Source organism: Triticum aestivum, chromosome 2B, assembly GCF_018294505.1.
Source record: "Triticum aestivum cultivar Chinese Spring chromosome 2B, IWGSC CS RefSeq v2.1, whole genome shotgun sequence".
In the NCBI taxonomy this organism is placed as follows: domain Eukaryota; kingdom Viridiplantae; phylum Streptophyta; class Magnoliopsida; order Poales; family Poaceae; genus Triticum; species Triticum aestivum.
Window position 1 is genome coordinate 533467795 of NC_057798.1, and position 144179 is coordinate 533611973.

At 45.7% G+C, this 144179-nt stretch overlaps 2 protein-coding genes, 1 long non-coding RNA gene and 1 pseudogene across 3 annotated transcripts; 3 read left to right on the forward strand and 1 right to left on the reverse strand.

Annotated features, from left to right (window-relative positions):
* Positions 1 to 22475: 22475 nt before the first annotated feature.
* On the forward strand, positions 22476 to 108494 carry LOC123045874 (uncharacterized; annotated as a pseudogene).
* LOC123045875 (inositol transporter 1) lies at positions 75214 to 79918 on the forward strand. Its single transcript, XM_044469101.1, has 6 exons — positions 75214 to 75861; positions 76342 to 76412; positions 76491 to 76826; positions 78169 to 78276; positions 78353 to 78538; positions 78908 to 79918. The coding sequence occupies exons 1-6, from the start codon at positions 75705 to 75707 to the stop codon at positions 79577 to 79579; spliced, it is 1530 nt and encodes a 509-aa protein (XP_044325036.1). The 5' UTR covers positions 75214 to 75704; the 3' UTR covers positions 79580 to 79918.
* An 11067-nt stretch (positions 108495 to 119561) lies between the features above and the next one.
* Positions 119562 to 124853, forward strand: LOC123045876 (protein NRT1/ PTR FAMILY 4.6-like). The gene is made up of 5 exons (XM_044469102.1): positions 119562 to 120023; positions 121939 to 122153; positions 122687 to 123127; positions 123496 to 123614; positions 123896 to 124853. Exons 1-5 carry the CDS (start codon positions 119936 to 119938, stop codon positions 124683 to 124685), a joined length of 1653 nt encoding a protein of 550 aa, XP_044325037.1. The 5' UTR covers positions 119562 to 119935; the 3' UTR covers positions 124686 to 124853.
* Positions 121844 to 125887, reverse strand: LOC123045877 (uncharacterized). The gene is made up of 2 exons (XR_006421635.1): positions 125128 to 125887; positions 121844 to 122179 (listed from the first exon to the last, which is right to left on the reverse strand). It is a non-coding gene; the product is annotated as an uncharacterized lncRNA (long non-coding RNA).
* Positions 125888 to 144179: the final 18292 nt, after the last annotated feature.

Consider the following 144179-nt stretch of genomic DNA (forward strand, 5'->3'; position numbering starts at 1 on the left):
CACCCCCTACAACCACTAGTTGGTTGGCTGCTCCGAGAGAAACTGACACTTATCATTTGAGAGCATCCCATCCTCCGAGGACTTTGAGAGAAAATCATCAAGTGAGGAAAACACAAACCCAAACACCTTCAAACCCAAAGTGATTGAGCATCACTGAAGAGATTGATCCTCCATGGATATGACGCTTGTTGTCGGTGTCAAAACCGGCGGATCTCGGGTAGGGGGTCCCGAACTGTGCGTCTAAGGCTAATGGTAACAGGAGGCAGGGGACACGATGTTTTACCCAGGTTCAGGCCCTCTCGATGGATGTAATACCCTACTTCCTACTTGATTGATCTTGATGATATGAGTATTACAAGAGTTGATCTACCACGAGATTGTAGAGGCTAAACCCTAGGAGCTAGCCTATGATTATGATTGTCCTTGTCCTACGGACTAAACCCTCCGGTTTATATAGACACCGGAGGGGGCTAGGGTTACACAGAGTCATTTACAGAGAAGGATATCTAACATCTGAATTGCCAAGCTTGCCTTCCACGCAAAGGAGAGTCCCATCCGGACACGGGACGAAGTCTTGAATCTTGTATCTTCATAGTCCATCAGTCCGGCCAAAGTATATAGTCCGGCTGTCAGGATACCCCCTTATCCAGGACTCCCTCAGTAGCCCCTGAACCAGGCTTCAATGACGATGAGTCCGCTGCGCAGATTGTCTTCAGCATTGCAAGGACGGTTCCATCTCTGAATACTCCAAGGTAGATTCTGGACACAAGGATCGTGTCCGGCTCTGCAAAATAATTTCCACACACCACCGTAGAGAGCATACTTTTTTCACGAACCGAATACATTGACATTTTCATAACTTGATATCACATTGTGGACCGGTCCTTACCCGAACTGTATCTCAACCAGCTATTGCGCATATTGCGAGGCGGTTTCCTGGGCACGTCTTGTCGAAGCAGGGATTGTGTTCCCCTTATCACGGGACTCTCATCAATACGGGTGCGGGTAGCCCAACCGTATCGCCAATCGCGGCGAGTGGGGAACGAGCAGGTTCCATCAGGCAAGTAGGGAGGCGCAAAAGTGTTTATTGCCTCTATAAAGAGATAAGGCCTCTTCTTCTTCACCCACGCCCTTTCCTTCAGCTCGTCCATTCCCTTCCGCTCGAGCCCTAGTGCCCAAGCGCTCATCTTCTCCACCAAAAGAGGTTCTCCGAAGATGTCCGGATCCGGAGCAGGAGGCAAGTGGATGGCCGCTACCGTCCAGGAGAAGGATATCAAAAAGCTTCGAGAGGCCGGGTTGTTGGGGAACGTAGCAGAAATTCAAAATTTTCCTACGTGTCACCAAGATCTATCTATGGAGAGACCAGCAACGAGTAGAAGGAGAGTGCATCTACATACCCTTGTAGATCGCTAAGCGGAAGCGTTCAAGTGAACGGGGTTGATGGAGTCGTACTCGTCGTGATTCAAATCACCGATGATCCTAGTGCCGAACGGACGGCACCTCCGCGTTCAACACACGTACAGCCCGGTGACGTCTCCCACGCCTTGATCCAGCAAGGAGAGAGGGAGAGGTTGAGGAAGACTCCATCCAACAGCAGCACAACGGCGTGGTGGTGGTGGAGGAGCGTGGCAATCCAGCAGGGCTTCGCCAAGCACCATGGGAAAGGAGGAGTAGGGAGAGAGGTAGGGCTGCGCCAGAACTTCGTGTTCAGCTCCCATGCGTCTCCCCACTATATATAGGGGTGGAGGGGCTGGTTTCTTGCCCTCCAAGTCCATTGGGGCGTTGGCCAAGGTGGGAGGAAAGAAATCCCATCATTTCCTTCCTCACCGATTGTTATCCCCCCTTTTTAGGGAGCTTGATCTTATCCCTTCGGGATATGATCTTATTCCTTCTAAGGGGGGATCTTGGTGCGCCTTGACCAGGGGTGTGGGGCCTTGCCCCCACTACCCACGTTCATGTGGGTCCCCCCATGCAGGTGGGCCCCACTCCAGAACCTTCTAGAACCTTCCCGGTACAATACCGAAAAATCCCGAACATTTTCCGGTGGCCAAAAGAGGACTTCCCATATATAAATCTTTACCTCCGGACCATTCCGGAACTCCTCGTGACGTCCGGGATCTCATCCGGGACTCCGAACAACATTCGGTAACCACATACAAACTTCCTTTATAACCCTAGCGTCATCGAACCTTAAGTGTGTAGACCCTACGGGTTCGGGAGACATGCAGACATGACCGAGACGTTCTCTGGTCAATAACCAACAGTGGGATCTGGATACCCATGATGGCTCCCACATGCTCCACGATGATCTCATCGGATGAACCACGATGTCAAGGACTTAATCAATCCCGTATTCAATTCCCTTTGTCTATCGGTATGTTACTTGCCCGAGACTCGATCGTCGGTATCCAATACCTTGTTCAATCTCGTTACCGGCAAGTCACTTTACTCGTTCCGTAACACATCATCCCGTGATCAACTCCTTGGTCACATTGCGCATATGATGATGTCCCACCGAGTGGGCCCAGAGATACCTCTCCGTTTACACGGAGTGACAAATCCCAGTCTCGATCCGCATAAAACAATAGATACTTTCGGAGATACCTGTAGTGCACCTTTATAGTCACCCAGTTACGTTGTGACGTTTGATACACCCAAAGCACTCCTACGGTATCCAGGAGTTACACGCTCTCATGGTCAAAGGAAGAGATACTTGACATTGGCAAAGCTCTAGCAAACGAACTACACGATCTTTGTGCTAGGCTTAGGATTGGGTCTTGTCCATCACATCATTCTCCTAATGATGTGATCCCGTTATCAACGACATCCAATGTCCATAGCCAGGAAACCATGACTATCTGTTGATCACAACGAGCTAGTCAACTGGAGGCTCACTAGGGACATATTGTGGTCTATGTATTCACACGTGTATTATGATTTCCGGATAATACAGTTATAGCATGAATAAAAGACAATTATCATGAACAAGGAAATATAATAATAACACTTTTATTATTGCCTCTAGGGCATATTTCCAACAGTCTCCCACTTGCACTAGAGTCAATAATCTAGTTCACATCGCCATGTGATTAACACTCACAGGTCACATCGCCATGTGACTAATACCCAAGAGTTTTAGGTTTGATCATGTTGCTTGTGAGAGAGGTTTTAGTCAATGGGTCCGAACCTTTCAGATCCGTGTGTGCTTTACAAATCTCTATGTCATCTCCTAGATGCAGCTACCACACTCTATTTGGAGCTATTCCAAATAACTGTTCTACTTGGAGCTATTCTAAATTGTTGCTCCATTATACGTATCCGGTATCTCTACTCAGAGCTATCCGGATAGGTGTTAAGCTTGCATCGACGTAACTCTTTACGTCGAACTCTTTATCACCTCCATAACCGAGAAAATTAATTAGTCCACTAGTTACTAAGGATAACTTTGACCGCTGTCCTATGATCCATTTTTGGATCACTCTTGTACCCCTTGACTGACTCATGGCAAGGCACACTTCAGGTGCGGTACACAGCATAGCATACTGTAGAGCCTACGTCTTAAGCATAGGGGACGACCTTCGTCCTTTCTCTCTATTCTGCCGTGGTCTAGCTTTAAGTCTTAACTTCATACCTTATAACTCAGGCAAGAACTCCTTCTTTGACTGATCCATCTTGAACACCTTCAGGATCATGTCAAGGTATGTGCTCATTTGAAAGTACCATTAAGCGTTTTGATCTATCCTTATAGATCTTGATGCTCAATGCTCAAGTAGCTTAATCCAGGTTTTCCATTGAAAAACACTTTCCAAATAACCCTATATGCTTTCCAGAAATTCTACGTCATTTCTGATCCATAATATGTCAACAACATATACTCATCAGAAATTCTATAGTGCTCCCACTCACTTCTTTGGAAATACCAGTTTCTCATAAACTTTGTATACACCCAAAATCTTTGATCATCTCATCAAAGCATACATTCCAACTCCGAGATGCTTACTCCAGTCCTCAGAAGGATCGCTGGAGCTAGCATACCTTTCAGCATCCTTAGGATCGACAAAACTTTTCTGATTGTATTGCATACAACCTTTCCTTACGAAAACTGGTAAGGAAACTTGTCTTGGCATCCATCTGCCAGATTTGATAAATGCAGCTAATGCTAACATGATTCCGACGGACTTTAAGCATCGCTACGAATGAGAAAATCTCATCGTAGTCAACTCCTTAAACTTGTGAAAAACTCTTCGCCACAAGTCGAGCTTTACAGACGGTGACATTACCATCCACGTCCGTCTTCTTCTTAAAGATCCATTTATCTCAATGGCTTGCCGATCATCGGGCAAGTCCACCAAAGTCCATGCTTTGTTCTGATACATGGATCCTATCTCGGATTTCATGGTTTCTAACCATTTGTCGGGATTTGGGCCCACCATCGCTTCTCCATAGCTCGTAGGTTCATTGTTGTCTAGCAACATGACCTTCAAGACAGGATTATCGTACCACTCTAAAGTAGTACGCATCCTTGTCACCCTACGAGGTACGGTAGTGACTTGATCCGAAGTTTCATGATCACTATTATAAGCTTCTACTTCAATTGGTGTAGGTGCCACAGGAACAACTTCCCGTGCCCTGCTACACACTAGTTGAAGTAACCTCATCAAGTCTCCACCATCCTCCCACTCAATTCTTCCGAGAGAAACCTTTCCTCGAGAAAGGACCCGATTCAAGAAACAATCCATTATTGCTTTCGGATCTGAATTAGAAGGTATACCCAACTGTTTGGGTGTCCTATGAAGATGCATTTTATCCGCTTTGGGTTCGAGCTTATCAACCTGAAACTTTTTTCACATAAGCGTCGTAGCCCCAAACTTTTAAGAAACGACAGCTTAGGTTTCTCTAAACCATAGTTCATACGATGTCACCTCAACGGAATTACGTGGTGCCCTATTTAAAGTGAATGTGGTTGTCTCTAATGCATAACCCATGAACGATAGTGGTAATTCGATAAGAGAAATCATGGTACGCATCATATCCAATAGGATGCAGTTATGATGTTCGGACACACCATCACACTATGGTGTTCCAGGCGGTATTAATTGCGAAACAATTTCCACAATGTCTTAATTGTGTGCCAAAACTCGTAACTCAGATATTCATCTCTATGATCATATCATAGACATTTTACCCTCTTGTCACAATGATCTTCTACTTCACTCTGAAATTACTTGAACCATTCAATAATTCAGACTTGTGTTTCATCAAGTAAATATTCTCAACATCTACTCGAATCATCTGTGAAGTAAGAACATAACGATATTCACTGCATGCCTCAGCACTCATTGGACTGCACACATCAAAATGTGTTGCTTTCAACAAGTTGCTATCTTGTTCCATTTTACTGAAACCGAGGCTTTTCAGTCATCTTGCCTATGTGGTATGATTTGCATATCTCAAGTGAATCAAAATCAAGTGAGTTCAGACGATCCATCTGCATGGAGTTTCTTCATGCATATACACCAATAGACATGGTTCGCATGTCTCAAACTTTTCAAAAAATGAGTGAGTCCAAAGATCCATCAACATGGAGCTTCTTCATGCGTTTTATACCAATATGACTTACATGGCAGTGCCACAAGTAAGTGGTACTATCATTACTATCTTATATCTTTTGGCATGAAAATGTGTATCACTACGATCGAGATTCAATAAACCATTCCTTTAGGTGCAAGAGCACTTTATTTAGGTTTAATACTAATCTTGATGGTAGAGGGAGCGCGCGATGTTTGATCATATCAACATTGGAAACAGTTCCAATACATATCGTTAGCTCACCTTTAGCTAGTCTCTATTTATTCCGTAGCTTTTATTTCGAGTTACTAACACTTAGCAACCGAACCGGTATATTAATACCCTGGTGCTACTAGGAGTACTAGTAAAGTACACATTAACATAATGTATATCCAATATACTTCTATCGACCTTGCCAGCCTTCTCATCTACCAAGTATCTAGGGTAATTCTGCTCCAGTGGCTGTTCCCCTTATTACAGAAGCACTTAGTCTCGGGTTTGGGTTCAACCTCGGGTTTCTTCACGAGAGCAGCAGCTGAATTGCCATTTCATGAAGTATCCCTTTGTTCCCTTGCCCTTCTTGAAACTAGTGGTTTCACCAACCATCAACAATTGATGCTCCTTCTTGATTTCTACTTTCACGGTGTCAAACATCACGAATATTTCAAGGATCATCATATCTATCCCTGATATGTTATAGTTCATCACGAAGCTCTAGCAGCTTGGTGGCAATGACTTTGGAGAAACATCACTATCTCATTTGGAAGATCAACTCCCACTCGATTCAAGTGATTGTTGCACTCAGACAATCTGAGCACAAGCTCAATGATTGAGCTTTTCTCCCTTAGTTTGTAGGCTAAGAAAATTGTCGGAGGTCTTATACCTCTTGACGTGGGCATGAGCCTGAAATCCCAATTTCAGCCCTCGAAACATCTCATATGTTCCGCGACATTTCAAAAAAAACGTCTTCGGTGCCTCAACTCTAAACCGTTTAACTGAACTATCACGTAGTTATCAAAACGTGTATGTCCGATGTTCGCAACATCCACAAACGACGTTTGGGGTTCAGCACACTGAGCAGTGCATTAAGGACATAAGCTTTCTACTGTCCGCATAATTGCTACTATCAACTTTCAACTGTATTTTCTCTAGGAACATATCTAAAACAGTGGAACTAAAGCGCGAGCTACGACATAATTTGCAAAAGGTCTTTTGACTATGTTCAAGATAATTAAGTTCATCTTATGAACTCCCACTCAGATTAGACATCCCTCTGGTCATCTAAGTGATCACATGATCCGAGTCAAACTAGGCCGTGTCCGATCATCACGTGAGACTGACTAGTCATCATTGGTGAACATCTTCATGTTGATCGTATCTACTATACGACTCATGCTCGACCTTTCGGTCTCCGTGTTCCGAGGCCATGTCTGTACATGCTAGGCTCGTCAAGTTAACCCTAAGTGTTTTCACTGTGTAAAACTGTCTTACACCCGTTGTATGTGAACGTAAGAATCCATCACACCCGATCATCATGTGGTGCTTAGAAGCGACGAACTGTAGCAACGGTGCACAGTTAGCGGAGAACACTTCTTGAAATTTTGTAAGGGATCATCTTATTTACTACCGTCGTTCTAAGTAAACAAGATGCATAAACATGATAAACATCACATGCAATCAAATAGAGTAGTGACATGATATGGCCAATATCATATAGCTCCTTTGATCTTCATCTTCGGGGCTCCATGATCATCTTGTCACCGGCATGACACCATGATCTCCATCATCATGATCTCCATCATCGTGTCTTCATGAAGTTGTCACGCCAACGACTACTTCTACTTCTATGACTAACGCGTTTAGCAATAAAGTAAAGTAGTTTACATGGCGTTCTTCAATGACACGCAGGTCATACAATAAATAAAGACAACTCCTATGGCTCCTGCCAGTTGTCATACTCATCGACATGCAAGTCGTGAATCCTATTACAAGAACATGATCAATCCCATACATCACATATATCATTCATCACATCCTTTTGGCCATATCACATCACATAGCATACCCTGCAAAAACAAGTTAGACGTCCTCTAATTGTTGTTTGCATGTTTTACGTGGCTGCTATGGGTTTCTAGCAAGAACGTTTCTTACCTACGCAAAACCACAATGTGATATGCCAATTGCTATTTACCCTTCATAAGGACCCTTTTCATCGAATCCGTTCCGACTAAAGTGGGAGAGACTGGCACCCGCTAGCCACCTTATGCACCAAGTGCATGTCAATCGGTGGAACCTGTCTCACGTAAGAGTACGTGTAAGGTCGGTCCGGGCCGCTTCATCCCACAATACCGTCGAAACAAGATTGTACTAGTAACGGTAAGCATATTGAACAAAATCAACGCCCACAACTACTTTGTGTTCTACTCGTGCAAAGAATCTACGCAATAGACCTAGCTCATGATGCCACTGTTAGGGAACGTAGCAGAAATTCAAAATTTTCCTACGTGTCACCAAGATCTATCTATGGAGAGACCAGCAACGAGTAGAAGGAGAGTGCATCTACATACCCTTGTAGATCGCTAAGCGGAAGTGTTCAAGTGAACGGGGTTGATGGAGTCGTACTCGTCGTGATTCAAATCACCGATGATCCTAGTGCCGAACGGACGACACACGTACAGCCCGGTGACGTCTCCCACGCCTTGATCCAGCAAGGAGAGAGGGAGAGGTTGAGGAAGACTCCATCCAACAGCAGCACAACAGCGTGGTGGTGGTGGAGGAGCGTGGCAATCCAGCAGGGCTTCGCCAAGCACCATGGGAAAGGAGGAGTAGGGAGAGAGGTAGGGCTGCGCCAGAACTTCGTGTTCAGCTCCCATGCGTCTCCCCACTATATATAGGGGTGGAGGGGCTGGTTTCTTGCCCTCCAAGTCCATTGGGGCGTTGGCCAAGGTGGGAGGAAAGAAATCCCATCATTTCCTTCCTCACCGATTGTTATCCCCCCTTTTTAGGGATCTTGATCTTATCCCTTCGGGATATGATCTTATTCCTTCTAAGGGGGGATCTTGGTGCGCCTTGACCAGGGGTGTGGGGCCTTGCCCCCACTACCCACGTTCATGTGGGTCCCCCCATGCAGGTGGCCCCCACTCCGGAACCTTCTAGAACCTTCCCGGTACAATACCGAAAAATCCCGAACATTTTCCGGTGGCCAAAATAGGACTTCCCATATATAAATCTTTACCTCCGGACCATTCCGGAACTCCTCGTGACGTCCGGGATCTCATCCGGGACTCCGAACAACATTCGGTAACCACATACAAACTTCCTTTATAACCCTAGCGTCATCGAACCTTAAGTGTGTAGACCCTACGGGTTCGGGAGACATGCAGACATGACCGAGACGTTCTCTGGTCAATAACCAATAGTGGGATCTGGATACCCATGATGGCTCCCACATGCTCCACGATGATCTCATCGGATGAACCACGATGTCAAGGACTTAATCAATCCCGTATTCAATTCCCTTTGTCTATCGGTATGTTACTTGCCCGAGACTCGATCGTCGGTATCCAATACCTTGTTCAATCTCGTTACCGGCAAGTCACTTTACTCGTTCCGTAACACATCATCCCGTGATCAACTCCTTGGTCACATTGCGCATATGATGATGTCCCACCGAGTGGGCCCAGAGATACCTCTCCGTTTACACGGAGTGACAAATCCCGGTCTCGATCCGCATAAAACAATAGATACTTTCGGAGATACCTGTAGTGCACCTTTATAGTCACCCAGTTACATTGTGACGTTTGATACACCCAAAGCACTCCTACGGTATCCAGGAGTTACACGCTCTCATGGTCAAAGGAAGAGATACTTGACATTGGCAAAGCTCTAGCAAACGAACTACACGATCTTTGTGCTAGGCTTAGGATTGGGTCTTGTCCATCACATCATTCTCCTAATGATGTGATCCCATTATCAACGACATCCAATGTCCATAGCCAGGAAACCATGACTATCTGTTGATCACAACGAGCTAGTCAACTAGAGGCTCACAAGGGACATATTGTGGTCTATGTATTCACACGTGTATTACGATTTCCGGATAATACAGTTATAGCATGAATAAAAGACAATTATCATGAACAAGGAAATATAATAATAACACTTTTATTATTGCCTCTAGGGCATATTTCCAACACGGGTACCTGGCCAAGAAAATCGGCCACCGTCTTCCGACGGCGGGAAAGATCGTCCCTAATCCGGAGCTTCATGAGAGGGTTGTGTTTCTCCCTCATTTCATCCGTGGGCTCGGGTTTCCCCTTCACCCATTTGTTCACGACATGATGTATTATTACGGGATTGATTTTCATGATCTGTCCCCTAATTCTTTCCTTAACATCTCGGTGTTTATCGTCGTGTGCGAGGCCTTCCTCTGCATCAAGCCCCACTTCGGCCTGTGGCTACTAATCTTCTGCGTGAAGCCGAAGATCGTGAGCGGCCAGCAAGCGGAGTGCGGAGGTGCCATGGTGGGGAAGATGCCCAATGTTACCTAGCTTGACGGTCCTTCGTGCAGACCGTGAAAGGGTGACAATCAAGGTGATTCCACATCACCGAGCCGCGCGACACCAACTGGGTGGCGGCCCCTGAATTCCGATCCGGAATCCCCATGTGGCTCACCTCCTGGGAAAAGAAGGGCCTGGCCTGGGGCGAACCTATGAAGCTGACAGGACTTCAGAACTGCATCAAAAACATGATGGACAAGAAGATCAATCTTGTCAACGTGGTCCAGGTTATGCTCTTCCGCCGGATCCTTCCGTGCCAAAGACGGGCATTCACTCTGTGGGAGTTCGATCCGGTCGAACACCAGACATTGTGAGAGCTTTTCGGCACGACGCATAAGGACCTATGGAAGGTGCTGTTCAAGGCCACCGAAGTACCTCCTCCCACATCCGAGGACCGCGGACTCAGCACCACACGGCTCGCCAATCCGGTAAGTTCTCTAATCATCACTAGATGTACCTTTCCCACCATATTCATGGGGGGATTTTAAGTCATCATGTTTATCGAACAGGATTGCGTGGTGATGGCGGAGCGGATCGACTGTCCGGCTCCGCTGCCGGAAGATCCAGCAACCGCAATCCTGACGGAGATGCTAGTTCCAGCGCCTTACAAGGTGCCGGAGAAGAAGGCCAAAAAGAAGGCCATGGGGACCAGGAAGGGTCTCTGGCGCAAGGTTACACCGGACGCCTCGTCCGAAGACGATGAGGCGCGCTCCTCCCACGAAGGGGGGAGAAGAAGAATAAGAAGGCCGCCCCATCCAGGGAGGCCGAAAGGTCCAAGAAAGCAGCTGCGGGGACCAGGAAAGGTCTCCCGTGCAGGGTCGTACTCGACTCGTCGTCCGAGGACAGCGAGGCAAATTCCTCCCACGGAGACGGGGGAAACATGAAGAAATTCCTCCTCCCCGCACTGGGGAGGAGAAGAAAAGAAAATCCGCCCCATAGGGGGAGGCTAGGACGCCGAAGAAGGGAAAGGCATCCCTTCCGGATCACTCCACCACGGCCGCCTATAGCGAGGAGGAGTGGCTGCCTAGGGGCAAGCCCCTGGCAAGATTGTAAGTGTCCGCACTCTGTAATACCTTTCATGCGCCTTAACTTCATAGTTTGTAATAATGTCGCACATGCGTATGCAGTCTGGCCGGGTCCCATCTCAAGGTGTCCTCTTCGGATGGGTCTCTGAGCGAGTCGGAGATGAATTCCCTCCCGACGGCCACCTCCCCTCGGCCCGCGGATGACACTGAGGTGTTATCCCAAAGGATACCGGAACAGGGGGTAGCGCTTCTGGAGATGCCCCAAGGCAAAATTCCAGATGTCGGGCATATGGGGGTAAGATCCCCATAGGCTATGCTGACGAGAGCCACATCAAGTCGGGCTCCCAGTCGGACACTGCACCGGAACCTCCAAAGGTTCCAAATTTTGGTAGGCAGCCCCTTGCTAAGGAGGGCGAGCCGGTCGTGCCAATGACCTCTGCCGCGCCGGAGGCGTCGGATAGTCTGCTGGAAGTGCTTTGCGGCACTTCCATTGATGAAGAGAACCGTACTTTTATGAGTATATTGATTCAGAAGGTTCGGTCCACCAAAAGTGGATTGACCGAAGCCTGCACCAGCCTCCTAACGGGCTTTGAGGTAAGTAATCAAGGGTGTGAAAAATTGTCACCCTAGCCCCTGATGCTCTGTTTGGTGTTCGGAAAGAAAAGCCAAACGGAGGGTCAATTTTCAATCCGCAGGAGTCTAACAATGAATGTCTGTGTGAGTAAGCAGGCGTTGCTGCTGTCCGCTGCCGCCCGCACTGCCGAGGTCGCCGGACTCAAGCGGGACCTGAAGCAGGTCGAAGAAGAGCTCAGCCTCACTAGGAGGCAGCTCGAGGAGAACAAGGGTAAGTCATGCCCCATCCATGTGTCATATAAAAGAAAAAAATTAATGATGTTGACAAAAAGACATCATGATTTTTAATAGGGGCCACGACCGAAGTGGCGGCCCTGAAGAAAGTGCTATTAGAGGCCAAAGACAAAGCGGCTACGGAGCGCACTGAGCGTGAAAAGCAAGATGCTCGGGTGAGCGAGGTACGGCAAGAGCTCCAGGAGTTTCGCAAGAAATTCGAGTCCTTGGAGCGTGAGTTCAAGACGCAAGAGTCTGAGCTTGCAAAGGCCCTCTAGAGCGTGACATACGCCAAGGCCGAAGCCCAAAAGGACCTCCAGGAAATCCAGGCGGCCAAGAAGATAGCGGCGGGTAAGGCATTCATTATGCAAAGTAAGCATGTGGAGGAGACATTTCTTTTACTTACCTGAATTCGAAGTTCTCCAGGGGCATTCGCAGATCTGCCACGCAGCATATCAGATGCCATGTAGTTCTACTGTGCCAAAGAGGGGAGCTCGATGGAGAAGTTGTTCTGGTCCCAGTATACTGGAGCCGAACACCCAATGCCTGTGAGTGACCAACTGAAGCAATTGGTCGAACTCCACAGGGCGGCCGAACTGGCCATGAAGGACCTCATAGTCCGGATGTGGCCTGGTGAGCCCCTGCCCGACAGCTACTTCGACCTTATAAAGAGGATGGTACATGCCTGTCCGCGGCTTGACGTTATTAAGCAATCCGTCTGTATTAAGGGTGCCCGCCGGGCCTTTGCCCGTGCAAAGATGCATTGGGCCAAACTAGATGCAGAGAAGCTGGTGAAGGATGGACCACCGGAGGGTAAGGCGCATCGCTACCCCGAGAAATATTATGATGGCGTTATGAAAGGCGCTCGCCTTGTGGCCGATGAATGTACCAAGGACATAATCTTTGAGTGAATGTACTCATGTTGTCTCTGTAATATGAGAACGAGATTGTTTGCGCTATACGGCGCTTTGTTGATTTAAAATATTACCTTCTGTGCGGCTATTTATAAAATTCTAAAAGTAGGCCAGTCGTCGGCTTCCGCCCCCACGTAACTAGTACTGGGGTGTTCGTGGAAAACCCAAACACTCTTTATCCAAATTTTTGGTCCTTTAAGGAGGTGTTTAGCGCAGCGAACAAGGAAATCGGACTATGCGGCTTTATAACTCTCACTTAGCCATAGAAGTCTACAATTTTAAATTTCGGCGAAGACCCTAGAATTCGGAAAGCCGAATTGGGGCGCTATACACGCCTAGATCAGACAAGGCCGATTCCTCGCCTGAAGCGAAAAAAATCTTTAAGGATTTAAGACCTCTCGAACAGCGACCAACTCTCGTCGCATCATGACAGTCAGTTTTCGGCTTTCTCTACTGAGGTGCTCGTCCAGAAGAATCGGGACTCAATTGCAGTAGTTCTCCCTGTGCTACCTTAGCTGATATAACGGAACGTAAGGTACCAAAACAAGGGATCTGGGCAAACCCAACTATTGACCCAAGACATGATTCGGAGCTGATGCATATAATGCTATAAGTTCGGGGTGCCGCACTATCGAAAGTGTTCTGACTTATCTTGCTGTATTATGGGGTACCATAAGAAGCCCCTGGCAGACTGAACGTACCAAAGTGTATGGATGCAATATTAAATAAACATTTTGGGGAAAATATGAAGATAGTAATAATAAGTTGACGTTGTATATTGTTTCCCGTTGTTTATTAAATAATACGTCAAAGCGTATGTGTACAATTAATGCGTTAAGCAGAAACAAATAGGACTATTTGACATGTCCTATCCAAGGGCGGGCCGCACGCGGGTATGTAAAACAGGTATAATGATCATTAACAGAGACCACCTGGGTATTCCCTTTGTGCGCAAAGCCTTTTGCCTCCTTGGTTTTCCCTTCTGTGATAAGTCCGATGACCCGGTTCTCTGAAGGGGCTGCCCGAAAATAGGGTCCTGAAAGAGAAAGAAGGTTATTAAAGTATGTGGGTCTTGTGGTGGTTGAACCGTACTGTGGACCGAATCAGCGTTGCGCCTCCGCCTATGCCCATGGTATGTTGAGTGCGTAATTGTGTATGCGCGGCATAAATGTTGCCTGAATGGGGCTAGGGCGGAGGCCGGACTGCTAGTCGCACTCTTGGCGTGCCTGGTGATCTTGTTGCACAGTACTACGGACTCGCTTGACGGTGTTCAGGGTTGTCGTCGCAGAATTAGCGGTCTGCCGGAGAAGGTTGCTTTGTACTTCTGCCACGAGGGCTGCAGTGTGCTCTTCTGTACGGAGAGAGCGGTCTGTGTTTCCATTGATTGTTATAACCCCGCGAGGTCCTAGCATCTTGAGCTTGAGGTATGCATAGTGTGGTACCGCATTGAATCGAGCGAATGTGGTTCATCCAAGCAGTGCATGGTAGCCACTATGGAAAGGGACGATATCATAGATTAACTCCTCGCTTCGGAAGTTATCCGGGGATCCGAAGACCACTTCTAGTGTTATTGAGCCCGTACAACGGGCCTCTACAGCTGGAATTACACCTTTGAAGGTGGTTTTGGTGGGTTTGATCCTTGAGGGATCGATGCCCATTTTGCGCATTGTGTCCTGATAAAGCAGGTTCAGGCTACTGCCACCGTGCATAATGACTCGCGTGAGGTGGAATCCGTCGATGATTGGGTCAAGGACCAATGTGGCTGAACCGCCGTGACGGATGCTGGTAGGGTGGTCCCTACGATCAAAAGTGATCGGACAGGATGACCATGGGTTGAACTTTGAGGCGACTGGCTCCATCGCATAGACGTCCCTTAGTGCATGCTTTCGTTCCCGTTTGGGAATGTGGGTGGCATAGATCATGTTTACCGTTTTCACCTGGGGAGGAAATTTCTTCTGTCCCCCAGTGTTCGGACGCCGGGGCTCCTCGTCATCATCGCTGTGCAGCCCCTTGTCCTTGTTTTTGGCATTTATCTTGCCAGCCTGTTTGAACACCCAGCAATCTCTGTTAGTGTGGTTGGCTGGCTTATCAGGGGTGCCGTGAATTTGGCACGAGCGGTCGAGTATGTGGTCCAAACTGGATGATCCCAGATTGTTTCTTTTGAATGGCTTTTTCTGCTGACCGGATTTTGAGCCACTGAATCCGGCGTTGACTGTCGGGTCTTCGGTGTTGTCGCCATTGTTCTGACGCTTATGTCTGTTGCGCCATGGCTTGCCGTTACTGTCACGGACATCTGAGGTGCCAGAGTTTCTTGGCGTGGTGCTACTGCGAGCCAGCCAGCTGTCCTCGCCCGCGCAAAAGCAGGTCATGAGTGTCATGAGGGCCGCCATGGACTTCGGTTTTTCTTGGTTGAAGTGTCGGGCGAGCCACTCGTCACGGATATTATGCTTAAAGGCCGCCAAGGCTTCGGCGTCCGGACAGTCGACAATTTGGTTCTTTTTAGTTAGGAACCGAGTCCAGAATTTCCAGGCTGACTCTCCGGGCTGTTGGGTAATGTGACTCAAGTCATCAGCATCCCGTGGTCGCACGTAAGTGCCTTGGAAGTTGTCGAGGAACGCATCCTCCAGGTTTTCCCAACTGTCGATGGAATTTGCCGGCAGGCTATTCACCCAGTGTCGGGCCGGTCCTTTGAGTTCAAGGGGAAGATACTTGATGGCATGTAGATCATCGCCGCAGGCCATGTGAATGTGGAGAAGGAAATCTTTGATCACTGCGGGGTTTGTTGTGCCATCGTATGATTCGATGTTTACGGGTTTAAACCCTTCTAGGAATTCGTGATCCATTACTTCATCTGTGAAGCATAGGGGGTGTGCGGCGCCTCTATGCCGAGCTATGTTACTACGCAGTTCGAGTGAGTCTGGTCTGTTCTGTTTGGCCCGGCCGGACTTGTTGTTAATGTATCCGGCATGTCGGTCATTGTCATGTGTTGTGGTGCGCCCTCGTGATCCGTAGATCGAAATTGGCTGTCCTGCTTTGTTTCCCAATATATCTCGCAGGTCCTGCATATTGCCCCAGGCCGTAGTGTATTGGCGTGGGGGTGCGGGATGGTATTCGGGCTGATACACCGTTTTATCTCGGCCACGAGGTGGCCGTTCGGCCTCATCCTGTGCTGGTAATGTAGGCTCCAGGACCTCCTCCCCGAGTTAAGGTAGCAACTTGTGCTTTGGGTAACCTTTGATTGGGCGCTTGAGTCCGTATTCCTCGGCCGACAGGACCTCAGTCCATTTGTCTGTGAGCAGATCTTGATCACCTTGGAGCTGCTGTTGCTTCTTTTTCAGGCTTCTTGCAGTGGCCATAAGCCGGCGCTTGAAGCACTCCTGCTCTACGGGATCCTCAGGCATGCTGAATTCATCGTCGCCGAGGCTCACCTCATCTTCGGAGGGAGGCATATAGTTGTCCTCCTCCAAGTATCTGTCTGTCGCCTGTTCATCTGGGCTAAGCTTCCCGTCTTCCTGTTCAGCCTGCTCGAAGGTAGGCTGATCGGGATTGTATTCATCTTCGGCACCATCCGGATTGTTTTCGTCTCCTGTGTTGCTATTGGTGTGGCGGGGCTTAGAGCAGCGCCGATGACGCCCATGCTTTGATTTCTTCCCTAAGGGGTTATCCTCTATTGCCTCATCGCCGTTGGTTTCTTTGGGAGTCTTCACCATATATATATCATACGAGGAGGTGGCTGTCTAGTGCCCTGTGGCTGGTGGTTCCTGTTCTTCTCCTGCATCGTCGTCCAAACCGTCGATGTCTTCAGAGTCGAAGTCAAGCACATTGGTCAAATCATCGACAGTGGCAATGAAGTGGGTGGTGGGTGGGTAATGAATTTCTTCGTCGCTTGCTTCCCACTCAAGCCGGACATAGTTCGGCCAAGAGTCTCCTGACAAAGAGAGAGACCTTAATGAATTCAACACGTCGCCGAAGGGCGAGTGCTGAAAGATATCCGCCGCGGTGAACTCCATTACCGGAGCCCAATCGAATTCGATGGTCCCGAGCGCGTACGGTCTGGTACCTACAACCGAACACAAGTCCGAGGGTCCGGTAACACAGACCTCCTTAGAGGTGGAGTCTGTGTTCGGCTCTATCGTTGATGAGTATGCAGCCTCCGGGGCGGGGTCCATCCACCCGTCCTCGGACGACGCGATCCGCCCTGGATTTAGGTCCGGAGCTACTGCAGGTGCGACATCCCGAATATTGTCTGACAGCAGATCTAAGCCGTGCTCGTCGTGACCGTTCGGTGCTCCTCGCGTAGGCCTGAATCTGTCGAAGATCAAGTCTCCACGGATATCGGCCATGTAGTTCAAGTTTCCGAACCTGACCTGATGGCCAGGGGCATAGCTGTCGATCTGCTCCAGATGGCCAAGCGAATTGGCACGCAGCGCGAAGCCGCCGAACACGAAGATCTATTTGGGGAGAAAAGTCTCACCCTGGACCGTGTTGTTGTTGATTATTGAAGGAGCCATCGAGCCTTGCTGCGACGACAAAGAGGAACTCTCAATGAAAGCACCAATGTCGGTGTCAAAACCGGCGGATCTCGGGTAGGGGGTCCCGAACTGTGTGTCTAAGGCTAAGGGTAACAGGAGGCAGGGGACATGATGTTTTACCCAGGTTCGGGCCCTCTCGATGGAGGTAATACCCTACTTCCTGCTTGATTGATCTTGATGATATGAGTATTTGATACGTCCATTTTGCATCATGCTTTTATGTCAATATTTATTGCATTATGGGCTATTATTTCAAGTTATGTCACAATACTTATGGCTATTCTCTCTTATTTTACAAGGTTTACATGAAGAGGGAGAATGCCGGCAGCTGGAATACTGGGCTGGAAAAGGAGCAAATATTGAAGGACTATTTTGCGCAACTCCAAAAGTCCTAAAACTCCATGGAATATCTTAGAATAAATAAAGAAAAATCGTCGCCAAAGATGAAGGCCAGGGGGCCCACACCCTGCTCACGAGGGTGGGGGGTGCCCCCCTGGGCGTGCCCCCCTACCTCGTGGGCCCCCTGGTGGCTCTCCGACGTCCATCTTCTCCCATATGAAGTCTTTTGATGAGAAAAAAATAAGAGGAGAACCTTTCGGGACGAGACTCCGCCGCCACGAGGCGGAACCTTGGCGGAACCAATCTAGGGCTCTGGCAGAGCTGTTCTCCCGGGGACACTTCCCTCCAGGAGGGGGAAATCATCACCATCGTCATCACCAACGCTCCTCTCATCGGGAGAGGGCAATCTCCATCAACATCTTCACTAGCACCATCTCATCTCCAAACCCTAGTTCATCTCTTGTATCCAATTCTTGTCTCCAAGTCCGGGATTGGTGCTAGTAGGTTGCTAGTAGTGTTGATTACTCCTTGTAGTTGATGCTAGTTGGTTTATTTGGTGGAAGATCATATGTTCATATCCTATATGCACATTATTACCCCTCTGATTATGAACATGAATATGCTTTGTGAGTAGTTACGTTTGTTCCTGAGGACAAGAGAGAAGTCTTGCTATTAGTAGTCATGTGAATTTGGTATTCGTTCGATATTTTGATAAGATGTATGTTGTCTAACCTCTAGTGGTGTTATGTGAACGTCGACTACATAACACTTCACCATTATTTGGGCCTAGAGGAAGGCATTGGGAAGTAATAAGTAGATGATGGGTTGCTAGAGTGACACAAGCTTAAACCCTAGTTTATGCGTTGCTTCGTAAGGGGCTGATTTGGATCCATATGTTTCATGCTATGGTTAGGTTTACCTTAATACTTTTGTTGTGGTTGCGGATGCTTGCAATAGAGGTTAATCATAAGTGGGATGCTTGTCCAAGTAAGGGCAGTACCCAAGCACCGGTCCACCCACATATCAAATTATCAAAGTACCGAACGCGAATCATATGAGTGTGATGAAAACTAGCTTGACGATATTCCCATGTGTCCTCGGGAGCGCTTTTCCTATTATAAGAGTTTGTCCAGCTTGTCCTTTGCTACAAAAAGGATTGGGCCACCTTGCTGCACTTTATTTACTTTTGTTACTTGTTGCTCGTTACAATTTATCCTATCACAAAACTATCTGTTACCACTTATTTCAGTACTTGAAGAGAACACCTTGCTGAAAACCGCTTATCATTTCCTTCTGCTCCTCGTTGGGTTCGACACTCTTACTTATCGAAAGGACTACGATAGATCCCCTATACTTGTGGGTCATCAAGACTCTTTTCTGGCGCCGTTGCCGGGGTGTGAAGCGCCTTTGGTAGGTGGAATTTGGTAAGGAAAAATTTATTTAGTGTGCTGAAATTTTCTGTCACTTGTTACCATGGAAAGTAATTGTTTGAGGGGCTTGTTCGGGGTATCTTCACCCCATCCAGTTGAGCCAAGAGTTGCTCCTCAACCTACTGAACCTACTGAACCTACTGAATCTGTTGAAAATGAAACTGCTTTTCAGATTCCTTCGGGTATGATGGAAAAACTGCTAGCTAACACTTTCGCAGGAGATGGAACAAAGCATCCTGACGAACATCTACGCTTTGTGGATGATATTTATGGACTATTTAAGCTTGCAGGTATACCCAATGATGCCGTTAAGAGGAATGCTTTCCCTTTATCTTTGGAGGTAGACGCATTGACATGGTATAGGCTATGTGATGATCCGAGATCATGGAACTATAAAAGATTGAAATTGGAATTTCATCAAAAGTATTACACTATGCATCTTGTATATCGTGATCGCAATTATATATATAATTTTTGGCCTCGCGAAGGAGAAAGCATCGCTCAAGATTGGGGGAGGCTTAAATCAATGTTATATTCATGCCCCAATCATGAGCTCTCAAAATTGAAAATTCTCCAGAATTTTTATGCTCGGCTTTCTGCTAATAATCACACCATGCTCGATACTTCTTGTGCTGGCTCTTTTATGATGGAGTCTATTGAATTTGGATGGAATTTATTGGATAGAATTAAACGCAACTCTGAAGATTGGGACCTCCACAAAGGTAAGGAGTCAGGTATGACACCTAAGTTTGATTGTGTTAAATCTTTTATGGATACCGATATTTTCCGTAAGTTTAGCACTAAATATGGACTTGACTCTGAGATAGTAGCTTATTTCTGTGAATATTTTGCTACTTATGTTGATCTCCCCAAGGAGAACTGGTTTAAATATCATCCTCCCATAGAAGTAAAAGCAGCCGCACCTATTAAAGTTGAAGAAAAGATTGTCACTTATAATGATCCTGTTGTTCCTACTTCTTATGTTGAGAAACCCCCTTTCCCATTTAGAATGAAGGATCATGCTAAAGCTTCAACTGTTGTTCGTAAAAGCAATACTAGGACTTATACACCTCCTGAGCAAGTCAAAGTAGAACCCAATATTACTATTGTTAAAGATCTCTTGTCTGATAATATCGACGGGCATGTTATTCGATTCACTCGTGAAACTGCTAGAATTGCTAAACCCTGTGATAGAGATAAACATAGACCTGTGGTAGGCGTGTCTGTTATTTCTGTTAAAATAGGAGATCATTGTTATCATGGCTTATGTGATATGGGTGCTAGTGCTAGTGTTATACCCATTGACTTATACAAAGAAATTATGCATGATATTGCACCTGCTGAGTTAGAAGATATTGATGTTACAATTAAACTTGCCAATAGAGATACTATATCTCCAATGGGAATTGTTAGAGATGTTGAAGTCTAGTGTGGGAAAACCAAATATCCCGTTGATTTTCTTGTTCTTGGTTCTCCACAAGATAGCTTTTGTCCCATTATATTTGGTAGACCCTTCTTGCGTACTGTTAATGCTAAGATAGACTGCACAAAGAATGTTGTTACTGTTGGCTTAGATGATATGGTTCATGAGTTTAATTTCTCTAAATTTAGTAAACAACATCGTGAGGAAGAATTGCCTAGTAAGGATGAAATTATTGGTCTTGCTTCTATTGTTGTACCTCCTAGTGATCCTTTAGAACACTATTTGCTAGACCATGAAAATGATATGTTCATGAATGAAAGAAGGGAAATAGATGAAGTATTCTTTAAACAGGAACCTATTCTGCAACACAATTTGCATGTAGGAATCTTAGGGGATCCTCCTCCACCCAAGGGTGATCCCGTGTTTGAGCTTAAACCGTTGCCTGATAATCTTAAATATGCTTATCTTAATGAAAAGAAAATATATCATGTTATTATTAGCGCTAACCTTTCAGAGCATGAAGAAGAAAGATTATTGAAGACTCTGAAGAAGCATCGTGCCGCTATTGGATATACTCTGGATGATCTTAAGGGCATCAGTCCCACTCTATATCAACATAAAATAAATTTGGAAGTTGATGTCAAACCAGTTTGTGATCCTCAATGATGTTTGAATCCTAAAATGAAAGAAGTGGTAAGAAAAGAAATACTCAAGCTTCTGGAGGCAGGTATAATTTATCCCGTAGCTGATAGTCAGTGGGTAAGTCCTATCCATTGTGTCCCTAAGAAGGGAGGTATTACTGTTGTCCCTAATGATAAAGATGAATTGATTCCGCAAAGAATTATCATAGGTTATAGGATGGTAATTGATTTCCGCAAATTAAATAAGGCTACTAAGAAAGATCATTACCCCTTACCTTTTATTGATCAAATGCTAGAAAGATTATGCAAACATACACACTATTATTTTCTAGATGGTTATTCTGGTTTTTCTCAAATACCTCTGTCGGCTAAAGATCAATCAAAGACTACTTTTACATGCCCTTTTGGTAATTTTGCTTATAGACGTATGCCTTTTGGTTTATGTAATGCACCTGCTACCTTTCAAAGATGCATGATGGCTATATTCTCTGACTTTTGCGAAAAGATTTGTGAGGTTTTCATAGACGACTTTTCCGTCTATGGTTCCTCTTTTGATGATTGCTTGAGCACTCTTGCTTGAGTTTTGCAGAGATGTGAAGAAACTAATCTTGTCTTGAATTGGGAAAAGTGCCACTTTATGGTTAATGAAGGTATTGTCTTGGGGCACAAAGTTTCTGAAAGAGGTATTGAAGTTGATAAAGCCAAGGTTGATGCTATTGAAAAGATGCCATGTCCCAAGGACATTAAAGGTATAAGAAGTTTCCTTGGTCATGCCGGATTTTATAGGAGGTTCATCAAGGACTTCTCAAAAATCTCTTGGCCTCTGACTAATTTATTACAAAAAGATGTACCATTTGTCTTTGATGATGATTGTGTAGAAGCCTTTGAAATACTTAAGAAAGCATTAGTCTCTGCACCTGTTGTTCAGCCACCTGATTGGAATTTACCCTTTGAAATTATGTGTGATGCTAGCGATTATGCTGTAGGTGCTGTTCTAGGGCAAAGAGTTGATAAGAAATTGAATGTTATCCATTATGCTAGTAAGACTCTAGACAATGCTCAAAGAAATTATGCTACTACCGAAAAGGAACTTTTAGCAGTTGTATTTGCTTGTGATAAATTCAGACCCTATATTGTTGATTCTAGAGTAACTATCCATACAGATCATGCTGCTATTAAATATCTTATGGAAAAGAAAGATGCAAAACCTAGACTCATTAGATGGGTTCTCTTGCTTCAAGAATTTGATTTACATATTGTTGATAGAAAGGGAGCTGAGAACCCCGTTGCAGACAACTTGTCTAGACGAGAGAATGTTCTTGATGACCCACTACCTATTGATGATAGCTTTCCAGATGAGCAATTAAATGTCATAAGCACTTCTTGTAGCACTCCATGGTATGCTGATTATGCTAATTATATTGTTGCTAAATTTATACTGCCTAGCTTCACATACCAACAAAAGAAAAAGTTTTTCTATGACTTGCGACATTACTTTTGGGATGACCCACATCTTTATAAAGAAGGAGTAGATGGTGTTATTAGACGTTGTGTACCTGAGCATGAACAGGAACAGATCCTACGCAAGTGTCACTCCGAAGCTTATGGAGGACATCACGCTGGAGATAGAACTGCACATAAGGTATTGCAATCCGGATTTTATTGGCCTACTCTCTTCAGGGATGCCCGTAAGTTTGTTTTGTCTTGCGATGGATGTCAAAGAATTGGTAATACCAATACACGTCAAGAAATGCCTATGAATTATTCACTTGTTATTGAGCCATTTGATGTTTGGGGCTTTGATTATATGGGACCTTTTCCTGCCTCTAATGGTTACACTCTAGTTGTTGTTGATTACGTTACTAAGTGGGTAGAAGCTGTTCCAACTAGTAGTGCTGATCATAACACTTCTATTAAAATGCTTAAGGAAGTTATTTTTCCGCGGTTTGGAGTCCCTAGATACTTGATGACTGATGGTGGTTCACACTTTATTCATGGTGCTTTCCGTAAGATGCTTGATAAATACGACGTTAATCATAGGATTGCATCTCCATATCACCCGCAGTCTAGTGGTCAGGTAGAATTGAGCAATAGAGAGCTCAAATTAATTTTGCAAAAGACTGTCAATAGGTCCAGGAAGAATTGGTCCAAAAAACTTGATGATGCATTATGGGCCTATAGAACTGCATATAAAAATTCTATGGGTATGTCTCCGTATAAAATGGTTCATGGAAAAGCATGTCATTTACCTCTCGAACTAGAACATAAGGCATATTGGGCTATTAAGGAGCTCAACTATGATTTTAAACTTGCCGGTGAGAAGAGGTTATTTGATATTAGCTCACTCGATGAATGGAGAACCCAAGCTTATGAAAATGCCAAGTTGTTTAAGGAAAAAGTTAAAAGGTGGCATGACAAAAGGATACAAAAGCGTGAGTTTAATGTAGGTGATTACGTATTGCTATACAACTCTCGTTTAAGATTTTTTGCAGGAAAACTTCTCTCCAAATGGGAAGGTCCTTACGTTATCAAGGAGGTCTATCGTTCCGGTGCCATAAAAATCAACAACTTCGCAGGCACAAATCTGAAGGTGGTAAACGGTGAAAGGATCAAACACTATATTTCAGGTAACCCCATAAATGTTGAAACTAATATTATTGAAACCGTAACCCCGTAGGATTACATAAAGGACACTTTCTAGAACGTTCCAGACTCCGAAAAGGAATAGGTATGTGGTACGGTAAGTAAACCGACTCCAAAACAATTTTTAAGGCAATATTTCTCCGTTTTGGAATATTTAGAAAAATAGAAAAATAAGTAGCAGTCCAGGGAGGACATGAGGCCTCCACGAGGGTGGAGGGCGCGCCCTACCCCCCTGGGCGTGCCCCCTACCTCATGAGCACCTCGTGTGCCCTCCGGACTCCGTTTCCTTGCACGATACGTATTTTGGTCGGTAAAAATTCATTATATATACTCCCAGAGGTTTTGACTCTCGTATCACGCAAATCTCCCCTGTTCTTGTTTTGAGCTGTTTTTCTGATAGGTCTAGATCATCATGACGACCCCAAGTGCTTCCAAGGACAAGTTCTTCGAGAAGGTTATCAACCCTTACCTCGCGGAGGTGCTGCGACACCCTCAAACCATCGAGATGCATGATGGGTTGCTGCACATCCGCGATGTTGAGGGACCAAAGGGAACCGGAAGCGTGGAGTTGAGGCTCTAAGCAATGGAGCAACAAGTTTTCAAGTGCCAGGGGATGGTGGAGCGAGGAATCAACGCTACCCACAAGATGCTCACGGAGTTCACTAACAACTATGAGCCGGATGCCAAGAAGACCGAGGAAGCCATATATAAGCTACATGAGAAGATCAAGCACCTCCAAGCCCAAATCTATGATCTGCAAAACCAAAACTGTGAGTATGAATATAGATTCAAAAGGATGAGTTTGGCTGCAGATTTGAGGATTCCGGAGACGCGATCATCCTTCTATGATGGTGAGCCTATGCCGTGGAAGATGGACGACAAGCTTGCATCATCATCAACGCCTCCACCGCCAACAAAGAAGGAGATATAATCACATGGGTATGGGCACTCCCCTTGGCAACTGCCAAGCTTGGGGAGGTGCCCTGGTATCGTATCACCATTACAACTCCTATCTTTACTGTTTTTCTTAGTTCGATCCTATTAGTAGTATTTTGATTTAGTAGAATAAAGTCATGTCACGATCTAGTTTTGAGTTTTGCTTTATGATCCTTCTTTGTAATCGAGTCCGTGAGCTATATAATAAAGATTAGTGTTGAGTCAAGGGCTTGAGTATTTTGCCATGATCTTGGGTGATTAGAAGAAAAAGAATAAAAAGAGTCAAGAGTTCATATTGATCTTATTGAAAGTAATGACTTCACATAGAAAGAGTATGATGATTTAAAGTTATTGGGAGTTGGAAAATATAGTTTTGGTCATCGTTGCAATTAATAGGAAGTAATAAGGAAAGAGAGGTATCACATATAGATATATTATCATTGACGTCTTTTATGATTAGGGATGGCACCCGCCGGGTTTGGGTACGGGTGGAGTTACCCCATACCCTTACCCACCCTCCTTTAGCTTACCCATCCCCCGTACCCATACCCATCAGCGGGTACAATTTTTCCCCATACCCTTCACCCATCAGGGTAAATGGGTACCCACGGCTAAAAATACCCACGCGTGCATAGGTTAAGTTGAGCAAGAAATAATCATAAACGGTAGCATATCATCATAATTTATTTTAAACAACGGAGATGAGCACCAAAAAGACATCAAGCACTCAAAGTACGATGCTCATATTGTTGGTGCACTAGAGTAGGGGTACCCTAGTACCCCGAACTTGTGCACGGGCAGCTGCAGCGCCCCACGGCAAGGGCTTGCCGGGTGACCACCAAGGTACTCCGTGGCACCTTTGGAGCCATTCAAGAACAAAGTACTCAAGTAAAGAAGACAAGGCCCCGGCAAGAGGAGCTTGTCGGGAAGGCCAACCGAGGCATCTCAAGGAACTTGCCGCGACGCACCACGCTTCCCGGCAAGGCCCGACGAGCGACAAGCTTCCGGGCGCGACAAGACCACGACCGCGGCAAGACACTTGCCGCGGCAAGCGGCCACTCTGTGCCCACGCTCCAGTGCATCCACCAACGTGTCGCCCTGGGGGCCTTTCCAGGCACGCGTGGCGGAAGGCTGTGCAGCCAGCGGTAAGCGGTGGCATGCGATGCTGACAAGATCGCCATCGTGGCAGGCGGTGGCGCCCCTGACGGTCCTTTTCTACACTGTTTAGGCGACACAGACGGGCATTTAATGCCCTTGTCCCCTGCCGTCAGGGTTAGGTAGTGAGCACTGTACAAGTAGCTGTACCAACCACCTCTCTTTTTACATTTTTACCCTTCTCTGCATTGCCACCTGTCGGTGACCCCTTAAGCATATAAAAGGGAGGCCCATGCGCAATGTAGAGGGGGTTCGACTGGTTGAGAGGGTTCGGATCATTTCGAAGCAAGAAAACACTTAGCTCTCTAGAGCAAGAACACAATACAATCAGACAAGCAGCAATAGGAGTATTATCTCTCCGGAGAGCTCTGAAGCTGGGTAAACTGCTCGTGTGCTTCGCCTCGATCTGTTCTTCGTGCGACCTCCGCCCCCCGCCGAACCGAAAGGGGCTCGGTCCGCCGGTCCCATAGGTGTTCGTGGATCAGTTTCCCCGACATCTTTGGCGCGGCAGGTAGGGGGCGTCGAGATTGTGTGAACCTGATCTGGCGATCACACGAGCTAGATCTTCATTTTCTTCATCAACATGCCACCAAAGAAGAAGGCTTCGGAGGCAGCTGCTCCGTCCGCGTCGATCTCACTGCCACCGGAGCAAGCGGGTGGTGGGGTTGACGCTGGTGGAAGAACAGACATCGACGAGGAAGCTCACGGTGCTGCCAGGTCCAAGGACAAGGCTGCACAAACATTGGTGTCTTCGCATCCGCCGCGTCCCTCTTAGGAGGCGCAGGACCGACAGCGTCATGGTATTCGCAGTACCATACGCTTGTTGGACCAAGATCAAGCTGGTGGGTCTCGGGGTGCTCAAGACCAGCATGCACGCCAACATGCTGGCACGAGCGAGGCACGTTCGCCTGGACGGGATACTGCTCCTTCTAACATAGTTAGAAGTCCGAGCATATCCCGCTCCTCGCACCGTTCGCCACTGCCGCCCACCACTCCAGCGGAAGCTTTAGCGCGAGCTCAACTGCTCCTGGATTACCCTCCGACGTCGGACAAGATCGACGAATGGAGGGCCACCATTCAGAGCCTCATCGGCTACGCCAACGGCGACACTCCACGGCAGCCGAATACATCGCTGCCGCGGCAGGACTGCCAGGCATGGGCCGGTGGTGACGAAACTGGTGGGGGTGCAACCACCATGCACTCCCCACCCCGAAGGCCAAGATCGCCGACTCGTTGGATCCACCTCGACAACGACTCCACCGCATCGTCAGATCCACGAGCTCGTCGCGATCAGCGCCAAGTTCTTCATGATAGACAACAAGAAGACGCTCGAACTCGCATCGAGCACCGAAGGGAAGCGCGACATCAATCCGACAAGCGCACTGGGCCCTCTGTTGACATGCATGTGCCAGGGGAACCAGGTGACTTGCCATACGCAGTAGGTTGCCCTGCGTTCACTCGTGAGCTGCGGCAAGTCCAGTGGCCCAGCCCGAAGAATTTCAAGCCAGATGTACCGGAGAAGTACGACGGCAAGACGCACCCGTCAGAGTTCCTCATCGTCTACACCATTGCGGTGCAAGCTGCTGGGGGGCGAGACGACAAGATCCTTGCCAACTACTTCCCGCTGGTGCTCAAGCCCAATGTCAGATCCTGGCTCATGCACTTGCCGGACAACTCCATATCCTCCTGGGCTGACCTGTGCCATCAGTTTGTCGGCGCCTTCACAGGCGGCCACAAGCCTCATGGCCAAGAGAGTGACCTTCACCTGCTCGCCCAGAAGGAAGGAGAGCCCCTGCGCAAGTACATACAGAGATTCAGCAATGTACAGCACAACATCCCAGACATCCACCCTGCCGCGGTAATCAGCGCGTTCCATCAGAACATGCGGAACCGCAGGATGCGGGAGGAGATGGCGATGTGCAAGATCAGAGACGTCAGTGAGCTATATGCCATGGCCGACAAGTGTGCACGTGCTGAGGAAGGGAGGAGACTCCCCGGAGAGAATATAGGAGCAGGAGGATCTGACAGTGAGGATACTGCCCCGGCAAGGAAAAGCCGGCGGCGGAATAACATAAAGAAGAAAGGCAAAGAGGTGCTAGTTGTCGAGCAGTCCGGCAACGGAGGTGGCGCCAAGAAAGCCAAAGCTGGTGGCTCCGGCAAGGAGATTGCCGCAGAGGCTATGGCGTTCGCCGACAAGCAGGACGGCACCAATAAGCAGTACTGCAAGATCCATCACACCAAGGGCCATGACCTCCAGAGCTGCAAGAAAGTCGAGCAGCTTGTCGAGCAGCAAAAGGCTGAATACGAGCGGCGCGACAAGGAGAAGGCCCAGGAAGGTGCTGGAGGATCCGGCAAGAAACGTCCCGGCCGAGGAGGACGCCGCGGCAAGGCCAAGCAGTGGCAAGGAGACAGGCCTCCTCGCGGCCGCGACAAGGATGAAGATGACGACAACGACGAAGACATGGATGATGACGAGACCGATGAGCAGGAGTTCCAGAAAGCCACAGAGGTCTTGTGCGTGGACGGTGGTGCTTCTCTGCATACTTCACACCGCCAGCTCAAACAATGGGTGCGGGAAGTCAATGTGGCAGAACCACCCGTCGAGTCACGCAGGCCTCTGAAATGGTCCAGCACGCCTATCATCTTTGATATTGAGGACCACCCTGATCGCATAACTGCGGTCGGGTGCTTGCCGATGTTGGTTTCACCAACTATCCGCAACCTCAAGGTCACAAAGATGCTAGTTGACGGCGGGGCCGGCTTGAACCTGATCTCCTCCGCGGTGCTCCAGAAACTTCAGATCCCTGACAGTGAGCTCGAAGAGACCGGCACATTTCAAGGAATCAATCCGGGAAGGAGCAAGCCGAAGGGAAAGATCACGTTGCCGGTAACATTTGGCAGTGAGCTGAACTTCAGGACTGAGAGGGTCACTTTTGACGTTACTGACTTCCCATTGCCCTACAATGGAATACTCGGCCGTCCAGCACTCGCCAAATTCATGGCAGCCTCTCACTATGCATACAACGTGCTGAAGATGCTAGGCCCGATAAGCGTCATCTCTGTCCCTGGCGACAAGAAGGATGCTCTTATCTGCGCCGACAAGATCTACCGGGAGGCAACGGCCGCAACAGATCGCAAGTCACTTGCCGCTGAAGCTCCCGGGGGGAAGAAGAAGACCAAGTCCGGCAAGAGTTCTGATGCCCACTCCGGCAAGCGCACCTCTTCGGAGTGCTGCGCTACCGTCGAGGACGCACCATCGAGCTCCACCGGCAAGTGTAAGAAGGCAATGGCAGCTCCACCAGAGGCCAAGAAGGTGTCCGCCAAGGAGGACGGCACTGGTGGTACCTTCACCATCAGTGCCACGCTCGACCCTAAATAGGAAAGTGCGCTCGTTGCTTTCCTGCGGGCGAACGTCGACGTGTTTGCGTGGCAACCATCTGACATCCCCGGTGTTCCCAGGAAAGTAATTGAGCACCATCTTGCCGTCTGTCCTCATGCGCGGCCCGTCAAGCAGAAAGTCAGGAAACAAGCGGTGGAGCGCCAAGAATTCATTGCAGAAGAAATCAAGAAGTTGGAAGCAGCAGGCCTTGTTAGAGGAGTGCTCCACCCTACGTGGTTGGCCAATCCTGTTGTCGTATGCAAGGCCAACGGGAAATGGAGGCTTTGTATCGATTTTACCGATGTCAATAAAGCTTGTCCCAAAGACCCATTTCCCTTGCCGCGCATCGATCAGATTGTTGACTCCACAGCCGGATGTGACTTGCTTTCATTTCTTGATGCATACTCAGGATACCATCAGATCTTCATGGCAGAAGAAGATGAGGAGAAAACCGCGTTCATTACCCCATGTGGAACATACTATTTTGTAGGGATGCCTTTCGGTTTAAAGAATGCTGGTTAAACATTTGCAAGGGTTGTCCATCACGCTTTTGAGCCGCAAATGCACAGAAATGTGGAAGCCTACATGGATGACATAGTGGTCAAGAGCAAAGACAAAGCGACCCTGATCCAGGATTTAGATGAAACCTTTGCGAATCTGCGCAAGATCAACCTCAAGCTGAATCCCGAGAAGTTTGTGTTTGGAGTCCCTTCCGGCAAGCTTCTCGGGTTCTTTGTGTCTCAGTGGGGGATTGAAGCCAATCCCGACAAGATCAAGGCCATTGAGCAGATTGAAGCACCAAAGCGCGTCAAGGATGTACGAAGACTTGCCGGTTGCGTGGCTGCTCTCAGCAGGTTTATCTCTAGATCTGCTGAGCGTGCCCTGCCATTTTTCAAAATATTGAAAAAGGCAGGTCCAATGAAATGGACTCCGGAAGCGGAGGCTGCGCTGCAAGACTTGAAGAGATACCTGTCCTCCACTCCAACACTTGTCGCATCTAAGCCACAAGAGAAGTTGCTGCTGTATATAGCGGCAACCAATCAAGTGGTTAGTGCTGCGTTAGTGGCAGAGAGGGAGGCAGATGATGAGCCAGCAACCACGGCAGATGCATCCAGCGACAAGCAGGGGGCTTCACCGGCAAGCTCTGGTCCGGCAAACTCTGGTCCGGCAAGCTCTAGTCTGGCAAACTCTGGTCCGGCAAGCTCTGGTCCGGCAAGCTCTGGTCCGGCAGGCTCTGGTCCGGCAAGCTCTAGTCCCGACAAAGATGGATCTGCGCAGACGCATAAGGAGATGCAGAAGAGAATGGTGCAGCGCCCGGTTTACTTTGTCAGTTCCCTTTTGCAAGGGGCTAGGACAAGGTACTCCGGTGTGCAGAAGTTGCTTTTCGGCCTTCTCATGGCCTCGAGAAAGCTGCACCATTACTTCCAAGCACATGAGATCACAGTTGTCACTCGCTTTCCGTTGAAGAGGATACTGCAAAACCCAGAAGCAACAGGCAGGATTGTCGAGTGGGCACTGGAACTGTCAAGCTTTGGCCTCAAGTTTGAAAGCACTTCAACTATCCAAAGCAGAGCATTGGCAGAGTTCATAGCAGAGTGGACGCCAACACCAGATGAAGAGATTCCAGAGACGAGCATCCCCGTCAAGGAAGCAAGTAAAGAGTGGCTGATGTACTTTGATGGTGCCTTCTCGCTGCAAGGCGCCGATGCGGGCGTGCTGCTTGTCGCACCCACCGGAGAGCACCTCAAGTACGTAGTCCAGATGCACTTTCCCAAGGAGCAAGCAACGAACAATACTGCAGAGTATGAAGGTTTGCTTGCCGGTCTCAGGATCGCGGCAGACCTTGGGATTAAGAAACTCATTGTCAGGGGTGACTCACAGCTTGTCGTCCGCCAAGTGAACAAGAATTATCAGAGTCCGTTGATGGAAGCTTATGTTGATGAAGTGAGAAAGCTAGAAGAGCACTTTGATGGCCTACAGATGGAACATGTTCCAAGAGCTCAGAATGACATTGCTGATGGCCTGTCAAAGTGCGTTGCGCTTAAGTTACCTGTGGAACCAGGGATCTTTGTGCTCAAGCTGACTCAACCATCCGTGACACCATCAACTGGACAGAGCAAGAAGAGAAAGTTGATTTCTGGTGGCTACTTTCCGGCAGAGCTCCCCGAAGCCGCCGCCAAGAAGGTCCCCAAGATCAACACCAAGAGTGCTGAGGAGCAGTTTGCTCCGGCAAGTCTTAGTGCTTGTTCTGTTGTAGCAGATGCTCCCGACAAGCTTTGTTCCGGCAAGCTTGCCGGGGAACATCAAGCTCCGGCTGAGCCGCAGGTTCTCATCGTAGAAGCGGATGTTCCCGTAGCAGCAGAAGTGCCTTTAGTCCTTGTTGTCGAGCCGCAAGCTCCAGCATGGGCACAGCAAATTGTCCGTTTCCTTCAGACAGGAGAACTTCCCGAAGAGCAAGAAGAAGCGGAAAAAGTAGCCCAGCAGTCAAGTATGTACCAGTTTGTCGACAACATACTGTACAGAAGAAGACTCAACGGTGTGAAATTGAAGTGTATTTGCCGGGAAGACGGACAGAAGCTGTTGGCAGAGATACATGGAGGCATATGTGGTCACCACATTGGCGCAAGAGCACTTGCCGGCAAAGCTTTCCGGCAAGGTTTCTTTTGGCCGACAGCCCTCCAGGATGCAACTGCACAAGTAACCAAGTGTGAAGCGTGCCAGTTCCATTCCAAGCAGATTCACCAACCAGCTCAAGCTCTCCAGACGATCCCTTTATCCTGGCCATTTTTGGTCTGGGGGCTCGATATCCTCGGCCCCTTCCCCCGAGCTGTCGGGGGCTTCGAGTACTTGTACTCGCAATCGACAAGTTCAAGAAGTGGCCGGAAGTAGAACCAGTGAGGAAGGTGACAGCACAGTCAGCAGTCAAGTTCTTTAGGTCGATTGTTTGCCGTTTCGGGATCCCTAACAGGATCATCACCGACAACGGCACACAATTCACGAGCCGCACCTTCATGCAGTACGTCCAAGATCTTGGCGCCAAGGTCTGCTTCACTTCTGTTGCTCATCCGAGAAGCAACGGTCAAGCGGAGAGGGCAAACGCTGAAGTGCTGCGCGGGCTCAAGACCAGAACTTTCGACAGGCTGCACAAGTGCGGAAGAAACTGGATCGAGGAGCTGCCGGTGGTTCTTTGGTCGATCAGGACGACGCCAAATCGAGCCACTGGCTAGACGCCTTTCGCTCTAGTCTACGGAGCAGAGGCAGTTCTCCCCACGGAACTCGTATACGGGTCACCTCGAGTGCTCGCTTATGATGAGCTTGAGCAAGAGCAGCTGCGACAAGATGACGCGCTGCTCCTTGAGGAGGATCGTCTTCAGGCTGCTGTACGAGCTGCTCGATACCAGCAAGCTTTGCGCCGCTACCATAGCCGCAAAGTTAATGCCAGAAGCTTCGAGGAAGGCGACCTTGTTCTTCGGTGCGTTTAGTCCGCCAAGAATTCCAACAAGTTGACGCCGAAGTGGGAAGGCCCTTACCGGGTGAAACGACTCACTAGGCCTGGCGTTGTCCGCCTTGATACCGAAGATGGCTTTCCGGTGAGCAACTCCTGGAACATTGAGCATCTTCGTAAGTTTTACCCGTAGGGCGCGGTTGCCGGAACCTGTTCCGGCAACCACCTTTTGTACAAATCTTGCCGATGTTGCATGTAATCCTTTGTACAAAGTCGGGCGCAGATCTCATGCATAAGTAAAGCTCATGTGCTCCGCACATCTTGTCAATTTCATGCTTTTTACTTTACATTTGCATGCTTTATCTCACACTTTGTGCAGCACCCATCCCCGGTAAGCAATAACGAGCCGAAAGGCCCCATATCTTTATTTTCTCTTCTTTCTTTTTTCTCAAACAAAGCAAAAGAAGGTTCCCTCGCACACAAGTTTGCCGGGGGGGAGGAGAAGATAATGGTGTGGACCAGGCGTCGTCTAAGGAAGATTCGCCTTGCCGGGAAGCAAACGACAGAAAAGCTAAGTTTCCAAAGTTTGAGCAATTAGTTTTAATTTTTAAGTTATCTTCCTCGAACGACTGTGCTTTGTATGGAAAACCTGTGCGCGGAGGAACCAACTCGTAGCTAGATGCGCCCTTACTTTGTTTCGAGTCCGCTCAACAACTTAAGTGTGCTGCAACTAGTCATGACAAGGTTTCTTGTCGGAGCGGCACCGCCAGCAGGCTGGTGACGTCCCGCACTCAGCGCTCGCGGCTCGGGTGCCTGCGCCGACAAGTTCCCTAAAAGCGTAGGGTAAAAACACACAAAGCAAGGGATCTAGTAAAGGAAATAACATAGCGATCATTATCCAAAATAAAGTTATATTACAAGATAACTTGTCGCAGCTCTAACACATTGTTCCCATGACATGACTAGCAGCGACAAGGAAAAAGATAAAACGGGCGGCCTAGTCTACGCGATCGCCCTCAACCCTCTTGATTCCACTCACCTTGTCCACAATGGGTGCGACAAGGGCCTTGAGCGCTTCCAGATCGGCGTCGGGCGGCAGGGACCTGAGGACGTTGGTGAGGTTGAGGCCCGGGTTGCGGAAAGCCACCTTCACCAGCACCTTCTGAAGAACTCCCACGCAAATCTTGCGCGACTCGTCGGCCAGCTGCTTTGGGATCTTCTCCCGAAGCCGCTGGAGGGCCGTCGCCACGCCCTTGAAGAACAAGCTGAGCTTGGCGCTGGGCTGGAGATGCTCGTCAGAAGAGTACCCGAAGTCCTCCATCCCCAGCTGCGCCAGCTCCCCGTCGATGACTGCGGCGATATTCACTAGACCCTCGGTCCAGTGCTCCACCATCTCCCTGAATGAGTTCTGGGTGACGGCAATGCTCGCCAGCAGCGCCTCGTCGGCCTTGATCTTCTCCGACAGGGTCACCTCTCGCTCCTTGGCGGCGTCCAACGTCTGAGTCAGCGTGGCCAGCTTCAGCTCGAGATCCGCGTTGGAGTCCTTGGCGGCGCTGAGCTCCTTGCTCCTCTCCGCGAGAAGACCTTGCATCTCACTATGGGCGGCAGCATCCTTCTCGCGCTCGCGCTTGAGCGCGGCAAGCTCCTCGCCGCTCGTCCAAAGATTGGCCTCCAGCTGCGCCACTTTCGCCTCCAGCTCCTTCTGGGCGGCCTCGGTAGCCGCGGCGTCATCCCTTGCTCCTTGAGAGCCCCGCCAATTGCTTGCTCCCGCGCGGCGAGCTCCTCCTCATGGCTGTCAAGGTTCACCTTGCGCTGCGCCAACTCTCCTTCCTGCGTGAATAAGCTTTCAGCGACAAGCCGTTGCTTCTCTTCGGCTTCAGCCTTCTCGAGGAGGAAAGCTTTCCGCTCCTCGAGAAGTTGCTCCCGCTCTTCTGCCAGGCTCCGGAGAGTCTCCTGCCTAAGACCCCGGAGCTCCTCCGCGTGCTTCTCAATGTCGACTCCTGCCCTCGTGACAAGCGCTTCTCGGGAAGCCAGCTTGGCTTGTCGGGCGCGGTAGAGCGACGTCAGCTTCCGCAGCAGCCGCTCCTGTTCAGGCTCGTCGCTGCTGCTTGGCGCGTCAACCAGCGCCAATCCGGCGGAAGCGAGCACCTCTCCGTCAAAGGTTTCTCCTTCGACCGGCGCCCTGGAGCTCGAAGCCCAGGGGAGCTTGATGAAGACGCCATCGCCGGCCTTCAACTAGGCGTCGGGCTGGGGCTCCTCGGAGCCTGGCTCTGCGGCAGCAGCGGGAGGATCTGCGGTCGGTGCAGCGCCTGGTGCTCCTGCGGCCTCGGGGCTGTCAGTACGATCGCCAGATCCCTCGCCGGCTTTTGCGGCGGCAGCCTTGGCAGCCTCTTCGCCGGCGGGCTCATCAGCGCCGGCCTCTCCTTCAGCGGCTTTGGTTTCCATCGGCTCTGTGGCGGATGGATCTGAAGAACGAAGAAGGGAGAGAAGTCAAGCAAATATGCAAAAAGAAAGTTAGAAGAACAAAAACCCAAGGGCAAGTTTTTAGGCAAGTAGATTACCGGTGCTAGGATCTGCGGTCGCAGTCTCGGCCGCCGGAGGATCACTGGTGTCGTCCCTTGCCGGAGAATTGGCCCTTGCCGGAGAGTTCTCCCTTGTCGGGGAGCGCTCCCTTGCAGGGGACTCCTCCCTTGGCGGCGTAGTCGAAGCAGATGGCGCTTCGGGGGCGGCTTCCGGGCCCTCCTGGTAAGGCTGCTCTGCTCCTACACACATCCAACAATCAAGATATCAGTAAGAGAAAAAGAGCACCCATGCACACCTGACGGCAGGAAGTAAATTATAAACTTACGCTGGGGGCTGTGCTGGGGGCTGCTTTGGGGAGTAGTTGCCAGGTCCGTCAAGGTGGGCTCAGACACGCCCCCTGCTGACACGGTGGGATCGTCTTCAATGACAATCACCGAGGCCTTGGCTCTCTTCGCCGCTCTTTGGGCCAGCGTCCTGAAAAGGAATGGATTCAGATCGAAGCAAGTTAGATACAAGACGAAAGCAACAAGATTGAAGAACTACGAGGACAGCAAGAAAGCTTACTCTTCTTCTTCATCATCGGAGCTGAGCGCGGAGAGATCAAAGTCCGGCTCCCCTCCGGTGCGGCGAGGCGGAGGAGTGGGCTCCCTTGCCCGCTTGGCGGGGGCGGTGGCGGTGGACCGGGAAGGTCCCGCTCCAGTTGCCGCAGCGGCGTGAGGCGCTCCCGCGGCAACGGTGCTTGCCGCGGTAGAGCGTGTCGCGCGGCTCGGCGGCTGTTGACCCGTCTGCCGCCCCGCTACGTCCCCGGCCCTGCGGAGACGCCTTCTTGGTGCGGCCGGGGGCTCCACTTGCGGCAAGCTGTCTGAGGGTTCGGGCTCTTCCTCGCCGGGCTCGCTCGGCTCAACTTCGGGGCCGGCAAGATCTTCCTCGCCGGCAAACTCCTCGCGCTCGGCAAGGCTTGCCACCTCTGCTGCCTCTGCCTCCTCCTCAGTAAACCCGAACTCACCCGCGGCAGCTGCTGCCGCAGCCTCTTCCGTCCTAGTGGCGATGCGCTGAAGCTCCGCGTCGGTAGTGTCACGGGTGAGGCTCTTCTGCTCATCGGCGCGGATCGGCACTTCCTCCAGGCTGTCGAAGAACGCCCGCACGACATCATCCGCAGGCTCTTGCCAAGTTGGGGCGATTCCGTGCGAATCGCACAACAGCATCATCGCGCGGATCCGGTCGAGTGAAGAATTGTTGCACAACGGAACAACGCTCCTCGGCAATAGGAATGGATGCTGAGGATCGCGTTTGAACAGCTCCAGGAGCATCGCATCTAGCTCCAGGATGGTGAAATTGAAGTTGAGGCCCAGGCGCAGCCTCATGATGTCCGCCGAGTTCTTGAACTCCCAGGCAGGTCTCCCTCTCTCCTGCAGGGGGGCGATGCGGCAACGAAGGAAATCTGCGCCGACAGCGCCTACAGTGAGCCCGGCAAGCCTGAGGCGAAGGATTCCGGTGACTGCGATCTTCAGCCTGTCGTCTTCCGGGGCCACGTTGCTCCAATCGTTGCCGCATACTATTGGGGCTTGGCGCACGGCAGTGAACGGCTGCGGGTTCTCCTCGACGATCCAGCACCACTCCGCTCTCCACTCCTCCCATTTGCTACGAAGCTCTCCCTCCAGATAGGCTTCTTTCTTGTCGACTCTCGAGATCCAGGCAATTCCTCCGGCAAGGGGCTCTCCTCTCTCGACTTGGGGCATGAAGAAGTGGCGGAAGAGGGCTACGTTTGGGTGGACTCCGACAAAGTTTTCGCACAGATGTGCGAAAACTGCCATGGTCAGGACGGCATTGGGGGTGAAATCAAGGAGGCGGAGCCCGTATGTGTTCATAATATCGCAGAAGAACTCCGAGAAGGGCGGGCAGAGCCCGCAATAGAAGAATAGCGCGAAGAAGGGGTACCCGTTTGGAGCTAGCTCCGAGGCAGTGGCCGGGAGTACCCTCGTGCGCGGGTGCGCCCGCGTCTCCGTCGACCAGAAGAGGTAGTAGTACTCCCTCAGCTCCTTGGCGCCGAGCTGAGGGGGGAAGAGGGCCCGCTCCTTCCGCAGCGCCGCGAGCCGCTACGCTTCGGCCGACTTCACGCCCTTCCCCTTGTCGGCTTTCGGAGCCATGGCGGAGGTGGCGGGGGAGATCGACGGCGTTGGTGGCGCTGGTGGCGACAGGGGGCGGAGCGCTGCTCTCTTTCTGCTTCGAGAAGAAGGGGGGAGCGGCGGAGATTTTTGGGGTTGAAGCAATAAACGGCGAGATGGGCGAACTGCCCCTGTTTCCCCTGCTTATAAAGAGGGAGGGGGCGGACGTTCGCCCTTCTGAATAAAGAAACCTCCCACGATCTCTCCCACGATGCCGCATTCAACGCGTGCCGTTGGGGGAGGGCGCGGTGGATACGGAGTGAGATTCGGCGTTACCCGGGCTGCGCGTGCCCGTGCCCTGTTTTGGGCCTGGCCCAACAGCGCTCGGCACCGTGTGTGGCCTAGGCCCGGGGGCTCCTGTCGGTGCACTAGAGTAGGGGTACCCTAGTACCCCGAACTTGTGCACGGGCAGCTGCAGCGCCCCGCAGCAAGGGCTTGCCGGGTGACCGCCAAGGTACTCCGTGGCACCTTTGGAGCCATTCAAGAACAAAGTACTCAAGTAAAGAAGACAAGGCCCCGGCAAGAGGAGCTTGCCGGGAAGGCCAACCGAGGCATCTCAAGGAACTTGCCGCGACGCACCACGCATCCCGGCAAGGCCCGACGAGCGACAAGCTTCCGGGCGTGACAAGACCATGACAGCGGCAAGATGCTTGTCGCGGCAAGCGGCCACTCTGTGACCACGCTCCAGCGCATCCACCAACGTGTCGCCCTGGGGGCCTTTCCAGGCACGCGTGGCGGAAGGCTGTGCAGCCAGCGGTAAGCGGTGGCATGCGATGCTGACAAGATCGCCATCATGGCAGGCGATGGCGCCCCTGACGGTCCTTTTCTACACTGTTTAGGTGACACATACGGGCATTTAATGCCCTTGTCCCCTGCCGTCAGGGTTAGGTAGAGAGCACTGTACAAGTAGTTGTACCAACCACCTCTCTTTTTACATTTTTACCCTTCTCTGCATTGCCACCTGTCGGTGACCCCTTAAGCATATAAAAGGGAGGCCCATGCGCAACGTAGAGGGGGTTCGACTGGTTGAGAGGGTTCGGATCATTTCGAAGCCAGAAAACACTTAGCTCTCTAGAGCAAGAACACAATACAACCAGACAAGCAGCAGTAGGAGTATTATCTCTCCGGAGAGCTCCGAAGCTGGGTAAACTGCTCGTGTGCTTCGCCTCGATCTGCTCTTTGTGCGACCTCCGCCCCCCGCCGAACCGAAAGGGGCTCGGTCCGCCGGTCCCATAGGTGTTCGTGGATCAGTTTCCCCGACACATATATACAACAGAACATCTCTATGTATCATGTATATACAAAAAAAGTCGTATTCAGCACATCAGCTATATACATCATGTATAGGCCGAAATCCATGCTTATATACACGATGAGCACTGAAATTACGATGCTCATATATACATCATAACATCTCTACGTATCAGGATATACACAAAATTGTATTCATCATAGCAGCTATATACATCATGTATAGGCAGAAAATCAATACTAAAAAACATCATATCATCACATCATCTATACATCTATGTATCATCTGCAAATGCATCACATCATCTATATACAAAACAGAAACTACAAGATCAATGCTCATATTCATAAAATCATACAAAAAATTGGAACTCACCAAACCAAATTGCCTTGCTCTTGTTCTTGTGCTTGGTGGCAGCAGAGGATCGACAAAAGCGGGCTCAGGCAAGGCGGCCGGTTTGACGTATTGTGACAGTGCTGCGCCTTGGATGACAAGGCAGGACATAGAGGCCATTTACGTCGGCTGGGGGCTGGAAGCGTTGGCGACAACGAGGCAGTGAGCAGCTAGACGCGTTGGCTGTTAGCGGCCAGTGATGGCAGATGGCCGAGGAGGCGAGTAGACAAGGAAACGAGACGAGGAGGATATCAATCTGAGGCCCTCTGAATATGGGAAGTGATCACGTATTCATTATTCACCTTAGCCTAAATCACGTTAATCACGAAAAGAATGAGAGATATATGGGATTACTTCTATCATTCCATGTACGTAACGTGTGTGCGTGGGCTGCTCATGTATCTTTCCGAGGGGAAGCTAGTATCTACATAGACTGATTTTGTGGCAAGTTAGATTAGAAAGGTCCACTTAGCAGATTTTACGTGGGTATATGGGTACACGGGTATGGGTTATGATATCCCATACCCATACCCATTCTACCCGATGGGTTTAATATTTTCCTATTTATATATCCATGAATAATTTTTTATCCCATACCCTTACTCTAATAGAGTTTTTACCCGCCGGGTACGCGGGTAATGGGTACCCATTGCCATCCCTATTTATGATTGGGAGCACTCATTAAAATATGACATGCTAAAGAGTTGATGTTGGACAAGGAAGACAACATAATGAGTTATGTTTTCTTACATCTGAGATAAAGTATGTTGTCATGATTCCTCTACCGTGTTGAGCTTGCCTTTCCCCCTCATGCTAGCCAAATTCTCAGCACTAAGTAGAAATACTACTTGTGTTTCCAAATACCCTTAAACCAGTTTTTCCATGAGAGTCCACCATATCTACCAATGGATTGAGTAAGATCCTTCAAGTAAGTTGTCATCGGTGCAAGCAATAAAAAATTGCTCTCTAAATATGCATGACTTATTAATGCAGAGAAATAAGCTTTGTACGAACTTGTTGTGGACGCAATAAAAGCGACGGACTGCATAATAAAGGTTCACATGCAAGGGGCAATATAAAGTGACGTTCTTTTGCATTAAGATTTTGTGCATCAACCCTAAACGCGCATGACAACCTCTGCTTCCCTCTGCGAAGGGCCTATCTTTTATTATTATCCTCTACCTTATGCAAGAGTCACGATGATCTTCACCTTCCTTTTTCATTTTATCCTTTGGCAAGCTCAGCATGTTGGAAAGAACATGATATATATATATATATATATAATTGGATGTGGGGGAGCGTGAATTATTATTGTTGACATTACCCTTGAGGTAAAAGGTTGTGGGGCAAAAACTGTAAGCCCCTATCTTTCTTTGTGTCCGATTAAAACTCCGTAACCACAAAGTATCGCGTGAGTGCTAGCAATTATGAAGGACTAAGTGATAGTTGAGTATGTGGACTTGCTTTTAAGCTCTGACATAGACTCTTTCCAATGTTATGATAAATTGCAATTGCTTCAATGACTGAAATTATAATTGTTGGTGCCAAATAAAGTTTCTGATTCATATTTTGGCTTTGTGAAAAGATCATCACTAGAACATAAGTAATCATATGACAAAATTTATATGTGTTGCTGTTATGAAGTAATAATGATGCCTTCATGTCCGTATTTTATTTTTATCGATGCCTCTACCTCTAAACATGAGGACATATTTATTGTTATCGGCTTTTCGCTTGAGGACAAGCAAGGTCTAAGCTTGGGGGAGTTGATATGTCCATTTTGCATCATGCTTTTATGTCAATATTTATTGCATTATGGGCTGTTATTTCACGTTATGTCACAATACTTATGGCTATTCTCTCTTATTTTACAAGGTTTACATGAAGAGGGAGAATGTCGGCAACTGGAATTCTGGGCTGGAAAAGGAGCAAATATTGAAGGACTATTCTGCACAACTCCAAAAGTCCTAAAACTCCACGGAGTATCTTAGAATAAATAAAGAAAAAATTTCGCCAAAGATGAAGGCCAGGGGGACCACACCCTGCTCACGAGGGTGGGGGGCGCCCCCTTGGGCACGCCCCTACCTCGTGGGCCCCCTGGTGGCTCTCCGACGTCCATCTTCTCCCATATGAAGTCTTTCGATGAGAAAAAAATAAGAGGAGAACCTTTCGGGACGAGACTCCGCCGCCACGAGGCGGAACCTTGGCGGAACCAATCTAGGGCTCCAGCAGAGCTGTTCTGCCGGGGACACTTCCCTCCGGGAGGGGGAAATCATCACCATCATCATCACCAACGCTCCTCTCATCGGGAGAGGGCAATCTCCATCAACATCTTCACCAGCACCATCTCATCTCCAAACCCTAGTTCATCTCTTGTATCCAATTCTTGTCTCCAAGTCCGGGATTGGTGCTAGTAGGTTGCTAGTAGTGTTGATTACTCCTTGTAGTTGGTGCTAGTTGGTTTATTTGGTGGAAGATCATATGTTCATATCCTATATGCACATTATTACCCCTCTGATTAAGAACATGAATATGCTTTGTGAGTAGTTACGTTTGTTCCTGAGGACAAGGGAGAAGTCTTGCTATTCGTAGTCATGTGAATTTGGTATTCGTTCGATATTTTGATAAGATGTATGTTGTTTAACCTCTAGTGGTGTTATGTGAACGTCGACTACATAACACTTCACCATTATTTGGGCCTAGAGGAAGGCATTGGGAAGTAATAAGTAGATGATGGGTTGCTAGAGTGACACAAGTTTAAACCCTAGTTTATGCGTTGCTTCGTAAGGGGCTGATTTGGATCCATATGTTTCATGCTATGGTTATTTACCTTAATAATTTTGTTGTAGTTGAGGATGCTTGCAATAGAGGTTAATCATAAGTGGGATGCTTGTCCAAGTAAGGGCAGTACCCAAGCACCGGTCCACCCACATATCAAATTATCAAAGTACCGAACGCGAATCATATGAGCGTGATGAAAACTAGCTTGACGATATTCCCATGTGTCCTCGGGAGCGCTTTTCCTATTATAAGAGTTTGTCCAGGCTTGTCCTTTGCTACAAAAAGGATTGGGCCACCTTGCTGCACTTTATTTACTTTTGTTACTTGTTGCTCGTTACAATTTATCCTATCACAAAACTATCTGTTACCACTTATTTCAGTACTTGCAGAGAACACCTTGCTGAAAACCGCTTATCATTTCCTTCTGCTCCTCGTTGGGTTCGACACTCTTACTTATCGAAAGGACTATGATAGATCCCCTATACTTGTGGGTCATCAGTATTACAAGAGTTGATCTACCACGAGATCGTAGAGGCTAAACCCTAGGAGCTAGCCTATGATTATGATTGTCCTTGTCCTACGAACTAAACCCTCCGGTTTATATAGACACCGGAGGGGGCTAGGGTTACACAGAGTCGGTTATAGAGAAGGAGATATAACATCCGAATCTCCAAGCTTGCCTTCCACGAAAAGGAGACTCCCATCCGGACACGGGACGAAGTCTTGAATCTTGTATCTTCATAGTCCATTAGTCCGGCCAAAGTATATAGTCTGGCTGTCCGGATACCCACTTATCCAGGACCCCCTCACTTGTTACCTTTGAAGATTGTGCTTCTTTCAGATGGTTAGGCGTCAAGGTCTAGAGCATCCAAGAGGAATTGTGGATCGCCGAGTGACCTAGTCCGTGAAGGTTTGGAAGTCACCTGAAGACTTACCACGAGTGATTGGGCGAGGTCCGTGTGACCTTAGTCAAGGAGAATACGGTGAGGACTGTGTGTCATGGACTATGTGTTCAGGGTTGGGTGTCCAGGACTATGTGTCCTTAGGTTTAAATACCTAGCCGCTCCAACCAGACATACAACTGTTATAGCAGTTGGAACTGGTCTATCAAATCATTGTCTTCACCAAGCTTACTGGTTCTATTTCCTCAACTCTTTCATTTCCTCATAACTGTGTTGTGTGCTTGTTCATATCTGTTTGAAGACTTTGACTAAAGAATTTCTCAATTTCCTCAGTTCAATTTCTTCAATTTGTCCGTATTCATCCTGTGTTATCCTGTGTTTACGCTTTCTGTACTCTATGCTTGTCTTCATCTCATCATGATGACTATGCTTGTGTTCTGTTATGTTTACCTTTGAGTAATTATTCCACTGCAAGTAGTTCTTCGCTAAGGAATTTCCTCACCAGCAAATTCCTCAATAAAGAATTCATAAAAATCGCCTATTCACCCCTCCTCTAGTCGATATAACGCACTTTCAATTGGTATCAGAGCAAGGTACTCCCTTGTTCTGTGTGATTTTGGTTTAACCGCCTGGAGTTTTAGTTATGTCGACCATAGGCATGAAGAAAGTGACATGCCCCATCTTTGACGGTCATGATTATCCCAAGTGGAAGGCCATGATGAGGAAGCGCCTCATGGCAATGGGCAGCAAGCTGTGGACTGTCACCGAGATTGGTCTTACTAATCTGTGCAAGATGGCGGAAGCTGATGACATTCGCAAGTACACTCTTCTCAACCTCACGGCAAAGGATATCATCTGCTCCTGTCTGTCTCAAAATCAGTTCAGGAACATCATGCATCTCAATCATGCAAAGCTTATCTGGGACCGTCTCTCTGAGGTCTATGAAAGTCATCGAACCCGTCATGATCCTTGGTTTAAGGATTACAAGGAATCTCTCAGTGCGATGACATTCAAACCAGAATCATCATCTTCTACACCATGCCTTATGGCAAAAAGTGCTAAGGTAACTGAATGCTACCTATCCGAGTCCAGTGATGATGAATCTGGAGATGAATTTGGACCCAGTTATGTCAAACTTGCTTCCCTTGCCACTAAACAACAAAGAGCTTTGGAAAAAGTTCAATACATGCTAAATAAGAGCGATGATATGTTGGGTGAAGAAATGGATCAGTCGAAAGCTTTGGCTGAAAATCTTCAGAGACTTCAGTCTCGGTTTGACAACCTTCAAGGTCATCATAACACTCTCTTATCTAATCACGAGAAGCTTTCTTATGAATTTCTTCAAAGAAAGCAAGATCTTGAGAAGCTAAGAGTGAGTTATGAAGATCTTCAAAAGGAGCGTGATTCATTACTTGCTCAACAAATCAGCGCTACTCAGGAAGAATTTGTTCATCCATGTTTGAAGTGCATTGAACATGAAACTGCTAATTCTTCACTTGAATGTTCAAATGCTTCTAATGCTACAAATTCTTCATCTGTCTCTGCTATCACTAATTCCTCATCTGAGGACATTGCTAGTATCACTGATGATGCAGGGCTGAAGGAATTGTACATGACAGGCATGTACAAAAGCCTCAAAGGGCATCAGACTCTTTGTGATGTGCTTAAAAAGCATATCCTCAATAGGAACCATAGGAAAGAGGGTATTGCCTTTGAGAGGAAATTCAATGCTGATGGAACATATTGGAAGCCTGCGCAGTACCCCAAAACCTCATGGGTTGCTGCAAAGGGACCTCTAGTTGATCCATCCAATTTATCTGGCTTTACATGTGAATCTCCTCATTCTTCTGATGAGTCATTTGACTCCAACTATAAACTGTTCAAAAATCAGAATGGTGAAGTATTTGCTAGATATGTTGGCACCAACTACAGGAACGGTTCCCCTATGAAGAAAATATGGGTTCCCAAAAAGTGCCTTGAAAGTCTTCAGGTGAATGTCCTCATGACACCGCCTATGAAGAATAGGAACTCCAGATCAAATTCTTCTTATGGATCCAAGTCCTTGTACAGACCAAATTCCTCACATGGATCAAATTCCTTAAAAGGATCAAAGTCCTCATATGATTATCATCGTGCTAACCCCTATGTTTCGCAGGGAAGAGCTAAGGGCTATGAATATGAGCATTATTCTCCTAACCATTATGTTCATAAGTCCTCGAAGAATTTCTCTGCTTACTCATATGCTTATCCTAACTCCTCTTATGTGAAACGAAGTGAACTGGCTTCTATGCCACCTTTCTCATATGGAGCTCGCAGAGTGATGAATTCTTTGCCACCCCTTCAGATGTGGATGGTGAAGAAAAAGAACTAATCTCTTATGCAGGGTCAGGTCTCCAGACGTGCTTAAGACGTCTGAAGAATTTGCTGGAGACCTGAAAATTGCCTGAAAGGACGCAGGCTAATCATGAAGAAATGAACTTTCATTTCTCACGTCCTCATACTGTTTTATCTGTTCTATTGCTTGATGAAATTGATCTGATGATATTGATGTCATATTCTTCACTGATGAAGTATATGAGTTCGTAAGTTGCACTAATTCATCTACAGGATGATCAACCCAAGGCAAATGAGTGGGTCCTCGATAGTGTATGTACGAATCACATGACTGGTGACAAGAATCTATTGATGGATGCTCCCTTATCACCATCGCATCTGAAGCATATCATCTTTGCTGACAAAGGCAAAAGTCAGGTATTGGGTCTAGGCAAGGTTGCGATCTCAAAGGATCGACACATGGACAAAGTCATGCTTGTCGAGTCCTTAGGATACAACCTCATGTCTGTCTTGATGCTTTGTGATCTCGATATGGTTGTTGTCTTTGGCAAATATTGTTGTGTTGTGATCATGGAAGCTAACAATTCCAAAGTCTTCGAAGGCTTTAGGAGAGGAGACTTGTACATTGTTGATTTCTCTATAGGACCACAACCGGCCGTATGCCTACTTGCAAAAGCTTCAGAAGGCTGGCTATGGCATCGACGACTTGGTCATGCTGGCATGAGGAATTTGCACACGCTCGCGAAGAAGAAGCATGTCATTGGCCCTGAGAATGTCAAATTCCTCAAGGATCACTTATGTGGAGCCTGTGAAGCTGGAAAGATGACAAAGGCCAAGCATCCAGCGAAGACTATCATGACTACCACTCGACCATTTGAATTGCTTCACATGGATCTCTTTGGTCCTAATCATTATTTTGCAGTTACAAATGATGCATCTCTATATGGCTTTGTTATTGTTGATGATTATTCTCGTTACACATGGGTGCACATTGTCACTTCCAAACATGAGGTGCAGTAAGTCTTCAAACGATTTTCCTCGAGGGCTTCAACCAACTTTGGTGTGAAGATCAAGCACATCAGAAGTGACAATGGGACCGAGTTCAAGAATTCAGGTCTTGATGACTATCTTGATGAACTTGGTATTACTCATGAGTTATCTGCTCCTTATACTCCTCAACAGAATGGCGTCATGGAGCGCAAGAATAGAACTCTTGTTGAGATGGCTTGCACTATGCTTGATGAATACAAGACGCCTCGTCGATTCTGGATTGAGGCAATTGATATTGCATGCCACATCATCAACAGGGTATATCTTCACAAATTCTTCAAGAAGACTGCTTATGAACTCCTCACTGACAAAAGGCCCAATGTGAGTTATTTCAAAGTCTTCAGTGCTAAATGTTGGATTAGAGATCCTCATCACTATTCTAAATTTGCACTGAAAGCACATGAGGGTTTTATGCTTGGTTACGGAAAGGACTCGCACACCTACAGAGTCTTCAACAACGTTCTTCACAAAGTTGTTGAAACTATACATGTGCGGTTCGATGAAACTAATGGCTTGCAAAGAGAGCACCTACCTTCTGTGTTAGATGAACCAGCACCTAAGGAATCTATCAAGTTCAAGGCTATTGAGGATGTCATTCCTACCGAAGAATCTGCTGAAGAATTCATTCCAGAACATGAAGAACGCCGAGATGGAGCACCTGAAGAAAATGGTGCTGAGGAAAATGGCCCTGAAGAAAATACAGATCAAATTCCTCGACGACAACCCGCTCATCCTCGTGTTGCAAACGAAGTGCAAATTGAGAGAATCATCGATGACATTGAAGCACCAGGTCCTCTCACACGCTCAAAAGCTTCACATTTGTCTAACTTTTGTAGGCACTTTCCATTTATCTCTATCATAGAGCCCACTAAGGTAGATGAAGCATTTCTGGAGCCTGAGTGGATTCAAGCAATGCAAGAAGAATTAAATCCGTTCGAGCTCAACAACGTCTGGGAACTGGTCAAACGTCTAGATCCTCGCAAGCATAATATCATTGGCACAAAGTGGATCTACCGCAACAAGCAAGATGAAAATGGCCTTGTGGTGAGGAATAAGGCACGGCTTGTAGCTCAAGGCTACATGCAGGTTGAAGGAATTGATTTCGATGAAACTTTTGCACCTGTTGCTAGACTTGAGGCCATTCACATATTACTTGCTTATGCTAACCATCATGATATCACTTTATATCAAATGGATGTGAAAAGTGCATTCCTCAATGGTAAGCTTGAGGAAGAAGTATATGTTGCTCAACCCCCAGGTTTTGAAGATCCAAAACATCCTGACAAAGTCTTCAGACTCAATAAGGCCCTGTATGGCCTCAAGCAGGCCCCTCGGGCGTGGTATGATACTTTGAAGGAATTCCTCATGAAGAAAGGCTTCAAACCCGGTTCACTCGATCCAACTCTTTTCACTAAATCTTATGATGGTGAATTATTTGTGTGCCAAATTTATGTTGATGATATCATTTTTGGCTGTACTGACCAACGTTATAGTGATGAATTTTCCTATATGATGAGTGAAGAATATCAAATGTCTATGATGGGAGAATTGAAATTCTTTTTAGGTCTTCAAATTCGTCAATAGCGCAATGGCATATTCATATCTCGGGAGAAATACCTCAAAGATGTATTGAGGAAATTCGGCATGCAAGATTGTGAAGGGGTCAAAATTCCTATGGCCATCTATGCACTGATGAAAATGGTAAAGACTTCGATCAAAAGGTATACCATTCCATGATTGGCTCTTTATTGTACCTATGTGCATCTAGGCCGGATATTATGCTTAGTGTTTGCATGTGTGCCCAATTTCAAGCTACACCGAAGGAATCACACCATAAGGCGGTGAAGCATATTCTTTGATATCTAGCTCACACACCAACACTTGGATTATGGTATCCCAAGGGCTCTTCCTTTGATATCATTGGATATTCAGACTCTGACTATGCTGGCAATCGGGTGGACCGCAAGTAAACATCAGGCACATGTCATTTCCTCAGTCGTCCTTGGTATGTTGGTCCTCGAAGAAGCAGAACTGCGTCTCACTCTCCACTGCAGAAGCTGAGTACATTGCTGCTGGATCATGCCGTGCTCAATTACTATGGGTGAGGCAAACACTCAAGGACTATGGCATCAACGTGAAGAATGTGCCTCTCTACTGCGACAATGAGAGCGCCATCAAGATTGCTCATAACCCAGTTCAGCACTTGAAGACAAAGCAGATCCAGATTCGTCATCATTTTCTTCGTGATCATGTGTTGAAGGGCGACATCTCCATCGACCACGCAAGCACTGAAGACCAGCTGGCCAATATCTTCACTAAGCCCTTGGATGAGAAGAGATTTAGCAAGTTGTGGTGTGAGCTAAATATCCTAGAATCTTCGAATGTTCTCTGAAAAAGGACACACATCCTGACACTTATGCTGACTTGATGACTTAGATGTGCAACACATAAAGTAACATTTTTCTTCAATTAATGAAGACTAACCCTCCAAGTGTGAAGAAATCAATGAAGAAATTTATTCTCAGAACCCTACGAGAATTGTACGTGATGTCTGAAATCAGCTTTCTAATACGGTGGATTATGCCACCAACAAAGTTGAAAATCTTCAATTTGAGTTTTTCTTCGTTTTTGAAATTCCTCAGTTTTCAAAATTCTTCAACTTTGCATTGTCTTCACTCTTTCCGTCGTTGTTCTTCATTTGTTTATATATATATATATATATATATATATATATATATATATATATATGAGTTTATGTCCTCTACAGCATTCACTTATTGCTAATTCTTCAAGTTGTTTTTTTTTGCTAAGTGAATGTGATCGGACCCTTCCCCCTCTATGCTAAACTCAACCCAGTCTGTTCACAAATTCTTCATGTGCGTTCTATTTGAAACTCGTTAAAAATCTTCACTGTGTCCTTGACAGCTGAAGAAATTGCGAACGGAACTTTTAACTTATCTTATCAAAAATTTCGGCTTTGACGCTCAAACAGTTCCGCATCCCACGATAATACTTTTCTATTCACCCACGATCTCACACGATCACCACCTCTCAGTACGTGGGTGACACATGTCAAGTGAATGAGAAGGGCCAGGGGCACGTTCTTCCGATTTCCTCGGGCATACACTTTTTCACTCGAACTATAAATACCCCCTCCCCTTCCTCACTTTGTTTTTACTCCGCTCGTTCTCACTCCCGCTCGAGCTTCTCAAACCCTAGCGCCGCTGCTACTTCATCGTCGCTGAAAGTGTGTTATATCGACTAGAGGGGCGTGAATAGGCGATTTTTATGAATTCTTCATTGAGGAATTTGTTGGTGAGGAAATTCCTAAATGAAGAACTATTTGCAGCGGAATAAGTACTCAAAAGTAAACATAGCATAAGACAAGCATAGTCATCATGATGAAATGAAGACAAGCACAGAATACAGAAAGCGTAAGCACAGGATAACACAAGATGAAGACGAATAGACTGAAGAAATTGAACTGAGGAAATTGAGAAAGTCTTCAGTCAAAGTCTTCAAACAGATATGAATAAGCACACAACAACATACATGGGGAAATGAAAGAGTTGAGGAAATAGAACCAGTAAGCTTGGTGAAGACAATGATTTGGTAGACCAGTTCCAACTACTGTCTCAGTTGTACATCTGGTTGGAGCAGCTGAGTATTTAAACTCGAGGACACATAGTCCTCAACGTATTCTCCTTGAGCTAAAGTCATACAGACCTCGCCCAATCACTCGTGGTAAGTCTTCAGGTGACTTCCGAACCATCACAAAATGGGTCACTTGGCGATCCACAATTCCTCTTGGATGCTCTAGACCTTGATGCCTAACCGTCTGGAAGAAGCACAGTCTTCAAAGGTAACAAGCATCGGATCCACGCAGGATCAATTTCTTCAGTGATGCTCAATCACTTTTGGGTTTTGTAGGTTTGGGTTTGGGTTTTCCTCACTTGACGGTTTTTGCTCAAAGTCCTCGGAGGATGGGATGCTCTCAAATGACAAGTGTCAGTTTCTCTCGGAGCAGCCAACTAGCTAGTGGTTGTAGGGGGCGGCTATTTATAGCCTAGGGAGCAGCCTGACATGATAAGACATAAATGCCCTTGTCTGATAATGACCGTTAGGTGGGTAGATATTTTGGGACAGCAGGCGCGTAGCACAGCAACGATCGGAATTTTGAGTCTCAAATTCCTCAGGGCTATCATGTTCCTCACTGTGTAGGCAATCCGCACTGGCGAATTCGTAACTCCTCAGTCAGAACAAATTCCTCAGCAATTAGAAGAACTTCATCTCTGTTACTGAAGAAATTGACTAAACTGTATGAGATTTCCAATGGCTTCACTCGAAGGGATTGGTAGGTGTAGGATTTTGAGTTGAGCATCACTTGGAAATTTTTCCTTAGTATTTCCTCGACCCCCTTTAATAGTACGGTGTTTCCTATGATTCAAGAAAGAGAAAATGAAACTATGAAAACAAAAGTCTTCACGCTTCATGTTCCTCGAATAATTTCCAAGTCTTGAAGGTCACACCAATTTCTTCACTTTCAAAGTCTTCAGAAATCCAAAGTCTTCAGTTGAAGAACTTCATTTTTAGGGGTTGACTTTCCCTGTAAATATCAAACTCCACATAGACTCATAGACCTGTGTACACTCACAAATGCATCAGTCCCTTAACCTATAAGTCTTCAATACACCAAAATTACTAAGGGGCACTAGATGCACTTACAGTCACCGGTGAGGAAGAGCTTCACTGCCTCGACCTCGTCGCCGTCGTACTCGCGCCGGTTGCGGATTTCTTCACTCCGCCGCCGTCATAGCTATTTTCCTCTGCCAAGTTAGGGCGTGGAAGATCTGACTTGACGAACTTCACATCTATACTTCCCAGTTTGTCGTGTTCTTCAACTAGGGTAATTAAAAGTTACTTTTACTGCCCTCTTTGATTCAAATGTTTTCCTGAAAATCTTCGAAGGTGTTTATTCTTCAAATCTTCACACACTGAACACCTCACATGTCATCTGCTCTTGATTCGTTTCTCTAAGCAATAATTTTTCTTCAAGATTCCTCAATTGTGTGGATCTTCGATCTACACAACTCTGGAACCTAAGACAAAGAATGCTTAGTGAAATTCTTCAAGACTCATCTGGTCAAATTCCTCGAACTTATTCTTTTTGAAATACCTTCTGAGAACGCATATGACCTCTCCAAATTCTTCACAACTATACTCTGTTCACAGGTACTCATGTATGCTGCTGAATCACTAGGTTCTCATCAACTTAACTCATTTGCAGTGTTTCTCGAAGAAAAGTTGCATACATCTTCAGAGAATTCCATTGTTCAAATTCCTCAACTGAAGAAAATGGCTGATAAGAAGCCACAGAAGGGAGGAAAGAGGCCTGAGGTCAATACCGCTTTTGAGATCCCTGATAACATTTATGCTGGATACTGCACACCCCCTGAGGAGGATAGAAATCAGCGCAAGGTGCGCATTCAAAAGATTGAGAGGAGATGGGCACGGGAGTGGAGGGAGTACAGATATGTTACTCCCAAGTACATGAAGAAATTCGCTCTCAACCCTCCATGCCCAAGACCTCTGTTGGCACCTGGCCAATTGGCAGATCCTACCAGCCTCAAGCGCGGTGAGGATTATCCTGATGAATGGGCAAAGCGCCAGGCCAAACTGGCCAAACAGGCAAAAGAAGCTGTGAAGAAATTCAATGAAGACTCTGCTGCTGCTACTACCGCTGATGAGGCCTCTGCAAGCAAGCCGAAGAAGGCCATGGCTAAGAAGCCTGCTCACAAGCCAAGTGCTTCACCCTCAATGCCCTCACGGCCAAGTCCTCAAACTACTCCTCCTCTTTCAAAGTCATCAGCTCCTCCGTCAAAATCATCAGCTGCTCCAACTAAATCCTCAGCACCTGTGCATCTTGCCACGTGCCAAAGGACTACAGGCATCTCAATTGCCTCAGGAGCGTCTGCAAGTTCCTCAGTTGCACCAAATTCCTCAACTGGCCCCTCTCTGCTGAAGAAAAAGGCCACTGCTGGACGAGGCCTTCGACCCAGTCCTCACAAGAAGCAGGTCGCCTTTCAAGTGCCCTCTCATGATGATGAGGTTGATGATGAAGAACTTGCCGAAATCATCAGAAACAAGAAGGCCAGGGCCGCTAGAGCCAAAGGCAGCAATGTGCCAATGTTACTGGATCCGAAGTTGATCCTAGATTTCATTGATCTATGGCACAAGAACCCGAACACACCTTTGCCGGAGCTGAACCTCACTCCTAGTCAAAGTCATGTTTTGACTGCCTTCATTGAAGAAGAAAAATGGAAATATGAAGAAGGAAGAAGAGTGAAAAAAGCGCAGTACAAGAAGCAGCGCTACCTAAAGGACAACATCCTCAATCTCTCCCCTGAACAACTCGTTGCCTTACAGGCTGAGATCAAGCAACTAAGTGATGAATTTGATCGCTACTATGCTGACTGGCTTGGAGACAAAGTCAGATTTGTGAAGATTATTGATAAAATCACTTCAAATGTTTCAGCCCCAACGCCACAACAAAATCCTCAAGCTGAAGCATCTGCACAGCCTACTGAAGAACATGCCAGCACCGCTGATGACAATCAGGCTGCTGAAGAAAATGAAAGTACCAGGGCTGATGACTGCATTCCAGCCGCTGAAGAAATTGCCAGGGCATCCACTAGTGTTGCGCCTGAAGAAAATGAAGAAGTCAGGGCAACTGCATCAGTTGTGCCTGAAGAAATTCGACCAAATTCCTCTGCTCCTCCTGCGCCTACCCCAACTCCGATCCTTCCATCTGCATCAGATGTGAAGAAGACCAAGGCTGCAGAGCGTGCATCTATGAATAAAAGGAAGGCATCAACTTCATTAGATTCTTCAGCTCCGAAGAAGATGAAGCCTTTGACTAGCTCAATTGACAACCCAATTGATGTCATTCCTGTCTCATTCATGCCATCAAAGGACCTTGTTCCTTTTGATGTAGATTATGTGATTCCAAGTGAATCATATGAAGAAATTCCTTCTGCTGCTTCGTCAGAGCAGTTGGATGAAGAAATTGAAGTGGATGCAATCCCTTCAACACATATTGTCTCCTCGCCTATGCCTCAGTTTACTCCTGAAGAGGCCGGCGTTGAAGAAAAGGAAGATGAAGATGTGGACATTGGATGTACCACGCCCGTGCTGAATGATGACTTTTGGGAAAGTCAGCACCCCAACTCTCCACTGTTCACCCCACTTCAATCAATTCCTCAGTCCCCTGTTGTTACTGAAGTACAAATGAGATCTGAAGAACCCCATGCAACCCCATCTATCCATGAGGAAATTCCAGCCACTAGTGCTGATGAAAATGTTAATGAAGAATTGAAGACCCAGGCTGCAGCTGAAAAAGAGCCTGAAATTCCTCAGCCTGTGGATCCTGAGATTGAGATTCCTGAGGTGGTGATGCAATTGACTGATACTCCTCAGCCCAAGCCAAAGGATCCCTTCTCAAAGAAGCAGAAATTCAAGGCTGATGATTTCTTCGGCGAGCATGTTTTCTTCACTGAATTCAATCCTTATGACTCTGCTCATCTTAGAAGGAAGCGTTTTTGGACTGCCAGCTAGGACAATTTCTATTATTCACTACTTTTCAACAAAGACAAAGTCTTCGACCATGAGCATATTCCTGACGTGGATATGGAATCAATGCCTTGATTCTCTCCAGTCCTCTGTGTGCTTCATGATGCAGGACTGCTCAACTATTTCTTTGACATTGTTGATTGGAATGAAGAGCTTATTCTTTAGTTCTATGCAACTCTGCACGTCACAGGTGATGCTGATGATATCAACACTTGGGTGTTGGACTGGATGACCGCAAACACTCATTATAAGGCACCGGCCTCTGACTTACTTCATGCCCGGCCAATCAGTCCTCCACCTGAAGGTGCTAGTTGTCTGTACCAAGAACCTGAACTTACTGCTCATTACATGCAAGTGCTAATGAAGCCTCTGAAGCCCGATCAAGTCCCAAGGACCAATTTCCTCGTGAAGGAATTACTGTATGTGCCAAGAACAGTCTATCGCATCCTGATGAAGACTTTGAGTCCTATCAAAGGCCACAACTCATCTGATGAGGAAATTGTTGGCATCATGAAGAATCTGCTATTCAACATCATGCATGGCATCCCTGTCAATTATCATGATTTCTTCATGAGGACTCTGGCAAACGCTGCACTTTCTCCGTTTGAGCTGAAGCCTTATGCTCCTTGGATTATGAGATTCATCAGAACAAGATCTTCACTCAACTACAAAGCTGATTTTCAGAATCACCTCAGCTCCTTGCCCCCAATTGAAGTCCTCAAGCGGACACATTCCTCAGCTGATGAAAAGGGAAAGGCACCGACTATTATCGATGAAGGCATTCGTCCATTGGATGGTCAGTTTTGCAAAGCTGCATCTTATTCCACCAATGATGACTCTATCACTCATGATCCTGCTGTCAATGCATCCAAGCCAAATCCTCAAGCCACTGCTCCTCGTGTGATGACAGATCGTGAGCTGCTTCTTAGTCTTCACCAGAAGGTGGATCGAAACCACAAATGGGTCAAGCGTCAGTTTGGTTCTATTCTTCACAACATGACTTCTACACATATTGCAGTGAAGAAAAGCCATTACTACCTCCATGAAGTCTTCGATCGCACCTGGGCTATTCTGTCACATCTCTATGGTGAAGAAGATCTGAAGCAAATGGGTTTCAAGGAGGATTTTGACTAGTCTGCTCCTCCACCAAAGAAATACAAGAAGGTCAAGGTTCCTCCCTTGGTAGCCAGTTTGTTTTATTCATCACGCAACACGGACGAGTATGAAGACTTGGACGACACTGCCGCAGGCCCTACAACGACACACGACCCCAACAACGTTGGCGCTCCTCCATCATCATGATATTCTTCAAGGGCGTTAGTCCTCATTTGTCAACCCTTTTGGTCATTCGATGACAAAGGGCGAGAAATTTGAGTTAGTCTTCAAATGGGTCTATCTTATATGGGCGTTTTTTTGCTAAGTTACAACTCTTGTTCTTTTGATGACTTTGCTGGATCGAGTTGTAAACTTAAACTCTATGGTGGCCTGATACTTTTGTTGAGTTCTTCTGCATGCTTATTCCTCATTAATATCAACGCACGCATGCTGAATTACATCAGTCACCATATTTCATCATGCATTTCAAATTCTTCATATTATATGTCAAATGCGTGTATGAATTACAAGATATAGGGGGAGATCTCCATGATTATACTCTTCAAGTGTGCTTTGCTTCAAAAGCAAATTCCTCACTATGCACATCTTCAGGGGGGTTCTTCTATATCTTGCAATCAAATTCCTCAATATCAGTATTTACACTTCATATGTTTATCCCCGTTGAAAACTTAACCTATATTGTCATCAATCACCAAAAAGGGGGAGATTGTAAGTGCATCTAGTGCCCCTTAGTGATTTTGGTGTATTGAAGGCTTATAGGTTAAGGGACTGATGCATTTGTGAGTGTACACAGGTCTATAAGTCTATGAGGAGTTTGATATTTACAGAGAAAGTTGACCCCTAAAAACGAAGTTCTTCGACTGAAGACTTTGGACTTCTGAAGACTTTCTGAAGACTTTGAAAGTGAAAAAATTGGTGTGACCCTGAAGACTTGGAATTCATTCGAGGAACATGAAGCATGAAGACTTTTGTTTTCGTAGTTTCATTTTCTCTTTCTTGAGTCATAGGAAACATCGTACTGTTAAAGGGGGTCGAGGAAATACCAAGGAAAAATTTCCATCTGATGCTCAACTCAAAATCCTACACCTACCAAACCCTTCGAGTGAAGCCATTGGAAATCTCATACAGTTCAGTCAATTTCTTCAGTGACAGAGACGAAGTTCTTCTGGTCGCTGAGGAATTTGTTCTGACTGAGGAGTTAGGAATTCGCCAGTGCAGATTGCCAACACAGTGAGGAACATGATAGCCCTGAGGAATTTGAGAGTCAAAATTCCGACCATTGCTGTGCTATGCGCCAGCTGTTCCAAAATATCTACCCACCTAACGGTCATTCATTGAAGGGCATTTATGTCTTATCATGTCGGGCTGCTCCCTAGGCTATAAATAGCCACCCCCTATAACCACTAGTTGGTTGGCTGCTCCGAGAGAAACTGATACTTGTAATTATAGGGCATCCCATCCTCCGAGGACTTTGAGCGAAAATCATCAAGTGAGGAAAACCTAAACACCTTCAAACCCAAAGTGATTGAGCATCACTGAAGAGATTGATCCTGCATGGATCTGATGCTTGTTACCTTTGAAGACTGTGCTTCTTCCAGACGGTTAGGCGTCAAGGTCTAGAGCATCCAAGAGGAATTGTGGATCGCCAGTGACCTAGTCTGTGAAGGTTTGGAAGTCACCTAAAGACTTACCGTGAGTGATTGGGTGAGGTCTGTGTGACCTTTGTTCAAGGAGAATACGGTGAGGACTATGTGTCCTAGACTGTGTGTTCAGGACTGGGTTCCCGGGACTATGTGTCCTCGGGTTTAAATACCTAGCTGCTCCATCCAGATGTACAACTGTCACAACAGTTGGAACTGGTCTACCAAATCATTGTCTTCACCAAGCTTACTGGTTCTATTTCCTCAACTCTTTCATTTCCTCATAACTGTGTTGTGTGCTTGTTCATATCTATCTGAAGACTTGGACTGAAGACTTTCTCAATTTCCCCAGTTCAATTTCCTCAGTTCAATTTCTTCAGTCTATCTGTCTTCATCCTGTGTTATCCTGTGTTTACGCTTTCTGTACTATGTGCTTGTCTTCATCTCATCATGATGACTATGCTTGTGTTCTGTTATGTTTACCTTTGAGTACTTATTCCGCTGCAAGTAGTTCTTCGCTAAGGAATTTCCTCACCAGCAAATTCCTCAGTGAAGAATTCATAAAAATCGCCTATTAACCCCCCCCCCCTCCTCTAGTCAATATAACGCACTTTCAGGAGCTAAAGGTAGAACAAATATTCCCTCAAGTTCTATCGACCACCGATACAACTCTATGCATGCTTAGCGTTCGCTTTACCTAGAACAAGTATGAAACTAGAAGTACTTTGTAGGTGTTGTTGGATAGGTTTGCAAGAATATAAAGAACACGTAAATATAAACTAGGGGCTGTTTAGATAGATAAGCAACAAAGTAAATATAGTAAGTGTGGAAAAGTGGTGGTAGGAGTTGTGAAATTGTCCCTAAGCAATTGACTACTTTACTAGACCGATAGCAAGTTTTATGTGGGAGAGGCATAAGCATACTTTCTCTTCTTGGATCATATGCACTTATGATTGGAACTCTAGCAAGCATCCGCAACTACTAAAGATCATTAAGGTAAAACCCAACCATAGCATTAAAGTATCAAGTCCCCTTTATCCCATACGCCACAACCCCCTTACTTGGGTTTATGCTTCTGTCACTCAAGCAACCCACTATAAGCAAATCATGAACATATTGCAACACCCTACAGCGGGAATCCCTCATGCTCGCGTGACACGGAGGGCACAATAGGAAAGCAACATAACCACAAGCAAATTAAACTAATAATAGCAATTCATCAATCACCGATAGGATAACGAAAATCTACTCAAACATCATAGGATGGCAACACATCATTGAATAATAATATGAAGCATAAAGCACCATGTTCAAGTAGAGGGTACAACGGGTTGTGGGAGAGCGGACCGCTGAATATAGATGGGGGAAGGTGATGGAGATGTTGGTCAAGATGGCGGCGGTGTTGGTGTAGATCGCGGTGATGATGATGGCCCCCGATGGCGTTCTGGCGCCACCGGAAGCAAGGGGGAGAGAGCCCCCCTTCTTCTTCTTCTTCCTTGAACTTCTCCCTAGATGGGAGAAGGGTTTCCCCTCTGGTCCATGGTCTCCATGGCATGGGAGGGGCGAGAGCCCCTCCAAGATTTGGTCTGTCTCTCTGTCTCTCTGTATTTCTGCGTTCCCAGATTCTGCCCTTTCACCATTTCTTATATATTCGGAGATCCGTAACTCCGATTGGATTGAAACCTTTGCCCAGATTTTTCTCCAAAAAATAGCTTTCTTTCGGCAAAAGAAGAGCATCAACCGCCTTACGGGGTGCACACGAGGGTCAGGGGCGTGCCTGCCCCTGGGGCACGCCCCCTGCCTCGTGGCCCCCTCGGGCACTGTCTCGCGTTGGTTTTTCTTCCAAAAAATCAGAAATATTCCAAAAATATTCTCCGTCCGTTTTTATCCCATTTGGAATCCGTCTGATATGGGTTTTCTGCAAAACATAAAACATGCAACAAACCGGAACTCACACTCGGCATTGGATCAATATGTTAGTCCCAAAAATAGTATAAAAAGTTGCCAAAAGTACATGAAAGTTGAATAATATTGGCATGGAACAATCAAAAATTATTGATACGACAGAGACGTATCATGCGCATATATTGGATTTCGTTGAACCGCTTGTTGATGCGGTCGAGTTCCTCATCGGATTGCCAAAGCTTCCGATTGAGCTCGGCAATCTCTGCGGCTTGAGCAGTAGCCGCCAACATAGAAGCCTGTCAAATAACATATACAGTGCATTATATACTTGTTTGTGCTCCTCTGTTCGGATTATTCTAATTCGGACAGAGTCTCTGGGGCTAGTGTCTACACACGGGCTTCACCTCACACACACACACACACACACACACACACACACACACACACACACATATATATATATATATATATACAAAACTTGTAAAGAGTATTACATCGCATACCTCAAAGCCCGTCAGTAGGCTGTTGAAGGCTTTAGTTAGTCCGCTCTTCGTAGACCGAACCTTTTCCATGACCACACCCATCAGGGTGCGGTGTTCCTCCATGATGGAGGCACATTGCAGTGCTTCCTGAAGAGTGTCAGCGGACTCCGGATTGACAAAGGCCGCCGATGGAGCTCCTGCTCCTCCCCCCTCTTTCGAAGGGGGATGTTGGTCCGAACCCAGAGCCATACTGGTCTCCTGGATGGTGTTTGGTGAGGGCCCGGATGGTTGAGTCCCCCCACCTTCGGTGGTCATGGGGGTCGCCATGCCCTGCTCTACAGCGTTTGAGGTGTTGACCTCAGGCGCCTTTTGGACGGTCTCATCCGCTCCTCCCCGGCTAGGAGTTGGCCTTTGGGATGACACCTCGGTGTCCTCCATGGCAGGAGGAGAGAGGGAGCGAGATGGCCCGTCACTCTCCGCCTCTCCAGGTGCTAGAGAGTTTCCCTCCGAAGAGGAGGGGATCGGGATCTCGTGCGGAGGGCTGAAAAGCATAAAAAGATTGGGCATGACAGAGGCAGATTAAAGCAATAATTGAACGAGTAAGTTTCGGACACTTATGTTTCGTCCAGGGGCTTCTCCCTTTGAACCCTCTCCAGGCTGTGTTCGGACTCTGAGTCCGAACTATCCGAGAGGACCACCCTCCCCTTCTTCGGCGTAGCCCCCTCCAAGTTCATGGAGGCTGTCCTCTTTCCCCTCCTCGTCTTGAGGGGGGAATCGCTCTCCACCTCTTCCTCCTCTTCCTCCTCCTCCACCTCCTCCTCCTCTTCCTCCTCTTCATCCTCGTCTTCCTCATGAGAGGAGATGGCCTCGGTCTTCCTCATGAGAGGAGACGGCCTCGGTCTCTCCGGACACTGCTTCAGGAGGGCCTTTGCAGCGGGGCCCGTCCTTGGGCCCCCTGCCCTTCTTCTTGGTCTTCTTCTCTGGTGCCTTGTAAGGCGCCGGGACCAGGATCTTCTCCAGCGCAAGAGTGACTGGGTCTTCAGAAAATGGAGCCGAACTCTTGATCCGCTCCGACTTTTTGGTCCATCCCTGTAACAAAAAGATGGGTTGATGAGTTCGGTATAGATCGAATATATATATATATATATATATATATGAACTAGGTATGTCTTCAGAAATATCGAATACTTACCAGAGAGGCCAGATTCATGGCATTGAGGCCGACGTCTTCAATCTCCATGGGCCAGCTCTTCTGCGCCTTGAAGAGCAGCTTCCACATTCCCTCGTGTGTGGTGCCAAGGAAATGTTGTACAGTCTACGACTCCTCTGGCTTGAATTCCCACATGGGGGAAGCCCGGCGCTGGCAGGGGAGAATGCGGTGGAAGAGCATTATTTGAACCACATTGGTTAGACCAACGTTCTTTCCCGGCACGTTGGTGATGCGCATTTGCAGCGCCTGCACCTCTATCTGGGACCCCCAGTCGTGGCCCTTCGCGGTCCAGGAGACGAGCCTCATGGGAGCTCCGGATCTGAAGTCCGGAATTGCCGCCCACTTAGTGCAGCGTGGCTCGGTGATATAGAACCACTCCTGTTGCCAGATTTTGACGGTCTCCACGAAGGCCCCCTTGGGCCATGTGGTGTTCGGTAGCTTGCTGATCATAGCTCCGCCGCAGTCCGCGTGCTGCCCGTCGACCACCTTCGGCTTCACGTTGAAAACCTTGAGCCATAGGCCGAAGTGTGGGTGGACACGGAGGAGAGCCTCACACACGACGATGAACGCCGAGATGTGGAGGAAAGAGTTTAGGGCTAGATCATGGAAATCTAGCCCGTAGTAGTACATGAGTCCATGGACGATTGGGTGGAGTGGAAAACCTAACCCTCTAAGGAAGTGGGGAAGGAAGATGACCCGTTCGCCGGGCTCCGGAGTGGGAATGACTTGACCTTCGGGGGGGAGCCTATGCACGACGCTGGCGGTGAGGTACCCCGCACTCCAGAGATTTTTTATCTCCTACTCCGTGACGGAGGAGGCCTCCCACTTGCCTTTGTAACCAGATCCGGCCATGGTCGGAGGAGGTGGTGGTGGTGGTGGTGGTGAGAAAGACAGAAACTTTGCGAGCGCAGAGAGCTTGGGAGATTGGAAGGCTAAGGAGATGTGGAGGCATGGGGGAGAAAGTAAAGATCCATTGCCCTCTAATAGGCAGTAAAAATGCCAACCGCCCCCACTCATGCCTTGAATCTCGACTATTTTCAATGAAAGCATGCGCCGCAAACGGTTGGATTACCCAAACATTATTGATGAGCAATCCCGTATTAAGTGGGCATGATCTCTGTTTCGAGAGGACGTGCCAATGAGGCATGGCCTCGAAACACGGAATGCAGGGTGGGAAAACGGTTCAAAATGTCGAAGGGTCAAGTCTGACGCTTCGCCTAAAAAGTTGTCAGTAAAAGACACTGTTCTCATATTTTATATATCCTGCCTTCGCGGATAAGGGTTGTGTTCATTATGAAAAACCAGATACAATTCTTTTACAGAGGAAAGCCGATGTGTATTCTTCAAGGAACCAACCTTGCAATGCCGAAGACAATCTGAACACCGAAGATATCATCATTGAAGATTGGTTCAGGGGCTACTGTGGGAGTCCTGGACTAGGGGGTCCTCGGGCGTCTGGGCTATTGGATGTGGGCCGGACTGATGGGCTGTCGAGATACAACACAAAAGATCACCTTTCGTGTCCAGTAGGGACTACCGTATGCATGGATGGCAAGTATAGGTGTTCGGATATGTTATTCCTTTCTGTAAAAACCGACTTTGTACAACCCTAAGCCCCTCCGGTGTCTATATAAACTGGAGGGTGGATCGGAGGCAGGATCACAACATTGCTAGGGTAGCTGATTTAGGGTTAGTCAAATCGATCTCGAGGTAGATCAACTCTTGTAACCCCTATACACATCGAATATAATCAAGCAGGAGTAGGGTTTTATCTCCATTAAGAGGGCCCGAACCTGGGTAAATAATGTGTCTTTTGTCCATAGTTACCATTGGTCCTCAGACATACAGCTTGCCCCCCCTACCCAAGATCTTCCGGTTTTGACACCGACAATATGTACAACACAAGAGCCAATGGCTCAGGTGTAATAAGGCCGAAGATGAGCAATGTTACACGGCCGGCGGGTCTCTTCCTATGATGTATGTGAGTCCTTGTGGTCTTGAATATCAATGAGATAGTACGACCCGTTGTTCAGGTTTTTGCTGACCACAATGGGCCCTTCCCAAGGTGGGGATAGCTTGTGCATGTCTATTTGATCCTGGATGAGCCGGAGCACTAGGTCACCTTCTTGGAAAGTACAAGTTTTAACCCGGTGGCTATGATAGCGACGCAGATCTTGCTGGTATATAGCCAAATGAGCCGCTGCAAGATCACACTCTTCATCCAACAAGTCAAAAGCATCTTGACGTGCCTTTTCATTATCAGCTTCAACATAAGCCGCCAGACGAGGCGAGTCGTGACGAATATCACTGGGAAGAACCGCCACTGCTCCATAAACCATGAAGAAAGGCGTATAACTCGTGGATGTGTTGTGGGTAGTATTGATACTCCAAAACACTGAGGGTAACTCCTCAACCCAACAACCCGACGTCCTTTGCAAAGGGACCATAAGCCAGGGTTTTATACCTCTCAAAATTTCTTGGTTGGCCCTTTCAGCTTGACCATTAGACTGGGGGTGAGCCATTGATGAGACACCAAGACGAATATGCTCTTGTCGACAGAATTCTTTCATAGCACCCTTAGACAGGTTAGTGCCATTATCAGTTATGATGCTATGAGGATAACCAAAGTAGAAAATCACCTTTTTGATGGATTGAACCGCCATTGCCGCATCACATTTGCTGACCTGCTCTGCTTGAACCCACTTTGTGAACTTGTCAACCGCCACCAAAAGGTGGGTCTTTTATCCTTGGATCTTTTGAAAGGTCCAACCATATCCAGCCCCCAGACTACAAACAACCAAGTAATTGGAATCATCCTCAATTCTTGAGACGGCACATGAGCCCGTTTTGAAAATATCTGACAACCATCACACTTGCTAACTAGATCTTCTGCATCAGCATGAGCCGCCAGCCAATAAAACCCATGATGAAAAGCCTTAGCCATGAGAGACTTAGAGCTGACATGATGGTTGCAATCTCCTTCATGAATCTCCCTTAGAATCTCACGGCCCTCCTCAGGAGAGATACATCGCTGAAACACCCCTGTAACACTGCATCGGTGTAACTCGCCATTGACAATGGTCATTAACTTAGAACTCTGGGTTATTTGCCTGGCCAAAGTTTCATCATCAGGTAACTCACCCCTGGTCATATAAGCCAAATATGGAACTGTCCAATTCGGAATAGCATGAAGATCCGCCACCAACTATGCCTGCGGGTCAGGGATAGCAAGATCCTCTTTTGTAGGCAATTTAACTAAAGGATTATTTAGAACATGAAGAAAAACATTAGGTGGTACCGGTTTACGTTGGGACTCCAGCTGACTTAAAGCATCAACTGCCTCATTTTTTCTGCGATCAATATGCTCCACCTGATATCCCTTGAAATGACCAGCAATATCATCAATCGCCCGATGATAAGCCGCCATGAGGGATCTTTGGAACCCCAAGTTCTTGAAACTTGCTGAGCCACCAGATCTGAATCGCCAAAACACCTGACCCGGCTTAGGTTCATCTCCTTAGCCATCCGAAGACCATGGAGTAAAGCCTCATATTCAGCTGCATTGTTAGTGCAAGGAAACATCAGCCTCAAAACATAACAAAACTTAATACCTCGTGGGGAAATCAAAATAACTCCAGCCCCCGAGCCTTCCAACTACCTGGATCCATCCAAATGAATACTCCAATATGTATTATCCAGCTTATCCTCAGGCATCTGCAACTCTGTCCAGTCATTGATGAAATCAACAAGGGCCTGAGTAATGCATTAAGTAAGATGACATGATGAAGAGGAATTAACTCAAACAATATGATGAAAACCCCATCTTTTATCCTCGATGGCAACAATACAATACGTGCCTTGCTGCCCCTACTGTCATAGGGAAAGGACACCACAAGATTGAACCCAAAGCTAAGCACTTCTCCCATTGCAAAAAAGATCAATCTAGTAGGCCAAACTAAACCGATAATTCGAAGAGACTTGCGAAGATATCAAATCATGCATACAAGAATTCAGAGAAGAACCAAGTAATATTCATAGATAATATGATCATAAATCCACAATCATCGGATCTCGTCAAACACACAGCAAAAGAATATTACAATGAATACATCTCCAAGAACATCGAGGAGAACATGGTATTGAGAATCAAAGAGAGAGAAGAAGTCATCTAGCTAATAACTATGGACCCGTAGGTCTGTGCTAAACTACTCACGCTTCATCGGAGAGGTAATGGTGTTGATGTAGAAGCCCGCCATGATCGAGCCCCCCTCTGGCAGGACACCGAAAAAGGTCCCTAGATGGGATCTCACGGGTACAGAAGGTTGCTACGGTGGAAAAATGTTTTCGTGGATCTCCTGGATGTTTTCAGGGTATAAGAGTATATATAGGTGAAGGAGCTAGGTCAAGGGAGCTATGAGGGGCCCACAAGGGAGGGTGCGCGCCCTACCCCCCTGGGCGCGCCCTCCTGCCTCGTGGCTGCCTCATTGCATCTCTGACTTCATCTCCAAGTCTTCTGGTTTCCTTTCGGTCCAAAAAAAGATCATCGCAAAGGTTTCATTCCGTTTGGACTCCGTTTGGTATTCCTTTTCTGCGAAACTCTAAAATAGGCAAAAAAACAGAAACTGGCACTGGGCCCTCAGTTAATAGGTTATTCCCAAAAATAATATAAAATAGCATATAAATGCCTATTAAACATCCAAAATAGATAATATAATAGCATGGAACAATCAAAAAATTATAGATACGTTGGAGACGTATCATCCACCTCCAAGGCGGCTCGCTCTGTTGCCATCCTGGCATTTTCAGTGTTAAGATCCTCCTTAGCTTGAGCTATCTCATCAAGCAACTTTGCAACATCCATGTTATGTTGTGCTTGATTCGCTAGGGTTACCTCCACCATCAGCAAAGTTGCCAAAGCCTCCAATAGTTCAGATAAAACTTGAGCTCACGGGCGCACAGGGCCTCCTGCCCCGGCTGCCGCAGCGGCTGCTGAACCAGAAATCATTGCTGCCGTAGTTGATGAATTCTGCTCCAGTTGTGTGCCGGCCATGAAGATCCCAACTCTGTTTGGCGGCTCACAGGGGTCTGGAATATTGTCGCCATCGGAACAGCCCCAAGCCTGCCATCTTGCAACTTATACATGGAATTGGTCTCGCTGGTTGAGGACTCGTCATTAGGGTAGATGGTTGTCTCTCCACCAGATACAGATCCTTCCTCAAGATCCACTCCTTGAGTAAAACCCACAAAAGCATGCTTCGGGGCGGCTCGAACCTTGGCGGGTCGCGCACGCTGAGCCGCTTGAATGATGTTGGTGCAGGTGTCTGGCTCAGGCTTCAACTCGCCGATCTTGCCGATGAAGACGTGGATTTTGCCAAAGGGGACGCAGTACCCGTATTCGATTGAATCGGCCTCGGGAACCCAGCCTGCATCATTGATGTAGATTTTGCCGCAGCGACTCTTGGTCATCCAGCCCATGGCATATCCCTTGATCCCTGAGAAGCTGCCCTTCAAGAACTCGAAACCACCATGCTCTGGCCCCACGGTGGGCGCCAACTGTCGTGGATTTAACATGGCAGATGCCCTAGCAAAGGGACTTAGGTGTGGAGCCATCGTAGCTAGGTTAGCTTAAAGGGGTTGAACGGGACAAAGGACACAGAGAGTTTACCCAGGTTCAGCCCCTCTCAATGAGGTAAAAGCCTACTCCTGCTTTCGCTTGTATTGCTTGTGTTTCGATTACCAGGGAGCGAATATGCTTGACCTAGTCTTCGATCAATTGTTTCTTGAGTTAACCCGCCGTCGGGTCACCCCTTTATATACAGGTTGGTGCCCGGCGGCTTACAAAGTCCCGGCAGGCTGACACAAACATGACCAGCTCGGTTTATAACTAAGCTTGCCTTACGGAACAAGTTAAACATATGGTGGCTCATCTTTCTGGGCCTTGAGTCGCCTCTGGGCCTTGGGCCCAACAAGCTTGATCCATGAACCGCCAGCTTCATGCTTAAGTCGCCGACGGCATGACGCGACCCCTCCTGGGTAGGTCATACCTAGGAGTTATATCCCCAACACTTCTCATCTTTCTATCAGCATCACGTGTTACTAATCCATAGACTTATAGGATTGATGGATTTAAGCCTCAACTCAGTTCCTACTACTTTCGTGTATCGTCAGTTGGTCTTGGAACCTTGATATTATGATTTTTAGTGGTTATGCCACCATTTTTGCAGAATGTCTCATTTTTTTTAGCATTTACAACCGTTTTGCTGTCTGAGTCACCTCAGGTTTCTAAATAGTCTGATGCATTTGCAACTCCCTTCTTTCCGTTCCCGGTGTTCCTTTGGGCCAGATTAACCACACTAACTAGTGTGTTGAGGTACTCTATTGCCTCGACATATATGTTGGAGCTATTATTATGACCCTAAGTGTCTTAGAGAATCACCTAGTAATCTAGGCATGCTTGTTCCTAGTGTGATGATTCTGGTCGTCATTCTCGAAAGCATCTCGTGATGCCATTTAGTCAGTAGGCATCCTATTCCTGGGTTTTTGAACCCGAGATTCACTCTACTCATTCATGTTGATAGTGTTTGCTAGTTCCTTTAGGATATTAGTAACCTTTGTGATAGTCCTCGAGGTCCGTGGTATTTCCTTCTTCCAAATACCATGAACTACTTATGGCAAAAGTTCCTCGTTGAACCAAAAGATCACAACCAGAGTGCTCTTGATGAGTTCTCGATTCTATGTTGTAAATCTGCCAGTCCTATCTTTCTGCATGGGTTGTCAGGAAGAAATATGTTGAGCTTGCTCGACCTACTAACCTATGCATCCACAACTTAGAAAGTTATATGTTCCTTTGAGTTGTCCCTCTTCACTTGTATTCCGACCATCGTCTATCAATTGATAGTCAAGGGTATGTGTGCATTCGTGCATCGATGCCTATTATTCTCGTGGTCTGTCAAACCATTCTACTTCAGAATGACTAGAGGAAACAAACTCCAGCACCTTGTCCATTTTGAGGATTGGGTCAAAGCAGTTGTAATCTACAAATCAAAATGACAACCCAGCTTTTGTTCTGTTCTACCCTAGAGTATCACCCCCTTTATGTTAGGGTTGTCATGAGAATTGCACCATCTCTTATGAATTCTTGATGCAGTGATACTTCTTGCCATCATTATTCATTCCTCGGTCATGTGTTCTTGCAACCGAAATGCCGACAAGTGAATTATGATGTGTGAAATCAATACTCCTAGCAACCTCGTTGCTTAATTAGTAGTCAATGGATGATAAATTTCATTCTTAGCGAGTTGGTTATTGAATCATCATTCTAAGGTTGATCATGCTACCTAGTCCTTATTTCTAGTGCACTCTTCGATCAATGAGTTATCCCTCACTCTTTTGATCATATCGTCTTACCCTCACAAGCAACGTCGTTCTCGAGCTTAATAACATAACGGTGGTTCATGATTTTTGGAATATCCTCTTGGAAGTATCACTAGGTTGTCCCCTGATCGTTATGCTGAGCTCGTGATCAAGTTGGTTTTCCTCTAAACCACCCTTTCTCCAAGAATCTGAGTTGGATATACCCTGAAGTAGTTGGTTAAGCTAAACAACAACTTGGAGAGTTGGAAGATAAAAGCTTTACCTAACTTAGTTCTTTTCAAGGGGTTATATTTTATGTGTGTGTGTTGAAGAAAGATGATCTTCATCGATTGGTCCTCGTGATCAGTTGTTGGATCTATTGTCTTGTCAAAACTTTGATTTGAGTGTGGGCTATCGTCAAATCAAATCAGAACAAACGATGTTCATAATGTTGTCCTACTCGTGGTTGATTCCTCGAGGTTACACCATTATATCTTTTGGTCTGACCAATGCTATCACCGTGTTCACTTAATTGTGGAATTCCAGCTATGTGGAAGCCTGGATGAATTGTTGTTGAGCCCATCAGCAACAATTTTTATCTTCTCCATAATTCATGATGAACACCAGGCTAGTGTTGGAAACTTGTGTAAGCATTTTCTTCGTGTCCCGTTCGTGAAGGATATGCTTGGATGATAAGGAATGACTTCCTCTAATTCACGTGCACTTGGTGTAAGTTGCCGCCGTGGATCCGAGAAAGATTGTTTTTGCTTCCTCTGGAATCGTCCCAAGTTAGTCACGCATGTGTGAAGTACTCTATGGTTTGATAGGTTGGCCGCCTCCATTCTATATGTGTTCCTAGCACACCAAGCCACTGATTGATTTGTTCAAGGAGAAGAAGTTCCTTCTTAAGAGCATGCCTTATGCAAGGACTTTGATATCCTCTATGATGCCCCCCCACCGAAACTCGGTAGTGTTTCGTTGTAAGACTCCTATGTGGTCATGCTTGTCTGGGACATTGCGTTCACATGTGTGTAGCAGAACCAACTCATGTTTTGGAGCTTATTACCATAGTCCATTTCCTGAGAATCTCGCAACGTCATCTCGTCGGCTTGTGTTACAAACTTTCTTTCCAGACATGTTGTCTGAAATATCTTGATCCCAACCAGATCTGAATCCCAAGCAGATATGATGGTTGGAACTTTTCCAAGATCTATGATGTAGGTCCCGATAAGGTTGATATTCTGGCCGACACAACTAGCCAGAAGATCTATCATTATAGTATCTTGATTGAGCTATTTTACTATCTTCTCCATGAGGATTTCGTGCAACTTATTCTAGAAATTGTTCCTTAGGGATTCATGTGCTCTTAGTTTCTTCGATTATACTATAACCATTCAAACAGTGGAATCACTCTCAATTGTTGAGTTTTTCCCTAGTTACTAGAATCATTCCCAGCATTTGCATTTTGTTCCCAGCCTGCACCCACCTTTGTGCCATTTTACTATGGTCTGCCTTGTCAGTAATTGTTATCCAGGATCATCTTCAAAAGTGGGCTTACCCTGGGCCCTATTCTTTCTCGATGATAAGCAGAAATCATCGATCACGTTGTCTTCAACAAGGTATTCCACATCATCCATTCTAGCCTGAGTATGCAGTTCCCTCGAACTCCGTCAAACAAGCGCTTGTAAAATTGCCTTAGGCTGGTATGAAGAGTTCCAATGAACTATGTATCAAAAGTAATTCTTTTTGCCACTTAAGGGAATAACTCTAGGTGTCACCTTCACTAAGGTGCCCCGTTATGGGATCGTGTCAATTTTTTCCTTGCTACTTTGAAACACTCGTCAATCTGTTTCTTCTGTCCTTCCTAATGTGTGTTTTGTGTCTCAGCTCAAGAGATGTTTCAATGTCTCATTTCATGAGTTTATCATGAGTTGTTCGATCTTCGTGAAGATCGATTCCGGTAGAATTTCCTTTCCCTTTTGTCATCATGTTGGATGAAGATCTCGAAAGCAAAGATGTCAAGATCAATTTGAAGCAATGAATCAACATCTTCAAGAAGTGTAGTTGGATCATGAAGATCGTGTTAGCTTGTGTTCCCTCTGTCTTCTTACCTCTCGTCTTGAATCTCGAGACGAGATTCCTGTTTACTGGGGGTGAGTAGTCACAGCCCTAGCTTAGCCCTTGCTTGTCTTTGCTTAATCTTCCATGCATCATGTTTAAATTCTCATTAAACTTGAAATGGGGATTAACAAACCCTAGACCCCCCTAGAAATACTAGGTTCAACTAAAAAATTGTTTCAATGAACCCAAAATGCCCTTCACAAAATGTTCATCATATCTGGATTGGTCTTGAACCTCTGCCAAAAATGGTGCACATTTTCTAGATCACTTTGGATTTTTGAATTAAATCATAAGGTATTTGCATTTGGAAATTTAAATGCTATAAATATTTTTTAATGTCCAAATAATCTTGAAAGCATTTGAGGGCTGTTGGAGATCATTTCACAAGTGCCCACAATTATTTTCAGGATTTTACAAAATGATTTGGTATTTTTACTAAATCAAAACAAAGCAAAATAAATAGAAAACTGAAATAAATGAAAAACACACAGAGAGAGAGAGAGGCCCCAGGCCACTTACCTAGCTGGGCCGACCCACCTGGCCCATGCTAGTCACCACCTACCTTTGCCAGTAGGCAGAGGAGGGGGACAACGCACCTCCACCGAGCTCGCCACGCCACCTCCCTGCTTGCATGCGTCGCTCGGGCCAGCTCGGCGCGTAGCCCTTTCTTCTCGGTGCCGCACCGACCCCCTGGACATGCACTCTCCCCATAGCTCTCTCCCTCGCCCTCTCCCCGCCATGGCCGACGCAGCAGCATGCTCGCCGTTATCGTAGTCGTAGCCACCATCGCTACCTTGTCGCATCGCCATGTCCCCAAGCATCACAGTCGTCTGCTGCTTCGCCCCGACCGAGCCCGAGCGCTCGCACACCCTGGAGACGCCTCACCGAGCTCATCCCAACCGCCATTGCCGGAGATCCCCCGCTGCCCTGCCCAGCTCCGACCGTCCCCGAGCTCGCCGTCTGCTCCGTCGCTATCGCCATGAGCCTTTACGTCATCTTCCCCTCTCCGTTTCCTTCCTCGCACGCTGTAGTGACCGCACCAGGCTGGCCTGCACTCGCCCCTGCCTAAGTTCACCGCTGAAGCGCCTCCAGCGACCAAATGGTCCTCCCGGCGTGTCCATCGCCCTCGACGTACCATGCACGCACCCCCTAGCACCTTGGCTCGCCTGCTTGTGCACCGCAGTGCTGTCCGCGCCCGAGCTCCTCTCCATCGCCTTCGGCCACCCCAGGCACGGCTGGCACCACCGCCCGACACATGCTAGTCTGGGCTCTCGAACGAGCCCAGCCACGCTGCAAAAGAGGCACCACAACGAAATCCCGAGCCCAGCTGCTGCGTCTGGCCTCGCCGGCGTTGACCCGCCGTGGGTTTGACCCCATTGGACCAGGGATTTAACCCCCTGTGTCACTGACATGCAGGCCCTGCCCTGCTAATTAACCTAGGTTAGTTAGTTTAGTCACAGACATGCGGGACCCATTGGTTAGTTTGACCTGGGCTACCCCGTTGACTAGTTGATGTCATCTTGACACGGTGCTGACACGATAAACCTTTTTCTGGAATTAGTTTAATTCTATATAATTAAAAAATCTAGAAAAATACCTAAACTTCAAAAAAATCATAGAAAATAATCTATAACTCAGATTGAAATAATTTATATATGAAAAATTATCAGGAAAATGTGAGGAATTTGTTTATTGCATTTTCATGCATGTTTGAACAACTTAAGGTTGCTATATATGACAATTTGATTAAATGGCATTTGAAAATGCCACATATGGAGTTTGATTTTGAACCTTGAGTTCAAAGCAGCTTCATTTAACTTGTTGCTAGTTGCATTAGCTCAATCAAACATATTTCCATGTCATGTCATGCATCATATTGTTGCATTGCATTGATTGTGTTCCTTCTCGGTTTGCCAGTGTTTTTCCCTCTCACTGGACGTTGTTCCGGCATTGTGATCGTTGACACCGATGAAGAGCTATTACTATCTTCAGAAGTGCCAGGCAAGCAGACCCCCATTGAGCATTCCGATACAATCCCACTCTCTCGCTCCTGATCTCTTTTACTGCATTAGGACAACAACGTTTCAACTGTTACATGTTGCGGTAGTTGAACCCCATTCCTTTGCATGACTTGTATTTGCCACAGTAAATAGTTGAAACCCACTAGCATGAGTAGGAGTTGTTTGAGCCATGATGTGCCTACTCATTCATGCTTGCTTCTTATGCATGTTGTTGCTTAGAGTCATGTCAGGTTTGATTCATCGTGGATGAATTGGAATGTGGTGAACATGTCCTACTGTTGAGAGCTAAGTGTGTGAACATGATTCAGTAAAGGTAGCGGTGAGAGGCCATGTAGGAGTACATGGTGGGTTGTCTCATTGAAACCGTCCTCAGGAACTGAGTTCTGTGTTTGTGATCCAAGAGAGTTACTACCACAGATTAGAATGCTTAAGTGCCCCTCTCAACTTATTAATCGCCTGATCTCTATCCAGGAGTTGCAACTAGTTTCTGGTGTTTGTAGGTCGTGCTATTTTTCTACCAAGTGGCACCCGGCCAGGTGGGCTTGGGACAGACTAGGCACAGTGGCACGATGTACCAAGTTGCACCCGGATGGTGGGCTTGGGAACCCTGCTCACATCATTTGGGGTCGTAATGGAAACCTCGGGCGGACTCCCTACGGATGGAACCTGAATAGGCGATAAACCTGGACTAGAGAGTTGCGTGAGTTAGTCAGGTCGTGGCTGACACCCTCGCCAAGCTTCCGCTTGAAGGTTGACGAGATACATGATGTGTACATGACGGTAAGTGGCGAGAGCGTGTGTAAAGAAGTACACCCCTGCAGGGTTAACATGATCTATTCGAATAGTCGTGTCCGTTGTAATGGACTACCGGGTTGCTTATGCAGTTCATAGACAAGTGAAAGTGTATACTCTAAAATGTGCAAGATAAGCATGAGTGCTATGGATGGCCTTCTCGTAAGGAGATGAGAGCAGATCCATAGTGGTGTATTGATATGGTAAATATGTGGACTCGTGTGCGCCACGTCAAAAGAGTTACCAGCAGTCGTAGTACAGGATAGCCACTGAGTCAAACTGGCTTGCTGCAGTCAAACTCCACCACCCCTTTGTTGATACTGATGCATATGTAGCTAATTTTGATGTAAGTCTTGCTGGGTACATTTGTACTCACGTTTGCTTAATTTATGTTTTGTAGAGGAGACTTCAATCTCACTAGTAGTCCCGTGTGGACTTCGACGTTTAGTTTGTTACCTCAGCTACGATCTTGTAACCTCGAGAGGGTCTTGTAGATAGGCAGACTTCTCGGCCTTTTTTATTTGTAGTTGTTTGTACTCAGACATGGTATGCTTCCGTTGTTGTATGCTCTGTATGTTGGGTCATGTAACCCATGATTGTAATTCTTACTATGTATGACTCTTCAAAGCCTTCTAAATAAATACTTTAAGTCATAGAATTTTGTTGTGATGCCATGTTGTATTTGCACATATCAAGCATATTGTGTGTGTGATTTTGAAATGCTTGGTATGTGTGGGATCCGACAATCTAGTTGTTTATTCTTGGTAGTCTCTCTTATGGAGAAATGTCTCCTAGTGCTTCCACTGAGCCATGGTAGCTTGCTACTGCTCCGGAACACATGGATCGATTGGCATGTGTCCTTCTTTGCTCATGTGTCTGTCCATTCGGGGAAATGTCACGCAATGTTCCTTTAAGTCCTTGTAGCTTGCTACGACTTGGGTTCATACGTTGATGACCGACACGTGCATTGTTGGGTCATGTATGCCTGTCCATGTAAGTTAGTGCCACCTTGGGTTTACTACTAGTCATGTCGGCCCGAGTTCTCTGTCATATGGATGCTAGCGACACTATCATATACGTGAGCCAAAAGGCGCAAATGGTCCCAGGCCAGGTAAGGTGGCACCTATGGGGATACCATACGTGAGGCTGCAAAGTGATATGATGTGTTACATGCTAGATCAGTGTGACTTAGGATCGGGGTCCTGACATCTAATGACATTAATTTGGTATCATAATTCTTAGTTTTTGCTACGAATTTGGTTAAAACTTGCATCTTTTCATTCTGGCTTTTTTCGCTTTTCAAAAAAGGAGGGAAGAGGTCGATCATTTGCATTGGACAAGAGAAGAAACCAGACTATTGGCGACCGTGTTCATTTGCATCGTGGCTGCTATGCTACTGTGGAAACACGTGTCGGAACTTGGAAACAATATCAGCCATGCAAAGGAGGACGGGGTTGGCTAGCTGACTCACGACAATCCATATTCATTTTGCTCATAGCACGAGCAGAGGACGCAATGCACAGCACAATCTTGCGACGACGAAACGTCACCCTCCTCTTCCCCGATTCGCACGACGGCACCATTTTTGTTTCCTTTTCTATCTAGTGGTAACTTGGGCAACCGATTCATGCCCAACACGTAATAATTTGCTTCGAACCTCCTCCGATCATTGCCACCTGAACCATCACCTCCTTGGACAGGTTTCAAAGGAGGTAGGCCACGATTTGTTGGTCCTGGATGAGCTAGGGGGCATAGGCAGGGTTTGCTATGACCTGATTCTTGCCTTCTGAGTTCTTGAAGGTAATGGTTTGAAGGGTTAGCGAGTGGTTTGATCAAGATATCCACAGAGGTTGGCCCTTATGATCTGAGGGCGAGCTTGGGCGCGCCAGAGTATGTAGTTGGTTCGGGTAAGTGGTTCGGAACTGGTATTGTTCAGGCAGGAGGGGGTGGCTGAGGTGGAAGACGACGACGTATGATGGCTTGGGAAGAGATTTAGGCTAGATGCGATAGAAGAGCCCTGCTTTGTATACGATATCAAGAATGTTGAAGCGTCTCAACCCCCAATATGGGAGCCAGCATGAGCATATATTGATATGGCGTGAGAGATCACGTGGAGTACAAGTTGTTCGGTGGTTTCAAACCAACCGTGAGAGATACAAGGGATAATCCCTAGTACATGACTTGATACACAAGTACTACATAATCACACGTGGGGCGCAACCCTTGATATTTCAACACGGACCACATGTGTAAGGGATCCAAAATCCATGCAGCAACCAATCACGCTTCATATAGACAAGTGGCAAGAGTAATTGATAATGCGCATGTAACCAAACAACCGAACTTAACATCTAGAAATCACATCGATAGAGCCAAACACCATGCTTAGATTTCTGCTATCATATGCGAGGCACAACAATGGAGGCAACTAAATGAGGCTTTATCGAACCGGGTTTCAGAAAACACAAAAATAGTGCGAGCAACCAAACCCGTTCCGCGAGAAGAAATAAATACACCAGACTATCGGCTATCGTGTTCATTTTAGCTCATTTGCATTGTGGATGCTATGCTACTACGGAGACACGCGTGTTGGAATATCAGCCGTGCAAAGGAGGATAGGGAAAAGAAGAAGCCGAAGATGGGGGCGGGCCCAGCTGACTCACGTTGCTTTATTTCGGCAAATCCATATTCATTTTGCTCTGAGCACGAGTAAAAGACGCAACGCACAGCAAAAATCTTGCGACGACGAAACGTCGCCCTCCTCTCCCCCGATCCGCACGCCGGCACCGTTTTCTTTCCTTCTCTATCTACTGGCAAGTTCGGCAACCGATTCATGCCCAACACGCAATAATTTGCCATGCCCAACCTCCTCCCACCATTGCCATGCCCACCCGCCCGCACACTTTCCCATTTCAGTCGCGGCTCCGTGGCAGGGCCGTGCTTCAAATGCCGGTCTCCGCTCGCTTCATTATTCGCCTGAGCATGCAGTAATTCCTCCGGGTCGGCACCGGGTTCCTGAAATTTCGCTCCACTTCTAGAATTATATTGGCCCGACGCCGCCTCAAGGTTGGATTTTTAGAGTCAAACATCGGAATCTTGGCCGACACGGACTGGGTTTCTTTGAGCAAAATCGCTTGCCTGCTACCCACCCGCTGAGCTAGAGATTGGATTCGCGGGGGCGTTTCGGTGGGGGGCCGAGCATGACGATCGATTTGTCCACCATGCCCGGGAGCTCCTCCTCCCGTCTCCTGGACGCCGCCGCGGCGAGGAAGGACATGAACTTCTTCAAAAACCGCTACGTGCTTGGGCTCACCGGCGTCGCCGGAATCGGCGGGTTCCTCTTTGGATACGACACAGGTACGGATGGTTTCCGCCGTTTTCGTTTGCAACCTTTACTTATCATTTCTATGCTGTATGGGGCTGGGGCGATTGCTGCGTGCTTGATGTGGGCAAGAACTTTAGGCCTCTTAAGAACTATTCCCCTTTGTAGGAGGCGTCAGTTTGTGGTTTGCCTTGTGGCATGGAACCTGGTGAATTTCATGGTTTGTTTGTGGAGTAGAACCTTATCGATGATTGAAATTTATAAGCTTCGCAGTGAAATGGACTTTATGGATACTGTAGACTTTTCATTTCCGATAAAGGACAAATATATGCACCATGAAAATAGAAAAAGAAATTTGTGCAATGGAGCTGAAAGCTTGAAGCGAATGTTTGTGTGATGCTTTTTACTTCCCACGAGGTCTCTGAGTAAACACTCTCGGAAACCTTGGAACTAGTGAAACTGTGCTGAAATAAGTCAAATAACAGTATACAGTTTTCATGCATAACTACTGTCAGGTGTTATATCTGGAGCGCTTCTGTATATTCGGGACGAATTTCCAGCTGTCAAAGACAATCTATTCTTGCAGGTTCAATCCGATCAACCAATTGCTGGTCATTAACATATGGTGTTCATCCCATAATCACCGAGTTTGTTTCTTCTCCAGGAGACAATTGTTAGCATGGCATTACTTGGAGCCATGCTTGGAGCAGCTGGGGGCGGTTGGATAAATGATGCCTACGGTCGTAAAAAGTCCACTCTTCTTGCTGACCTGATGTTCGCACTTGGTTCACTGGTTATGTGTGCTGCTGGCGGTCCTTACATTCTGATACTTGGAAGGCTCTTTGTTGGATTGGGTGTGGGAATAGCATCAGTCACTGCCCCAGTTTACATCGCTGAAGCTGCTCCTTCAGAAATCAGGGGAGGTTTGGTGTCAACTAATGTCCTCATGATTACTGGCGGCCAATTCTTCTCCTACTTGGTCAATCTTGGCTTTACCGAGGTAATATTCACCCTCCACTTAGTGAGCTTCCTCTCTTATTTTTCATTTTTTACTTGAAATGGCTTTCAGCATCAGTCCCTTGACTCCATTTCATGTACAAACAACTTGAAATTGAGCCATTTCAATCTTGATGGTACTGCTGTCTGTAGTTCTTGTTACATTTTATCTTTAAACTCAGCAAGAAAGCAACTTTTGTTTTGTTTCAGTTGCTTTGCAAGCTCTAGCCATCTTGGTCCACCTTTTCTAAGCATACTATCCTGCACAGCTCAATTATTATTAGTGCACATGACTTTTCATGGTATGAACGAGATAATTAACTGGCCTGCACTAATACTCATGTGTGTTTCCTGCACAAGAACGATGGGCAAAGTGCAGTCTATAATGTTCCTGCACAAGATGAACTCTCCTGAGAAAGTTTTTCAGTATGGTGACAAGTTAATCCTAATGTTCACCCTTTTATGCATATATCTTTTATGGCGTTAACATTCTTGTTGGTGCTAGTTGATTTCATAACACTCTTTCGTATCAATGAACGAGAGTCGGCCTTCCCCCATCAGCAGCAATGGAATTATCACCTACAAGGTGCTGTTTGGTGCGTACCAACTTTGGTGTTGGTGAAATGCTCCATCTTTCTGCTTTGGAAGTTATTCACACTAGCTGCATCATTGCAATATATTTCTGTTGAATACTCATTTTACCATTGCCTCGCACATGGGTGATAAAAATTGATGAGACATCTGGCTAGCATAGCATCTATAGTTCTGTTTGTTGTTGGGGAGCAGAGTAGAACATTCATAGTATAGTAGCGATGATTGGGGGTGTTAAAAATCGGTCTGAGTTGAAACCGTGAGACCTGTAGCTCATTTTTTTTGTACTAGTTTGATCACTCAGTTTTCAGTCAACGAAGGGAATTGATGTAGAATCCAAGCTGCCGGTTTCCACAGGTTCATATGGAACCAGTTTTGGACACTCTTAAATGGGATGGTAACTGTTACTCCCTCCGTCCGAAAATACTTGTCATCAAAATGGATAGAAAGGGATGTATCTAGAACTAAAATACGTCTAGATACATCCTCTTTTATTCATTTTGATGACAAGTATTTCCGGACGGAGGGAGTATTCAGTAAGTATTGTCAAGTACCTGCACTAAGCAAACCATATTTTTTCTTGCAAGAAAAGATATAAAAAAATACAATTATTGATAAGTCCAACGCATGAATAAACTGGGGTATGGTCATATGGCACCATTCTTGTTAAAAAACTAAAAGGGTCCGGTGGAGCTATTTATAAGCTGCTTTGTATTAGTATTATGTTGCAATAATATGCACTCTACGTGTCATAGGTTCCTGGGACATGGCGCTGGATGCTCGGAGTAGCTGCTGTGCCAGCAATCATACAGTTTGTGCTGATGCTTTTTCTGCCAGAATCTCCCCGCTGGCTTTACCGGAAGGTTATTGGTGTTTGTTTCAGTTATGTCTTATCCCTTTGATCTGCTTTTGTTTTCTTATCTTGATTTTTCTGTACAGGATGAGAAAGCAAAAGCTATTGCTGTCCTGGAGCAGATATATGACTCTGGTCGTCTGGAGGAAGAGGTTGAGCTGCTTGCGTCGGCTTCCATGCATGAATTCCAGTCTAACTGTACTGGGAGCTATTTGGACATATTCAGGTTGAAGGAATTAAGGCTAGCTTTTTTTGCTGGAGCTGGTCTTCAGGTACTTTCAGCCTCTACCTCACACCAGATTCACTGTCGTTTGATAATTGAGAGTACTGCTATGTAAGGCGCTTGTACACTGGAAATGAAGATAATTCATTCTGGCATGTCAGCTCGGTTTCAAAAAAATAATTCTGGCATGTCAGTGTCAGTAAGTGTAACTAGACCTTTTGCTGTTGCAGTGTTACTGAATCCTTTTGGGAGTGCCACCAGGTCAAGCAAGAAACTTGCTGTTTCTTGTCAAGTACTAGTATTTATTATCAGAAAATGCAGGATAGTATATGCTACCTGAATGCATGTTACAGTAGGAACATCAAGTTGACAAATGTATGGCACTTTTTCTAACAAGTATACATATGGAACTATGCAGGCCTTTCAGCAATTTACTGGCATCAACACCGTCATGTACTACAGCCCCACGATCGTCCAGATGGCTGGGTTCACTTCCAACAGGCTGGCCCTGCTACTTTCCCTCATCGTTGCCGCCATGAATGCGAGTGGAACCATCGTCGGAATCTACCTCATCGACCGTTGTGGCCGCCGCCGCCTGGCCCTTACAAGCCTAGCCGGGGTCGTGCTCTCCCTTGTCATCCTCGCCACGGCCTTCATACTGCAGTCATCCTCCAGCCTCTGCGGGAGCCTGTTCAGCGGCTCCTGCCAAGGCGTGCTGGGGTGGTTCGCGGTCGGAGGGCTCGCTCTGTACATCGCCTTCTTCTCTCCGGGCATGGGGCCGGTGCCATGGGCCGTGAACTCGGAGATCTACCCCGAGGCCTACCGCGGCATGTGCGGCGGCATGTCGGCCACCGTCAACTGGATCTCCAACCTGATCGTGGCGCAGACGTTCCTCTCGATCGTGGGGTGGGTCGGCACCGGCCCAACATTCATAATCATCGCCGGGATAGCCGTGATGGCCTTGATCTTCGTCGCCCTCTACGTGCCGGAGACCAAGGGCCTGAGCTTCGAGGAGGTGGACCTCCTGTGGAAAGAGCGGGCCTGGGGAAGCCAGGGCAGCCACGAGAGCCTCCTGGGTGCTGCGCCGTAAGAGGTAAGACCACCACCTGCTGGCTCTGGTCCTGCACGGCGGTGCATCGGCGGCGCCCTTTTAGTATGGTTCTGCGGCTGCGCCCCGCCGCGCCTGGCTGGCTCGCGGCGGTCGCTGGCTTCTAGCTAGGACGGGAGTCTTAGAAAGAACTGGATGGACAATATCATACACGAATCACGAACCTGTATATCAATGGCGGTGTGTTATGTTGTCGTCGCGTGTTCAAGTCGAATATTGTTGAGTCAAAGCGACCGTATGACTGAGACGCAGCAATATTGTTTCTGCATTGCCGGCATGAGTGCACCAAGAACCAAAGAGCAAGAGCTCCGTTGGCGGTGATGGGTGGTAGATGGACAAAACCGATGTCTTCAGCAGTTTATTTTGCGTGGGTTTTGTGTTTCTAATTCGTAAACTGGTATCCCAAATTGCCAGTTCTATCTCCATGTACCTAAGAGCACAGTGCTGGCCCTGTGTTTTGGAAGGCCCTAGGCGAACTCGGTGACATGGGCCCCTATATAAATTTCAACCAAATTTGACTAATAATTCAACTGACTCCATCGACAACAATAATAACTAAATTTGAACTGACTCCATCGACAACAATAATACTTCAGTGCTTCAAAAAAAGTTTCTTCGGACGTTTCTTGATGCAATAATACTTTCTTTCTTTCTTCTCCTTTTTTCAGCACCAACATCTTCTTCTTAGGCAACATGGCAGGATAATGTCCTAAAATCATGAAGAAAAGAGGGTACAAAGAATTAAGAATTTATAATCGGATGATTGGAACCCTAGACATACATGTGGGTAGTTGAGTACGTACATACTACTGAAATTGTCAAATTGGGATCTGGATGATTGGAACCCTAGACATACATGTGGGTAGTTGAATATGTACATACTACTGAAATTGTCAAATTGGGATCTGGGGGATGGATTAGGTCATCAGGAACATGGATGGATCATGGATACATATACGAGCTAAAGAAACTGACGGATGGAATGGATCATGGATTACCTCATTGGGTCGTTGCAGACTTTGGGTTACCGGACTGCTATGCGGCGCGCGCAGCGGCAAGCCGGCGGCGGCCGAACGGCAAGGCGCCGAGCGCCAAGAGGCAGGCAGGACGAAGAGATTAGAGACCAACCGTCCAGACTCCAGACGAAGGAAAAGAAAATGAGCAGCCGGTACCGATCGCTGGCGCTAGCGTAACGCTTCGTAATCGATCGTATGGGCCTCGCGCCCTAGCCCATCTCGTTTTTTTACCAATTTTTTTGCTGGGCATTAGTATGTATATGTACTACATCATGGGCCCCCCTCCCACCTGGGCCCTGGGCCGCCGCCCCACCGCCCATGCCCCAAGGCCGGCCCTGTAAGAGCATCTCCAGCCGTTGGCCTCGCAGGAGGCAAAAAAACGCAGCCTGGGGGCGAGCCGGCGGCAAACTCGGCTCTGGGGACGGTTGGGCACCCAGTCGTCGCCCCCAGGTCGGCCCTAGGCGCCGATTTTGGCCCATTATTAGGCCCAATTTCGTTCAAAAATGGCTCGATATATGCGTGAATCGGCCCATATTCAGCGCGGTTCGGCGTGTTTCGGCATGAATTTTTCCATAAATAATTCAACAAATAGAAATCAATTAGTTCATCACATAGTTCGACGTGGTTCGGCGTGTTTTTGCCTCCATAGTTCATCACAGAAAATCAATATAAATCAAATAGTTCAATACAAATTATATAGTTCAACAAATAAAAACTCATATTTCATCACACGTCATTCCTAGCGTCGCCCTTGAGCCTCCGTAGGTGCTCCACCAAATCGTGTTGCATTTCTTGATGCACCTGTGGGTCTCGGATCTCCTGACGCATATTGAGGTAGTCAGTCCAGGTTGCCGGTAGCTGGTGATCAATTTGGGCAAGAGGAGCCTGCCTGTAATATGGTTCTGTGTCAAACACTAGCTCTTCCTGCTCGCTCTCAATGATCATGTTGTGCAAGATGACATAGCAAGTAATGATCTCCCACATTTGATCTTTCGACTACGTCTGAGCAGGGAACCGGACAACAACAAATCTAGATTGGAGCACACCAAATGTCTGCTCGACATCCTTCCTGCAAGCCTCCTGAACCTTCGCAAAGAAGGTGTTCTTGCCTCCTGGCACAAGGTTTGAAATAGTCTTCACAAATGTCGACCATTTCGGATAGATGCCATCAGCTAGGTAGTATCCCTCGTTGTAGTGCCGCCCATTGACCTCGAAGTTCACCGGAGGAGAATGACCTTCAACAAGCTTGGCAAAGACAGGGGAGCACTGCAGGACGTTGATGTCACTGTGAGTTCCTGGCATCCCAAAGAAAGAGTGCCAAATCCAGAGGTCCTATGTGGCCACTGCCTCAAGTACCGCAATGCAACCGCCTTTGGCGCTGATACATCCATTTTGCATCATGCTTTTATATCAATATTTATTGCATTATGGGCTGTTATTACATGTTATGTCACAATACTTATGGCTATTCTCTCTTATTTTACAAGGTTTAACATGAAGAGGGAGAATGCCGGCAGCTAGGATTCTGGGCTGGAAAAGGAGCAAATAATAGAAACCTATTTTGCACAGCTCCAAAAGTCCTGAAACTCCACGAAAGTCATTTTTGGAATTAATAAGAATTATTGAGCGAAAGAAGTACCAGAGGGGGCCCACACCCTGGCCATGAGGGTGGGGGGTGCGCCCACCCCTACTGGGCGCGCCCCCTGCCTCGTGGGCCCCCTGGTGGACCTCCGGTGGCCATCTTCTGCTATATGAAGTCTTTTACCGTGGAAAAAATCATAAACAAGCTTACGGGACGAAACTCCGCCGCCACGAGGCAGAACCTTGGCAGAACCAATCTAGGGCTCCGAGAGAGCTGTTCTGCCGGGGAAACTTCCCTTCGGGAGGGAGAAATCATCACCATCGTCATCACCAACGGTCCTCTCATCGGGAGGGGGTCAATCCCCATCAACATCTTCACCAGCACCATCTCCTTTCAAACCCTAGTTCATCTCTTGTATCCAATCTTGGTACCCAAACCTCAGATTGGTACCTATGGGTTGCTAGTAGTGTTGATTACTCCTTGTAGTTGATGCTAATTGGTTTATCTGGTGGAAGATTATTTGTTCAGATCCTTAATGCATATTAATACTCCTGTGATCATGAACATGAATATGCTTTGTGAGTAGTTACATTTGTTCCCGAGGACATGGGTGAAGTCTTGCTATTAGTAGTCATGTGAATTTGGTATTCGTACGATATTTTGATGAGATGTATGTTGTCTCTCCTCTAGTGGTGTTATGTGAATGTTGACTACATGACACTTCACCATTATTTGAGACTAGAGGAAGGCATTGGGAAGTAATAAGTAGATGATGGGTTGCTAGAGTGACAGAAGTTTAAACCCTAGTTTATGCGTTGCTTCGTAAGGGGCTGATTTGGATCCACTAGTTTCATGCTATGGTTAGGTTTACCTTAATACTTCTTTTGTAGTTGCAGATGCTTGCAATAGGGGTTAATCATAAGTGGGATGCTTGTCCAAGAAAGGGAAGCACCCAAGCACCGGTCCACCCACATATCAAATTATCAAAGTAATGAGCGCGAATCATATGAGGGTGATGAAAACTAGCTTGATGATAATTCCCATGTGTCCTCGAGAGCGCTTTTCTCTATATAAGAATTTGTTCAGGCTTGTCCTTTTCTACAAAAAGGATTGGGCCACCTTGCTGCACCTTATTTACTTTCATTGCTTGTTACTCGTTACACATTATCTTATCACAAAACTATCTATTACCTACAATTTCAGTGCTTGCAGAGAATACCTTATTGAAAACCGCTTGTCATTTCCTTCTGCTCCTCGTTGGGTTCGACACTCTTACTTATTGAAAGGACTACAATAGATCCCCTATACTTTTGGGTCATCAAGACTCTTTTCTGGCACCGTTGCCGGGGAGTGAAGTGCCTTTGGTGAGTGGTGGTAAGGAAACATTTATATAGTGTGCTGAAATTTTCTGTCACTTGTTACTATGGAAACTAATCCTTTGGGGGGCTTGTTTGGGGTATCTTCACCCCGACCAGTAGAGCAAAGAGTTGCTCCTCAACCTACTGAACCTACTGAAAATGTTTACTTTGAGATTCCTTCGGGTATGATAGAGAAACTGCTAGCTAATCCCTTTGCAGGAGATGGAACATTGCATCCCGATTTACACCTTATCTATGTGGATGAAGTTTGTGGATTATTTCAGCTTGCAGGTATACCCGATGATGTTGTTAAGAGGAAGGTCTTCCCTTTATATTTGAAAGGAGATGCATTGACATGGTATAGGCTATGTGATGATATGGGATCTTGGGACTATAAACGATTGAAGCTAGAATTTCACCAGAAGTTTTATCCTATGCATCTTGTTCATCGTGATCGTAATTATATATATATATTTTGGCCTCGCGAAGGAGAAAGTATTGCTCAAGCTTTGGGAGGCTTAAGTCAATGTTGTATTCATACTCCAATCATGAGTTCTCAAGAGAAATGATTATTCAAAATTTTTATGCTCGGCTTTCTCTCAATGATCGCACCATGCTCGATACTTCTTGTGCTGGTTCTTATATGATGAAGACTATTGAATTCAAGTGGGACTTATTGGAAAGAATTATACGCAACTCTGAAGATTGGGGTTCCGAAGACGGTAAGGAGTCGGGTATGACACCTAAGTTTGATTGTGTTAAGTCTTTTATGGATACCGATACTTTTCGTGGATTTAGCACTAAATATGGACTTGACTCTGAGATAGTAGCTTCTTTCTGTGAATCTTTTTCTACTCACGTAGATCTCCCTAAGGAGAAGTGGTTTAAATATAATCCTCCCGTTGAAGTAAAAGTAGTTGCACCTATTACAGTTGAAGAAAAGATTATCACTTATAATGATCCTATTGTTCCTACTACTTATGTTGAGAAACCACCTTTCCCTGTTAGGATAAAGGATCATGCTAAAGCTTCAACTGTGGTTCGTAAGAGTAATACTAGAACATATACACCTCCTGAGCAAATTAAAGTTGAACCTAGTATTGCTATGGTTAAAGATCTCTTGGCCGATAATATTGATGGGCATGTTATTTATTTCTATGAACAGGCTGCTAACATTGCTAGACCCGATGCTAAGATACATAGACCTGTTGTAGGCATGCTTGTTATTTCTGTTAAAATAGGAGATCATTGTTATCATGGCTTGTGTGATATGGGTGCTAGTGCTAGTGCAATACCTATCTCCTTATATAAAGAAATTATGCATAACATTGCACCTGCTGAGATAGAAGATATTGATGTTACAATTAAGCTTGCCAATAGAGATACTATTTTACCAATAGGGATTGTTCGAGATGTTGAAGTCTTGTGTGGGAAAGTTAAATACCCTGCTGATTTTCTTGTTCTTGGTTCCTGATACGTCCATTTTGCATCATGCCTTTATATCAATATTTATTGCATTATGGGTTGTTATTACACATTATATCTCAATACTTATGGCTATTCTCTCTTATTTTACAAGGTTTACCATGAAGAGGGGGAATGCCGGCAGCTGGAATTCTGGCTGGAAAAGGAGCAAACGTTGGAAACCTATTCTGCACAGCTCCAAAAGTCCTGAAACTCCACGAAACAGCTTTTTGGATTTAATAAGAATTTCTGAGGAAAAGAAATAGGCCAGGGGGCCCACACCCTGTCCAGGAGACAGGGGGCGCGCCCCCCTATAGGGCACGCCCCTATCTCCTGGGCCCCCTGGTGCGCCTCCGGTGTCCATCTTCTGCTATATCATCACTTTTACTCTGGAAAAAATCGTGGGCAAGCTTACGGGACGAAACTCTGCCGCGATGAGGCGGAACCTTGGCGGAATCAATCTAGGGCTCTGGCGGAGCTGTTCTGCCGGGGACACTTCCCTCCGGGAGGTGGAAATCATCACCAACGTCATCACCAATGATCCTCTCATCGGGAGGGGGTCAATCTCCATCAACATCTTCACCAGCACCATCTCCTCTCAAAACCCTAGTTCATCTCTTGTATCCAATCTTGTATCAAAACCACAAATTGGTACCTGTGGGTTGCTAGTGTTGGGGAACATAGTAATTTCAAAAAAATTCCTACGCACACGCAAGATCATGGTGATGCATAGCAACGAGAGGGGAGAGTGTTATCCACGTACCCTCGTAGACCGAAAGCGGAAGCGTTATGACAACACGGTTGATGTAGTCGTACGTCTTCACGATCCGACCGATCCAAGTACCGAACGTACGACACCTCCGAGTTTAGCACACGTTCAGCTCGATGACGATCCCCGGACTCCGATCCAGCAGGGCGTCGGGGATGAGTTCCGTCAGCACGACGACATGGTGACGATGATGATGTTCTACCGATGCAGGGCTTCGCCTAAGCACCGCTATGATATGACCGAGGTGGAATATGGTGGAGGGGGCACCACACACGGCTAAGGAACGATCACGAAGATCAACTTGTGTGTCTAGAGGTGCCCCCTGCCCCCGTATATAAAGGAGCAAGGGGGGAGGCCGGCCGGCCCTAGGGGCGTGCCAAAGAGGGGGGAGTCCTCCTCCTAGTGGGAGTAGGACTCCCCTTTCCTAGTCCAACTAGGAAGGAGGAAGGGGGAAAGGAAAGAGAGGGAGAGGGAGAGGGAAAGAGGGGCCGCGCCCCCCTCCCCTAGTCCAATTCGGACTCCTCATGGGAGGGGGCGCGCCACCTCCTGGGCTGCTGCCCTCTCTCTCCCCTCAGGCCCACTAAGGCCCAATACTTCCCCGGGGGGTTCCGGTAACCCCTCCGGCACTCCGGTTTTCTCCGAAATCACCCGGAACACTTCCGGTGTCCGAATATAGTCGTCCAATATATCAATCTTTATGTCTCGACCATTTCGAGACTCCTCGTGATGTCCGTGATCACATACGGGACTCCGAACAACCTTCGGTACATCAAAACTTATAAACTCATAATAAAACTGTCATCGTAACGTTAAGCGTGCGGACCCTACGGGTTCGAGAACTATGTAGACATGACCTAGAACTGTTTCCAGTCAATAACCAATAGCGGAACCTGGATGCTCATATTGGCTCCTACATATTCTACGAAGATCTTTATCGGTCAAACCGCATAACAACATACGTTGTTCCCTTTGTCATCGGTATGTTACTTGCCCGAGATTCGATCGTCGGTATCTCAATACCTAGTTCAATCTCATTACTGGCAAGTCTCTTTACTCGTTACGTAATGCATCATTTCGTAACCAACTCATTGGCCACATTGCTTGCAAGGCTTATAGTGATGTGCATTACCGAGAGGGCCCAGAGATGCCTCTCCGACAATCGGAGTGACAAAACCTAATCTCGAAATACGCCAACTCAACATGTACCTTTGGAGACACCTATAGAGCTCCATTATAATCACCCAGTTACGTTGTGACGTCTGGTAGCACACAAAGTGTTCCTCCGGTAAACAGGAGTTGCATAATCTCATAGTTGTAGGAACTTTGTATAAGTCATGAAGAAAGCAATAGCAACATACTAAACGATCAAGTGCTAGGCTAACGGAATGGGTCAAGTCAATCACATCATTCTCCTAATGATATGATCTCGTTAATCAAATGACAACACATGTCTATGGTTAGGAAACATAACCATCTTTGATTAATGAGCTAGTCAAGTAGATGCATACTAGTGACATTATGTTTGTCTATGTATTCACACATGTATCATGTTTCCGGTTAATACAATTCTAGCATGAATAATAAAAATTTATCATGATATGAGGAAATAAATAATAACTTTATTATTGCCTCTAGGGCATATTTCCTTCAGTCTCCCACTTGCACTAGAGTCAATAATCTAGATTACACTGTAATGATTCTAACACCCATGGAGTCTTGGTGCTGATCATGTTTTGCTCGTGGAAGAGGCTTAGTCAACGGGTCTGCAACATTCAGATCCGTATGTATCTTGCAAATCTCTATGTCTCCCACCTGGACTTGGTCCCGGATGGAATTGAAGCGTCTCTTGATGTGCTTGGTCCTCTTGTGAAATCTGGATTCCTTTGCCAAGGCAATTGCACTAGTATTGTCACAGAAGATCTTCATTGGTCCCGATGCACTAGGTATGACACCTAGATCGGAAATGAACTCCTTCATCCAGACTCCTTCATTTGCTGCTTCCGAAGAAGCTATGTACTCCGCTTCGCATGTAGATCCCGCCACGACGCTTTGTTTAGAACTGCACCAACTTACAGCTCCACCGTTTAATAAAAACACGTATCCGGTTTGCGATTTAGAATCGTCCGGATCAGTGTCAAAGCTTGCATCGACGTAACCATTTACGACTAGCTCTTTGTCACCTCCATAAACGAGAAACATATCCTTAGTCCTTTTCAGGTATTTCAGGATGTTCTTGACCGCTGTCCAGTGATCCACTCCTGGATTACTTTGGTACCTCCCTGCTAAACTTATTGCTAAGCATACATCAGGTCTGGTACACAGCATTGCATACATGATAGAGCCTATGGCTGAAGCATAGGGAACATCTTTCATTTTCTCTCTATCTTCTGCTGTGGTCGGGCATTGAGTCTGACTCAACTTCACACCTTGCAATACAGGCAAGAACCCTTTCTTTGCCTGATCCATTTTGAACTTTTTCAAAACTTTATCAAGGTATGTGCTTTGTGAAAGTCCAATTAAGCGTCTTGATCTATCTCTATAGATCTTGATGCCCAATATGTAAGCAGCTTCACCGAGGTCTTTCATTGAAAAACTTTTATTCAAGTATCCCTTTATGCTATCCAGAAATTCTATATCATTTCCAATTAACAATATGTCATCTACATATAATATCAGAAATGCTACAGAGCTCCCACTCACTTTCTTGTAAATACAGGCTTCTCCAAAAGTCTGTATAAAACCATATGCTTTGATCACACTATCAAAGCGTTTATTCCAACTCCGAGATGCTTGCACCAGTCCATAAATGGATCGCTGGAGCTTGCACACTTTGTTAGCACCTTTTGGATCGACAAAACCTTCCGGTTGCATCATATACAACTCTTCTTCCAGAAATCCATTCAGGAATGCAGTTTTGACATCCATTTGCCAAATTTCATAATCATAAAATGCGGCAATTGCTAACATGATTCGGACAGACTTAAGCATCGCTACGGGTGAGAAAGTCTCATCGTAGTCAACCCCTTGAACTTGTCGAAAACCTTTTGCAACAAGTCGAGCTTTGTAGATAGTTACATTACCATCAGCGTCAGTCTTCTTCTTGAAGATCCATTTATTCTCAATGGCTTGCCGATCATCGGGCAAGTCAACCAAAGTCCATACTTTGTTCTCATACATGGATCCTATCTCAGATTTCATGGCTTCAAGCCATTTTGCGGAATCTGGGCTCATCATCGCTTCCTCATAGTTCGTAGGTTCGCCATGGTCAAGTAACATGACTTCCAGAATAGGATTACCGTACCACTCTGGTGCGGATCTTACTCTGGTAGACCTACGAGGTTCAGTAGAAACTTGATCTGAAGTTTCATGATCAATATCATTAGCTTCCTCACTAATTGGTGTAGTTGTCACAGGAACCAGTTCTTGTGATGAACTACTTTCCAATAAGGGAGCAGGTACAGTTACCTCATCAAGTTCTACTTTCCTCCCACTCACTTCTTTCGAGAGAAACTCCTTCTCTAGAAAGGATCCGAATTTAGCAACGAAAATCTTGCCCTCAGATCTGTGATAGAAGGTGTACCCAATAGTCTCTTTTGGGTATCCTATGAAGACACATTTCTCCGATTTGGGTTCGAGCTTATCTGGTTGAAGTTTCTTCACATAAGCATCACAGCCCCAAACTTTAAGAAACGACAACTTTGGTTTCTTGCCAAACCACAGTTCATAAGGCGTCGTCTCAACGGATTTTGATGGTGCCCTATTTAACGTGAATGCGGCCGTCTCTAAAGCATAACCCCAAAATGATAGCGGTAAATCAGTAAGAGACATCATAGATCGCACCATATCTAGTAAAGTACGATTACGACATTCGGACACACCATTTCGTTGTGGTGTTCCGGGTGGCGTGAGTTGCGAAACTATTCCGCATTGTTTCAAATGTAAACCAAACTCGTAACTCAAATATTCTCCTCCACGATCAGATCGTAGAAATTTTATTTTCTTGTTACGATGATTTTCCACTTCACTCTGAAATTCTTTGAACTTTTCAAATGTTTCAGACTTGTGTTTCATCAAGTAGATATACCCATATCTGCTCAAATCATCTGTGAAGGTGAGAAAATAACGATACCCGCCGCGAGCCTCAATATTCATTGGACCACATACATCAGTATGTATGATTTCCAACAAATCAGTTGCTCGCTCCATAGTTCCGGAGAACGGCATTTTAGTCAGCTTGCCCATGAGGCACGGTTCGCAAGTACCAAGTGATTCATAATCAAGTGATTCCAAAAGTCCATCAGTATGGAGTTTCTTCATGCGCTTTACACCGATATGACCTAAACGGCAGTGCCACAAATAAGTTGCACTATCATTATCAACTCTGCATCTTTTGGCTTCAACATTATGAATATGTGTATCACTACTATCGAGATTTAATAAAAATAGACCACTCTTCAAGGGTGCATGACCATAAAAGATATTACTCGTATAAATAGAACAACCATTATTCTCTGATTTAAATGAATAACCGTCTCGCATCAAACAAGATCCAGATATAATGTTCATGCTCAACGCTGGCACCAAATAACAATTATTTAGGTCTAAAACTAATCCTGATGGTAGATGTAGAGGTAGCGTGCCGACCGCGATCACATCGACTTTGGAACCATTTCCCACGCGCATCGTCACCTCGTCCTTAGCCAATCTTCGCTTAATCCGTAGTCCCTGTTTCGAGTTGCAAATATTAGCAACAGAACCAGTATCAAATACCCAGGTACTACTGCGAGCATTAGTAAGGTACACATCAATAGCATGTATATCACATATACCTTTGTTCACTTTGCCATCCTTCTTATCCGCCAAATACTTGGGGCAGTTCCGCTTCCAGTGTCCAGTCTGCTTGCAGTAGAAGCACTCAGTCTCAGGCTTAGGTCCAGACTTGGGTTTCTTCTCTTGAGCAGCAACTTGTTTGCTGTTCTTCTTGAAGTTCCCCTTCTTCTTCCCTTTGCCCTTTTTCTTGAAACTGGTGGTCTTATTGACCATCAACACTTGATGCTCCTTCTTGATTTCTACCTCCGCAGCCTTTAGCATTGCGAAGAGCTCGGGAATAGTCTTGTCCATCCCTTGCATATTATAGTTCATCACGAAGCTCTTGTAGCTTGGTGGCAGTGATTGAAGAATTCTGTCAATGACACTATCATCAGGAAGATTAACTCCCAGTTGAATCAAGTGATTATTATACCCAGACATTTTGAGTATGTGTTCACTGACAGAACTATTCTCCTCCATCTTACAGCTATAGAACTTATTGGAGACTTCATATCTCTCAATCCGGGCATTTGCTTGAAATATTAACTTCAACTCCTGGAACATCTCATATGCTCCATGACGTTCAAAACGTCGTTGAAGACCCGGTTCCAAGCCGTAAAGCATGGCACACTGAACTATCGAGTAGTCATCAGCTTTGCTCTGCCAGACGTTCTTAACGTCGTCAGTTGCATCTGCAGCAGGCCTGGCACCCAGCGGTGCTTCCAGGACGTAATTCTTCTGTGCAGCAATGAGGATAATCCTCAGGTTACGGACCCAGTCCGTGTAATTGCTACCATCATCTTTCAACTTAGCTTTCTCAAGGAACGCATTAAAATTCAACGGAACAACAACACGAGCCATCTATCTACAACAAACATAGACAAGCAAAATACTATCAGGTACTAAGTTCATGATAAATTTAAGTTCAATTAATCATATTACTTAAGAACTCCCACTTAGACAGACATCTCTCTAGTCATCTAAGTGATCACGTGATCCAAATCAACTAAACCATGTCCGATCATCACGTGAGATGGAGTAGTTTCAATGGTGAACATCACTATGTTGATCATATCTACTATATGATTCACGTTCGACCTTTCGGTCTCCGTGTTCCAAGGCCATATCTGTATATGCTAGGCTCGTCAAGTTTAACCTGAGTATTCCGCGTGTGCAACTGTTTTGCACCCGTTGTATTTGAACGTAGAGCCTATCACACCCGATCATCACGTGGTGTCTCAGCACGAAGAACTTTCGCAATGGTGCATACTCAGGGAGAACACTTCTTGATAATTTAGTGAGAGATCATCTTAAAATGCTACCGTCAATCAAAGCAAGATAAGATGCATAAAGGATAAACATCACATGTAATCAATATAAGTGATATGATATGGCCATCATCATCTTGTGCTTGTGATCTCCATCTCCGAAGCACCATCATGATCACCATCATCACCGGCGCGACACCTTGACCTCCATCATAGCATCGTTGTCGTTATGCCATCTATTGCTTCTACGACTACCGCTACCGCTTAGTGATAAAGTAAAGCAATTACAGGGCGTTTGCATTTCATACAATAAAGCGACAACCATATGGCTCCTGCAAGTTGCCGATAACTTCGGTTACAAAACATGATCATCTCATACAATAAAATATAGCATCACGTCTTGACCATATCACATCACAACATGCCCTACAAAACCAAGTTAGACGTCCTCTACTTTGTTGTTGCAAATTTTACGTGGCTGCTACGGGCTGAGCAAGAACCGTTCTTACCTACGCATCAAAACCACAACGATAGTTCGTCAAGTTAGTGCTGTTTTAACCTTCGCAAGGACCGGGCGTAGCCACACTCAGTTCAACTAAAGTTGGAGAAACAGACACCCGCTAGTCACCTGTGTGCAAAGCACGACGGTAAAACCAGTCTCGCGTAAGCGTACGCGTAATGTCGGTCTGGGCCGCTTCATCCAACAATACCGCTGAACCAAAGTATGACATGCTGGTAAGCAGTATGACTTCTATCGCCCACAACTCACTTGTGTTCTACTCGTGCATATAACATCTATGCATAAAACCTGGCTCGGATGCCTTTGTTGGGGAACGTAGTAATTTCAAAAAAATTCCTACGCACACGCAAGATCATGGTGATGCATAGCAACAAGAGGGGAGAGTGTTGTCCATGTACCCTCGTAGACCGAAAGCGGAAGCGTTATGACAACGCGGTTGATGTAGTTGTACGTCTTCACGATCCGACCGATCCAAGTACCGAACGTACGGCACCTCCGAGTTCAGCACACGTTCAGCTCGATGACGATCCCCGGACTCCGATCCAGCAGGGTGTTGGGGATGAGTTCCGTCAGCACGACGGCATGGTGACAATGATGATGTTCTACCGACACAGGGCTTCGCCTAAGCACCGGTACGATATGACCGAGGTGGAATATGGTGGAGGGGGCACCGCACATGGCTAAGGAACGATCACGAAGATCAACTTGTGTGTCTAGAGGTGCCCCCCTGCCCCCGTATATAAAGGAGCAAGGGTGGAGGCCAGCCGGCCCTAGGGGCACGCCAAGGAGGGGGGAGTCCTCCTCCTAGTGGGAGTAGGACTCCCCTTCCTAGTCCAACTAGGAAGGAGGAAGGGCGGAAGGAAAGAGAGGGAGAGGGAGAGGGAAAGAGGGGCCGCGCCCCCTCCCCTAGTCCAATTCGGACTCCTCGTGGGAGGGGGCGCGCCACCTCCTGGGCTGCAGCCCTCTCTCTCCCCTCAGGCCCACTAAGGCCCAATACTTCCCCGGGGGGTTCCGATAACCCCTCCGGCACTCCGATTTTCTCCGAAATCACCTGGAACACTTCCGGTGTCCGAACATAGTCGTCCAATATATCAATCTTTATGTCTCGACCATTTCGAGACTCCTCATCATGTCCATGATCACATCCGGGACTCCAAACAACCTTCGGTACATCAAAACTTATAAACTCATAATAAAACTGTCATCGTAACGTTAAGCATGCGGACCCTACGGGTTCGAGAACTATGTAGACATGGCCTAGAACTGTTTCCGGTCAATAACCAATAGCAGAACGTGGATGCTCATATTGGTTCTACGAAGATCTTTATCGGTCAAACCGCATAACAACATACGTTGTTCCCTTTGTCATCGGTATGTTACTTGCCCGAGATTCGATCGTCGGTATCTCAATACCTAGTTCAATCTCGTTACCGGCAAGTCTCTTTACTCGTTACGTAATGCATCATTTCGTAACCAACTCATTGGCCACATTGCTTGCAAGGCTTATAGTGATGTGCATTACCGAGAGGGCCCAGAGATGCCTCTCCGACAATCGGAGTGACAAAACCTAATCTCGAAATACGCCAACTCAACATGTACCTTTGGAGACACCTATAGAGCTCCATTATAATCACCCAGTTACGTTGTGACGTCTGGTAGCACACAAAGTGTTCCTCCGGTAAACAGGAGTTGCATAATCTCATAGTTGTAGGAACTTTCTATAAGTCATGAAGAAAGCAATAGCAACATACTAAACGATCAAGTGCTAGGCTAACGGAATGGGTCAAGTCAATCACATCGTTCTCCTAATGATATGATCTCGTTAATCAAATGACAACACATGTCTATGGTTAGGAAACATAACCATCTTTGATTAATGAGCTAGTCAAGTAGAGGCATACTAGTGACATTATGTTTGTCTATGTATTCACACATGTATCATGCTTCCGGTTAATATAATTCTAGCATGAATAATAAACATTTATCATGATGTGAGGAAATAAATAATAACTTTATTATTGCCTCTAGGGCATATTTCCTTCAGTCTCCCACTTGCACTAGAGTCAATAATCTAGATTACACTGTAATGATTCTAACACCCATGGAGTCTTGGTGTTGATCATGTTTTGCTCGTGGAAGAGGCTTAGTCAACGGGTCTGCAACATTCATATCCGTATGTATCTTGCAAATCTCTATGTCTCCCACCTGGACTTGGTCCCGGATGGAATTGAAGCGTCTCTTGATGTGCTTGGTCCTCTTGTGAAATCTGGATTCCTTTGCCAAGGCAATTGCACCAGTATTGTCACAGAAGATCTTCATTGGTCCCGATGCACTAGGTATGACACCTAGATCGAAAATGAACTCCTTCATCCAGACTCCTTCATTTGCTGCTTCCGAAGCAGCTATGTACTCCGCTTTGCATGTAGATCCCGCCACGACGCTTTGTTTAGAACTGCACCAACTTACAGCTCCACCGTTTAATAAAAACACGTATCCGGTTTGTGATTTAGAATCGTCCGGATCAGTGTCAAAGCTTGCATCGACGTAACCATTTACGAATAGCTCTTTGTCACCTCCATAAACGAGAAACATATCCTTAGTCCTTTTTAGGTATTTCAGGATGTTCTTGACCGCTATCCAGTGATCCACTCCTGGATTACTTTGGTACCTCCCTGCTAAACTTACTGCTAAGCATACATCAGGTCTGGTACACAGCATTGCATACATGATAGAGCCTATGGCTGAAGCATAGGGAACATCTTTCATTTTCTCTCTATCTTCTGCTGTGCTCGGGCATTGAGTCTGACTCAACTTCACACCTTGCAATACAGGCAAGAACCCTTTCTTTGCCTGATCCATTTTGAACTTTTTCAAAACTTTATCAAGGTATGTGCTTTGTGAAAGTCCAATTAAGCGTCTTGATCTATCTCTATAGATCTTGATGCCCAATATGTAAGCAGCTTCACCGAGGTCTTTCATTGAATTTTTTTATTCAAGTATCCCTTTATGCTATCCAGAAATTCTATATCATGTCCAATTAACAATATGTCATCTACATATAATATCAGAAATGCTACAGAGCTCCCACTCACTTTCTTATAAATACAGGCTTCTCCAAAAGTCTGTATAAAACCATATGCTTTGATAATACTATCAAAGCGTTTATTCCAACTCCGAGATGCTTGCACCAGTCCATAAATGGATCGTTGGAGCTTGCACACTTTGTTAGCACCTTTTGGATCGACAAAACCTTTCGGTTGCATCATATAGAACTCTTCTTCCAGAAATCCATTCAGGAATGCAGTTTTGACATCCATTTGCCAAATTTCATAATCATAAAATGCGGCAATTGCTAACATGATTCAGACAGACTTAAGCATCGCTACGGGTGAGAATGTATCATCGTAGTCAACCCCTTGAAGATTCCTGTAGAGCTCCTTTATAATCACCTAGTTACGTTGTGACGTTTGGTAGCACACAAAGTGTTCCTCCGGTAAATGGGAGTTGCATAATCTCATAGTTGTAGGAACTTTGTATAAGTCATGAAGAAAGCAATAGCAACATACTAAACGATCAAGTGCAAGGCTAACGGAATGGGTCAAGTCAATCACATCATTCTCCTAATGATATGATCTCGTTAATCAAATGACAACACATGTCTATGGTTAGGAAACATAACCATCTTTGATTAATGAGCTAGTCAAGTAGAGGCATACTAGTGACATTATGTTTGTCTATGTATTCACACATGTATCATGTTTCCGGTTAATACAATTCTAGCATGAATAATAAACATTTATCATGATATGAGGAAATAAATAATAACTTTATTATTGCCTCTAGGGCATATTTCCTTCAGCTAGTAGTGTCGATTACTCCTTGTAGTTGATGCTAATTGGTTTGGTGGAAGATCATATGTTCAGATCCTTTATGCATATTATTACTCCTCTGATTATGAACATGAATATGCTTTGTGAGTAGTTACGTTTGTTCCTGAGGACATGGCTATTAGTAGTCGTGTGAATTTGGTACTCTTTCGATATTTTGATGAGATGTATGTTGTCTTTTCCTCTAGTGGTGTTATGTGAACATCGACTACATGACACTTCACCATTATTTGGGCCTAGAGGAAGGCATGGGGAAGCAATAAGTAGATGATGGGTTGCTAGACTGACAGAAGCTTAAACCCTAGTTTATGCGTTGCTTCGTTAGGGGCTGATATGGATCCTTATGTTTAATGTTGTGGTTAGGTTTACCTTAATACTTCTTTTGTAGTTGCGGATGCTTGCAATAGGGGTTAATCATGAGTGGGATGCTTGTCCAAGTTAGGGAAGTACCCAAGTATCGGTCCACCCACATATCAAATTATCAAAGTACCGAACGTGAATCATATGAACATGATTAAAACTAGCTTGATGATAATTCCCAATGTGTCCTCAGGAGCTCCTTTATTATTATTAGAAATTGTCCAGGCTTATCCTTTGCTACATAAAGGATTGGGCCACCTTGCTGCACTTTATTTACTTGTTGCTCATTACTATTTATCTTATCACAAAACTATCTATCACCTACAATTTCAGTGCTTGCAGAGAAAACCTTACTGAAAACCGCTTATCATTTCCTTCTGCTCCTCGTTGGGTTCGACACTCTTACTTATCGAAAGGACTAGGATAGATCCCCTACACTTGTGGGTCATCAAGACTCTTTTCTGGCGCCGTTGCCGGGGAGTGTAGCGCTTTTGGTGAGTGGAACTTGGTAAGGAAACATTTATATAGTGTGCTGAAATTTTCTGTTTCTTGTCACTATGGAAACTAATCCTTTGAGGGGCTTGTTTGGGGTATCTTCACCCCAACCAGAAGAGCAAAGAGTTGCTCCTCAACCTACTGAACTTTATGAAAATATTTATTTTGGGATTCCTTCGGGTATGATAGAGAAACTGCTAGCTAATCCATTTGCGGGAGATGGAACATTGCATCCCGATTTACACCTTATCTTTGTGGATGAAGTTTGTGGATTATTTAAGCTTGCTGGTATTCCCGATGATGTTGTCAAAAGGAAGGTCTTCCCTTTATCTTTGAAGGGAGATGCAATGACATGGTATAGGCTATGTGATGATACAAGATCTTGGAATTATAAGCGATTGAAGTTGGAATTTCACCAGAAGTTCTATCCTATGCATCTTGTTCATCGTGATCGTAATTACATATATAATTTCTGGCCTCGCGAAGGAGAAAGCATCGCTCAAGCTTGGGGGAGGCTTAAATCAATGATATATTCATGCCCCGATCATGAGCTCTCTCGGAAAATGATTATTCAGAATTTTTATTCTCGGCTTTCTCTTGATAATCGCAACCTGCTCGATACTTCCTGTGCTGGTTCTTATATGTTGAAGACTATTGATTTCAAATGGGACTTATTGGAAAGAATTAAACGCAACTCTGAAGATTGGGATTCCGATGATGGTAAGGAGTCAGGTATGACACCTAAGTTCGATTGTGTTAAATCTTTTATGGATACCGATGTTTTTCGTGGATTTAGCGCTAAGTATGGACTTGACTCTGAGATAGTAGCTACTTTATGTGAATCTTTTGCTACTCACATTGATCTCCCTAAGGAGAAGTGGTTTAAATATAATCCTCTTGTTGAAGTGAAAGTAGTTGGACCTATTACAGTCGAAGAAAAGACTATTACCTATAGTGATCCTATTGTTCCTACTGCTTATGTTGAAAAACCTCCTTTCCCTGTTAGGATAAAGGATCATGCTAAAGCTTTGACTGTCGTTCGTAAGAGTAGTACTAGGACTTATACACCTCCTGAGAAAATTAACGTTGAACCTAGTATTGTTATGGTTAAAGATCTCTTGGATGAGGACTTAGATGGGCATGTTATTTCTTTCTTGGGTTAGACTGCTAATATTGCTAGACCTGATACTAAGATACGTAGACCTGTCGTAGGCACACCTGTTATTTCTGTTAAAATAGGAGATCATTGTTATCATGGCTTATGCGATATGGGTGCTAGTGCTAGTGCGATACCTTATGATCTTTATAAAGAAATTATGCACGACATTGCACCCGTTGAATTAGAAGACATTGATGTTACTATTAAGCTTGCTAATAGGGATACCATTAAACCTATTGGGATTGTTAGAGATGTTGAATTTTTGTGTGGGAAGGTTAAATACCCTGCTGATTTTCTTGTTCTTGCTTCCCCACAAGATGCCTTTTGTCCCATTATTTTTGGTAGGCCCTTCTTGAATACTGCTAGTGCTAAGATTAATTGTGATAGGAATATTGCCACTGTTGGCATAGATGGTATGTCTCATGAGTTTAATTTCGCTAAGTTTAGTACACAACCTCATGAAAGGGAACCACCTAGTAAGGATGAGATTATTGGTCTTGCTTCCATTGTTGTTCCTCCAACTGATCCGTTAGAACAATATTTGCTAGACCATGAAAACGATATGTTTATGAAGGAAAGGGAAGAAATAGATGAGGTGTTCATTAAACAGGAACCTATGCTGAAACATAACCTTCCCGTTGAAATTCTTGGGGATCCCCCTCCACCCAAGGGTGATCCCGTGTTTGAACTCAAACCATTACCTGATAATCTTAAGTATGCTTATCTTGATGAAAAAGAAATATATCCTGTTATTATTAGTGCTAACCTTTCAGAGAAAGAAGAAGAAAGATTATTGAAAACTCTGAAGAAGCACCGAGTTGCTATTGGATATACTCTGGATGATCTTAAGGGCGTCAGTCCCACGTTATGCCAACACAAAATTAATATGGAGGACGATGCCAAACCTGTTAGAGATCCTCAAAGACGATTAAATCCCAAGATGAAGGAAGTGGTAAGAAAGGAGATACTAAAGCTCCTTGAGGCAGGTATTATTTATCCCGTTGCTAATAGTGAATGGGTGAGCCATGTCCATTGTGTCCCTAAAAAGGGAGGTATTACCGTCGTTCCTAATGATAAAGATGAATTGATCCCGCAAAGAATTATTACAGGTTATAGGATGGTAATTGATTTCCGTAAGTTAAATAAAGCTACTAAGAAAGATCATTACCCTTTACCTTTTATTGATCAAATGCTAGAAAGGTTATCCAAACACACACATTTCTGCTTTCTAGATGGTTATTCTAGCTTCTCTCAAATACCTGTGTCCGTGAAGGATCAATCTAAAACAACTTTTACTTGCCCTTTTGGTACCTTTGCTTATAGACGTATGCCTTTTGGTTTATGTAATGCACCTGCTACCTTTCAAAGATGCATGATGGCTATATTTTCTGATTTTTGTGAAAAGATTTGTGAGGTATTCATGGATGACTTCTCCGTCTATGGATCCTCTTTTGATGATTGTTTGAGCAACCTTGATCGAGTTTTACAGAGATGCGAAGACACTAGTCTCGTACTGAATTGGGAAAAGTGTCACTTTATGGTTAATTAAGGCATTGTCTTGGGGCACAAGATCTCCGAGAGAGGTATTGAAGTTGATAAAGCCAAAGTTGATGCTATTGAAAAGATGCCATGTCCCAAGGACATAAAAGGTATAAGAAGTTTCCTCGGTCATGCCAGTTTTTATAGGAGGTTCATTAATGACTTCTCTAAAATCTCTAGGCCTCTGACTAATTTATTGCAAAAAGATATTCCTTTTGTCTTTGATGGTGATTGTTTAGAAGCTTTTGAAACAATTAAGAAAGCTTTGATCACTGCACCTATTGTTCAGCCACCTGATTGGAATTTACCTTTTGAAATTATGTGCGATGCTAGTGATTATGCTGTAGGTGTTGTTCTAGGGCAAAGAGTCGATAAGAAATTGAATGGTATCCAGTATGCTAGTAAGACTCTTGATACTGCCCAGAGAAATTATGCTACTACTGAAAAAGAGTTCTTAGCAGTTGTGTTTGCATGTGATAAGTTTAGACCTCATATTGTTGATTCCAAAGTTACTATTCACACTTATCATGTTGTTATTAAATGGGATAATTAGATTTATGCCCCTAGTTGTGTCCCACTCGTCTGTTTTACCCCTAATTCCCAAAAGTCACCAGTTCTGTCCAAGTCACTTTACTCCTCTTATGCTTTTGCCCTTTGACCGTTTGACCGTCTGTTTGAAAACTTCATAACTAATTCATACTAAATCAGAAAAATGCAAATAAGATACCAAAATGTTCAGAAAAACATCACCTATATGTTAGTGTCATTTGCATTCATGAAAAAAGTGTTGAAAAGTGCCCATCCGAGTTTTAGCTCTTATGCTGCCACCATGAGTAGTAATATCTAAAAAACTTCAAAAAAAATTCAAAAAAAATTGGTGGCAAAGAAAGACAAATGTTTTAAGTGCCTGCCAAGTTTCATCATGGAATAACATTCATGGGTACCGTGGCAAAAAAAACAATCAGCACTCCAAAATAGATTATTTTTTTGCCACGACTTCCACGAATGTTGTTCCCTAATGAAACTTGGCAAGTACTTAGAACATTTGTGGTTCTTTGCCACCATATTTTTTTTTCAAATTTTTGAATTTTTTAGAGTTTACTATTCATGGTGGTATCAAAAGAGCTAAAACTCGGATGTGCACTTTCCAACACTTTTTTATGAATGCAAATGACACTGACATATAGGTGATGTTTTTCTAAACATTTTGGTATCTTATTTGCATTTTTTTGATTTAGTATGAATTAGTTATGAAGTTTTCAAACTGACGGTCAAACGGTCAAAGGGCAAAATTATAAGAGGAGCAAAGTGACTTGGACATAATCGGTGACTTTTGGGAATTAGGGGTAAAACAGACGAGTGGGACACAACTAGGGGCATAAATCTAATTATCCCTTATTAAATATCTTATGGAAAAGAAAGATGCTAAGCCTAGACTCATTAGATGGGTTCTCTTACTCCAAGAATTTGACTTGCATATTATTGATAGAAAGGGAGCTGAGAACCCTGTTGCAGATAACTTGTCTAGGTTAGAGAATATTCTTGATGACCCACTGCCTATTAATGATAGCTTTCCTGATGAACAATTAGCGGTCGTCAATGCTTCTCGTACTGCTCCTTGGTATGCTGATTATGCTAATTACATTGTTGCTAAATATATACCGCCTAGTTTCACATACCAGCAAAAGAAAAAGTTCTTTTATGATTTAAGACATTACTTCTGGGATGATCCACACCTTTATAAAGAAGGAGTAGATGGTGTTATTAGACGTTATGTACCTGAGCATGAACAAGAACAGATCCTACGCAAGTGTCACTCCGAGGCATATGGAGGACACCACGCTAGAGATAGAACTACACATAAGGTATTACAATCTGGTTTTTATTGGCCTACTCTCTTCAAAGATGCTCGTAAGTTTGTCTTATCTTGTGATGAATGTCGAAGAATAGGTAACATTAGTAGACGTCAAGAAATGCCTATGAATTATTCTCTTGTTATTGAACCGTTTGATGTTTTGGGCTTTGATATTATGGGACCTTTTCCTCCCTCTAATGGTTATACACATATTTTAGTTGCTGTTGATTACGTTACTAAGTGGGTAGAAGCTATTCCAACTAGTAGTGTTGATCATAACACTTCTATTAAAATGCTTAAAGAAGTTATTTTTCCGAGGTTTGGACTCCCTAGATATCTTATGACTGATGGTGGTTCACATTTTATTCATGGTGCTTTCCGTAAGATGCTTGCTAAGTATGATGTCAATCATAGAATATCATCCCCTTATCATCCGCAGTCTAGTGGTCAAGTAGAGTTGAGCAATAGAGAGCTCAAATTAATTTTGCAAAAGACTGTGAATAGATCTAGAAAGAATTGGTCCAAGAAACTTGATGATGCATTATGGGCCTATAGAACTGCATACAAAAATCATATGGGTATGTCTCCTTATAAGATGGTTTATGGAAAAGCGTGTCATTTACCTCTTGAACTTGAACATAAAGCATATTGGGCTATTAAAGAGCTCAATTATGACTTCAAACTTGCCGGTGAGAAGAGGTTGTTTGATATTAGCTCACTTGATGAATGGAGAACCCAAGCCTATGAGAATGCCAAGCTTTTCAAAGAAAAAGTCAAACGCTGGCATGATAAGAGGATACAGAAGCGTGAGTTTAACGTAGGAGATTATGTGTTATTATTCAACTCTCGTTTAAGATTTTTTGTAGGAAAACTTCTCTCAAAATGGGAAGGTCCCTACGTTATCGAGGAGGTCTATCGTTCTGGTGCTATAAAAATCAACAACTTCGAAGGCACAAGTCCAAGGGTGGTTAACGGTCAAAGAATTAAACACTATATTTCAGGTAATCCTATTAATGTTGAAACTAATATTATTGAAACCGTAACCCCTGAGGAATACATAAAGGACACTTTCCAAAATGTTCCAGACTCCGAAAAGGTATAGGTATGCGGTACGGTAAGTAAACCGACTCCAAAACAGCTCTAATGGCAATTTTTATCAGTTTTGGATTATTTAAGAATTTTAGGAAGAAAGAAGTAGTCAGGAAGGGACACGAGGCTCCCACGAGAGTGGAGGGCGCCCCCCCTGTAGGGCGCGCCCCGCTGTCTCGTGGGCACCTCGTGTGCCTCCCGGACTCCGTTTTCTTGTATGTTACGTATTTTGGTCGGTAAAAATTCATTATATATACTCCCAAAAGTTTTGACCACTGTATCACGCAAATATCCTCTGTTTTCGTTTTGAGCTGTTTCTGTTTCAGATCTAGAGCATCATGGCGTCTTCAAGCGCTCCTAAGGACAAGTTCTTCGAGAGGGTTATCAACCCCTATCTCGCGGCGGTACTGCAACACCCTCAAACCATTGAGATGAGTGAGGGGGTGCTGCACATCCGTGATGTGGAGGGACCAAGGCATACCGGGAGTGTGGAGACAAAGCTCGATGCCGTGGAGCAGGGAGTTTTCAAGTGTCAAGGGATGGTGGAGTGTGGCCTCAACGCCAACCAGATGATGATCACGGAGTTCACCAACAACCACAAACTAGATGCTAAATTCATTGGAGAGACCATCTTCAAGCTTCAAGAGAAAACCGAGCACCTCCAAGCCCAGATCTATGACCTGCAAAACCAGAACAGTGAGTACGAATATAGATTCAAGCGAATGAGTTTGGCTGCAGATTTAAGGATCCCGGAGACTCGATCATCCTTTTATGATGGAGAGTCTATGCCTTGGAAGACGAATGACAAGCCTACATCATCAACAACTCCTACTTCACCACCTCCGAGGACATAATCACATGGGTATGGGCACTCCCCTTGGCAACTGCCAAGCTTGGGGGAGGTGCCCCGGTATCGTATCACCATCACACTCCTATCTTTACCGCTTCTATTTGGTTCGATCCCTTTAGTAGCATCTTGATCTAGTAGATTGAAGTTTTGATATCAAGTAGTTTTGAGTTTTGCATTGTGATCTCTTTATGTAATCGAGTCCGTGTGCTATCTATAATAAAGATTAGTGTTGAGTCAAGGGCTTTGCTATGTTGCTATGATCTTGAGAAAGTAGAAAGAATAAAAGAGTTCATATTGATCTTATGGATAGTGATAACTTCACACATAGAAAGTATAAGGCATAAAATCTGTTGAGAGTTGATGAACGTAGCCTTGGTCATCGTTGCAATTAATAGGAAGTGATAAGGAAAGAGGGGTTCACATATAGATATATTATCTTGGACATCTTTTATGATTATGAAGCACTCATTAAGTATGACATGCTAAAGGAGTTGATGTTGGACAAGGAAGACAACGTAATGGTTTATGTTTTCCGACATCTCAGTTAAAGTATATTGTCATTGACCTTCCAAACATGTTGAGCTTGCCTTTCCCCCTCATGCTAGCCAAATTCCTTGCACCAAGTAGAGATACTACTTGTGCTTCCAAATATCCTTAAACCCAGTTTTGCCATGAGAGTCCACCATACCTACCTATGGATTGAGTAAGATCCTTCAAGTAAGTTGTCATCGGTGCAAGCAATAAAAATTGCTCTCTAATTATGTATGACTTATTAGTGCGGAGAAAATAAGCTTTGTACGAACTTGTTGTGGAAGTAATAAAAGCGACGGACTGCATAATAAAGGTCCACATACAAGGGGCAATATAAAGTGACGTTCTTTTGCATTAAGATTTTATGCATCAACCCTAAACGCGCATGACAACCTCTGCTTCCCTCTGCGAAGGGCCTATCTTTTACTTTATGTTTTTACTTTATGCTTGAGTCAAGGTGATCCTCACCTTTCCATTTTTCATTTTATCCTTTGGCAAGCTCCTCGTATTTGAAAGATCATGATATATATATCCAATTGGATGTAGGTTAGCATGGGATATTATTGTTGACATCACCTAGAGGTGAATACGTGGGGAGGCAACACAATAAGGCCCTATCTTTCTCAGTGTCCGGCTGAAACTCTATAACCACAAGTACTGCATGAGTGTTAGCAATTGTAGGAGACTACGAGATAGTTGAGTATGTGAGCTTGCTGAAAAGCTCTATTATTGACTCTTTCTGATGTTATGGTAAATTGCAATTGCTTCAATGACTGAGATTATAGTTTGTTAGTTCCCAATGAAGTTTTTGAACCATACTTGACATTGTGAATTGCTTATTACTTGAGCATAGGAAATCACATGACAAAATCTATATATGTTGCTGTTATTAGAATGATCATGATGCCCTCATGTTCGTATTTTATTTTTATAGACACCTCTATCTCTAAACATGTGGACATATTTTTCTATTTCGGCTTCCGCTTGAGGACAAGCGAGGTCTAAGCTTGGGGGAGTTGATACGTCCATTTTGCATCATGCTTTTATATCAATATTTATTGCATTATGGGCTGTTATTACACATTATATCTCAATACTTATGGCTATTCTCTCTTATTTTACAAGGTTTACCATGAAGAGGGGGAATGTCGGCAACTGGAATTCTGGCTGGAAAAGGAGCAAACATTGGAAACCTATTCTGCACAGCTCCAAAAGTTCTGAAACTCCACGAAACAACTTTTTGGATTTAATAAGAATTTCTGAGCGAAAGAAATAGGCCAGGGGGCCCACACCCTGTCCAGGAGACAGGGGGCGCGCCCCCCTATAGGGCGCGCCCCTATCTCCTGGGCCCCCTGGTGGGCCTCCGGCGTCCATCTTCTGCTATATCATCACTTTTACTCTGGAAAAAATCATGGGCAAGCTTATGGGATGAAACTCCGCCCCCACGAGGCGAAACCTTGGCGGAATCAATCTAGGGCTCTGGCGGAGCTGTTCTGCCGGGGACACTTCCCTCCGGGAGGGGGAAATCATCACCAATGTCATCACCAACGATCCCCTCATCGGGAGGGGGTCAATCTCCATCAACATCTTCACCAACACCATCTCCTCTCAAAACCCTAGTTCATCTCTTGTATCCAATCTTGTATCAAAACCACAAATTGGTACCTGTGGGTTGCTAGTAGTGTTGATTACTCCTTGTAGTTGATGCTAATTGGTTTACTTGGTGGAAGATCATATGTTCAGATCCTTTATGCATATTATTACTCCTCTGATTATGAACATGAATATGCTTTGTGAGTAGTTACGTTTGTTCCTGAGGACATGGGTGAAGTCTTGCTATTAGTAGTCGTGTGAATTTGGTATTCGTTCGATATTTTGATGAGATGTATGCTGTCTTTTCCTCTAGTGGTGTTATGCGAGCATCGACTACATGACACTTTTCACCATTATTTGGGCCTAGAGGAAGGCATGGGGAAGTAATAAGTAGATGATGGGTTGCTAGAGTGACAGAAGCTTAAGCCCTAGTTTATGCGTTGCTTCGTTAGGGGCTGATATGGATCCATATGTTTAATGTTGTGGTTAGGTTTACCTTAATACTTCTTGTGTAGTTGTGGATGCTTGCAATAGGGGTTAATCATGAGTGGGATGCTTGTCCAAGTTAGGGCAGTACCCAAGTATCGGTCCACCCACATATCAAATTATCAAAGTACCGAGCGCGAATCATATGAACATGATGAAAACTAGCTTGACGATAGTTCCCAATGTGTCCTTGGGAGCTCCTTTATTATTATTAGAAATTGTCCAGGCTTATCCTTTGCTACATAAAGGATTGGGCCACCTTGCTGCACTTTATTTACTTTATTTAATTGTTGCTTGTTACTATTTATCTTATCACAAAACTATCTATCACCTACAATTTCAGTGCTTGCAGAGAAAACCTTACTGAAAACCGCTTATCATTTCCTACTGCTCCTTGTTGGGTTTGACACTCTTACTTATCGAAAGGACTACGATAGATCCCCTACACTTGTGGGTCATCAGTTCCCCACAAGATAGCTTTTGTCCCATTATATTTGGTAGACCCTTCTTGAATACTATTAATGCTAGGATTGATTGCGAAAAGGATGTCGTTACTATTGGTCTGGGGGATACGACACATGAGTTTAATTTTGCTAAATTCCGCAGACAACCCCATGATAAAGAATTGCCTAGGAAAGATGAAATTATTGGTCTTGCTTCTATTGTCGTGCCTCCTACTGATCCTTTAGAACAATATTTGCTAGACCATGAAAATGATATGTTTATGAATGAAAGAAGGGAACTAGATGAAGTATTCCTTAAACAGGGTCCTATTTTGAAACACAACTTACGTGTTTAAATCCTTGGGGATCCTCCTCCACCCAAGGGTGATCCCATGTTTGAGCTTAAACCTTTACCTGATACTCTTAAATATGCTCATCTTGATGAAAATAAGATATATCCTGTTATTATTAGTGCTAACCTTTCAGAGCAGGAAGAGGAAAGATTATTGAAAACTCTGAAGAAGCATCGTGCTGCTATTGGATATACTCTCGATGATCTTAAGGGCATTAGTCCCACTCTATGCCAACACAAAATAAAATTGTAAGAAGACGCCAAACCAGTTGGAGATCATCAACGACGTTTAAATCCTAAAATGAAAGAAGTGGTAAGAAAGGAAATACTAATGCTCCTCGAGGCAGGTATAATTTATCCCGTTGCTGATAGTCAGTGGGTAAGCCATGTCCATTGTGTCCCTAAGAAGTGTGGTATTACTGTTATTCCTAATGATAAAGATGAATTGATCCCACAAAGAATTATTACAGGTTATAGGATGGTAATTGATTTCCATAAATTAAATAAAGCTACTAAGAAAGATCATTACCCTTTACCATTTATTGATAAAATGCTTGAAAGACTATCCAAACATATACTTTTTTGCTTTCTAGATGGTTATTCTGGTTTCTCTCAAATACCTGTGTCAGCGGACGATCAAGCAAAGACTACTTTTACTTGCCATTTCGGTACTTTTGCTTATAAGACGTATGCCTTTTGGTTTATGTAATGCACCTGCTACCTTTCAAAGATGCGTGATGGCTATATTTTCTGACTTTTGTGAAAAGATTTGTGAGGTATTCATGGATGATTTCTCCGTTTGTGGATCCTCCTTTGATGACTGCTTGAGCAACCTTGATCGAGTTTTGCAGAGATGTGAAGACACTAGTATCGTCTTGAATTGGGAGAAGTGCCACTTTATAGTTAATGAAGGCATTGTCTTGGGGCATAAAATTTCTGAAAGAGGTATTGAAGTTGATAAAGCTAAAGTTGATGCTATTGAAAAGATGTTGTGTCCCAAGGACATAAAAGGTATAAGAAGTTTCCTTGGTCATACCGGTTTTTATAGGAGGTTCATTAAGGACTTCTCTAAAATCTCTAGGCCTCTGACTAATCTATTACAAAAAGATATTCCTTTGGTTTTCGATGATGATTGTGTAGAAGCATTTGAAATACTTAAGAAAGCTTTGATCTCTACACCTATTGTTCAGCCACCTGATTGGAATTTACCCTTTGAAATTATGTGTGATGCCAGTGATTATGCTGTAGGTGCTGTTCTAGGGTAAAGAGTTGATAAGAAATTAAATGTTATTCAATATGCTAGTAAAACTCTAGACACTGTCCAGAGAAATTATGCTACCACTAAAAAATAATTCTTAGCCGTTGTATTTGCATGTGATAAGTTTAGACCTTATATTGTTGATTCTAAAGTAACTATTCACACTAATCATGCTGTTATTAAATATCTTATGGAAAAGAAAGATGCTAAACCTAGACTTATTAGATGGGTCCTCTTGCTCCAAGAATTTGATTTGCATATTATTGATAGAAAGTGGGCTGAGAACCCCGTTGCAGATAACTTGTCTAGGTTAGAGAATGTTCTTGATGACCCACTACCTATTGATGATAGCTTTCCTGATGAACAATTAGCGGTCATAAATGCTTCTCGTACTGCTCCTTCGCATGCTGATTATGCTAATTACATTGTTGCTAAATTTATGCCACCTAGTTTCACATACCAGCAAAAGAAAAAGTTCTTTTATGATTTAAGACATTACTCCTGGGATGACCCACACCTTTATAAAGAAGGAGCAGATGGTGTTATTAGACGTTATGTACCTGAGCATGAACAAGAACAAATCCTACGCAAGTGTCACTCCGAGGCATATGGAGGACACCACGCTCAAGATAGAACTGCACATAAGGTATTGCAGTCCGGTTTTTATTGGTCTACTCTCTTCAAAGATGCTCGTAAGTTTGTCTTGTGATGAATGTTAGAGAATTGGTAATATTAGTAGACGCCAAGAAATGCCTTTGAATTATTCTCTCGTTATTGAACCATTTGATGTTTGGAGCTTTGATTATATGGGACCTTTTCCTGCCTCTAATGGATATACACATATTTTAGTTGTTGTTGATTACGTTACTAAGTGGGTAGAAGCTATTCCAACTAGTAGTGCTGATCATAACACCTCTATTAAGATGCTTAAAGAAGTTATTTTTCCTAGGTTTGGAGTCCCTAGATACTTAATGACTGATGGTGGCTCACATTTTATTCATGGTGTTTTTCATAAAATGCTTGCTAAATATGATGTTAATCATAGAATTGCATCTCCATATCACCCACAGTCTAATGGTCAAGTAGAATTGAGTAATAGAGAGCTCAAATTAATTTTGCAAAAGACTGTTAATAGATCTAGAAAGAATTGGTCCAAGAAACTTGATGATGCACTATGGACCTATAGAACTGCATATAAAATCCTATGGGTATGTCTCCGTATAAAATGGTTTATGGAAAATCATGTCACTTACCTCTCGAACTTGAACATAAGGCATATTGGGCTATTAAAGAGCTCAATTATGATTTCAAACTTGCCGTGAGAAGAGGCTATTTGATATTAGCTCACTTGATGAATGGAGAACCCAAGCATATGAGAATGCCAAGCTGTTTAAAGAAAAAGTTAAAAGATGGCATGACAAAAGGATACAAAAGCGTGAGTTTAACATAGGTGATTATGTGTTGCTATTCAACTCTCGTTTAAGATTTTTTGCAGGAAAACTTCTCTCTAAATGGGAAGGCCCTTACGTTATCGAGGAGGTCTATCATTCCGGTGCCATAAAAATCAACAACTTCGAAGGCACAAATCCGAAGGTGGTGAATGGTCAAAGAATCAAACATTATATCTCAGGTAATCCTATAAATGTTGAAACTAATATTATAGAAACCGTAACCTCGTAGGAATACATAAGAGACACTTACCAGAATGTTTCAGGCTCCGAAAAGGAATAGGTATGAGGCACGGTAAGTAAACCGACTCCAAAACAATTCTAATAGCAATTTTTCTCTATTTTGGAATATTTAAGAAAATAGGAAAATAAGAAGTAGTACGGGAAGGACAGGAGGCCTCCACGAGGGTGGAGGGCGCGCCCTACCCTACTGGGCGCGCCCCCTGCCTCGTGGGCACCTCGTGCGCTCTCCGGACTCTGTTTTCTTGCACGATACTTCTTTTGGTCGGTAAAAATTCATTATATAATCTCCCGAAGGTTTTGACCACCGTATCACGCAAATATCCTCTGTATTTGTTTTGAATTGTTTCTGCCGCAGATTAGAGCAATATGTCATCCCAGGATTCGGAGGGAGAAAGCTATGTGGCTGATTACCTAGCAGACCCTAAGGTCTACGGGGACTTTTAGCATTGTGGCTGGACCACTGAGGAAGAATAAGACTATGAGCCTAAGAGAAAGGAGGAGACGAGCTCAGATGAAGATGAGGTCCCGTTACCTCAACCTGGGGACATGCATGTGGAGTTTAAAAAGTCAAGCCTCCCTGGTAGGGCAAAGAAACCCAAGATCGAGTTTATCCCTTTTCGTCTCTTGCAGGAAAACAAACAAGAATTATGCAAAAGGATATTAAACCTTGAGCGGGAGATCGATGATCTAAGGGAGCAAAATTCCATTCTCAAGCGCAAACTAAGGAAGAAACCTACATCATCAACAACTCCATCATCACCACCTCTGAGGACATAATCACATGGGTATGGGCACTCCCCTTGGCAACTGCCAAGCTTGGGGGAGGTGCCCCGGTATCGTATCACCATCACACTCTTATCTTTACCATTTTTCTTAGTTCGATCATTTTAGTAATATCTTGATCTAGTAGAATAAAGTTTTGGTATAAATTAGTTTTGAGTTTTGCTTTGTGATCCCTCTATGTAATCGAGCCCGTGAGCTATATATAATAAAGATTAGTGTTGAGTCAAGGGCTTTGCTATCTTGCTATGATCTTGAGAAAAATAAAAAGAATAAAAAGAAATAAAAGAGTTCATATTGATTTTATGGATAGTAATGATTTTATCATCGTTGCAATTAATAGGAAGTAACAAAGAAAGAAAGGTTCTCACATATAAATATACTATCTTGGACATCTTTTATGATTGTGAGCACTCATTAAAGTATGACATGCTAAAGAGTTGATGTTGGACAAGGAAGACAACGTAATGGGTTATGTTTTCTCACATCTCAGTTAAAGTATATTGTCATGGATCATTCAAACATGTTGAGCTTGCCTTTCCCCCTCATGCTAGCCAAATTCCTTGCACCAAGTAGAGATACTACTTGTGCTTCCAAATATCCTTAAACCTAGTTTTGCCATGAGAGTCCACCATACCTACCTATGGATTGAGTAAGATCCTTCAAGTAAGTTGTCATGTTGCAAGCAATAAAAATTGCTCTCTAAATATGTATGACTTACTAGTGTGGAGAAAATAATCTTTATACGATCGTGTGATATGGAAGTAATAAAAGCGACAAACTGCATAATAAAGGTTCATATCACAAGTGGCAATATAAAGTGACGTTCTTTTGCATTAAGATTTTGTGCATCCAACCCTAAAAAGCACATGACAACCTCTGCTTTCCTCTAGGAAGGGCCTATCTTTTACATTATGCAAGAGTCAAGGTGATCCTCACCTTTCCCTTTTTCATTTTATCCTTTGGCAATCACCTCATGTTGGAAAGATCCTGATATATATATCCAATTGGATGTAAGTTAGCATGTACTATTATTGTTGACATTACCCTTGAGGTAAAACGTTGGGAGGCAACACTATAAGCCCCTATCTTTCTCTGTGTCCGATTAAAACTCCATAACCATAAGTATTGCGTGAGTGTTAGCAATTGTAGAAGACTAAATGATAGTTGAGTATGTGGACTTGCTGAAAAGCTCTATTCTTGACTCTTTCCGATGTTATGATAAATTGCAATTGCTTCAATGACTAAGATTATAGTTTGTTAGTTCTCAATGAAGTTTCTGAACCATACTTGACATTGTGAACAGATTGTTACTTGAGCATAAGAAATCATATGACAAAATCTATATATGTTGTTGTTATAAGAATAATCATGATGCCCTCATGTCCGTATTTTATTCTTATCGACACCTCTACCTCTAAACATGTGGACATATTTTTCGATTTCGGCTTCCACTTGAGGACAAGCGAGGTCTAAGCATGGGGGAGTTGATATGTCCATTTTGCATCATGCTTTTATATCAATATTTATTGCATTATGGGCTGTTATTACACGTTATGTCACAATACTTATGGCTTCTCTCTTATTTTACAAGGTTTAACATGAAGAGGGAGAATGCCGACAGTTGGGATTCTGGGCCGGAAAAGGAGCAAATATTGGAAACCTATTCTACACAGCTCCAAAAGTCCTGAAACTCCACAAAAGTCATTTTTGGAATTAATAAGAATTATTGAGCGAAAGAAGTACCAGAGGGGGCCCACACCCTGGCCACGAGGGTGGGGGCTCGGGCGCGCCCCCTGCCTCGTGGGCTCCCTGGTGGCCCTCCGGTGCCCATCTTCTGCTATATGAAGTCTTTTACCATGGAAAAAATCATAACCAAGCTTACGGGACGAAACTCCGTCGCCACGAGGCAGAACCTTGGCGGAACCAATCTAGGGCTCCGGCGGAGCTGTTCTGCCGGGGAAACTTCCCTCCGGGAGGGGGGAATCATCACCATCGTCATCACCAACGATCCTCTCATCGGGAGGGGGTCAATATCCATCAACATCTTCACCAGCATCATCTCCTCTCAAACCCTAGCTCATCTCTTGTATCCAATCTTTGTACCCAAACCTCAGATTGGTACCTGTGGGTTGCTAGTAGTGTTGATTACTCCTTGCAGTTGATGCTAATTGGTTTATCCGGTGGAAGATTATTTGTTCAGATCCTTAATGCATATTAATACTCCTCTGATCATGAACATGAATATTCTTTGTGAGTAGTTACGTTTGTTCCTGAGGACATGGGTGAAGTCCTGCTATTAGTAGTCATGCGAATTTGGTATTCATTCAATATTTTGATGAGATGTATGTTGTCTCTCCTCTAGTGGTGTTATGTGAACGTCGACTACATGACACTTCACCATTATTTTGGCCTAGAGGAAGGCATTGGGAAGTAATAAGTAGATGATGGGTTGCTAAGTGACAGAAGCTTAAACCCTAGTTTATGCGTTGCTTCGCAAGGGGCTGATTTGGATCCACTAGTTTCATGCTATGGTTAGGTTTACCTTAATACTTCTTTTGTAGTTGCAGATGCTTGCAATAGGGGTTAATCATAAGTGGGATGCTTGTTCAAGAAAGGGAAGCACCCAAGCACCGGTCCACCCACATATCAAATTATCAAAGTAACGAATGTGAATCATATGAGCGTGATGAAATAGCTTGATGATAATTCCCATGTATCCTCGGGAGCGCTTTTCTCTATATAAGAATTTGTTCAGGCTTGTCCTTTGCTACAAAAAGGATTGGGCCACCTTGCTGCACTTTATTTACTTTCATTGCTTGTTACCCGTTACACATTATCTTATCACAAAACTATCTGTTACCTACAATTTCAGTGCTTGCAGATGATACCTTACTGAAAACCGCTTGTCATTTCCTTCTGCTCCTCGTTGGGTTCGACACTCTCACTTATCGAAAGGACTACGATAGATCCCATATACTTGTGGGTCATCAGGCGCCTTTGTACACCCCCTTCCAAGCAAATGGACAGTTCTTCCATTTCCAATGCATGCAATCGATGCTTCCAAGCATCCCAGGAAATCCTCTTGCTGCATTCTGTGCTAGGATCCGAGCAGTGTCTTCCACATTGGGTGTTCGCAAGTATTACGGTCCAAACACTGCCACCACTGCCCTGCAGAACTTGTAGAAACACTTAATGGTGGTGGAATCGACCATGCACCCATAGTCTTCGAGTGAATCATCGGGAGCTCCGTATGCAAGCATCCTCATAGCTATCGTGCACATCTGGATTGAGGTGAACCCAAGTGTGCCGGTGCAATCCTTCTTGCACTTGAAGTAGCTATCGAACTCCCGGATATAATTCACAATCCTGAGGAAAAGCTTTCGGCTCATCCGATAACGGCACCGAAATGTTTTCTCGCCGTGCAATGGAGCGTCGGTGAAGTAGTCGAAGTAGAGCATGCAGTAGCCTTCCAGACGATGCCAATTCTTTGCTTTCACCTGCCCCGGTGCCGAGCCACCTCGCCGCGGCTTTTCACTGCTCGCGAGCAGGCCAGCAAGGGCGGCGAGCACCATGAGATGCTCCTGCTCCTGGACGTCGGCTTCGGCTTCCTCCTCCAGCAAAGCCGCGAGTACCTCCTCGTATTACGAGTCCATCGACGAGCCAGTCAAATCACCGAACACCTTGCGGGCGAGGTGGGCGCAAACCCGCCGGTGTACAGGCCATGCACGACCGGAACGCCGGAAAAGTTGCCCGGACGGCGGTGGAGAGGCTGCCTCGGCGAAACCTCTTCTTTTTTTTCCAGCGGGGAATGGTCTATCTAGCTTTGGTGGGCGGCGGACGGCGCCGGGATCGGCAGGGTGGCGTCCCAGCGGGGGAAGGGGGGTCGGAGGCGAATCTGGACGGGTGGCTTGACTTTTCGCCTGGCAGTGTGGCCCCAGGTGCACTTTTCCCTTGCGCCAGAGCCCCCGAGCGCCCCCCCCCCCCAGTGCGCCGGGTTCGGCCTGCGATCGCCGGGCATAAAAACAGGCCGACCCGGCGGAATTCGGCGTCTTGGGAGCGCGACTGGGGCATTTTTTCGGCGGCAGCGCGGAAAAAACGTCTGGGGAGGGCCAGTTGGGGGCGCGGCTGGAGATGCTCTAAGGCATCTCTAGCTGATACCTTATAATTTAGCCCCCTCACTTGTGAAAATCCATCTATGCACCCGAGCTCATTTGCACCCACGCTGACGAAAAAAATCAAAACAAATATATTTTTTTCTCAAAAAATTTCTTTTTTGTGTGTGGTAGACAATTTGATGCGTGAGGCCCGCTCCAATTTTCAAATCATTTGGACAGCTAAGGAGCTCTTAGCAAAAAAGACAAGTTGGGGGTCTGTAAAAATGTTTACTGTTTATGTACTGTTTTCGTCCGATTTGTCTTTTTTGCGAAGAGCCGCTCAGATGTCCAAGTGACTTGAAATTTGGAATGAGCCTCACGCATCAAATTGTCTACCGCACAAAATTTGTTTGAATTTTTTTGATTCTTTATTTTTTTTTCTAATCAGGTGCAGGTGAGCCTGGGCACCGAAACGCCTTACTCACTCAGATGGCCCATTATACCTTAACTCTTTTTATTTGAGAAGTTCAAAAAAATGCAAACCTAACCGGACTCTCAAACTTAACTTCTCAAACAAACTAGATCTCACTTCCCCTTCTTCTTTCTTATTCCTTTCACGCGGCCAACTATGGCTTTTCGGCTTTAGATGATTTCCATGAGCTGGCTAGTACATATGAAAGATGCTATGCAAAAGTAATTTGAAGGAGCCTCACCATGTGCGATGTAAGCGTGTGCCGAAATAGTTGACAAAGTAGTCGAAATTCTCCCTCCATAGGCCATGGCTTGGGCGCTTTGTCCTCTTGAATGGGTTCTTCCCCTCTCCTTTTCCTAGTGGCACAATGGCATCGTCCGGATTCCAGAAGACATGGATTCATCGGAATCGGCAATGGCGACCACTCTTCCTGTAGGTTTCTTTGTGTACATTGAACTTTTCCTCTCTGTAGGTTCCCTCCGCGTGTGTCACAACTTTGCTCGTGGCGGGGGATGATGGGAGGAGCGCTGCCGGGCTAGGGATGACGAGGGAGCGTCGCCGCGGCGGGAGACAGTGGAAAAGAAGAAAAAAACAAAGAAAAAAAGCTCACCGGATTCTCGTCGAAATCTCACCGTAATTTGGCGGGCGTAGGTGGGCGGGGCAATCGCCGAAAGCAAGGAACACAACGGTCGCACCGACGGGCAAACGAGTGATAGGGATAACGCGGGGAAGGACCGAAATTACCCCGAAAAATTGCCGCGGAGGAGTAGATATAAGCAGCGTCTGGCGTGAGGAGTAATTTTTTTGAGGAGTTAAAGGCAGATTACTTAACTCATCAGAACGAAAATAACAAGGAGTTATCGATATCTAGGGATCAACTAGAGATGCCCTAAGGTCATGCCGCCAGGAGGCCGGTGAAAGAAAGTCGAACTGTTCCTGTGAAGAAACTATTTTAAAAAGATTTATGGCGGAGGAAGGAATTGCTTTGATTATTTTCTGCAGTCAGCTTAGATGGGCTACGCGAACTTACTGTAGAAATATAGTTCAATTTTTATTTAAGTTCTGGATGTTTTTTGTAAGCTTTTATGACAAAAGGCCACCACCTGCAAAGACAGATAATATTTCGTTAGAATGCATGAATCGTGAGCAGGGCCTCTAAGCATGGAGGCCCTTTGCGGTCAGATCAATAGTCGTCAGGGCCGGCCTTGGGGCATGGGCGGTGGGGCGGCGGCCCAGGGCCCAGGTGGGAGGGGGGCCCATGATGTAGTACATATACATACTAATGCCCAGCAAAAAAAGGTAAAAAAACGAGATGGGCTAGGGCGTGAGGCCCATACAATCGATTACGAAGCGTTACGCTAGCGCCAGCGATCGGTACCGGCTGCTCATTTTCTTTTCCTTCGTCTGGAGTCTGGACGGTTGGTCTCTAATCTCTTCGTCCTGCCTGCCTCTTGGCGCTCGGCGCCTTGCCGGTCGGCCGCCGCCGGCTTGCCGCTGCGCGCGCCACATAGCAGTCCGGTAACCCAAAGTCTGCAACGACCCAACGAGGTAATCCATGATCCATTCCATCCGTCAGTTTCTTCAGCCCGTATATGTATCCATGATCCATCCATGTTCCTGATGACCTAATCCATCCCTCCAGATCCCAATTTGACAATTTCAGTAGTATGTACGTATTCAACTACCCACATGTATGTCTAGGGTTCCAATCATCCGATTATAAATTCTTAATTCTTTGTACCCTCTTTTTTTCATGATTTTAGGACATTATCCTGCCATGTTGCCTAAGAAGAAGATGTTGGTGCTGAAAAAAGGAGAAGAAAGAAAGAAAGTATTATTACATCAAGAAACGTCTGAAGAAACTTTTTTTGAAGCACTGAAGTATTATTGTTGTCGATGGAGTCAGTTCGAATTTAGTTATTATTGTTGTCGATGGAGTCAGTTGAATTATTATAGTCAAATTTGGTTGAAATTTATATAGGGGCCCATGTCACCGAGTTCGCCTAGGGCCTTCCAAAACACAGGGCCGGTCCTGATAGTCGTTGCTTTGACCGTGCTGGCCGCACGGTGAATTAGGCACCCGGTCACCGCCTTTTATGCCACGGGATGTTCCCCTAGATTAGCGACGTGGTACTAAAACGTGGTGCGGAAACAGCGACGCGGAGGCAAAAACGGCGCGAGCGGCGCCCGGCCGTGGCGGGAGCATGCATGCCATATGCACGCGGCCGCGCGTACCGATCGTGTCCAGCACGGCAGCCCAATGCTCATCATAACTGGCCATGCCGGGGGGCTGTTAGCAGAGGACTCACGACGACGTAGGTCACTTGGACTTGAAACAACCGATCGGGCTGAAGGATGAATCAAAGCATGGGCGCGCCTACGCCGCAGGACGTAGGTTAACAGCCGCAGCGATATGGCGCCCTGCAAGTCAGGTGGCTCCTCAGGTCCTCCAAAGGCCGCCCGCGCATGGATCCACGTGAGACACGGGAGAAAGCACACGACACGCACGCCTCGGGACGGACGCCCGGCCGGCTGCGCCCGCGGGCAATCCGCGGCGGCGGCGGCGAGCCGCGGTACGTGGCGCCGCTCGATGGCTTGAGGAGTGGACTGTTGCCTCCTAGCCCGGGGTGTCGCGCGGGTTGGCGCGCTCCGCGCCGCGCCGCCCGCGCCTGGGCACGGCACGGCGGCCTGCGCTGCGGTGCGTGCGTACGCACTCGGGTACGAGTTTTTCAACAGAAAGACACGGGCGATGCGCATGGCCGCCCGCGAGCGGTTCTGGTGCGGCTCTGCGTAGCGTCACAAGCCAGGCACGTGACGGCACGCAGGGGCGGCCCGCCCCCATCCATTTTGACTTCGTGAATTAATCGATCCTATAGATGGGCCCACCGTCGTGATTTTCTTTAACACAGTATAGACGCAAGCGCTTATATACACGCACATACACTCACTCGACTGAGCCGACATATCATTTTGAAATTTACAAAGTCGTCGTAGGCACCTCGTCGTCGACAGGAACGTCTCCTACCATTGAATGCGCATCGCCGAAAATCCTGAAATAAATGCGAGCACCAAGACTTGAACCTTGATGGGCTGGGAATACCACGGTCTCTCAAACTACCCAACCACAGGTTCGCGCATGATCTGGAATGGAGGATCCAATTTCAGAGGTTGCACTTTCTGGAGCGCTGCGCTACTGTTCCATGTACTTCAGGTTCCCATGCAGAGCAGGCATCTACTGTACTGATTCTTCTCTTGTACTGTAGTAGTAGTATGTTAAGGTGTGCTGATTCAGATTGTATCCCTGCTCTTTCCCAACGTTCCCGAAACTCTTCTAGGAGAAGCGCGTCTTCTGCAATTGTGCACATCTTTAAATTGTTGCCCCAATTTACAGGAACCGCCAGGTCAAATGATCTTCTTCTGACACAAATAGGATCGACTAAAAACGCATTTAATGGATCAAACAGTGCATTTCTTGGCCTAAAAGATTAGCGCAGGGCACAAAACCATTGTTTTTTGTTTGTTTGAGGGAGGGCACGAAACCATTGTTAAAACTGTGAAGGATCCTGTGCCAGCAGGGTGTTCTTTAAACACCAGATGGTCAAATGCCATGTGCATCATCTCATCCCCTATATGTGCTACTATAAAAGAACTTTATCAATTGCATCATGCCATACCCAATATATAGTACTCCCTCCATTTCAAAATATAGTGCGCCCGCGCTTTCCGATGTCCAACTTTGATCATAAATTTAAACAACGAAACCGATTGCGGCAGGAGAAAAAAGTATATAATTGAAAACTTATTTTGAATACAAATTCACTGGTATAACTTTTGCTCCCGCCGCAGTCAGTCTCGTTGGTTAAATTTATGGTCAAACTTGAAGCACGGAAATAGAGGAAACACTATATTTTGAAACGGATGAAGTATCTACAAGCAGCTGTAAACAGATGCAACCCTGCAAGTGTACGATAATATATCACAAAATCTCTTCAGCATGTACTTGCAAAAGACTTTTCAAGACAAAACAAAATGCATTTGCAAGCTACAATGATATATCTGCAATTTCATATTGTAGCCAGCTAATCAATTACCAGTTCTCAGTATTCTTAGTTGCATCTTTAGTTCCACAAAAGATCTGCTTGACGTGAACAGAAACAGTAACATTGATCGATCGATCGACGTGGGAGACTACTCCAAAGTCCAAAGTAGCCAAGAGATCTGATACAATGGTACCAGCGATCGACAAGCTGGGGCTGGTGGCTGGGCTGGTTCTCCATCTTAACTGGAACTAGAGGACAAACCACAGGGTAAATGATCTGCGGGATCTCGGCTTCATAAAACAAACCACCCGCCACATCCCCCGCCGCGCGGTCTATACGCGGCGTCACCTGGACACACATTTAATGATTTAAGCATCACCTGAATGATCTAGAGTGCTTTGCTTGTCTTTTGTTTTGTGCCTCCAAGGAACACTGTCCATAAGTTTGCAGCTTCTACATAGAATATATAGGAGCAATGTGTGTTTGTGTCGTGCCATCCATGCATATGAGAGGGTTATAAACTAGCCAGGGCTGTAGAGGAGCATATGCTGGTTAGCTTGGGCTAACATATACTCATGGAGCTTGAAGGGTGTGTAGATTGGAGAGGGAATGCTGCGGATCGAAGGAAGCATGGAGGCATCAAGGCTACAATCTTCCTCTACGGTGAGCAACTAACCATGCATATAGCTTGTTTCTGTCATACTTTAGCTGGGCGCGCATGTATGCATATGGTTCCGTGTGATGCACTTGGGATTGTTTTAGAGAACTCTCTATCTACTTGTCTTAGCTCATGGTACATAAAACTGCGCACTGCTGGAGATTCTATGACACATGAATGTGTTATTTGCTACGCTATCTCAGCCTTCCGTTGTTTCTGTTCTTCTATATGCTTCTTGTTATAACACAACAGGCTAAGGATCGATGATGCAACAACCTGAGGACCTAGGAAGAGGTGCTTGTTGCATTGGATGAAGATGGCCCTTGCATGTAGGCCCAGTGATTTGGTAGCATTCTATCATAATTGACACGCAAAGTGTAGGGATCGATAAGTATGTCTTTGGTGCGTCAACTGTTCACATACTAGAAAACTTTGTCCTTCATCCTTTTCTATTCATATACCTTTGGTCCATCATCTCTCTAAACCGGGCAGACTTGGTTCCTTACCCGATCTGAAGCAGCCCCCTTGCTTATGTGGCACGGTTCATCCATGCTGGCACATATGAACTTGCCACATCATAGCATGCGACTTAAGGAACACACAACAAAGTAGAGGAGAAAACATGGGGAGGCATGGTTTCACGGGGCGGGGCTAAGAGCTCGCCGGAGCTAGAAGTTTCATCTCGTAGACTTCTTCTTTTTTGTGTGTGAGCATGAGTAGCAGTCAACTAAACTAGGGTGGCATGTACAATATATTACACGTGGCTGACAGGATCTCCTATCGTCTCCCCTGCAAAAACGGAACTGCTGTGCAGACGATGATACTAGGCACACGATGCCAATCTAGTGGTGTGCTGGGTCTGCTGCCATGCAATGGACGGAACTGATTGGGTTGTCGTTTAAAAATCATCTGCACACTATCGTGTGTACAGCAGTGCTCCCACAAAAAAGAGGATCTCCTACCGCCATAGCGAAAAGATGCATCTATCCAAACTATTCAAAAAAAGAAAAGGAATATCAAACGAAATCTCAATACATAGTTTATGACTTCTAAGCATTAAACAAAAATGGGGGCGAGTAAGTTAAAAGAGCAGCCAAATCCTCATTGATCATGCCTAATCATGAGAAATTCTGACGAAATCTCATGGTCAAGAATCAATGATCCTTTTCTCCTTTTCTTACGCTTCTCTCAAGCAAGCAAAAATAAAAATACGTTGTCATGGAAAATATTGAAATACGATGAAAATACACGACATCAGATAAAAAATGTTGGTAAAGATCATCTGTGCAGCTGCAACATTTTGTACGTACCATGGATATAACAAGAAATATGACACTTCGAATTTTGACTCGATCTCCACCGCATGAACAATTTGTAATGTTCCACCTTCGAGAACAACCACCCTTTGCTTGAAAGCGGCATGCTGCATGTGCAACATAACTGTATAACGAATATCTGGAAGAACTGCCAACAACATAGTCAGCCTCCTGACGCAGCACACTAGAAGGGCTAGTTAGGTGTATAGGTTGTTTTTCGTTTCTCTGTCTTTCTTTTGATAGCCTAGTTTATTTCCCTTTCTTTTCCATGTTGCGGCTTTGCAAATGACATGCACTCCATGTGCATGTTCCAGAGAAAAAGACATTTGGTGTTACCAGCAACTAGGTTTCTGGCCAAGCAAAGTCAGGCCCAACTGGATTCAGACTAGCTGTGTTTGATCTAGCCTGATATACCTTTCAGTTGGCCATGTACAGCTCAGCCTGGTAAAACTGAGTGAATCTCATGGGTTTTAGGAATTTAATGGCTTGGCCTAACCTGGAAAATATGGTGTGTTTCTCTTTCTGAAACTGAAATAATATAGTTGCATGCATTTCGAACCAGAGTCAGACAATTTGTTGGAACTGATTCTATGTTCACTTGCAGTTTTGGTCGTGCTGCGAAGTTGCCCCAGCAGCACAAACTTCAGTCTTGTGGCCTATTTCCACAGGACACTACATCTGGATATTGTGACCTCCTCAGCTGTGATCACCTATCTGGTCGGTGCAGTGTCCTTCTTTGCTGCCCTGATGAACTTTATCTCTGGCATATATATCCGGCGAACCACCGCTATATTTGTATTCAGTCCCCTTGCAGTCCTGGTAATTCTTCTTACCCATTAAACTCCCTGTAAGAGCAATGTCAATCAAGCCTAATTATGAAGTAGCAATCTTTTAATGGCCTTCATTATCTTGGTACTATCAAGTAAACTGTGACGCTTTATATTTCCCTTTGGCCTGTTTAGTTTTTTTCGGCTACCAGGTTGAAGTATAGCTGCTGTAGTGAAGCATATTATCTAGAATTAAGTTCCTTTCTTTTTTGCTACTGACTACTGTAGTTATTGTGCAAGACTGGACATAATTTTAGTCTTCTATAACGACACTAAACATAAGAGCATGCACCAAAGGGTTGATAGTATTTTGTTTCAGTAACTGACTAATTCAAGAGAGTGAGCCCCTGTTGATTGAGCAATTTGCCCACAACTTAGACAATTTGGGCCATGTGTATCAGTGTATGATCATGCTCCCATATACTTAAAGTAACTACCATCAGATCATTTAGGTATCTAATAACTGTGATTGTGAAAGTAGATGAGAAATCCTGAATTCTGAACATTTTCTGTTCAACGACGCAGGGCTATATGTTGCTAGCATTGCAGGCATACTTGCCTTCACAACATCCTCTGGATTGTGAGATAAACAAAGAACCAAACAACTGTGAGTCAGCTAAAGGTTGGAGCTTAACACTGCTCTACTTGAGCTTATTAATGTTTGCCATCGGAGAAGGCTGCATGCGCGCTTGCATACCATTGCTTGGTGGAGATCAGTTCAGCAATGATGATCCAAAAGAAACACATCTCAAGAGTACGTTCTTGAGCTGGATCAAGTTTGCAAACTCTGTTGGAGCACTCATGGGATTGGTATTCTTAGTCTGGATCGAGAACAATTTGGGCTGGGCCCTTGGCTTTATGATATCTGCACTTATTGTACTTGTAGGGCTGTTTGTGGCAGCCAGTGGACTGCCTTTCTATAGAACACAGAAGCCTAATGGAAGTCCTCTAAAGGGAATATTGCAGGTAAAACTTCATACAGAGCACAGTATGCATGCTAATTATGAAGGTTCCAGTACTCATTAGTCTTATGTAGCGTTCCTTCATCCTACTCCAAGTGAACAACACAATTCTAGACTATCCGGTCCAAGTTTTACAGGGTCGAACAGAATTTTGCTTGATCCCATGCACTGCATTAGTCATTCTTATAATCTTAATCCTGAAAGGTCACCATGTCCCATCCCTAACTAGCATATTAGTTACTCATCAAGCAATAAAGGAACCAAGACGCTAATTTTCAAAAATTGAATGTGTCTCATCCTGCATCTATCAAGTTAAAAACAAGAAAAACTGAAGATGCAAATGGTTCTCAACATTCAAGTTATATTCTCCAGGTTCTTGTCACTTCATCAAAGAAGAGGCAGGTTGCTACCATAGATGTTATCGAGCTGCAGGAGATAGGAGCAGCGGATAGTGTTGATGGGGAAGGCAGATCTGACAGCAAGAGCACTGGGTAAGTTCCTTAGTGGTCAATATTCCCAAACTCTTGCTTTCTGTTTAGCTAATTATTAGTACATTTACTCGTTTCAAAAAAATTGTTAGTACATTTATATTTCTGAAAATAAGTAGAAGTGTTACATCCTAGGATGTCAACAATTTAAAGAGTAAAAGAAATGCCCGGACGTAGCAATATCGTGATATTAACTCAAGTACTCAACTATAATCCTTTTAGCATATTCTTGGAAAAATCTAGAATATATTTGATGGAGGTAACAATTTATTTTCATTCTGTAGCACCACTCAGATCGAAGAGTTAACAAAGGCCATCACCCGAATGCTTCCAATCTTCATCAGCTGCTTGCTCATCTACCTGCCCTTCACACTGCTAATGACACTAACGATACAAGTCGGAAGCACCATGGACAAAGGGATAGGCGCGATCCAGATATCCTCCGCCTCTCTCATTGCAATCCCAACAGCATTTCACATGCTTATGCAACCATGCTACAGGCGGATATTGATGCCACTGCTACAAAGATTTACAGGCCACACACACGGAATCACCCCACTGCAGAGTATCGGTGCTGGCTCGGTGTGCGGGGTAGCAGCAGCATGCCTTGCGGCGTTAGTGGAAACAAGAAGGCTGACAGTCGCAGAACAGCATGGGCTAACATCGACAGGAGCAGGTGTCCCGATGTCCGTGTTCTGGTTGGTGCTGCAATTCTTCCTGCTAAGCATCATGGATGCAACATCCTTCAGCGGACTGATTGAGTTCATAAAGAGCGAGTCATCTCCGGAAATGAAGCTGATAGCACCGGCAGCGCAGTCCATTATTGCAGGAATAGCAGCCTGGTTAGCATGTGCCATCATACAGCTGGCGAACAACGCGTCACGGCGCGGCGATGGTGGAAGAGGGTGGCTAGATGGAGCAGACTTCAACAGGACACGCCTTGATCGTTTCTTCTTTTTACTGGCAGCCTTCGAGCTGGTGGCACTCATCAACTATGCTTTCTGGGCTAGGAGATATGCCAAGAAGCAACGGAGCAGCGGTGTTGGATTAGTCGGTCATAGCTCTGAAAACTAAATAGCCAAACATAGCGAGATACATAGGCAATAGGTGATAGACCAAATATTTTTGATGAATTGCTTTAGGTGGTATATCAATGACTATATAGATTGTAACTGAGAAATCCCTATAATCTCCACCGATTAATATTCGATAGTAGCTTGATAGCACCAGTGATCGATAAAATGTGGCATACAGATACGTTACCTTTTTCATTGAAAAGAAAAAAGAAGTGTCATCTCACAAAGTCATCGGTAGATTCGTCGAACATCAAGGTGGAATCATGGTAGATGGGAGTAATTGGGTAAGAACCATTGTATATGCCATGTTCCCAAGTCGATACCCTCGCAGCCTCCCCGCTGAAGGCCTCACCGCGGCGGCACCCCAAACTAAACACGAAACGCGGTGGCCGGAAAGTAAAAGGGATAAAGCAGTTCAGATGGGGAGAAGGAGAACCTACCGCGGCGAGTCTCCGGCGAAGCGCGCGGGGACCAGAGGTGTCGGACCATGCGGGGACCGAAACGGCGAGGTGGACGGCCGGCGTGCCTGAGATGGTAGGGAGAGCTGGGGGAACTGGTGCGGAGTGGGAGGGGCTCGTTCGCTCGGCTCAGCTCCGCGGTGCACGGCGGCGGCGGCGAGATGGGCGGCGTGAAGAAATGCAGGTGGGTAGTCCAGTTTACTGCGCCAGCTGGGGCCAGCTTGTCTATCACACCGACGTGTGGGTCCCACCTGTCAGCTTGTTCTTCTTGCTCCTCCTCCTCTTTCTCCTTTCCTTTTCGGCTCTTCCCCCTTGCCAATCAGTCACAACCCCCCAGCAGTTTTCAGGGTTGGCAGCGCGCGGGCAGAAGCTACGTCTGAGGGCCACGAGACAAAGAGTGCCGATGCTGACAGTGGCGGCGGCGGCGGCGTCTGAGCTGCTTCTGAGTCACGGCCGTCGTTGGCTGCGGTAGGCGCGATGGAGGGACTCGGTGGATTTAACCCACTCAGAGCCAGCCTCGGGCCATCGGCGCCCGCCCGGCGGGCACTCGCCCTGCCTCCGAGGCTCCGTTATTCTTCCCATCCATCCCAGATTGAGGCGGAGATGCAGAATTCCGCCCCAGAAGAATGCACGATGTATGTTTACAGTTTATACGCTTTACTTCATGTAGCCTACAGCGATTTATCAAACTTGACATGCACTTGCGGTATCTACAACATGACCATGTTCTGTCTCGTAAGACCACCCGCCGGCTTTGGTACTGCACGATGACACATCGGTGGCGCCCCTTTTAGTATGTCTCTACGGCTGCGCCCCGCCGTGCCTGGCTCGCGACGGGAGTCTTAGAAAGAACTGGATGGACAATAGCATACATGAATCACGAACTTGTATCAATGGCGGTGTGTTCTGTGCCTGGTTATATATGTTGTCGTCGTTGCGTGTTCACGTCGAATATTGTTGAGTCAAAGCGACCGTATGACTATCATGTGACACATGTGGTAAGCAATCCAAACTACTCAAAAAGCGACTGTATGACTGAGACGCAACAATATTGTTTCTGCATTGCCGGCATGAGTGCACCAAGAACCAAAGAGCAAGAGCTCCGTTGGCGGTGATGGGTGGTAGATATTTTTTGTCCAAAAGGACCCCCTGCCGAGATGAATTGCCAAAAAAGACTACATGTAGATCAATTTGACAAAAAGGACCCCCTCAGCGGTGGCGGCAGGCCCGGCAGGCGACACGTGGCACCTGCCCCACGCCAGGAGGCGGCGGGCCCTACCGCCACCGCAGGAGGCGGCCACCCAGCCGAACGGCTTCTGCACAGTGCATCACGCGCGCGACGGAACGGTGCGGGCCAGGTGGGCCCTGCCGCCACCGCCGGAGGCGGCCACCCCTAGTGCGGTCGCTGGCTGGGCGACAGGCCCTGCTGTGCGCGGGCCCCGCCAGTGGGCCACGCCGCCACTGCCTGAGGCGGCCTCCCTTGCCCGACACTGCTAGCTGACAGCTGCTGCTGCTCGCGGGGCAAGGCACGGGCCCTGCCGCCACTAGCACAGGCGGCCGGCTGCTGCATGCGCCTAATCCCGCATACGGCGCTGATTCCCTGCACTGTGGCCGACATGAGCACTGTGGCAAATGGCGCTCATTCCCATGCTTTGAAAATTGCTGCTGCAGGTGAGGTGACAGCACCCAAGAGCGTGATTTCCGCGTGGGGATATGGACGCTGATGCCTAATTTTGGTTCTTTCGCCCGGGAATCAGTCCTACTTTTGCTACTTTTGCCTCATAGGATGCGATGACGAGTTAAAAGAATATTATGCGGAGCAACACCGTTTTTTTTAGGATTTAGGAAAGAAGAACAGGGAAGAGGCTCGTTGCATGGAGGAGCAGGAACGACAGCGAAAGGAGGCTCGTGAGGCGGAGAGGCAGAGAAAAAAAGAAAGGGCTCGTGAGGCCAAGGCAGCAAAAGAAGCTGGCGATGGAAAAGGAAAATATCCACGCTGGACTCAGTAGATTCCTGTGGTAGTATTTTAAATTTCGCAATCATTTGTATCTTTATTTCTGCACTTCAATGTAGCGTTATTTCAGGAGTTAAATGTAGCTTTATTCCTACGATGTATCTTATTTTTAGTTGTACCGTGTCATAATGGGAAAAAAATATAGTTTTAGAATAAAGTAGTGGCATTTTCTTTCCCTCCACTAATATCGAACATCGTGCAACAACTACAAAATGAAATTAAGATAGAACATAATGCACTACAATAAGAGAGTACAAACTAATAATGCAAGTACATCTGAATTAAACGGTAGAACTGGAATACAGCTTAAAAACTACATGAAGGCATCATCGTCATCCTCCGTCGATGCAGAACTCTTGCCCTTCGAGGATGCAGAACTCTTACCCTTGGACGATGCAGAACTCTTGCTCTTCGAGGATGCAGTACTCTTGCCCCTAGACGATGCAGAACTCTTGCCCTTTGACGATGCAGAACCCGGAAGCGGCGGCATGAAGATATCATCTTCATCCTCGCTCTCCTCAATCCATAAAAATGGATGTTCTTCTGCAGTCCTTTTGAAAGTTTCACTCTTTGGCTCCACTATATTCTTCCACCTTGCATGCAACCTAAGAAGTTCTTTACATACCTCCTCATAGGTCCTTTCAGGCCACCCAGACCTACGTAATTGGTGAGCCAACTCATTCATTATGTTGTCACTACCGGTGAGTTCGTCCCATAGAACTATCCTATCACTACAAAAAAAAGACACATCCGTGACATTTTGGGCAGAAGGAATTTATTTTCTATCATACATATGACACTTCTGAAGGAAATATGCCCTAGAGGCAATAATAAAGTTATTATTTATTTCCTCATATCATGATAAATGTTTATTATTCATGCTAGAATTGTATTAACCGGAAACATAATACATGTGTGAATACATAAAGAAACATAATGTCACTAGTGTGCCTCTACTTGACTAGCTCATTAATCAAAGATGGTTATGTTTCCTAACCATAGACATGTGTTGTCATTTGATTAAACGAGATCACATCATTATGAGAATGATGTGATTGACTTGACCCATTTCGTAAGCCTAGCACTTGATCATTTAGTATGTTGCTATTGCTTTCTTCATGACTTATACAAAGTTCCTGCAACTATGAGATTATGCAACTCCCGTTTACCGGAGGAACACTTTATGTGCTACCAAACGTCACAACGTAACTGGGTGATTATAAAGGAGCTCTACAGGTGTCTCCAAAGGTACATGTTGAGTTGGCGTATTTCGAGATTAGGTTTTGTCACTCCGATTGTCGGAGAGGTATCTCCGGGCCCTCTCGGTAATGCACATCACTATAAGCCTTGCAAGCAATGTGGCCAATGAGTTGGTTACGGAATGATGCATTACGTAACGAGTAAAGAGACTTACCGGTAACGAGATTGAACTAGGTATTGGATACCGACGATCGAATCTCGGGCAAGTAACATACCGATGACAAAGGGAATAATGTATGTTGTTATGCGCTTTGACCAATAAAGATCTGCGTAGAATATGTAGGAGCCAATATGAGCATCCAGGTTCCGCTATTGGTTATTGACCAGAAATAGTTCTAGGTCATGTCTACATAGTTCTCGAACCCGTAGGGTCCGCACGCTTAACGTTACGATGACAATTTTATTACGAGTTTATAAGTTTTGATGTACGGAAGGTTGTTCGGAGTCCCAGATGTGATCACGGACATGACGAGGAGTCTCGAAATGGTCGAGACATAAAGATTGATATATTGGATGACTATATTCGGACACCGAAAGTGTTCCGGGTGATTTCGGAGAAAATCGGCTGGAGGGGTTACCGGAACCCCCCGGGGAAGTATTGGGCCTTAGTGGGCCTGAGGGGAGAGAGAGGGCAGCAGCCCATGAGGTGGCGCGCCCCCTCCCATGGGGAGTCTGAATTGGACAAGGGGAGGGGGGCGCGGCCCCTCTTTCCCTCTCCCTCTCCCTCTCTTTCCTTCCCCCTTCCTCCTTCCTAGTTGGACTAGGAAAGGGGAGTCCTACTCCCACTAGGAGGAGGACTCCCCCCTCCTTGGCGCGCCCCCTAGGGTCGGCCGGCCTCCACCTTGATCCTTTATATACGGGGGCAGGGGGCACCTCTAGACACACAAGTTGATCTTCGTGATCATTCCTTAGCCGTGTGCGGTGCCCCCCTCCACCATATTCCACCTCGGTCATATCGTAGAGGTGCTTAAGCGAAGCCCTGCGTCGGTAGAACATCATCACCGTCACCACGCCGTCGTGCTAACGGAACTCATCCCCGACACCCTGCTGGATCGGAGTCCGGGGATCGTCATCGAGCTGAACGTGTGCTGAACTCGGAGGTGCCGTACGTTCGGTGCTTGGATCGGTCGGATCGTGAAGACGTACGACTACATCAACCGTGTTGTCATAACGCTTCCGCTTTCGGTCTACGAGGGTACGTGGACAACACTCTCCCCTCTCGTTGCTATGCATCACCATGATCTTGCGTGTGCGTAGGATTTTTTTTGAAATTACTACGTTCCCCAACAGTGGCATCCGAGCCTAGGTTTTATGCGTTGATGTTATATGCACGAGTAGAACACAAGTGAGTTGTGGGCGATACAAGTCATACTGCTTACCAGCATGTCATACTTTGGTTCGGCGGTATTGTTGGATGAAGCGGCCCGGACTGACATTACGCGTATGCTTACGCGAGACTAGTTTTACCGCCGTGCTTTGCACACAGGTGACTAGCGGGTGTCTATTTCTCCAACTTTAGTTGAACCGAGTGTGGCTACGCCCGGTCCTTGCGAAGGTTAAAACAGCACTAACTTGACGAACTGTCGTTGTGGTTTTTGATGCGTAGGTAAGAACGGTTCTTGCTCAGCCCGTAGCAGCCACGTAAAATTTGCAACAACAAAGTAGAGGACGTCTAACTTGTTTTTGCAGGGCATGTTGTGATGTGATATGGTCAAGATGTGATGCTATATTTTGTATGAGATGATCATGTTTTGTAACCGAAGTTATCGGCAACTGGCAGGAGCCATATGGTTGTCGCTTTATTGTATGAAATGCAAACGCCCTGTAATTGCTTTACTTTATCACTAAGCAGTAGCGATAGTCGTAGAAGCAATAGGTGGCGTAACGACAACGATGCTACGATGGAGATCAAGGTGTCGCACCGGTGACGATGGTGATCATGACGGTGCTTCGGAGATGGAGATCACAAGCACAAGATGATGATGGCCATATCATATCACTTATATTGATTGCATGCGACGTTTATCCTTCATGCATCTTATCTTGCTTTGATTGACGGCAGCATTTTAAGATGATCTCTCACTAAATTATCAAGAAGTGTTCTCCCTGAGAATGCACCGTTGCGAAATTTCTTCGTGCTGAGACACCACGTGATGATCGGGTGTGATAGGCTCTACGTTCAAATACAACGGGTGCAAAACAGTTGCACACGCGGAATACTCAGGTTAAACTTGACGAGCCTAGCATATACAGATATGGCCTCGGAACACGGAGACCGAAAGGTCGAACATGAATCATATAGTAGATATGATCAACATAGTGATGTTCACCATTGAAACTACTCCATCTCACGTGATGATCGGACATGGTTTAGTTGATTTGGATCACGTGATCACTTAGATGACTAGAGAGATGTCTGTCTAAGTGGGAGTTCTTAAGTAATATGATTAATTGAACTTAAATTTAATATGAACTTAGTACCTGATAGTTTTTTGCTTGTCTATGTTTGATGTAGATAGATGGCTTGTGTTGTTGTTCCGTTGAATTTTAATGCGTTCCTTGAGAAAGCTAAGTTGAAAGATGATGGTAGCAATTACACGGACTGGGTCCGTAACCTGAGGATTATCCTCATTGTTGCACAGAAGAATTACGTCCTGGAAGCACCACTGGGTGCCAGGCCTGCTGCAGATGCAACTGACGACGTTAAGAATGTCTGGCAGAGCAAAGCTGATGACTACTCGATAGTTCAGTGTGCCATGCTTTACAGCTTGGAACCGGGTCTTCAATGATGTTTTGAACGTCATGGAGCATATGAGATGTTCCAGGAGTTGAAGTTAATATTTCAAGCAAATGCCCGGATTGAGAGATATGAAGTCTCCAATAAGTTCTATAGCTATAAGATGGAGGAGAATAGTTCTGTCAGTGAACACATACTCAAAATGTCTGGGTATAATAATCACTTGATTCAAGTAGGAGTTAATCTTCCTGATGATAGTGTCATTGACATAATTCTTCAATCACTGCCACCAAGCTACAAGAGCTTCGTGATGAACTATAATATGCAAGGGATGGACAAGACTATTCCCGAGCTCTTCGCAATGCTAAAGGCTGCTGAGGTAGAAATCAAGAAGGAGCATCAAGTGTTGATGGTCAATAAGACCACCAGTTTCAAGAAAAAGGGCAAAGGGAAGAAGAAGGGGAACTTCAAGAAGAACAGCAAACAAGTTGCTGCTCAAGAGAAGAAACCCAAGTGTGGACCTAAGCCTAAGACTGAGTGCTTCTACTGCAAGCAGACTGGACACTAGAAGCGGAACTGCCCCAAGTATTTGGCGGATAAGAAGGATGGCAAAGTGAACAAAGGTATATGTGATATACATGTTATTGATGTGTACCTTACTAATGCTCGCAGTAGCACCTGGGTATTTGATACTGGTTCTATTGCTAATATTTGCAACTCGAAACAGGGACTATGGATTAAGCGAAGATTGGCTAAGGACGAGGTGACGATGCGCGTGGGAAATGGTTCCAAAGTCGATGTGATCACGGTCGGCACGCTACCTCTACATCTACCATCGGGATTAGTTTTAGACCTAAATAATTGTTATTTGGTGCCAGCATTGAGCATGAACATTATATCTGAATCTTGTTTAATGCGAGACGGTTATTCATTTAAATCAGAGAATAATGGTTGTTCTATTTATATGAGTAATATCTTTTATGGTCATGCACCCTTGAAGAGTGGTCTATTTTTATTAAATCTCAATAGTAGTGATACACATATTCATAATGTTGAAGCCAAAAGATGCAGAGTTGATAATGATAGTGCAACTTATTTGCGGCACTTCCATTTAGGTCATATCGGTGTAAAGCGCATGAAGAAACTCCATACTGATGGACTTTTGGAATCACTTGATTATGAATCACTTGGTACTTGCGAACCGTGCCTCATGGACAAGATGACTAAAACGCCGTTCTCCGGAACTATGGAGCGAGCAACTGATTTGTTGGAAATCATACATACTGATGTATGTGGTCCAATGAATATTGAGGCTCGCGGTGGGTATCGTTATTTTCTCACATTCACAGATGATTTGAGCAGATATGGGTATATCTACTTGATGAAACACAAGTCTGAAACATTTGAAAAGTTCAAAGAATTTCAGAGTGAAGTGGAAAATCATCGTAACAAGAAAATAAAATTCCTACGATCTGATCATGGAGGAGAATATTTGAGTTACGAGTTTGGTTTACATTTGAAACAATGCAGAATAGTTTCGCAACTCACGTCACCTGGAACACCACAACGAAATGGCGTGTCCGAACATCGCAATCGTACTTTACTGGATATGGTACGATCTATGATGTCTCTTACTGATTTACCGCTATAATTTTGGGGTTATGCTTTAGAGATGGCCGCATTCACGTTAAATAGGGCACCATCAAAATCCGTTGAGACGACGCCTTATGAACTGTGGTTTGGCAAGAAACCAAAGTTGTCATTTCTTAAAGTTTGGGGCTGCGATGCTTATGTGAAGAAACTTCAACCAGATAAGCTCGAACCCAAATCGGAGAAATGTGTCTTCATAGGATACCCAAAAGAGACAATTGGGTACACCTTCTATCACAGATCTGAGGGCAAGATTTTCGTTGCTAAATTCGGATCCTTTCTAGAGAAGGAGTTTCTCTCGAAAGAAGTGAGTGGGAGGAAAGTAGAACTTGATGAGGTAATTGTACCTGCTCCCTTATTGGAAAGTAGTTCATCACAAGAACTGGTTCTTGTGACAACTATACCAATTAGCGAGGAAGCTAATGATATTGATCATGAAACTTCAGATCAAGTTTCTACTAAACCTCGTAGGTCTACCAAAGTAAGATCCGCACTAGAGTGGTACGATAATCCTATTCTGGAAGTCATGTTACTTGACCATGGCGAACCTACGAACTATGAGGAAGCGATGATGAGCCTAGATTCCACAAAATGGCTTGAAGCCATGAAATCTGAGATAGGATCCATGTATGAGAACAAAATATGGACTTTGGTTGACTTGCCCGATGATCGGCAAGCCATTGAGAATAAATGGATCTTCAAGAAGAAGACTGACGCTGATGGTAATGTAATTGTCTACAAAGCTCGACTTGTTGCAAAAGGTTTTCGACAAGTTCAAGGGGTTGACTACGCTGAGACTTTCTCACCCGTAGCGATGCTTAAGTCTGTCCGAATCATGTTAGCAATTGCTGCATTTTATGATTATGAAATTTGGCAAATGAATGTCAAAACTGCATTCCTGAATGGATTTTTAGAAGAAGAGTTGTATATGATGCAACCGGAAGGTTTTGTCGATCCAAAAGGTGCTAACAAAGTGTGCAAGCTCCAGCGATCCATTTATGGACTGGTGCAAGCATCTCGGAGTTGGAATAAACGCTTTGATAGTGTGATCAAAGCATATGGTTTTATACAGACTTTTGGAGAAGCCTGTATTTACAAGAAAGTGAGTGGGAGCTCTGTAGCATTTCTAATATTATATGTAGATGACATATTGTTAAATGGAAATGATATAGAATTTCTGGATAGCATAAAGGGATACTTGAATAAAAGTTTTTCAATGAAAGACCTCGGTGAAGCTGCTTACATATTGGGCATCAAGATCTGTAGAGATAGATGAAGACGCTTAATTGGACTTTCACAAAGCACATACCGTGATAAAGTTTTGAAAAAGTTCAAAATGGATCAGGCAAAGAAAGGGTTCTTGCCTGTATTACAAGGTGTGAAGTTGAGTCAGACTCAATGTCCGACCACCGCAGAAGATAGAGAGAAAATGAAAGATGTTCCCTATGCTTTAGCCATAGGCTCTATCATGTATGCAATGCTGTGTACCAGACCTGACGTATGCTTAGCAATAAGCTTGGCAGGTAGGTACCAAAGTAATCCAGGAGTGGATCACTGGACAGCGGTCAAGAACATCCTGAAATACCTGAAAAGGACTAAGGATATGTTTCTCATTTATGGAGGTGACAAAGAGCTAGTCGTAAATGGTTACGTCGATGCAAGCTTTGACAATGATCCGGACGATTCGAAATCGCAAACCGGATACGTGTTTTTATTAAACGGTGGAGCTGTAAGTTGGTGCAGTTCTAAACAAAGCGTCGTGGCGGGATCTACATGCGAAGCGGAGTACATAGCTGCTTTGGAAGCAGCAAATGAAGGAGTCTGGATGAAGGAGTTCATTTCCGATCTAGGTGTCATACCTAGTGCATCGGGACCAATGAAGATCTTCTGTGACAATACTGGTGCAATTGCCTTGGCAAAGGAATCCAGATTTCACAAGAGGACAAAGCACATCAAGAGACGCTTCAATTCCATCCGGGATCAAGTCCAGGTGGGAGACATAGAGATTTGCAAGATACATACGGATCTGAATGTTGCAGACCCATTGACTAAGCCTCTTCCACGAGCAAAACATGATCAGCACCAAGACTCCATGGGTGTTAGAATCATTACTGTGTAATCTAGATTATTGACTCTAGTGCAAGTGGGAGACTGAAGGAAATATGCCCTAGAGGCAATAATAAAGTTATTATTTATTTCCTCATATCATGATAAATGTTTATTATTCATGCTAGAATTGTATTACCGAAAACATAATACATGTGTGAATACATAAAGAAACATAATGTCACTAGTGTGCCTCTACTTGACTAGCTCATTAATCAAAGATGGTTATGTTTCCTAACCATAGACATGTGTTGTCATTTGATTAAACGAGATCACATCATTAGGAGAATGATGTGATTGACTTGACCCATTCCGTAAGCCTAGCACTAGATCGTTTAGTATGTTGCTATTGCTTTCTTCATGACTTATACAAAGTTCCTGCAACTATGAGATTATGCAACTCCCGTTTACCGGAGGAACACTTTGTGTGCTACCAAACATCACAACGTAACTGGGTGATTATAAAGGAGCTCTACAGGTGTCTCCAAAGGTACATGTTGAGTTGGCGTATTTCGAGATTAGGTTTTGTCACTCCGATTGTCGGAGAGGTATCTCTGGGCCCTCTCGGTAATGCACATCACTATAAGCCTTGCAAGCAATGTGGCCAATGAGTTGGTTATGGAATGATGCATTACGTAACGAGTAAGGAGACTTACCGGTAACGAGATTGAACTAGGTATTGGATACCGACGATCGAATCTCGGGCAAGTAACATACCGATGACAAAGGGAACAACGTATGTTGTTGTGCGGTTTGACCGATAAAGATCTTCGTAGAATATGTAGGAGCCAATATGAGCATCCAGGTTCCGCTATTGGTTATTGACCGGAAACAGTTCTAGGTCATGTCTACATAGTTCTCGAACCCATAGGGTCCGCACACTTAATGTTACGATGACAGTTTTATTATGAGTTTAGAAGTTTTGATGTACCGAAGGTTGTTCGGAGTCCCGGATGTGATCACGGACATGACGAGGAGTCTTGAAATGGTCGAGACATAAAGATTGATATATTGGACGACTATATTCGGACACCGGAAGTGTTCCGGGTGATTTCGGAGAAAACCGGAATGTCGGAGGGGTAACCGGAACCCCCCGGGGAAGTATTGGGCCTTAGTGGGCCTGAGGGGAGAGAGAGGGCAGCAGCCCAGGAGGTGGCGCGCCCCCTCCCATGGGGAGTCCGAATTGGACAAGGGGAGGGGGGCGCGACCCCTCTTTCCCTCTCCCTCTCCCTCTCTTTCCTCCCCCCTTCCTCCTTCCTAGTTGGACTAGGAAAGGGGAGTCCTACTCCCACTAGGAGGAGGACTCCCCCCTCCTTGGCGCGCCCCCTAGGGCCGGCCGGCCTCCCCCCTTGCTCCTTTATATACGGGGGCAGGGGGCACCTCTAGACACACAAGTTGATCTTCGTGATCGTTCCTTAGCCGTGTGCGGTGCCCCCCTCACCATATTCCACCTCGGTCATATCGTAGCGGTGCTTAGGCGAAGCCCTGCATCGGTAGAACATCATCATCGTCACCACGCCGTTGTGTTGACGGAACTCATCCCCGACACCCTGCTGGATCGGAGTCCGGGGATCGTCATCGAGCTGAACGTGTGCTAAACTTGGAGGTGCCATACGTTCGGTGCTTGGATCGGTCGGATCGTGAAGACCTACGACTACATCAACCGCGTTGTCATAACGCTTCCGCTTTCGGTCTATGAGGGTACGTGGACAACACTCTCCCCTCTCGTTTCTATGCATCACCATGATCTTGCGTGTGCGTAGGATTTTTTTTGAAATTACTACGTTCCCCAACAACTTCTATGACGATAATTGTGACAAAACCTGGTATCATCATTGATGTGGTGGGCTCCTACTTCTATGACAAAAAATCATGACAGAAAATGGGCTTTTCGTCCTGGGCGGGCCGGAGACGCAGCTGCATGGCATTCTTTGGGCCGTCCATGACGGAAAAAACCGTGGTAGAAGCGAGGGCGAGGAAAATTTTGGGGAGTTACCGGTTACGGTGGGTGGTCAGGGGTCGAGCGATGCGCGTTTCTCTCGTACACGTACACGCGTGTGTGCGAGGCGTTGGCTCTAACTGAACCCGAGCGAGGAGTTGGGCTCTAACTGAACCCGAGCGATTGCACTGCAGGCTACGCGTTACTGAACCCGAGCGATTGATTCCTTCGCTACTACTGCTAACTGAAGCCGATCGATGTTGCCTCTCTGTATGAACAGTGAGTGCTGCGCGGGGGGGGGGGGGGGTTGGATGAACAGTGAGCGGTGGGAGTGGATGAACAGGACCCGTGGTGTTGCCTCTGGATGAACAGGACCCCGATCGATCGAGCCGGTTGGGGCCGGATGAACAGGACCCCGTGGAGGGCTGGATGAATAGGACGCCCCCATGGAGAGCTGGATGAACAGTAGACGGTGGAGGGGTGGATGAACAGTAGCCCATGGAGGGGTGGTTGAACAGGAGCCCATGGAGAGGTGTGGTTGAACAGTAGCTGGTGGAGTAGCGCGCGGTGGAGGCTGGATGAACAGGAGCCCGTGGATGAACAATCACAGGTGGAGGCTGGAGGAGGTCAACGATGGAGATGAACAGTATCCCGTGGAGTCCCCTTTTGCGGTACGCCACACCCCTCCCGGTGAACAGGACCCCCGTTTCGACTGTACCGCTCCAACACAAGTCTGTTTCGTCCGTTTTGCAGTACGCCACAACCCTCCCGATCAACAGGACCCCCGATTCAACCGTAGGAGGTCCATTTCCTCCGTTTTGCGGTACGCCACACCCCTCCCGATGAACATGATCCTGTTTCGAACGTGGTTGGTCGAACACAAGCCCGTTTCCTCCGTTCTGCGGTACGCCAGGCCTCGTTTCCATCGCCTGTTCCGTCCAAGCCCTCCCGATGAACACGACCACACATTCCGTTCCAACCCAGCCGGTTGGCTCCCCATGAACACGACGACGACGCTGTTTCTCCGTTCCGACCCAGCCAATGTACACGAGCCTTGGCCGTACGTATATATGCGCGAGTAGGCATTCGAGACCCCGCCCGTATGTACACATACGTGGCCGTATTTTCTTTCTTGCGCACTGGCCACTGTACGTACGGGTATATGCTACGTGCGTGCCTCTACTACGACACATGCGCGCCTCTACTACGACACGTGCGCGCCTCTACATCCACTAGTATGTACGTACACATTCGCGACCAGAATGACAATGCTACGTACGCTTCGACCAGGTGGGTCCCGACTGTCAGGCACTTCCTTGCATGCGAAGATGTAGCTGGTGGGTCCCAGCAGTCAAGGGGGTGAATCGTTTTGTTTTTTGGACGCACTTCCTTGCGTGCGAAGATGTAGCTGGTGGGTCCCAGCAGTCAGGGGGGTGAATCGTTTTTTTTTGCCCGGACGCACTTCCTTGCGTGCGAAGATGTAGCTGGTGGGTCCCAGCAGTCAGGGAGGAAACGTTTTTTTCGCGAAATACGGTGGCCCGTCCAGTGGGTCCCGGCTGTCAGGTGGAGGAATAATTATTTTCCGCGTAATAAGGAGGCACTTTCTTGCTGCGGCCATGGACCCAACCGTCAGCCTCTCCACGTACAGTCCACGTCCGATGGAAGTCGTTCCTTGACCATGTTGACCACGCCACGCCGAGAGCACCAGGGCGGTGGACGACAACGTGGCCTAGGAAGGGGACGATGCGGAGCCGGGGAAGACGCGGCAGTGGAAGCCCGCGCGGAGAGGAGTACAAGGGTTCACCGGTTCGACTGCGGTGTGAGGTTGCCGTCGCCACAGAATAACAGGGGGTGTGGGTGAGTAGAGGGATGCCCTGGCCAGTGGTGGGAGTAGTAGGGGGCGCTGAGGCCTGCGCGGCAGCACAGCCGGCCACGGGAGGCGGGAGCAGGCGGTCCCGTCAGCGCTGCTTTGGCGGCTGGAGCAAGAAGATCAGAGATTGAAGAAACATGACGGCCGTTGGATTGACATCCAACGGTTACGTCTGCTAGAATCGTTTGTTGACGTATATAATAACTAAAAAAAATCTTGCATACGCGTCAACTAAACATGCCCACAAGTCAGACCACTCCTTTTTTTTAATAATTTATAGATAGCTCATGGCAACTTCTTATGCAATTTATTGTAGTCGTTTTTTTGGTTGGCCAGGGCCAATTTCGCATATTTCTGTGGGTTCCAAACTATTTTTAATACCGAAATGTCGAGCCAGATTTAAAGTACTTTGAAGATATATTTAAATTAGGTTAATGCCCAGTGAAATAGGAATTTGAAAATGTGAAAAAAATATATAAAGTAATTGCCAATTTGTTATCTGTTTTTATATTTACAACCCATTTCATATTACTTTTAAGATTTGCAGGCGTCTTGAAAGAGTTGCAGCCCATCAGGGCGTAGAAAAATAAGTAGGCCTGGATTGGGTATTCTTCAGAAAAAATAAACTGGGCTCATTTTTACAAAGAAAAAATAGCCGGGCTGGTCACATGGTGAACATAAAATACAAGCTTGGGCTAGACAGGCCACAACCCAGTTCAAACCCTGCTCCGTCTCAAAAATAACAAAAAAAAAAATACTGCTCGAGCAGCTACGTCCCATGTGTCAGTCGATCTTGTGCTGTTCTCTTGTCTATTGACTATATACGCTCACAATGTCGTGGGTCCCAGATGTCAGGAAAACACTAGGAGGAAGCATTTTATTTTTCCATACGCTGACATGGTGGGCCCCTACTTTCATCCTATGCACGTACTTCTGCCGATTCCTGTTGTTTGTTGACCATGTTGACAACGCGAGAGGGCGGCGCCGCGGTGAGCGCACCAAACCGCGCGGAGGACGTCGGTGTTAATGATTTAGGAGACGGTGGGGCGGCGATGCGTGCACTGAGGCGCAGCCAGCCGTGGGAGGCGGAAGCAGGCGGCCCCGCCGGCGCTGGTTTAGTTTTGGCGGCTGGAGGAAGATAGGACTGAAGAAACACGACAGACTGTAAAAGCAGCAGGAGTACTTAACAACCTTAACTGAAACCAGCAGGGGCACTTAACAACCAAAGCTGAAAGCAGTATGAGTACTTATACAGGTTCAACCATACAATGCACGCCTTGAACAATGCTACTTTGCCTACAGTTAACCAAGTGTGAGGCTGCCAAGCCCCAAGACCGCCACCCCGCGCATCCACAACCTTCTGAAAGCGGCTTCATCTCGCAATGTGGTCAATAAACAGGATATTTGCTTTAGAGCCATGGAAAAGCATGAACATAATCTTTTGTCCTATTCTCCAAGATGGACGTGCCTTCATTATTTGAGACCACCCATGAATAAGTATCTTTTCACCTCCAAGGGGAATTGAGTAGGTCGACATAAACATCATGTTGTGACCAAGCGCAAGTCTGACCTGACCATGGTCAGGCATCTGTATAGGAATAATAGAACTGGGCAGTTCCTGTTTCAAGAAGATCACAACTGTAAAACTGTGTATAAGCAATAGTTTATGAACAACATATATAACAGAAAACAGCTTGTACCATAAGTTTCTCGACACAGTTGGACCTGTTCAACGAGTGCAGCAGTGGCACACATATCCCACGTGGCCTTCCACCATTGAAACGCCCCACAAGGACCTCAAGACAATCAATAAAGTGTAGGAACTTGTGGATGTCGATCCAATCAACTTCAGTGCCATCAGTAACAGCCGAGTTATTATAGAGTAACAAATGAGCAGACTGCTTAACTCTAAAAAAACCTACATGTGCCACCAATTATAAGAAAATATTAGTTAGAAGTAGCATCTTCGTGAGAGATTCGTTGCTACTTCTAAAGTTAAATTGTGATTAGTTAGACAGAATAGGTGGATCAAGAAGTAATCGAGGAAACAAGCAAGAACCAGATACAAAACTAACATGGATGAACAATTGTAATGACATCGGGGTGGAAGATCACAGTGAAGATGAGACCAGGTTCTGCTATTTCCATCAACATTCGTGCGCCAACTTTCAGTCCGTAACACTTGAGAAAGTTTATCCAAGTTCGGCCATAAAAAAAGCAGCGGTCTTCTTGGTTCATGAACCCAACTTGGAACTTATATCCATGGCTTGTCTTCACTGTGACCATTAAACTAGTGTATTCAGTTATGGCAAGGCCAAGCATCTTGAGTACATGTGTTCTGGCAGAGCAAATAATACACTGCAGGAAAAATAATATGAGAACACAACATGTTCAAAAAAAAACCCACCCTCCCGGATAGAAAAGAGGATTCTAGGAACATACTGTGCGCGTTTCAAAATGTTGTGTTAGGATGAGAAGGAACAAGTGTGGCGTCTCGCCGAGGGCGCAGAAACCTGTAGGGTCCTCGCACTTTGGGCACTGCAAATGAAACACACTAGATTCAGTAGGAAGAAAAATGCATCAACGGCGGCGGCTGCCATCCTAGGATTACGTGCGACCAAGGGACTTGGATTTATCGGGGATGGATGACGAATCCGTACTTGGTTCTCCATGAGAAAACCCTATGCAGTCACCGAGAGGGGGTTTTCTCTGAACAAGCAGACGAGGGAGAAGGGGATTCAGGCCTAGTGAAATATTGCCACTTCGTCCGTCCAGCTTACTGCTAAAGCCGGAAAGGGGGGGGGGTTGTGATTTGACGGCTCATTGGGCATTACTGCGGCGCTACGATCGGGGTGTGTCTACCGTGCAGTTGTGCACTCTAATTTGTGCATATGGTACGTGGACCCCGTTGCCGGTTGCCCCACATATCAGCGAAAGGAAGTAGAAAGACATGAGTAACTAGTTACACATAAATATATTTTTTAACAGAGAGATACTCCCTCTGTAAAGAAATATACAAATCTTTTATATCACAACTTTATACATAAGAAAAATCAAGGGGAATATATATAACATATATCTCTACTCTTATAAAAAACAAAGTTGGTGATGATGGTGTGCCTGCCATCCTGCAATATAAGCCGTCCGATTTATATCTGCAAATAAGGCCTTCCCTCGTTCATCCTTTTCTCTCACAAGATAAAATACTCATACAAATGCATCTTGATGTTACGTGCAACGCACGGGCATTATGGGAGTTCACCTTTTTCTATGGGGGTTCAGCTGAGAATGAATATAATACTCAAACAGGCTCACGGTTCTAGACTTTGGGCCGCAGGCCCACCCTGCATGTTTGGGGGCCCATGTGTTCTACCTCAGCGCTTTTCATATTGCAAGCGATCGGTACGGCGCTGGTTTTAGATGTTGTCGCAAGGCGAATACACAAAATTGAATAACACACGACAGCTGTTGGAATGAAATCGAACAACAGTTCCTAACCAGCAATCAGAGTTGCAATTCTATCAACGATATATCGTGTGATAAATAATACTGTCGTACTACTTATGCACACAGGACACTTGTTTCACCATGCTAGATTATTACATCAAAATCTCTCGGAGGATAGATCAGTTCGGCAGTTGCGTGCTGCTACTGAAGAATTTCAAAGTTGATTTGGACCAGCTCTTCTTGCCGAGAAAGTTCGATTTTGACATCATCCCCTACTGCAAGATATGATTTAGATTTGAACCTTGACCATCCTTTAGCATCAATCATCATGCGACCATCCTTTGTACTTATGCTATATTGAGCAGGTTCATTCACACCAAGGCTGCGCATGGTAAGAGAAACTTGGCCGTGGTCACCCGGATTGTTGAACGACTCCCTCGTTGCTCTAGGAATTCTCTGTTTGCAAACAAGAAGACATACCCAAATAGTTAGATCAACACAGTGAATCATGTTAAACAACATGAAAAGAAAAAAGAACGAAGCACTTGGGCAGCCAATGCTTACCAAGAAGGTGGACATGTCGGTTTTTGTAAGGACTTTGGTATATGAAGTGCGAACTGCAGCCCAGTCTGTTGCCGGTGCAACTGCACGGGCCGGAGCAGATGCAAGTGCAAGTGTTGGTGCAGGTGCCGAAGCCGCTGCTGCTGCCGGAGATGGTGCTCCTTGTAGAGCTGGTGCCAGTGTCGGAGCATGTGCCGGTGTCGATGCCCGATCCTTCGGTAGATCAGACTGATCCGCTGACGCGGTCGGTGCCCAATCCTCAGCTGGATCAGACTGAGCTGCTGCCGCTGTCAGTGCTAGAGCAACTGTCGATGCTCGATCCGTTGCTGAAGGTGGTACCGATGTGCGAGATAGCGGCAATCGTGTCTGGTCTGCTATGATCAGCTTTCTAACTTGACTAGGATCCGTGACCTTGATCCAGTATTTTTCTTCATTTCTGCTAAACGCGAGAATGACTAATTGTGGCGTTTTTGTTAAACCAAACTGCAGTTCATCATAGGGATTCAGCTTGTACTCAGACAATAGACTGATCCAATTTTTTCCAGTAATATAAGTGATGGACAGTGCCTTCATTACTGACACGACATAAGAAGTCAAACCTACAAAAATAGCCATCATAGAGTAAACCAAACGGTTTATTCTGTGATGAATGTCACATGGCAAAACCTGCATCATAAAATTGAAGGAAAAGAAAGAAAACATGACATTAAATAAATAAGATTTAGATAGTAAATCAATAAGATTTACTTGATGTGACATGAGTGAATCCTTACCAGGAAATCACTATGTTGAAGTACTAAACAGAAGATTGATCGTCCAACTACGACTGGCATGCAGGGGCCCCTCCTACGCCCACAAGCAGGACAGTCCAAAGGTCGTGACAAATCGTATGGACCGAACATCCATGGGACTGGAAATCTTGGTGGGTGCGATAAACCCTGCAATGCATACAGATATTGGAGTGTAACCATAATTGATAAACCGTCCTCACAAAAAAGATGATCCGGATACTTCAAAATATACAGACTGAATTGAGTGGACATACATTAACTTAGACCGTTCTCAGGACTAACCACACACCCAAAAGCGGCAGTACTAATAAATAATACAGGGTTCACAAACACAAATCATGTACTAAACAATAGTACTTACTACAGACAAGCAAAGTTGCACTAATTAAACTCTGCAGACTATTTCTTTCTACCGACCTACGGGATAAACCCCGCATAACTTACTAGGCCATGGACTTCGTGAGAGATGTCTACATGTACCATCACCATCTTGTCAACCTTGGAGAACCTAACAGAGTGGTCTTTCCACTCATAAACATGATGATGAAGACAAGCCGCATCCGATTTGTTGGGAAGCTTTACAAGAACCACACCCTTCGTAATCGAAGGCACAACCAGGAAATTGTTTTGGTCAAGTACAGCCTCGAGAACACGCCTGA

What these genes read in the sequence shown, in the direction of transcription:
- LOC123045875 (XM_044469101.1), top strand. Translation starts at nt 75,705, where the DNA reads ATGACGATCGATTTGTCCACCATGCCCGGGAGCTCCTCCTCCCGTCTC. An exon ending in AAGACAATCTATTCTTGCAG is followed by an intron (nt 76,413 to 76,490) that starts GTTCAATCCGAT and finishes TTTCTTCTCCAG; the next exon opens with GAGACAATTGTTAGCATGGC. An exon ending in TTGCTGGAGCTGGTCTTCAG is followed by an intron (nt 78,539 to 78,907) that starts GTACTTTCAGCC and finishes GGAACTATGCAG; the next exon opens with GCCTTTCAGCAATTTACTGG.
- LOC123045876 (XM_044469102.1), top strand. Translation starts at nt 119,936, where the DNA reads ATGGAGCTTGAAGGGTGTGTAGATTGGAGAGGGAATGCTGCGGATCGA. An exon ending in GGCTACAATCTTCCTCTACG is followed by an intron (nt 120,024 to 121,938) that starts GTGAGCAACTAA and finishes GTTCACTTGCAG; the next exon opens with TTTTGGTCGTGCTGCGAAGT. An exon ending in CTCTAAAGGGAATATTGCAG is followed by an intron (nt 123,128 to 123,495) that starts GTAAAACTTCAT and finishes TATATTCTCCAG; the next exon opens with GTTCTTGTCACTTCATCAAA.